The sequence below is a fragment of the Prorops nasuta genome, unplaced genomic scaffold (assembly GCF_024137725.1).
Source record: "Prorops nasuta isolate Cenicafe-Biocafe unplaced genomic scaffold, Cenicafe_Pnas_1.2 PNAS00004, whole genome shotgun sequence".
Taxonomy (NCBI): domain Eukaryota; kingdom Metazoa; phylum Arthropoda; class Insecta; order Hymenoptera; family Bethylidae; genus Prorops; species Prorops nasuta.
The window spans coordinates 915,693-1,041,025 of record NW_027116801.1 but is presented as its reverse complement, the minus strand read 5'-3'; the positions used below and the strand labels follow the sequence as shown (position 1 = coordinate 1,041,025).

Genomic DNA, 125,333 nt, shown 5'->3' with positions numbered 1-125,333 from the left:
ATCCCGCACATGTATCAAGCTGTCCGCGACCCGCTCTCTAATTTGCATTTCAACGCTTGCCTCTCGTCCATTATTACCAGCGGAACAGCTTGGTTGAATTTCACAGAACCATCCCTAGATACCCCTCCACGGCAACACTCTCCCTCCCTCCCCTACCCTCCTCCACCACCCATCACCCATCCCCCTTTAGTATATAATACATTTCTACCACCCTCCTTAACTCTCTCTTAATCCTCCACCCATCGAGTCTTACCCCCCTCCCTCTAGCAAAAACACAAATTCTCCACTCATTCTTTCCTCCATTTCACCGTATAAACACCCAATCCTTCACCATCTCTCCTCTCTCTCTCTCTCTCTCTCGCTTGAGGAAAATTTCACCGACAATTTGAACAATAGTATAGCGAAACCCCCTATCCGGTACAGCGTGCAGGTAGACAGTGCTAATAATTAATCGTAGGTGCAGGTTATACGTTGTAAAAGATTATTCTCGCTGGCAAGGGTAGAGCGATTAAAAAAGTCCTTTAGCGAGGGTTCCTCCTCCTTCTCCTCCCTCCTGTGCGCACTTTTGTTTCACGTTTTCAGCGTTTCGCTACGGTCAAGTCTAATAAAAGCATCGCGTAGCGTGTACATACAGCTACCTACCTAGGGCCTTTGGAATTTGTTACTGCTTTATTTTTCTCCTTTTCCCTACTTCCTCAACCTTTTGTATTTTCACCGTAAAATAGTAGTGCCAAATGCATGCGACCGCATGTGCGGCCTGCGCGCGTTAGCAGCACACAGCTACCTCGCAAATTAGTCCGACAGTGTCCACAGTAGCATGTGTTCTCTTCATACGTCTTTATCACAAGTCCCCCTGCAATTGCTTCGTGCTACGTGCTACCAGGGAGCATTCGTTTCACTCTCATCTGCTAAACAAAAACTTTCGGCAAAGGAAACTCTCGAATCTCCTACAGGATTTCTGCTAAATACAGAAACACAAGGGAAAACACCTAGAGACAAGCCAATTTCTCCTCACGAGTCAAGCTAATGAATAAAATCGATATTCTCTCGCATGTGTATATATATATTATCAGAACCACACACACGACCAATCTCTCTCCAGCACTATAATTCCAAGATCGTCGAGATTCTCCTTTCTATAGCAATATCTCGCTACAAGCCCCAGCAAATCGATCTCCTGCGAGGAACAGCGGCAACAGCAACAGGTGGTCAAGAGAAATAAGGGTCAAAGGTCGAAGGACACCGGTGGAGAGACAGAGGGAGAACGGGGGTGGTGGTAATAGTTATTGTTGGTGCTGGAAGTGAAGAAGTATATCCATTGTTCAACGAAAGAGATTCGTTCATCCTTAATCGAGCGAGGATCCGTCAGGCTGCGGTATATAGGAAAACCGATTACGTCATTCCAGAACTTTGATTAACGACAGTTTCGATTACTAATGGCGGTAATTTCAAAGTACATATCGCTCGAGCGATTGAATCGTCGATCGATAAAATGGTGCATGGGACTTAAAATTTCATTTATATTGAGATGCCAGTGGTAAATGTGTGTGTGTGTGTGCGTGTGTGTGTCTGCGTGACGGGGCCAGTGATGTAATACATCGAGAGAGAGAGAGAGAGAGAGAGAGAGAGAGAGAGAGGCCGAGGAGTGGGGCTAAAGGGATGTGACTCGACGCTAGGGATATCAATCGATGTCACGCAAAGCGCGTGTGTTTGTGTGCGAATGGAGGGGGAGGGGGGTGGGTATATATAGTATAGGTGAGCGGGAGAGCGCACGCGTGCTTGTAAATTAATTGGCCACCTGTTGTGGATGGATGTTACGCTAGACGTTTTCGTTGTCCGCTTCTGCAGATCGGATTCTAATCAGATTAGTTAGCGCGGACTGTTAGTATCGTTACCACGATAGACGAGACCCACAACGATCAAAGAACATTCTCAGCATCGTCGGTGACGTCTCACACCAATATGCTTCTCTACCATCGCTTAAATCTTCCCTCTCGTTAACTTATACCTAGGTATTTAATGCAACTGCAGTGTTTGTTTTACATTGCACAAATCCGACGAAAGTACCTCTATTATTGCTAAACAAAAATTAACAAGAATGGGTTAAACTGAATTCACACACCACGCTTATTACAATTCATCAAACGTATACCAATTTGTTTTAGCAAAGCTGAGTTTCATAATTAACCCAGACCATTGCTCGTATGATGGACCACTGTTTTGCAAATAGGTTTAAAGTTTCTTTTTTGCACACGGTATAATAATATAGCAATATTTATAACACTGGAGGGATGAGATATTTTCTTTATCAGCTCGCGAGGGAGTGTTAAAAAATAAAGACAAAATACAAGCGGAGTGAAAATGTCTTGTGGATGCGCAGACGAAAAAAGAGAGAAAAGAAAGAGCGTAGTCATTGTGATGCAACGAGTGTTGTTGGCCGCCTACGGGGTGCGATTATTGTCCCAAGCGTGCATATATAGAATGCAGCGCAGAGTTAGAGAAACGCAGGTTTCGCGTTTCCCTTGATATACATGCACACAATCACCGGAAGAATCTCGCGAACAAACCTGTCACGATTTGCCTGTAGGACGATTTTTTTCTCTTACTTTGGCCTCTATGTAGATAAATGATTATTTTTATTTTGGAAAATAGGAGGGAAAATCGTGAGGTTTTTATTATTGCTCGTGTGCATCGGGGCATATTTATATAGAGAGAAGATTCGGGGAAAAGATTGGACCGAGGGTTGTTGGCTCACTTGGCTCGTAGCTCGACGGCGCGGCGCAGGGCGTCGCGTCGGTTTATGCTGCTGAGACGACGCTGCTGGTTAGCTGGTTACGCAGCATCGTCCTGCATACGTAAGACGTAACAGTGGTAAGAGTCTCGCAGTGCTGCCGAGAGAGAGAGAGAGAGAGTCGGCAAGAGTTGCGCGACCGAGATTTATGCTTCATCCCCTTCGCCCCTATATAACCATCCCTTTATTCCCTCGGAGACTTGGCGATGGTGCGAGCGCCACGGCGGTACACGAACGGGACAAAAATCTTGCAGATAAGATTTGGCGTACAATCAAAAGGAAAGGAAGCACACACTCACCGAGGTCCCCCAACAACAGTGTGCAAATAGCGTGACGTCTGAATAGGTCGCGCGCAAGCTTTCCTTATTCCTCTTTGCACAACGCACGACAAATCCTCGCATAAATCTTTCATAAATTTTCCTAGTAAACTCGAAGATGGCACCGTTCCGGGGGGTAAAGAGAAAAGAAAAAAGAACAAAATGTGTGAAGAGAGGGAATAAAAAGAATTTTGTCGATTAACCAAATCATCCCCCTGTCGTCCTTCGTGATACTCTTATTGGTCTTGACTAAGGGGGGGGGGGGGAGGGGGGGGAATGAAAATTATTTCTCTCCTGTCAGTCAGTCAACCTGAAATGAATTATAAGGAACCGCACTCGTGGAATAAATTCATATTTCAATTGAACCTCCCTCCGTTAAGCGAACCAAGAAATATTCGGCTAAAAAACGGAATTCGTTTTGGGCATTCATGACAAGTGTATAGATATAGACGTACATGCGGGACTACGGGTGAGTCAGACAAAACCTACAACACTGCAAAATTCGGGTTATATAAATAAAATTCTCTCAAAATATCTTGAATAATCGGCCTAAAATACTGAATGGACGAATTACTCTTAGTTACTCTCTCTCTCTCTCTCTCTCTCTCTATATATATATATATATATATATATATATATATACATTATTTAGCTTCTTCGTTATCGCAAAGATTTTCCTACCTGATTCTTTTTACAACTCTTCTATTGTCCACTGTTGTAAATCGACTATTGTAAATCGATATCGAGCAAATTAATCCACGGAGATATTGAGCAGCAGGTAACAAAAGCAATTTGAACTATTCCCCGTAGCAAATGAGGCGCTCCCTGATTAACACGCATTGGGTCAATTACACGGGTTAGCCGAGGGAACACGAAATTGCCTGCTATTAACCGAGGTGCGAGGGTGAATGCTGTCGGGAGCGAGAGATATATATCCACCGAATAACACTGCAATACCTACGAAATCTATACCTTCTAAACAAATTCACTCAATTTTCATTCCTTGTTTCATTACGAAACGTATACTTTCTTTCATTATTTCGCGCACAGTTTTTCCTCGATCAGGCGAAAACTTTGATAGCTCGGAGGGTCACTGCTGTATTTTTCCTTCGATATTTAGTAAAATACACAGGAAGTTAAGCTCGAGGTTGTACTCTTTGATGAAAAGCGAGGAGAATCGCTATTTATTGTCACACAACAATGCAACACCCCGTAGAATCCAAAAATCTGGTGATTTGATCGTTGCGAGCGCAAGGGGTGTGATAAACATCAGATAAGTTCTTCTTGGCTTCTTGTACAAGGGACACTGCAATTGCAAATTGATCGTGTTTAGAAATTCTGTCGGGCATGCCCCTCCTCTACGAATTTAAGGCAATTTTTACCTGATATAATTTAGGGTCCTCTTCTGGAACATTGTACTGAGCAAACACATGAATTACTGGCATTAAGACGAATAAGACTTTTCTGGAAGATTCGCGAAGTCTACTGTTGCGTTTGTCCCAGCCAGCTCCTTCCAACAACAGTCCGTAAATGAAAGCTCCTTCCTAAAGAACAATGAGATCGAGCTCTTTGACGTTGCTGTGATATTATATTATCGGATATAATGCAATTTATAGAGCTACTCACCGCAGGTGGTTTTTTAACGTCTTCCCCAGCAGCTTTTGTAACTGTATTTTTTAGCGTCACGTTATCCAATGCCCATCCTTTTCTGGATCTCGCCATTTCTTGCTTCATCGCCGTCAAAAAGCCTTGAGGGAAAAAACTCTTATGCGCAAAGTAATTCAAAGTAATTGAATTCAATCATGCAAAGCTAATGAATGCGCACCTTGCGGATTGAAAAATCCAGTGAGCCAGAATTTCACGGGTCTTCCAGAATTTAGCCAAGTATAAAACTGTCGATTTCTTTCTAATAACTCGGTGAACCAGAAACCAAGCGAGGAAGATTCCCAGGATTGTGCTTTCCATGGTTGTGGAATTCTTGCGTCATAAATATTGTCGAAAGCGTCTCGTAGTTGCTAAAAAAATTAATGAGATGTGGGTCCAATGAAACGACCTTGAAATTACCGAAGATAAGAAGAATAAGCAGAACTTACCTCGTTCATAATTATAACACCTTCGATGCCGAGCAGGAGATCCTTCATCGTAATTCTGATCGACTCGATAACAATTTGAATTCTATCAATTTCCTGCTTCAAGAAAATGTTCATCGGGGCTGTAATCCCCATGGCTCGTAACCTGCGAATGACCCACGTATAACGATAATTACGATAAATATTCATTAGCGAGGAGAGAAGAAATTGCGAGAAAAACTGCTGGTACCTTTCTTTCACTTGAAACGGTTCATAGTCAGCTGGTAATTTTCGCAGCATCTCTTCGACAAGAGACGCAACTTTATCCTCTCTTGACACACCACCACCCTCGCTCGATGTGTCCTTTGGCTGCACGGAAATTATCGTATCCAATACCAATTGTGTCGCGTTGCTCATGTATCTAGAAAAATGTATATTAATAGAATTATATTATTGATTTTCATTCGCTGCTCCCAAGTGTCCTATAACATACGCGATGTTGGCATTAGGATGCAGTCCATAAGCCTGAGGAGGATCTATACTGGGCAAAGCGTCGATCGCAGGCAAGTAGTCGCTGACTTGCTTGTAAATAAGCAACGGATATCCTTTGTAAAAGGAGAATCCTTCCGCAAACATATCTTCGGTGAACCAAACCTTGGCAAAAGTATTTAACAGCCTTTTATCGTAATCATCCGTGACACGTCCGCCATATTGGACTTCGCCTATCATATATCTGGAATCAGATATTTCACTTTACATATTACTCTCTTGGGACACTGCGTCCAATCGAAAGAATGAAAGAATAACGCGATAACAACAATTATATATAGTATACTATAAGGAAAAAGCATGTATTAAAATGTGGAAATAAGTAATAATGATAATAAGAGCGAGAGAGAGAGAGAGAGAGAGGCTAGATTATTCAGGAATAAAACAAAAGGAAAGGAAATGAGAACCTAACGGTGCTCCAGCTTATTCCTCGCTTAGGATCAAAATCACTCAAGTGGTTATTCATGAACATGCAGGAGGCCAACCAATCGGCAGAATTAAACTCGTATGGAATATTCCAGCCGAGTGGTCCGAATTTTCGACGCTCCTGCACAACGGTATGAAGAAACGATACGGTAAAAACCAAAGGAATAAATTGTATCACGTCGCATTGATCCAAAGACTCTTGTCCCATTGCGCTGTAAGTGGCAAGTAAACCAGCCCTGATTCCTGGGGAAAAGCAATAATCACATTTACACCGAAGACTGGACCCAGGGTAAACGTTCCATTTAACAAGAACGTCCCTTTGCGAGATTTACCTTGCGGTGGTTCGAACGTGTACTTTATTGACATTTGCAGGAGAGATATAGGGAAATCTTTGTGAGGCTCCGTAGTTATCCAAACTCGAAAATTTGCATGAAGCGGACCGGTCGAATCGATATCGGTCAAAAACTTGACCAGTTCCACCATGTACTCCAGTCCTAAATGGCAATTTTGACAAAGCACCCAATATCCCTGGAACATAAAGTTCTTTTTTTTAGTCACTCCCCCTCCCCCTTCTTTTTCTCTTTATCGAACGATCGCGCAATCCCTTCCCTAGTCCACCCCCCCCCCCCAACACCCATCCGCAACAGTTCGCATCGCATATACCTTGACACGCGCGTCTTCCATCAATCTCCTGGCGTGAATTTCCTGTCCCTGTCCCATCGAGATGGACCTACAGATCACTTCCATCTTTTTGGCCAATCGCTCGATGCTCGGCGTGGGATCCGAGCCCATGCTCAAGAAACAAATCATGGGAGTATTGGCTACTGACTCGCCATGTACCACGTCCAACAATGTGATGATCGGTTCGGCGAACCTGGTCCCTAACGATTGTGCGATATATTTTCTCGATTGAGAGAGTGCCCTGTCGATGCACCACGCTCTGAAACATTTTTTTAACGCAATTTTTTCATTAACCATACTCGTTCTTTTTTCTTCCTATACCCTTGTATATGTGCAATGCGTAGTATAAATAGCGCGGTTCTATAGTGCTCGCGTGGGGAAATTGATCACCTTATTAAAAGTAGACGTCGAAACGTGTCCAAGTTATTGTAGCCATCGGGTATTGACTCTTCCTCGGGCGCTTCCTTATCGTACCAAACTTTCCAATACCTTTCATTCGTTACAACTTGTTCGGTTATGTATTGAAACTGCCTCAAGGAAGAAAGCGCAATCAGATTCAGCCAATTCACATCCGTGATCCATTTACAAGGCTTCGGCGAGACCGTACTAAGGTCCAACGCTGCTCCTCCTTTTATCAAATACTGAAACTCTTCGTGAGTGACGCTTCCGCTTTGCAGCTCGATCTTCAATGCCATTAATAGGACAAACATGAATTTGTGCATCTCGTAAAGGCCCCTCGCTTTGTATTTGCATATCTCGAAAGTCAAATACTCGATAATGAAATTTATTCTTCTCTGATTAACCGGGGATTTCTCGGACCTTGCGTAAAGTTCAAAAGTGAAAATTGATAGAATTAATTGTTCTTCCATGCGTTTTCTATATTTAAACAATAAGTTGAAGAGTACAGTGTGCCTATACGCGTGAGTGTAGGTAGAGTCGAGAGAATGGAATAAATTTATAGTAAAAAGTGAATACGTATAAGAGATTCTGTACCTTTCTATGGAAATATCAAATCGTTCCAGAAACTGAGCCAGCGAGGTTTGATACATGCAATTCACATTGGCCATATCGCATATGAGGAAATATAAAACACTTCCTCGAGTGGCAACCGGACGGAATTCTTCTCGGGCTACATTAAGCTTCACTTCCGTCTCCTTTGCCACGATTAATTTTTCACTCACTTCCGCAGCAGTATTCTTCGTTGTATTTAAAACGTTCATAAGTTCTACGTCTTCGATCAGCGGACCCTTAATAAAGTATCGACAAGATTTTTCTATCGTCTTTTCGAACATTCTTCTTAAAAGTTCTCATCCAGATGAAAACAGTTGCAAAAGCAACGAAACGCAACGGAGGATAACGCAAGTTGGACGAATAAAAAGAAAATTACGAAGATACCTGGACTGTTGTCAATCTATGCAAAAGATTGGCTTCCAGCTCCTGAATTTTTCGCTTATTGGTTGTTACATCGGTAATCAATTGCGTCCTTTCAGTTTCCAACTCTGTTTTTTCCGTTAAAATCACTCTTCCCAAAAGCTGATCCTCCAATCCTAAGGAAAAATCATTGATTGATTTATGGGAAGAATAAAAAGGAATGACTAAACGTGCAATGACGAAGCTTTCCTTCACCTTTCATCGTCACTGTAAAATCGATGATGGAGGTTCGAGCAAAGATCTCTGGACTGTACGAGGGATTTGCCAGTTTCGTGGTAATGTAAAGTCGAAAATCACTGTTGTAATCGACCTCTTTATCACCCAGTTTTACCTAAGTGTCCCATCATTCGCAGACAAACTCGATCACTTTAATTGGCAACGCAATAAGTAATCATTAAGGAATGCGAACACTCACCTTTATAGATGAGCCGATTTTTATAAAATTCTTCTCCAACAAATTATTCAATATTGGATCCATGGTTTCCTCGATATCCTCTATGAGCAAGGGACGACCGAGTTGCACACAGTCTTCCAAATAATTCCTGAAATATTTGCTAGAGGGATGCGTTGGTTGTAACTCTGCACCTTCCTTATTTCTAATCCACTTCTTCCCTTGCAATTGTGGATCGATCAGCAATGGATATCTAGCAGCTTTCGTAACTATTATTCCATTTTGAATGGAGAGCTCATCGCTCGGTAGGCCTTGAAGATTCCATTCGCCAATCTGCCGGAGAAAAGTCAAAGGATTAGTCTTGAAATTGTGCCAACGCAGGAGGAAGGCAGAAATATGGTATAAAAATTCATAAGGATTATCAGTATGGTATACGGTAGCTGAGTCCGTGAGAGAATCGACAACGTTGACCGTCATTGAAATGGGAATCTTCTTCTCCTGGGTAAGATCGTACCATCTTCTTTGCAAGATATTTCGGAATTCTTGGTTGAAAGGGCCAGTATAGGATAAAAAGCCAGTCAAAATAACCGCGTCACCGATCAATCTATCGGTCTCCGACTTGAAGGAAGCCAATTGATCCGTCCAACGCACCCTTTCTCCCGCAAGCCCATCGATCATTGCAGTTGCTATGTCTGTTTTCGAACGACAAACTTCTGCCAGATCAACGATTACCTAATAAATAAAAAGTCAGTCATCGATTTGGTCGATGATAGCAACTTTTTACGAATTACGAAACGATTGGACCAATCGAAAACCACATACTTGACGTTCTTGCATGACAGCATCGAACTCCCTCTGCACCGCCCTCAAATCCTCATCCTTCTCTCTCAAAGTAGCTTCGGCCATTTGCAAGTTAGAATTGGCTCGATCGAATTTTGCCTCTTGCAGTACCAAGTTCATCTGTCAAGCATATCAAGAAATATATATATATATATATATATATTTCCAGTGTAAAATCGTAAACCTTTCATTTTACACTCGGAATCTATACTTTTAGGGTATAGATGTTGAGCTGTGGTGGGTAACGCAGCTACCCCATGGCTATATATGTATCAACAGAATTGAAATACCTTCAAAGGCAATACGTCTTTGTTTATCCCATAGAAAGTAACCATGGAAATGGTCCACTGAATGAGACCAGCAACGTTTCCGCAAGCCTGTTTTGCTGCGTCGTAATTGTATTGTGGATAATTCAAGTAAGGTATCATTAATTCGACCGTCTCTGCATTGATTCTGTCTTTAGGAAAGTTCTGAAGGTTGTAGAGAAATCTGGTATCTGCGAGAACCTAAAATGTTTCAACGGAGAGTATTGGTAAATGTTCTTATCATCATCATCATCATCATCACTATTGACCTTTAAAGCTTCGGGCCAAGATGGAACAATGAAATCTTTCTCCCAGTCCGGCTTGACCAAGTCTAATTTCTTGCCAAATAAGATCAGCACGCAATCCATGATCAAAGTAATCAAGTATGGAGGTTTGCCCAATTTACGTACTGTTGCTATATCGGTCGCTTTTATGGTCTGAAAATAATAAAAATCATAAAAAATATATGCGCTACACCCAGCATGATTCTGCACTATATACTTTTTCCAGGGAGCATTGTCAAATTTGCAGTCTCGTTATAAATTAGAGAATGGTGTACATGTATATACAAGGTCGTTGACTGGGATAAATTTACCATTAGAGCCGCTTCGGCGGCCTCCAATGCGGGTGCTGCAGCTTCCAGCTTACGTTCAGCTATTGCCTTTTCCTTGGAAATCACTTTCAAGATTTTCTCGGCTTCGTCTTTAGACTTTTGGACTTGCATTTTCACCACCGTAGCTTCCCTCTTCTTCTCGTTAACCACCGCAACGATCTGGGTATTTTTGAGAATCAAACAACAACCTCTTAGCCATAATATCAACAAGAGAATTATTCTATTTTGGAAATAAAGAGGATAAGGCAGTAAAGTTAGACAACGTACAGCTTCCACTTGCACATTTTTAGAAGCTATTTCCTCCAAATTGACTTTTAACACCTTCCGCAGCTCATCGACTTGGGTAGCCGCGTCGACCAATTTGCTCAAACCACTATTCATGCGAAAAGCGAGAGTATTAATTCTGTCCAAATGTTGCTGATAGAGCGCTTTGTAGGCATCGAGGAAGGTTAAGAAAGATTTGGGAGTAACGTAGACTTGTCGTCGAAATCTGCAAGAGTCAATTGTTAGCATCGGTACAGCTAGCTATACATATATAGTTGTATATTTTTCCTATAAGTTATTTCATCGACCTGTTGTAATACTCTGTACAGACGTCGCTAACGCTATCCTGACACTCAGCCATTACTTGAATCAGTTGTTTCTTCGATTGGGGTGTACAGATGACTTTGAAATTATTGAGGGAATGCTCGCTGACAGCAAAGAGAGCATCCTTCGGCCACCTGAAGAACCAATCGATCGTGCAACCGGAAATCAAACCGGGGAATCTTAGGGAGCGCGACCGGAAGGCCTCCCCCACCTGCGCAAAGACACATCGTGTTCTTAACGGAGAATTCGCGTTCGTATAATTGTGAAATTTGCGTAATTCGGTGGCTGCTGCGTTGATTCTTTCACCCTGTATAAGATGCATCAAGACGATAATCAATGGAGGGAGAAAATGATTTACCGGAGAAAAGCACAAAGCCAGGTGTAAATTGTTCCTCGCTCGAGATATGAAATACTCGTATAAACTATCCTGAGTCATCGGTCGTTTCGGATCTTCCTTCCTCATGATGGCTCCGATATTTGTCAAAATCTCATCGAGCTCGTCTTTCGCGAATAGATTCGCAACTTCACCGACGCTTAAAACGTTATTGATGTATTCCAGAAAGGCTTCGTCCATTATTTCGTTGTCGGTGAATATGAAGGTGAGACCTTTACTCTCCGTTCCAGACTCGCGATATAATTTACGTAAGTCATCCATTAAATTATTCACGTTGTAACTCCTGTAGAAAATTTCAAAGTTTCCTATATTATTTCCCGACTATATTCAGAATTCCTTAATTATATATATATACACGTGACCTCGTCAAGACGATCTGGAAGAATGTAAAACCAGCCAGAAAGGATGCTAATCGGGTCAAACTTTGCTTGCCAGATCCGCCAACTCCCACCAGCATAGCATTGCCTCGTGGAACACCAAGAATTCTCGAGATTCGCATTAAATGCACAAGCGCATCGTGGAAGAATACCAGATCCAGACTCATACCACGGATGTATTCGTTAAATTGTTCCATTGTTGATCGGACTTTTTTTATTACCGCTTCGTAGCTGCAATTGACGATATAAAATATTACTGCAAATAGAGATGATGACAAAGGTGATTATATAGATTTAATTATCCAACTATACTACTTTCATTCAATGGTAGAATTATTACGATTGCGAGAAAATCATGACGACTCTTTAGATTGGTAGGATGAGCGTCGAATAGGTATATATATATAGATATAGATATAGGTATAAGTTATAATACAAACTTTGGAATTTCTTCGTAAACCTTCGGAGCTTCGAGGACAAAGTCCTCTGGTTCGTCACCGGTTGGCTCCGGAGGTTCTCGTAAAAAGTTGACGAAATATGCCTCGTCTTTTGAGAAGTGGACAAAGTTCTCACCCAGCATCCTCTCAGCCTTACGTATCATTGCGTCTCGGAACCATTGTGTATCATCGCTGTTTATGAACCTACGAATGAAAAGTCATTGTCTCTGTTTCTTCGACTCCTTGAACTCTTCGTTTCTTAATCACCGCAAAAAGGTAATATAACGAGAAAGGAGGAGGGGAAGTTAAGCTAAATAAGGTTATATATACCTATCGGCTATTACACGAGTGCACTCGTGAGCCCATAATTTCAATAAAGTCGAGATGCTGGTGCACTCGGTTCCCTTAATTCGCAACATTCCTTCCCATATTCTCGACAAATCCCGCAGATTAAACACGTAATGAAATTTGGCTGGAGTCGGTAACATTTTAATCTTAATCTCTTGCCACAAAACTCTGGTCAAAGGTATTAAATTCCATATAAAATTAACGATCTCCTCGTTAAATCTGCTGTAAGAAAAATATCCTTCGGCGATCTTTCCTGCAATCGCACCGATCGATCGATTTATTCGTAGCGCAGTTTTCGTACGCGGTAAATGTCGATAATAAGGGTGTGTGAATGAAGCTTTATAGTTATTCACCAAAAATCGTGTCCATTGATTGCTCGGATGGCAGAGTGCAATTGAATATGTTAAATTGTCTCTTCAATCTGGGGGGTATGTCGTTTCTTCCTCCGCCAGGATGAATCATAGCAGCGATCAATGTGACATCTAGAATAGTGCAAAAATCGCCAGGCTTCTCCAACGAATAGAATCCACCGTATTCCATTAACTGACGTGTCAATTCGTTCGTCACCTGGTCCCCCCATTCATTGATCACTGGCATATTAATGTCATCGATGAAAACCGTCATTTTTTTCCCTCCCACTGGACCAAACGTCATTCCTACTCTCTTTTCCACGTAACTTTCCAGTACCCTCTGTACGAGAGACAAAATCATTTCATCGTTGGCAACGCCATGAAGAAAAGTATGGATATGCTATATACTATAATCGTAAGCTATTTACCTGGACCATGTTAGGGGTGGATGCTGATGAAAAATTGAAGGATTTTTTTAAATGGAGATCAGGATCATACTTCTCCATGTAACTTTTTATCATGACAGTTTTCGCTGAACCTTGCTCCCCTATTTATCATATCATTGAATAATATCTAATTGTATCAGCGAATAGAGATAAATTGTGTTAATCTGTTAAAGATCTCGCTTACCAATTAAAAGTACAGCTTTCTCCTGCTTGGCAATTAGATCCATCAAGAATAACGTTCTGGTATTATCGACGTTTGGGACTAAAATTGAATAAAATTCCAAAGTTGAGTTTTCATCGCTCGGGTATTGAAAATCTGCAACCCTGCTGGTCCAATGTTTCCACTGTCCGTTCGAATCAACGAAGTATTCGAAAATTGTTTCATTAGCCTAGCGTGAAACAAGCGCTCTCATTAATATTTATTAATGAATCGTATGGTATCGTATGTAGTATACTAGTATCGTCGACTGATGAAATACGAACTGCACATTTGGGCCAATTAAAATTGGATGTGTGGCTCGTGAAAAATATTTCCAAAGATTTTCTCCCATCGGTTTCGAGAGTCGCACCCAAGCTCCACATAAGAGAGAAGAGAAATTGTTTTTCCAAACAGTTTGCAGGACTGGCCTCTGTCAACCATAACAATTCGTTTTACGCGAAAATTTCGTATATGCCGAAGGTAATGGACGACGTGGTAGGTGCTCCTCTCACCGTCGCTATATCCCAGCTTGATCAATCCTATCAGCAAATCAATCGTCTGATGTATGTAATGCGCTTCGGTAAGCGTAATTTTGGACGTAAGTTGCGTGAGAACGTAGATCGTTGCATCCTGATAAATCTGCCTAAACAGTTCTCGCAGTACCTCAGCCTCGAGGGAAGATCGCGTTTTCAGCCAAGCCTGAAAAGTTTCGATAATATCGGATTAGCTGGGAAACTGGAAAAAAAAGCTTCCATGAATGGAATGAGAGAAAAATATAGTTGTTTCGCGTCGTGACGCGACGCGCGAGTCAATACTTCCAAAACTGGCGACCATTTTAGCACAGATGCGCTGAAAAAGACCATGCCCATTCTCGATACGGTAGCGGGTGATGCGTTATCAATATTGTCAGGCTCGAACACCAATTTGCTATTGGGAGCCATGACAATTCTATCACCATTGGCCAATGTCAGTGTTTTGTTGTCATCCAAAACAGAATTCAAGTTTTCAATCCAGACAGCGTCGACGGGTCCATCGAGAACAAGCCAAATGAAATCGCTCTTTTTCATGAGGGTGGCTCTTCTCCATAGGGTCGAGAAGATTCCATCCGTCCAATCGTTCGTCGCCACATCCAGGCGTCCGAACATCTGTGCAGCCGTGATGGCCTAAGAATCATTTGAAAACCATTTAATCGTCCAATCCACCCTCTTCCCTATCTCGCAATTGCAGAATTTGCAGCCGAGAGATATAGTTGCTGCAACTAGCAAGTAATGCAATGCCAACTTTTGGATTCATCCTAATCTCCTTGTGCGGCAATCCCATTTCGGTCAATGCCCTCATTAGTGCCCACATGCATCTTGTTTTTCCCGATCCCGTTGGACCAAGAACCATCAAACCATGGCGCACCAGGGATGTCTCATAAAGCTGAAAGTTCCAATGGCTTTAACTACTTTGCTCCCATTAATTTATCAATTTATCTAAATATATGTGTGTGTGTGTGTGTGTGTGTGTTGCTCGCATCCCACAACCATTTTTCCAATGTAACATTAACCTGAACAGTCTTCAAGTTCCACTCGGCATGATTCTTTACTCCCAATTGTTCCGTTGCGATAACCAAAGCCTTCTGCAGATCTTTGTAGGTTTGAGTGACCAGTTTTACTCCAGGGAACATATCTTCGATCAAGGACAAAAACAATGGCTCGTCTTCGTCGACCAGCTTTGATAAATTCATGTCTCTGAAAAAAGATCCAACGTTGAAGGGATTTGCGAGGTTTACTCAGCCATTCGTACTATGTATAAATGATAAAAAAAAAATGCATTTATGGCACGGGTAAAATTATAATAGAAATGCCCTTACCTCAATACTCTCATGAGAGTGGTCTCCTCAGATTCTCCTGGACGTGCTCTTTTTTGCGCTCCAAGTGTTCGCAAACAGGACAAAATATTTCTCAAGCCAAAATCATAATGCACTTGCTTGCTGAGCTGCTCTTCGCATAATTTGTACAAGGTAAAGAATTTTTTTGATAGTACCATATTTTCCCGGAAACCGCAAGCAGCCAGTTTAACCCTTATGATGATCTGAAATATTCACTTTTTTTTAGGATATTGTTACTACACAATTTTTCCTCTCTCTGCGCAATACTGCATGCAATTGGGAAGGACCCTAAAAAAAATATCTCTTGGCTTGGCTAATACCTGTCTGTCAGGGACCATCATAGCGACGCTTCTAAATTGAATTTTCAAATTTTCCGGAAGCTCCTGACGACCAGCGTAACCAGGGTTCATCGTGATAAAGATGCCAAATTCATAATTTAAGCTATAATACTCGTTATCGCTGTGCACGAAAGATAAAAAGAGAGAGAAGCGTTAGTCGTTGAAAAAGTCACGGGGAGGAGGTTGATCGTGAGGGGGGGGGGGGGGGGGAGGAAACTCGTAATTGACACACCTAAAGAGAAACGACGTCTTTCTCGCTTTTCTGGCATTAAGCACAATGGCAATTTGTTGAGCAGCGACAGACAGTACTGGCAGTTCGATTCGATTAAATTCATCAAAGCAACCCCATACACCGGCCATCGCCAGACCTTTGAAAATCCTTCCCAAACCTCGAAAATCCATTTGATCAGAACAATTAAAAACTACAACATATTTGCCAAGGGCTTTGCCCATATCTTTCGTGGTTTCCGTTTTACCAGTACCCGCAGGCCCGGCTGGTGCACCACCAAAATTCATTCCTGTAAAACAAAATAAAAAACATGAAAAAACGAATCCTTTCTATATTCGATTAAAAACACCCAGATTCTTCTCCACTGAATATCACGAAATAATTGACAGAGTGATACGTGTGCGTTAATATAGGCTACGTTTGGTAATTTACTGCCAGTGTGTACCGCAGCAGCGTCATTTTATCCTTGTCAATCGACTAGCAGCGGTAAACGCAGATAGAATGATGCTCGCAGTGCTGCTGGCAGTAAATTCCCGAACGCAGCCATAATGCGCATATAGTATAGTGCTTTAATAGAAATTATGCGTATCGCACCAACAGCCTGGGACAGCGTTATGTAGCATCTGTCTGTTAACGGAGTGATGGCCAATCTATCCGTACATCCTAGAAATTCGTTTTGATAAATAAATTCGACGTTCGTTATCCTGACAGGGACCTCCTCGGTTTCATCGTTGTAATAAAACCTGCACTGTTTTAGCCATTCAAAGTCGGAAATACTGCGGACCCTCAGTCGACACAATTCGTCAAAAATGTCCCTGCGCGTTTGTGGAAAAACTAATTATTCAGCTATAATGTGGCTGCTTGAAATATACGCTGGCTATACCTCTGATGAACGTGAATTGTAATTAAAGCCTCGTATTTCGCTCTTGCGTATTTCGTCAGATCCTTGACCGTCACGTCAATTAGGCCGTTTAATAAATCGAGGAACCACTGGTTCGTCTTTTTCATCATATTTTTATCCCGTTTTATGGAAAATCTTATCGCCATTTCTGCATTGTAGGTCCACAATATCTGTATCGCTATTAACCCCATCTGAAAGCGTATATACATATATATATATATATACATAGCATAATAAAGAGTACATAACGGGACTCTCGAGTAATATAAAAGGATAGCAATATATATATTTTCTCCTCTCTTTATTATTACTTGTAATATAGAGTTATCGATAACTTCGATGATATCAGTGTCCGGATTAGCGAAAATTTTAATCATTCCTTGCGATATGACCCATCCTACCGATAAACAATGAGAGTTTGACAAAGCGTTCAACCAGACCTCTACACCTCCGGTACACTCGACTGGATTTTCCAGTACGACCTTTTCATTTTCTCTGGAATACATAGCCACTATTTTGTCGTAACGTTCAGGGGAGAATTCCACCTAAAGCAATTCGATAAAACACCAGTGTAAATATCAGGCCGACATTGCTTGTCTGAAAGAATCGTTAAAATAGCCGAAACATTTGTACATACCCTTTCCATATTATCGAACAATCCGGTGAGATATTTCTGTATCGTATGACAATCCGAAGCCTGGCCAAGTATTTCCAATAAAGTCGGATCGGAGATGAAGCAAAATCTTGGAAATACGGCACGTTTAGTTTCCAGATACCTAAAATTCAATGAAAATCGATAATGGGTTGGATCATTCGAGTCCCAGTTTAATGAAATCTCCTCGACCAACCCACTGAGCGATTTCTGACAAGACTCCAATTGCTCCAATAAATAAACAAGAGTCTGACCCATGGATTCATTTCTCGTGCAGGCTTCGACCGCGTTAGTCTTCTCACGTGCACCAGTCATCAGTCTGACCCATGTTTTATCGATTTCCTGTAAGATCGATCGAATAACTTCACACACGATTTATAACGAGAAATTATTGAAACCAAGTCGAGCCGAACCATAATAAGCAAACTTGCGATTCACTTACGTTGAAGCGTTTTGCTTCAGCTGGCAATTGCTTGGATATATCACCACCGATAAATACCGCTTCCAGATAAATCCACAAATTCTGAACCGTCAACCATCTTGCCAGTATTTCCGATGTGTTAGTTAACTTGCGCTGCCATATCAGGATTTCTTGTTTGAAGAATACGTTGTAGCTGAAGAGGAGCAAGTTGCCTTGTGATTTATATATATATATATATATACATCTCCATTATATTGCGCTCTGTATATATATATATATATATATAGTCCGCTTGCGCAATATATTATTTCTGTATAATTCATTGTCCCTGAGGAGTTTTACCGATTGGCTAGTAACGAGCTAACGATCATTAAGCTATCCTCGAGCGCAGCGATTATCTCGGTAGACTCAGCTCCCTTTAATAACAGTTCGCCCCTCTTCTTAAAGTTGGCAAATTGCAAATTAACGATAGACCAGTCTGCTATAATTTGCTGAAGTTTTGACTCGATATCTTTTTCTTTAACTGCGCAGGTACATATGTCCTGTCGAGTGATTAATTGTTGTTCAAAAACCAGATTAACAGGATTCAGAGAATATAAGCTGAAGACTCTTTTGTAGCACGCAGAAGTCACGGTATACCTCGACGTCGTCCTTGTGTTTCAATAAAGGAGCTTTCATGACATCACCCAAGGTAAAATTCTCCGAAGTTACATCAAACTCGTAATTGCAGACCGCGGATAATTCGTCCCAGTGTCGTTTCTTCATAGCTTTATTCGCCATCATCTCCAACAACGGACAAGTCTCGCTGAAATCATCCACTCTTTTCTTTAGATCGATAAAAGCTGGCCAGCTTCTCATTCCCTGTGGCATCAAACGACACCTGGACAAAATAGGGAAAGACGGCTAAAGCATTAAACCTGTTCTTTTCTTTCTGTTTTTTTTTTTTTTTTTTTTTTTATTCTTCTCAGAAAAGACGTACTTATTCTGCAAGTCATTAAGCTCGGCAATAATGATGTCGGTATCAACTTGCTGCCACGGAATGTCATAGTAGCCATCGATGGAGCTCATAACTTGTAAATACAAACTGTAGAGCTTTTGCAACAAAGATATCTCCCTTTTTCTACGTTGGAGCTCCGGATATTCCGTCATCTCTAGACCAAACAAGATCTCACCGCTACTGTAAGTCTCATATTTTTCCCAGAGATCTCCGAAGCGAAATTGAAATATCGTAAGCCTGTAAATGGATATTCGAGAAGCGAAAGAAAGAAAGCGAGGCAAAGGAGAATGAATTTTGGAAAAGACCTCGCGCTAGCTTCTCTAGCGGGTAACCCCTCGACCATCGGTCCTTCAACTTCGAAATCATTATGAAACTTTTGAACGTCCTTCTTCAACTCGGTTATTCCTCGGGTTAGTTGCTCCTTCAGTGGCTCCTGCATCTCGCATATTATAGCTTGAACATCCTTAGCCTGGAATCGTTAATAGAGAAATTTCTTGTAAATCAGTATACGAGAAGCTTCGCCCGCTTATTACGGGGATAGCATCTCAGAGTCCTTATATCGTTACCTTATCCAGCATATCGTTAAAAATTCCACGAATAGTTGCCACGATCGCTTGCTCCTCTTTTAGGACAACAATCCTATTCTCCTCCAGCTGCTGATACGTCTCCTCGATAAGAAGCAACTCAAAATCATGCTCCACAAAATCATTTCGTATCTCTGCGAGGCACTTCATTGCTATCCTCACGTCTTCCAAATTCACGATCGACATGTCGAGGACTTTATTCTTTTCGCGAATGTATTCCACGATGGCCTTTAGCTTGTTTCTGTAATTCATCGATAATTCTTCGCCCAGCTTCAATCTCCAACCATCCGCGTGTTCCAGAAGGTCAGACTTTAATTTTTCTGCGCGTGGATAAATTTCAACGGACAAGGATAGGTTTATATGTATGTATATAGAAATGCAACTGGTGCAGGTCTATGGAATTGTTTTTTGCCTCGAGTCGTAATACCTGTTCGTATTTCGACAGGACCGATGATGTAGCGATCGGGAATTGATAAAATCTCATCGTACCACTTTTTGTATTCTATGAATTTCTGTTTAATGTCTTCGACGATTGGCTCGGAATGTACGAATTCTTTGATTATGTCATCTCGTCCCTCGTCCCAGGTATGAGAATGCTTCGTCGAGCAGTTCTGTTAAAAGTCAAATAGATATTTTTTTACGAAACTGACAGTCGCTTAATATTCCTATGAAAATTTCTATACATTGATTAAAAGCTCAACGTCGTCCTTCAATAAAAGAATAGCTGCTTGCAAGCCTAACGCATTTCGGATTATTTCCTTATTTTCCATGACGTTGTCATAATAATTCTTCAAATTACTACTGCTGCCTGCAAGAAATTTTTGATAAATTATATTCCCTTGTTTTTCCAGTGTATAAAACTATTCAAAGAGGAAACAGTGCTTAATACTATTTAGATTATAGTGAGGATGTCTTTGTCCCCAGAGTATTATGCTCTTATGCGTTTCCAACAAATTCTTCACTATGTTATTGAAGTAAAATTGTAATTCCTCGATTGACGGATCCAACAAAATGTCCGGTGTTTGCATAATAAGATGAGTATAGTAAATGGGTGAATCGTTTTCATCTGTATACGTTAATGCGATTCCTCTATAAGAGAGAAGGCGAAAATAAAGGGGAGTTATTTGTGCAATTTATCAAAAGAAATATCATTTTTGAAATTGAATTGCCAGTAAAACCTAGTGGAATCAGTTTTTTTCCTCAAAAAATCCAGAGACATTTTTGTAGACTGCACCAAAGCTGCTACAAGCTTATGATGGAAATAATTGAATACCTCCATACACTCCTCGTGCGCCTTCGTAATATCAACCTTTGTAGTTTTAGGCACGGGAAAGAAGCCTGGAAAACAGAAGCACTACGAATATATCATTAGAAATATATAAATCTACGTGTTATGTGTGTGTATCAGGATAAATTGAAGAAAAATATGTTACGAGTCTAATGGTTATTCGTATACTATTATACCAGGTTCCACGGGGCCCTTGAGCAGCTTTGTCAATGATCTGTTTGGCTTGTTAATTCTTTTCTCATCCAACCAATTGTACTTCATGTCCTCTACGGTTGGATCACTAATACGTTTCATAAATTTATCAATGATACTGGCGACAGTTTTCTCAGCAGCCAAAGACTTATTCTCCAAAGTTGCAGCAATCGAATCTCCAAAAATGACGTTCTCCTCAAGAACCACTTGGGGCTTCTTTGGGTAACTGGAGAGCTTCAATAACATCGTCTGTCCAATAGTATTAAAGACTTCATCGACCCGTGCCTCTTTCATGTCTTTTATCTGTTTAACGAAAATCTCCAGATCAATGAGAATATCCTTGATATACGAGCACGTCTCGGGAAGTTTCAGGGAGAACCAAGTAACCACGGATAAGCAAGGACGAAATGCAATTTCAAGGTCAACCAAAACGAATTGCATCAGATTCAAGAACAAAAATGGACAGGATCGTCTGGTGGGAGAAGTGTATTGATATTTCGATATTTTTCTTTGAAACTACAGTCTAAGATGACAGTACTCTCTACCTTATCTCATTATTCTCCTGGATTAGTCTGCACACAATTTCATAGGTAACGAACAGTTTCTCCTTAAAGAATGAAACAATTTTTATCAAATCTGGAAGCTCCAAGCCCAATTTGACCATATGCTCGGATTCCTGGATCACTTGAATCAAGTAAGGATCGAAATTCGTCGCGTACTTATTCGTTGCTGGATGGCGAATTATCAGAGGTGACGCTAAAGCTAGACGGACCTGAATTGTTGAAAAATTCTCTCAGTAAATGCTAATAAACAGAAAAAAAAACTACGACCTTGCGTTAAACTTGATGCTTACAATATTGACGGACTCACACCATGCTTTATGGTGAATAATCTCGTAATGAACAAAGACGCTGATAAGGGCATTATACATTTTAATACATTTCTGCATAAGATCATGAGTAATCACTCGTTTCCGCAATTTAAATGTTTTCATTGGATATTCGACGCGTTCGTATAATTGTCGAATCCACAAAATTCTACCGGTCATGGGGGGAAGATTTCGTGGTATTGGTGGATCCGATCTATCTTCGTTATATCTATTTCTAACGTTCTCAATCTCTGCCCGGTAAATTGGTACTAATTCCAAAAGTTTCCTATCGATCGCCAAATCCTTCAATTTCAGCTTTTGAAATCTGTGAAAAGAAAATCTCGTCTCATTGGACTTTTCGGAAGCAATCAATGGAAAAATAATCATTGCTCCTTATAGAATGTTATTATAATAAAACATTCGTTAAACCTCATGATAACCCTGAGTGCATCGGCTATATTAACTGCTTCGGCTACGCGATTAGAAAAGAAACGCTTGAGCTCGAGTTTAATCTCTCCCACTCGTTCCTTAAAATCATCGTAGTCCATTTGGAACTCCATTTTTCTATGATCGAATGGGTCATAAGTTCTACTGTATATGATATCAAATAAAGCATCCAGTCTTTTGGCGAATACATCTATCCCTTCTAAGGTCGAGCTTTGCAAAATGGAAAATTTCAGCATTGTTTCTAGAACATCCTTTATCTGAAAAAGAAATAGAATATTATAGGGTCGAAGACGACCACAGCTAAGCTCTCTCTTTCCCTCTCCCTCCACCTCTCTAGGTTTTTGTCCGTTTTGTCTTTCAAAACTCACTTTTAACAATCTTTCATTGAACGCTTCGAACTTTCCGAATACGTATACCTCAGACATTTGAAATGGTCTCTCCTCTAGACTACTCTTGTTCCTTTTGCACATTTCATTGTAGTAATGACGGTATTCCTCGTACAATTTGATGCAATCCTATAACAACAATATTCCAAAAATATAAATCTGCAGAATTATCAGTATATTTATTATATATAATCTCGTCGACCAGTGGACGGCGATCGACGTTGGGTAAATGAATTTTACTTTGATTCTAGAAATCACAGTTGATTTTGCGTCCTGCCAAATCCTTACGGTATTATTATCCGTTAGATAGTTCTTACAGGCCAAAATCATTTGGTTGGTCATCTAAAATTTGAAATTGATATTTTCGCTTCGTTTGTGACCCTCTTATAGAAATTTATAACACACTCCTTTGACATTGCAGCATATACATAATAATATCTCGCGGGTTTACCTTGACGAAAATAGCTGTCAACATTTTCGACGTGTTGAAAAATCTGGAAGTAGCATTTATCATTCTTATGGCGTAGAGCAATGGTGGCAAATACACGCCAATCTCGGTTGGATTCATATTGTACAATGGATAAGAAAACTTTTTCAACGCGTGAAGATACTTCACGTTGTCCTGCGTCAATATATAAGCCGCCTTCACGTGATTATCCACCTTCCTCCATTTCTACAAATCGACACAAGATTATTCATCGATCCTAAATCGTTGAGCCAAAATTTCCTTCGAAAACTGCACCTTCATCAATTTCGATTCCGACTCGATCAGATATTTGAATAACTGTTTCACGTGATCAGAGTCAATGTGCTTAACCACCGACAAGAATGTCACCAGCAATCTTCTCCAATATTCCAACTCGTCGATCGGTCCGGCTCTTTCCGATTCCCTGCGCAAACGTTGACTCTCCACAATTGCCTAAATTTAGAAAATTCTCGTTGAAGAAGCACCGTACGACGAATTGTATAAGTAAAAGGTGTCGATTCTCGAATTTGAAAATAACGATCGACCCTCTCAATTAATCGTTTCCATATTTCTACACTCTTCTCTATCTCGATCACGATACGTTGATCTTTCTCGAACGGCATATCTCCTGATATGAAATGATCCTCGTACAAACGCCAATCCATGTCGAATCTTACCATGTCTTTCAAGTCCTTCCTTTGAACTGAGAAACAATGAGTTTCGGGCTTGTTAATGTACGTTACGTTGACAAAGTTTGTACAATATCAGCATACTCTTTCTTACTTCGTAATAATTGGTGAAAACTTTGGAAATAATTGACAATATTGTCGATGATGGCCTGCGCTCCTTCCAGCTTCGAGATTCTCTCCCATTCCGTGTCATCGACGGTCAAAGGTCCGTGCACACCGGATATTCGAACATCAGCGCCATCGATCAGCGATCTTGATATCAGATCAATGTCGCAATAGGCATAAAAGATTTCCTACGTGAAAAAAATACACTTTGCTGTAATAAAAAAGTTGCGAACAATTGGTAAGCTTTGTAATAAAACATTCTCGGTAAAGTGAAATGTTCGGCCTTTACATTCTCCAGCTGTTCTTCGTCCTTTATACGATGATCCGTTTTCAATCGGTACACGATTACACAATTGTTGAAAAGTTTTTCCGACATATCACTGACGCAACAGCGCATCATCCATTTCTTATTCTCAAACTCTTTCACCCATCTGCCGGATTCTAATAGCAAAGTTACCAAAGAGAATATATAGATATACAATAATATTAGGACGACGAGAGAAATTGTGACAACAGTTTTTAAAGAATTACCAAAGGGCGGTGGCCCCATGGCTTGAAAATTGATTCTGATAGCCTTTCGACCTCCTTTCGCAAAAATACTGTTAAAAACTCGCAAATACTCCTCTTTATCCAATACTCCTTCTTGCAAAATCTCTGGGCCGACATTTAGCATAATTGAAACTGATTCGAGTATCTTTGTGTGTAGATCGCTCAGTTGTTCTTCCCTTGCGCTTCGCCATTTTTCATATCTTGCCTGAAAACATTTGTTATGTTCGTCTCATTCGATCGACCTGGCACATGCTATTCAAACACGTGTACTGAATACGAGGTGCATGAATGTGTTACAAAAAAAAACCCTTATCGGTGCCCTTCTTAATCTGCACCATCTGCACCATCGCAACGGCTAAATATTTCTTCAGGTTTCTCTCGCGCGCATTTATACGCGCAAAAACCCAACAATGCATCATCGCATACCTCGAGTTCCTTTCTTGCGTAACACTTGAGATTCTCAGTGCCTACAACTCACCAAACGGTCCTCTATCGTTTCTTGATGCACATCTTCGCCACTTTGTCCCGTACCGTCTATCCATTCACCCATTTCCTGTAAAATAGTCTAATGAGTGTATATTTGATCACAATGTTTTTCACCAGCAGTCGATAAAATTATTTTACCAAGCTTCCTTCTTTCTTCCGACCTTTCCCCCCTATATCGACATCCTCGCCTTCGTCTCCTTCGATACTTTCTATTACCAAGTCATCGCTCTGTTACACGAAATTTTCTTCGTTTTTATGGTCAATCTCACCAATATATATAATAAGGTCTATTATAAACGCCATTGAAATAGCATTTACGTACAATAAAATCTTCATCGACATCTTGCTTATTGCTACTTTTTGATCCTAAATAACGCTCCGCAGCTTCAAATTCTTCGTATTTACTGACCCATCGTGCAGCCTCTTCTTCCTCCTATTTCAAATAATGAGTATGTAAAGCACTCTTAAGGAATAGTACAATTTTTATTGGATCCAGTCTAATAAAGTTAACCCAATTACCAAAAACTCGTCAAAATTTGCTCTTAAATTTACAAATTCTGAGGAATCTTCCTCTTCTTCCTCTAGCTCGTCGGTAAACATTTTTCTTTATTATTTTATATAATACATTTCTTTATAATTAAATTATTATCACGATATTTATTTCAAATTGTATTTAAGTATAACTGAAAATCGCGAATATCGATATTTTGTTTCTCATTGTATATATAGTGATGCCAGTCACTACACTATAGAGACCGTGCACACCAACACAATGATAGCGAAGTGTCAATGTATAACTGTATACGTATAAATAAATTACACTCAAAAACTACGAAAATTGACCGATAGTTTGCGCTGATAGTATGCATATATACACCAATTTACATTCTTATCTCACTGTCATTGTGTTGGTGTGCACGGTCTCTATTGCAGAGTGCAGACAAACAAATGAATGTTTTAGGAAAGTAGGAAATCTATAGAGGAATATGTAAACATTCACCTATATGTATGTACATATGTTCCGCCGTTAGAGAAAATGGCTGAATTCTATGACGTTCGTTTGATCGGGTGATTTGGATAAGGTGGCTGCAGCTGTTGAAAAGGACAGACAACTGGATTCACGCGCACTACTACTTTAGACGCGTCTACGTATGTATGTTCGACCAGGGGACGGAAACTCTCTGCAAAAGAGGTAAATCTGAGTTCAGCCTCCTTCGCTTCATTTCGGCCAGTTTCGATATACCTCATATGTGAAAAAGAGAGAGAGAGCGAAGTATAGTCGCTTTCTTGGACTTATCTCTCTCTCTCTCTCTCTGACTGTAATAGTCTGGATCTTCATTGACTTCTTTCGATTAAGGCTTAACGGGATCCTTCACGCCTGCTTTACCGACACTACAAGTCAGTAAACAATTAGTTTAATCAAATTTAAATGCGAAGCAAAATGAACAAACGGGCATCTTTAGGACAAGGTGCCAGTCCCAACGAGTCAAATGAGCTTAAAAGCACTCAAATCGGATGAAAAATAACGCTGTACCACGTCCCGCATTTTTGGAGTGGAAACAACCAGAAGTAATTTCTCTTCAAGAACGCGGGATAATGGTACAGAGTTATTTCTCATCCGATTTGAGTGTTTTTAAGCTCGTTTGATTCGTTAGGACTGGCACTTTATCGTAAAGACGCCCGTTTGTCCAATATGCTTCGCGTTGGAATTTTATTAAATTAATTGATTATTGACTTGTACTGTCGGTAAAGCAGGCGTGAGAGATCCCGTTAAGTCAACTATTTCGAAACAGTGATAGCTTTCAATATTGATAACTGTGTCTCTGCTGAATGCTACACTGTTCAAAATTAAATTATGTACATACATGTGTAGTTTCTGTTTCCCTCTGAAATGGATATAAATATCTTGCGAAAAGCATTTTTGTGTGTTATAGGATAGTATAAGGAAGTAAAAACTGTACATGTACATACATACATACATGATTCAAATGTACGCTGCGGGAAATTGATTTGGTAACCTTTTGGCTAACTTCACTCCGTATATTCTCTGCTGAAAAAGGGTTACCAATTCGGCTTAGGGCCAACGGTACAGTCGGAAATTCAATGCTAACAACTTAAAAAATTGAAGTTAAAAAATCAGTTTTCATGCCGGGCAGTTGAAAAGTTATAAATGATCTGAATAAAGGTTGGAGTATAATTATTTCAAGATGACTCATTTTCAAGTATAACTGCTCTTTATCTGGTGCGAAAACTGCTTTTTTAACTCCAATTTTTTAAGTTGCTAGCATTGAATTTCTGATTGTACCGTTGGCCCTTAATCAAAGTCTGGCTTACAACGGTATAGTTCCTGTGACCTGAATTATACCACTTTAAGTCAGGCTTTAGGGTCGGTGAAACATTCACAAATGCAATGTTGGAAACCTAAGAATTCGAAACCAAAAAAGAAGTGATCATTCCAAATAGACGACAATTCCGCATAAAAATGACAAATTACCATTTAACTTATCTAGTTTATCTTCAGAATATCTTTATTTCGAGTTCCCAAACATGAAAACTGCTATTTTGGCTTCAAATTCTTAAGTTTCCAGCATTGCATTTGCGAACGTTTCACCGACCCTTACTTAAATCGACCTGGTGAAGCCTAAACTTCTATACTATACTATAGCGCGCAGACGACAAATCAATTTCCTACAGTATTGGGATTGGCGGTCGTGATGTCACCAAAGAAATATAGACGAAAAGAATAGGCCATTTGTCAGTAGTATTGAGGTTTATAACATACATACATACTATTGCAATTATATAGTAAAGACGATCAACTCTATGTATAATACTCATTTCGCCACCAGTTGACGTATCGAGGAATATAGCCAAACCCTATATCACAATTGTCCGGAACAGAGAACTCACTATTGGTTGACTATACAGGAACTATACCTAGGGCCGGTATAAAACGAAAAATTGAAGGCTAGAAACATCAGAATTTAAAGACAAAAAAGCAGTTTTTATGTTCATGAGTTTGAAATGTAGACACTCTAAAGTAAAACTAAATAAATTATATGATAATTTATCACCTTCCCATGGAATTGTGTACATACCTAGAATGATTACTGCTTTATTGTCTTCAAATTCTGAAGTTTCTAGCCCTGAATCTAGAAACAGCGAATAAAAATGAAGTTTGTATCACTTGATAAATCCAGCGCTACCAACCGTTCTGGGAAATCTAATTGCTTATTGTTCGGCTAACTTCACTTTGTGTGCGGGTCAAAAGGGACGGTAGGGAGTGCCTGCGATTGCTGCGAAGTTACAGAATCCCACTATAGGGCGTTGAGTAGAGAAGAGAGAAGTAGGGAGCAATAGGGAGTGAGGAAAGGAGACGGAGGCTACGTTCGTTTATGTACATACATACATACTGGTCATATGTACTGCCAGTACATACTGAAAAACTATATTTTACGTGACATACATTGTAGAGTTTTAGTACTCGCAGCTAATAAATGAACGCAGCCGGAGAGCGGGACGGGCTCCGCACTCCGCGCCCCGCGGCCCAACCCGCCCAACCCGAGAGTCAAGTCTGAAGCCAGTCCCGGACCGTTCACTACGACACATCTCCGATTTCCAATAATATATTTATTGATCAGTCTTTTACGGGTAATAACGAATTAGCAAAAATAACTTTTTCGAACGATTTGAAAATCTCAGATAAATTTAAAAATCCTCCAGGACATTCCCGTAAGATTAATAAAAGAGGTCAATATCCGAGGAAAAGAAAACGAATGGCAACCCTACGTAAAAGGCACGACAGACCATACCGAGAACGCGAAAGAGATAGCAGGGATAACAGAAGTAATCGTCGCGAAAAGTACAGGAGAACATCACCGAGAAGGGAGAGTGACTATTCAGATGGAAGAACTAGAGATTTCAAAAGTTTTAATCGAAGAAAGAATGAGCAAAGGCAGAAGAAATCCAGTTTTGAAAATGCCAAAGCAAGAAATGAGCCGTCACCTGAATGGGGCAGGTCGAACATTAAGGAAGAGAAGGTCAAACCACAGGAGAAAGAAAAACCAAATTTTGGTCTATCTGGGAAATTAACAGAAGATACAAATACAGTCAATGGAGTTGTGATCAAATATTCTGAACCACAAGAAGGAAGGAAACCCAAGAGAAGGTGGAGATTATATCCTTTTAAGGGAGAGAAAGAGTTACCTGTGTTGTATGTTCATAGGCAGTCTGCCTATTTATTAGGAAGAGACCGTAAAGTTGCTGATATTCCTTTAGATCATCCTTCATGCTCCAAGCAGCATGCTGTATTACAATATCGATTAGTTAATTTTAAGAAAGAAAATGGTGCAGAGGGAAGAAGAATACGTCCGTATCTTATAGACCTAGAATCAGCTAATGGCACATTTGTAAATAATGTAAAGCTAGAACCAAAACGATATCATGAGCTCCTAGAAAGAGATGTTATAAAATTTGGATTTAGTTCAAGGGAATATGTATTGCTTCACGAACATAGCAAAGATGATACATTGGATGACGATGTTCAAGATGGTGCAACTGCATAGGATATTTAATAACCAATGCTGTCAAAGATGTAAATTTTAACATTAATACAAAATGTTTTGTTATTAGTTCAATACGTGCCGTACATTGAAAAAAATATGCGCGTTATAATGACACCTATGATTACATATTATTACTGGAAACTGGCAAAATATTTCAATGATGGATTATTCAACAAATTTTTTTGATGTGGTTTCTTAATTGAACTTGTTTTATATTGATATAGCGCCAGTGAACAATAATTTTAGACTTTGTGCCCTACTCTTAGTATACAAATTAAATGTAAAAATTTAAGTTTTGTAGATATATAAATTTAAATAATTTATGTGATAAAGAACTTTCAAGTGTGTGTATTTTAATCAATTTTTTAGTAATTATAAATCCTTCGTAATAATTATAGTTAAGTTTTTATTCTTAAAATACAATTGCAATTTGTTTGGCTTATATAAAAGAAATGTACAACATATTAAATTTCATCATGATCAATATTTACTTAAAGATTCTTAAGATAGTTTTGTTACTTCATAAATAGGAAGACATTATTTGCATGGAAATTAATTGGTTTTCCTCAACCTTTGATTGTCAATGCGTATACCCACTTTTAACCTCTTAAAAATATTTGTAGTAGTTCATTAAATAAGAATATTGCAATCTTTTAATAGCTGTATTGAATTTAACTATTTATATTTTGTTTAATCTTAAAAAATATTTTCGGCCTTTTGTTCAGTCTATAATAAGATAGGATTAAAATCTTTCATAATTAAGACTAAAGAGATTTTAGTGGTAATTCATTCATCTTCATTTATTATATTAAAAATAAAATTCATAATAATGGATGGATCCATAATCTTCAGACTCAACAAATATTAAAGCAACGTTAATTATATTTCTCGTATTCAGTATCAAAGAAAAACAAAAAATACTTTGTTATTCAATTTAAAAGATGCTAATGTTATAAATAGCTACGTAACACCTAATGAACGAGCAACTTTCTCTTAAACAATAATAAATTATTGCACTTGTAATTCAAAGCAAAATAAGCATTAATTCTAAAGCATATATCTTTAGGACTGTTTCTTAAATAAATTTAAATTAACCAGGGTAAAACTCCGTCGAAGGCCGGAGAGAAAAAAGTTCATTGCCGAACTCAACAAGCCATTTATTATATATTGTAGCATAATTCAAAATGGCGGAGTTGGCAATGCTGGGGGAATCTGGATGTGCAGATTTCAAACATGAAGAGCTAGTAAAGCTGACCCAGAAAGCTATTGACTGGATTATTAAAAGTGACCCTATTTTTAAAGGATTACCTAATGATATAACTATTGAAGAAATTAAAGCTCAAGTTGCTGTTGCACGCGGACAAGCAATAACACTATACCTTCAACGTGAAAACTTATCCAAAATTTCTATAGTGGTAATTCAAATTTGTAATTAATTAGTCAAATTATTTTATTTATTGTTTAAAGTTTTTACAAAACATTTTTTTCTGTTTAAGGTACCTTCTTCTAATATTACTGTATGGGCATTAAAGAAAACAGTTAAGCGAGATACAAATTTACTTCTGAAAAGGGAAGAGCAAAAGAAAAAGATTAGTTGGAAGCATATCTGGGACAAATATGATTTAAGTTTTAAAAATGTTCGACTATCAGATAACACTAAAACTATAAAAACTTATGGCGTGGTTAACAAATCTGTCTTACAATATGTAAAGAAAAAACATGTGAAATAGTAGGTCATGCTGTCTATCAGTACAGTAGTGATTAATCGTAAAATATAAGTTACACTGATCTCATTTATTAATAATGGTTGTTTACTAAAAATATATTACAAAGAAAAAGGCCATTGCTTATTTTCTTGTTCCTCTCTACTATGTACTGCTTCATAAATAAAACATTTTAATTTTGGAATAGCACTTTCCAACATTACACAAGCTACTTCTAATGTTGGATTGTTGTCATAATTTGTTATCTTTAATGTTTCTAAATTCTGTAAAAGATAAAATGATTCTAATCCTCTTTCACTAATACGAGGACACTCTGAAATATCCAAGTACTTTAGGCTCTGAAGATGTGCTGCTAGTTTGTCCAATGACCAATCATCAAGTACCGCATTGTTCCTCAGGCTCAACCATTCCAAACTAGGAAGATATTCAAAATATTTAACACATTCATAATAAAAATTTTTGTCACTTGCATCGATAGCAGATAGAATAAGAGAAGTATTACGTGTAGTAGGTAAGAGAATTTGATTGTTCTTTTGATACTCTACACGCCAGTCTGCATCGTGTTTAAATTTAATTTTGCATCCTCGAGCTAAAAATATATGTGCAGCTGCTAAATTTGCTCCTAATCCATTCAAAAGTTCTTCATTAAATTTGGTTGCCTTTATATTGTTTAATTTTGTAGCATATTCTACTCGTTCTGAAAATGTTTTATATCTGCTTGGTGGTGATTTAATAGCTCTCAAGAAAATTTGATAATAATCTTTTTCACTTTTATCACTTATATTTATAACATCCACGTTTCTTCTTCTATTATTTGTACTAATGCTAAAGAAATTAATTGTCATTCGTACAAATGGACTTCTTCTGCAATCAAAGATTGCATTTCTATCACACAACAATTTTAAAGTTTGATGCAACAACATGATAGTAAAACCAAATTAAATATTTCAAATATATCGGTTTAAAATATACATCATGAATCATGAGTGTTTACGATCGGCAATCAGAATTTGAATTTGATAACCTAGCTGCAGTGATGCAACAGAAGCCAAAATAAAAATGAAAATTTAGTAAAGTTCCATTTAAGCCCCATGAGTTTAAATTTATATATATATATGTTTCTGTTTTTATATAAATCGATTGACATAGTGGTTTGACGGTCATTAACAGTTTATTTTTAGCGTTTATCAGTAATTATTTAAATAGATATGATATAATCAATTAATATAAATTTACGCACAAAGCCGTCGAAATTTACATATTTCTTTATCAAAGTCAATAAAACAATTAATGGATCGATACAGAATCATTTGACGGTCATAAATAATGAGATTGGAATGTTTTAGGCCTTTAGGGAATTAAGTTTTACAAAAAAATTTCAATATTTTATGTTAATATGCTGCATTAAGGTTGCCTTGCGTTCGTGAACATATAAATTGAACGCCTGCGCATCTTATCAATGGGTTTGCTCTTTTTACTGCACCATTAAACTGGTGCAATTAGTGGAAATAAGACATATGTACATACATGTATGTTTTCTCGTTTTAACTTATTGTATGTATTATTGCAGCAATACAGCGAAGAAGAACAGACCCATTATCGCCCTAACCATTACACTATGACTGAAACCACACACGGTTCAATTTCCCACTTACGTGTAATGATAAATGTATGTCAATAATATATTTATATTATTTTCGGTCCTTATACCGACACCGAAAGTTTTCGTTAAAGTTACAGAATACGAGGTCAGGTTAAAGTTGAAATGGTCCTTACTCCTTGGTCTATCACTGTCAACAGTCAACAGTAAAAACGAATTAGCCAAATTTTTTCTCTTTTGAATATGCGCGCCCTGAACTATTGCTTGGAATCCTTGGAATACAACCAATGCCAGGTATGGCTATTTCTAATGTTTCGATGCATTTAGGAACTGCTTTAAAAAGACACCAGCGCTCTTACTATGTAGTGCTAATACGCGCGCCTATGTATAACTCATCCTTGCTTATCTCGTATATACACAATGGGAAATTAAATCATATATAGCTCAGGCATCAGATAGTGTAGTAACGAATTAAATAATATAATTCAACCCGGGAAAGAAAACTATAGTATAATTAACGGGAATCCGTATACCGACATTACATAGCGAAAACTATTTCGCAAGCAACGTCGTCATTTGTTGACGGATTGTAAAGTTATTACAGGTTTTTGGAAATGCCAGAAGCTTATCTACTAAGTTACGTTAGGAAAATTAACAAAAAATGAAAAAAAATTTTTGTTTAAATAAATATATTAACATTATTGAGAAACAACAAATAAATCGCAAAATCCCCCAACGTACTTTACTAGATAATGTTCATACGTTTCCAAAAAGTCCACAAAAATGCAAATCTGTCAAGAAATGACGATGATGCATGCAAAATAAATAATGGAAGAATTTCGTGTTCGGGAAGTCGCCAACACGAAATTCTTCAATTATTTATTTTGCATGCAGCATCGTCATTTCTTGACAGATTTGCATTTTTGTGGACTTTTTGGAAACGTATGAACATTATCTAGTAAAGTACGTTGCGGGATTTTGCGATTTAATTGTTGTTTCTCAATAATGTTAATATATTTATTTAAACAAAAATTTTTTTTCATTTTTTGTTAATTTTCCTAACGTAACTTAGTAGATAAGCTTCTGGCATTTCCAAAAACCTGTAATAACTTTACAATCCGTCAACAAATGACGACGCTGCATGCGAAATAGTTTTCGCCCTGTAATGTCGGTATACGGATTCCCGTTAAGGTGTGGTGTGCTCTTGGCACTTCTACAAGATTCCCAAAGATCAGAAAATTAATTCGAATCATTTACTAATCGGAAGGGATCTTGTAGAAGTGAGCCCCCCCACCACGACAAGGTGGCACACCGTCGGGGAGGAGGCGGCGCCGCCTCACCTGAAACAAAAAGAAAACAAAAATATACTTGAAAAAACCAGTATTCAACCCGAAATGTGGAAGGATTTTCAAAGAAAATATTTCCACATTTCAGATTCTAATTAGGAACTTCAAAGACAGACAAAGATATAAATTAATTAATAAAGCATGCTACAAAAAGTGAATGAATAGAGAAACTAACTAAATTGTTACTTCTTTCTAGCTGTTAATTGAAAAGCTTCCTCCTCTCGAGCGTGAATGTTAATTCACACAAAGGTCAACCAGATCATGACTGATACTCTCCTCAGTGACTAATTACCCTTACTTTCTTTGTCCCTTGGTGTGGATCCGAGTTGTCACACGAAGAACTACTACGTCGAGGAAACGATTTACACATCAATAAAGATGGACCCCTATTAGGTGAACTTAATGAGCCAACGTCGAGAGTCCACAAGGACAAAGTAAGTAAGGGTTGATAGTCGCTGAAGGAGGATCAGCCCGAGCCAGTTGACACTCGAGAGTCCACTTCTCAATAAACACCTGTACTTGAATTAACAATGAATGAAAGTAATAAAAGTAAATTTGCCTATCCTTGAAATTATTTAAATAAATGTGGACTTAAGTAAACGGAGAGTGTTTACTTCCTACTCCTTGGTAGCCTTGTCCTATAAGCGTCCTTCCTGAAACATAAATTAAATTAAACAAGTATGAGAAATAAGAAAAGAATGTATTTGCCTGTACGTCTTCCTCCAACGACGGCTCGATTCCGAATGATGGTTTGACTCACTCCAACCCAGGGTGGCAATGGCGCATGATTGGTGTCGGTTCGTGTTGGATTTATGCCAACAATCGACAATGTGGTCACTACCCATGGTCCTCTCCCGATCCAACTGAAACAGAAAGAAAACAAAAATATACATGAAAAAACGAGTATTCAACCCGAAATGTGGAAGGATTTTCAAAGAAAATATTTCCACATTTCAGATTCTAATTAGGAATTTCAAAGACAGACAAAGATATAAATTAATTAATAAAGCATGCTACAAAAAGTGAATAAATAGAGAAACTAACTAAATTGTTACTTCTTTCTAGCTGTTAATTGAAAAGCTTCCTCCTCTCGAGCGTGAATGTTAATTCACACAAAGGTCAACCAGATCATGACTGATACTCTCCTCAGTGACTAATTACCCTTACTTTCTTTGTCCCTTGGTGTGGATCCGAGTTGTCACACGAAGAACTACTACGTCGAGGAAACGATTTACACATCAATAAAGATGGACCCCTATTAGGTGAACTTAATGAGCCAACGTCGAGAGTCCACAAGGACAAAGTAAGTAAGGGTTGATAGTCGCTGAAGGAGGATCAGCCCGAGCCAGTTGACACTCGAGAGTCCACTTCTCAATAAACACCTGTACTTGAATTAACAATGAATGAAAGTAATAAAAGTAAATTTGCCTATCCTTGAAATTATTTAAATAAATGTGGACTTAAGTAAACGGAGAGTGTTTACTTCCTACTCCTTGGTAGCCTTGTCCTATAAGCGTCCTTCCTGAAACATAAATTAAATTAAACAAGTATGAGAAATAAGAAAAGAATGTATTTGCCTGTACGTCTTCCTCCAACGACGGCTCGATTCCGAATGATGGTTTGACTCACTCCAACCCAGGGTGGCAATGGCGCATGATTGGTGTCGGTTCGTGTTGGATTTATGCCAACAATCGACAATGTGGTCACTACCCATGGTCCTCTCCCGATCCAACTGAAACAGAAAGAAAACAAAAATATACATGAAAAAACGAGTATTCAACCCGAAATGTGGAAGGATTTTCAAAGAAAATATTTCCACATTTCAGATTCTAATTAGGAATTTCAAAGACAGACAAAGATATAAATTAATTAATAAAGCATGCTACAAAAAGTGAATAAATAGAGAAACTAACTAAATTGTTACTTCTTTCTAGCTGTTAATTGAAAAGCTTCCTCCTCTCGAGCGTGAATGTTAATTCACACAAAGGTCAACCAGATCATGACTGATACTCTCCTCAGTGACTAGTTACCCTTACATTCTTTATCCCTTGGTGTGGATCTGAGTTGTCACACGAAGAACTACTACGTCGAGGAAACGATTTACACATCAATAAAGATGGACCCCTATTAGGTGAACTTAATGAGCCAACGTCGAGAGTCCACAAGGACAAAGTAAGTAAGGGTTGATAGTCGCTGAAGGAGGATCAGCCCGAGCCAGTTGACACTCGAGAGTCCACTTCTCAATAAACACCTGTACTTGAATTAACAATGAATGAAAGTAATAAAAGTAAATTTGCCTATCCTTGAAATTATTTAAATAAATGTAGACTTAAATAAACGGAGAGTGTTTACTTCCTACACCTTGGTAGCCTTGTTCTATAAGAGTCCTTCCTAAAACATAAAATAAATTAAACAAATATGAGAAATAAGAAAAGAATGTATTTGCCTCTACGTCTTCCTCCAATGACGGCTCGATTTCGAATGATGGTTTGACTCACTCCAACCTAGGGTGGAAATGACCGCATGAAAGGTGTCGATTCGTTATAGGGTTTATATCGTTATTGGATACGGGGTCACTAACCATGGTCCTCTAGCGCTCGACCTGAAACAAACAAAAAAATTAGAATAAATTTGGAAGAAAAACGAGAATTCATCCCGAAATGTGGAAGGATTTTCAAGGAAAATATTCCCACATTTCAGATTCTAATTAGGAATTTCAAGGACAGACAAAAATATAAATTTATAACGCATGCTACAGAAAGTGAATGAAAACAGAAGCTAAAGAAATTGTTACTTCTTTCCAGCGGTTAATTGAAAAGCTTCCTCCTCTCGAGCGTGAATGTTAATTCACACAAAGGTCAACCAGATCATGACTGATACTCTCCTCAGTGACTAATTACCCTTACTTTCTTTGTCCCTTGGTGTGGATCCGAGTTGTCACACGAAGAACTACTACGTCGAGGAAACGATTTACACATCAATAAAGATGGACCCCTATTAGGTGAACTTAATGCGCCAACGTCGAGAGTCCACAAGGACAAAGTAAGTAAGGGTTGATAGTCGCTGAAGGAGGATCAGCCCGAGCCAGTTGACACTCGAGAGTCCACTTCTCAATAAACACCTGTACTTGAATTAACAATGAATGAAAGTAATAAAAGTAAATTTGCCTATCCTTGAAATTATTTAAATAAATGTAGACTTAAGTAAACGGAGAGTGTTTACATCCTACTCCTTGGTAGCCTTGTTCTATAAGCGTCCTTCCTAAAACATAAAATAAATTAAACAAATATGAGAAATAAGAAAAGAATGTATTTGCCTGTTCGTCTTCCTCCAACGACGGCTCGATTTCGAATGATGGTTTGACTCACTCCAACCTAGGGTGGAAATGACCGCATGAAAGGTGTCGATTCGTTATAGGGTTTATATCGTTATTGGATACGGGGTCACTAACCATGGTCCTCTAGCGCTCGACCTGAAACAAACAAAAAAATTAGAATAAATTTGGAAAAAAAACGAGAATTCAACCCGAAATGTGGAAGGATTTTCAAGGAAAATATTCCCACATTTCAGATTCTAATTAGGAATTTCAAGGACAGACAAAAATATAAATTAATAAAGCATGCTACAGAAAGTGAATGAAAACAGAAGCTAAAGAAATTGTTACTTCTTTCCAGCGGTTAATTGAAAAGCTTCCTCCTCTCGAGCGTGAATGTTAATTCACACAAAGGTCAACCAGATCATGACTGATACTCTCCTCAGTGACTAATTACCCTTACTTTCTTTGTCCCTTGGTGTGGATCCGAGTTGTCACACGAAGAACTACTACGTCGAGGAAACGATTTACCCATCAATAAAGATGGACCCCTATTAGGTGAACTTAATGAGCCAACGTCGAGAGTCCACAAGGACAAAGTAAGTAAGGGTTGATAGTCGCTGAAGGAGGATCAGCCCGAGCCAGTTGACACTCGAGAGTCCACTTCTCAATAAACACCTGTACTTGAATTAACAATGAATGAAAGTAATAAAAGTAAATTTGCCTATCCTTGAAATTATTTAAATAAATGTAGACTTAAGTAAACGGAGAGTGTTTACTTCCAACTCCTTGGTAGCCTTATTCTATAAGCGTCCTTCCTAAAACATAAAATAAATTAAACAAATATGAGAAATAAGAAAAGAATGTATTTGCCTGTACGTCTTCCTCCAACGACGGCTCGATTTCGAATGATGGTTTGACTCAGTCCAACCTAGGGTGGAAATGACCGCATGAAAGGTGTCGATTCGTTATAGGGTTTATATATCGGTATTGGATACGGGGTCACTAACCATGGTCCTCTAGCACTCGACCTGAAACAAACAAAAAAATTAGAATAAATTTGGAAAAAAAACGAGAATTCAACCCGAAATGTGGAAGGATTTTCAAGGAAAATATTCCCACATTTCAGATTCTAATTAAGAATTTCAAGGACAGACAAAAATATAAATTAATAAAGCATGCTACAGAAAGTGAATGAAAACAGAAGCTAAAGAAATTGTTACTTCTTTCCAGCGGTTAATTGAAAAGCTTCCTCCTCTCGAGCGTGAATGTTAATTCACACAAAGGTCAACCAGATCATGACTGATACTCTCCTCAGTGACTAATTACCCTTACTTTCTTTGTCCCTTGGTGTGGATCCGAGTTGTCACACGAAGAACTACTACGTCGAGGAAACGATTTACACATCAATAAAGATGGACCCCTATTAGGTGAACTTAATGAGCCAACGTCGAGAGTCCACAAGGACAAAGTAAGTAAGGGTTTATAGTCGTTGAAGGAGGATCAGCCCGAGCCAGTTGACACTCGAGAGTCCACTTCTCAATAAACACCTGTACTTGAATTAACAATGAATGAAAGTAATAAAAGTAAATTTGCCTATCATTGAAATTATTTAAATTAATGTGGACTTAAGTAAACGGACAGGTAATTAAGCCTTACTCGTTGACAGCCTTGCCCTATACTTGTCCCTCTTAAAACTTAAAAAAATTAAGCAAGTATGAAAAGTAGAAAAATAATTAGGAAATTTGTCAGTACGTCCTCCTCTGATGACGGTTTGATTCCAAATAATGGTTTGTCTTTCTCTAACTGATGGAGAAAAGGGTACAGGGTTGGTATGAATTCCATATCGAATATATATCGATATTGGAAGTTTTGCCACTAGGAATAGTCCTCTTCCACTCCACCTGAAAATAAGAAATGTTAATAAAATTTGAAAAAACGAGTATTTAACCTGAAATATGGAAGGTTTTTCAAAAAAAATATTTCCATATTTCATTTTATAATTTAGAATTTCAAGAACTGGCAAAAATGGTATTTAATACGAAGATTCTACCAAAAACATACGATTATAAAAAAAAGAGGAAATGGTGTTTGATTCTAGTGATTAATTGAGATGCATCTTTCTATCGAGAGAGTGAACGTTAATTCAATTAAGATGTGCCTTTATTAGTTAAACTGGACATGTGGGAAGATAGAATCTCCGTGGAAAATGAAGTTGAGGTGATTCCCTTTATTTTAAAAGGAATTAAGAAACCTGAAAATGATACCCTACCTAATACCGAAAACTATAATGACTATTTAATTCACAAAGCTAAAGAGCCTACATATAACGCCAATCTAAACCTAATGAAAAACAGAAAATACGCGCAAAATAGAAATAGACGATACGGAGGATCTGAAAAACATTAAAAACAAAACAAGAAATGATTTTAACCGAAGAATGGCAAACTAGTAACCTACTGATAGGTTTTTGGTCATTCTTTAGTTAATAAAAAAAATTTCCACGGTTTTACCCGTGGGACTCACTCATTCAGCGAATTCCCAGCCATAATTCATACATATTCTGCGACAATACCGAAGATGGGAATGGTGATGTTGATGGCGATGATAATGGCGTTTATGATGACGATGGAGATGAGGACGCTGACGTTATGCACTCGCGAAAAAATGATTTTTAAACGGCACTGCGCGAATTCTTTTTAAGGTACACTTCTCGCGACAACCGCACTACGCGACGAGCAGTTCACGACTGTCACTACAAATTCTAATTTTTAAATCACCAGTGCGCTACGCGATTTCTTCTTAACGTACACTACGCAGGAGAACCGCACTACGCGACGAGTAGTTCACGACTGTCACTACAGATTCTGATTTTTAAATCAGCAGTGCACTACGCGATTTCTTTTAAACGTACACTACGCGGGAGAACCGCACTACGCGACCAGCAGTTCACGACTGTCACTACAGATTCTGATTTTTAAATCAGCAGTGCGCTACGCGATTTCTTTTAAACGTACACTACGCGGGAGAACCGCACTACGCGACGAGCAGTTCACGACTGTCACTACAAATTCTGATTTTTAAATCAGCAGTGCGCTACGCGATTCCTTTTAAACGTACACTACGCGGGAGAACCGCACTACGCGACGAGCAGTTCACGACTGTCACTGCAGATTCTGATTTTAAATCAGCAGTGCGCTACGCGATTTCTTTTAAACGTACACTACGCGGGAGAACCGCACTACGCGACGAGCACTTCACGACTGACTCTTTGAGACACAAATTATTCAAAAGGCACTACGCGACGCGATTTCTTTTTAACGTACACTACCGGGACAACCGCACTACGCGACGAGCAGTTCTCGTCTGACACTACAGACTCGGATTTTTAAAGTAGCAGTGCGCTACGCGATTTCTTTTAAACGTACACTACGCGGGAGAACCGCACTACGCGACGAGCAGTTCACGACTGTCACTACAAATTCTGATTTTTAAATCAGCAGTGCGCTACGCGATTCCTTTTAAACGTACACCACGCGGGAGAACCGCACTACGCGACGAGCAGTTCACGACTGTCACTACAAATTCTGATTTTTAAATCAGCAGTGCGCTACGCGATTCCTTTTAAACGTACACTACGCGGGAGAACCGCACTACGCGACGAGCAGTTCACGACTGTCACTACAGATTCTGATTTTTAAATCAGCAGTGCGCTACGCGATTTCTTTTAAACGTACACTACGCGGGAGAACCGCACTACGCGACGAGCAGTTCACGACTGTCACTACAAATTCTGATTTTTAAATCAGCAGTGCGCTACGCGATTCCTTTTAAACGTACACTACGCGGGAGAACCGCACTACGCGACGAGCAGTTCACGACTGTCACTACAGATTCTGATTTTTAAATCAGCAGTGCGCTACGCGATTTCTTTTAAACGTACACTACGCGGGAGAACCGCACTACGCGACGAGCAGTTCACGACTGTCACTACAAATTCTGATTTTTAAATCAGCAGTGCGCTACGCGATTCCTTTTAAACGTACACTACGCGGGAGAACCGCACTACGCGACGAGCAGTTCACGACTGTCACTACAGATTCTGATTTTTAAATCAGCAGTGCGCTACGCGATTTCTTTTAAACGTACACTACGCGGGAGAACCGCACTACGCGACGAGCAGTTCACGACTGTCACTACAAATTCTGATTTTTAAATCAGCAGTGCGCTACGCGATTTCTTTTAAACGTACACTACGCGGGAGAACCGCACTACGCGACGAGCAGTTCACGACTGTCACTACAGATTCTGATTTTTAAATCAGCAGTGCGCTACGCGATTTCTTTTAAACGTACACTACGCGGGAGAACCGCACTACGCGACGAGCAGTTCACGACTGTCACTACAAATTCTGATTTTTAAATCAGCAGTGCGCTACGCGATTCCTTTTAAACGTACACTACGCGGGAGAACCGCACTACGCGACGAGCAGTTCACGACTGTCACTACAGATTCTGATTTTTAAATCAGCAGTGCGCTACGCGATTTCTTTTAAACGTACACTACGCGGGAGAACCGCACTACGCGACGAGCAGTTCACGACTGTCACTACAGATTCTGATTTTTAAATCAGCAGTGCGCTACGCGATTTCTTTTAAACGTACACTACGCGGGAGAACCGCACTACGCGACGAGCAGTTCACGACTGTCACTACAGATTCTGATTTTTAAATCAGCAGTGCGCTACGCGATTTCTTTTAAACGTACACTACGCGGGAGAACCGCACTACGCGACGAGCAGTTCACGACTGTCACTACAAATTCTGATTTTTAAATCAGCAGTGCGGTACGCGATTCCTTTTAAACGTACACTACGCGGGAGAAGCGCACTACGCGACGAGCAGTTCACGACTGTCACTACAGATTCTGATTTTTAAATCAGCAGTGCGCTACGCGATTTCTTTTAAACGTACACTACGCGGGAGAACCGCACTACGCGACGAGCAGTTCACGACTGTCACTACAAATTCTGATTTTTAAATCAGCAGTGCGCTACGCGATTTCTTTTAAACGTACACTACGCGGGAGAACCGCACTACGCGACGAGCAGTTCACGACTGTCACTACAGATTCTGATTTTTAAATCAGCAGTGCGCTACGCGATTTCTTTTAAACGTACACTACGCGGGAGAAGCGCACTACGCGACGAGCAGTTCACGACTGTCACTACAGATTCTGATTTTTAAATCAGCAGTGCGCTACGCGATTTCTTTTAAACGTACACTACGCGGGAGAACCGCACTACGCGACGAGCAGTTCACGACTGTCACTACAAATTCTGATTTTTAAATCAGCAGTGCGCTACGCGATTTCTTTTAAACGTACACTACGCGGGAGAACCGCACTACGCGACGAGCAGTTCACGACTGTCACTACAGATTCTGATTTTTAAATCAGCAGTGCGCTACGCGATTTCTTTTAAACGTACACTACGCGGGAGAACCGCACTACGCGACGAGCAGTTCACGACTGTCACTACAAATTCTGATTTTTAAATCAGCAGTGCGGTACGCGATTCCTTTTAAACGTACACTACGCGGGAGAACCGCACTACGCGACGAGCAGTTCACGACTGTCACTACAGATTCTGATTTTTAAATCAGCAGTGCGCTACGCGATTTCTTTTAAACGTACACTACGCGGGAGAACCGCACTACGCGACGAGCAGTTCACGACTGTCACTACAGATTCTGATTTTTAAATCAGCAGTGCGCTACGCGATTTCTTTTTAACGTACACTACCGGGACAACCGCACTACGCGACGAGCAGTTCTCGTCTGACATTACAGACTCGGATTTTTAAAGTAGCAGTGCGCTACGCGATTTCTTTTAAACGTACACTACGCGGGAGAACCGCACTACGCGACGAGCAGTTCACGACTGTCACTACAAATTCTAATTTTTAAATCACCAGTGCGCTACGCGATTTCTTCTTAACGTACACTACGCAGGAGAACCGCACTACACGACGAGCAGTTCACGACTGTCACTACAAATTCTGATTTTTAAATCAGCAGTGCGCTACGCGATTCCTTTTAAACGTACACTACGCGGGAGAACCGCACTACGCGACGAGCAGTTCACGACTGTCACTACAGACTCGGATTTTTAAAGTAGCAGTGCGCTACGCGATTTCTTTTAAACGTACACTACGCGGGAGAACCGCACTACGCGACGAGCAGTTCACGACTGTCACTATAGATTCTGATTTTTAATTCAGCAGTGCGCGACGCGATTTTTTTTACCGTATACTACGCGGGACCACCGCATTCCGCGACGAACACTTATCCACTGACACTACGTAACTAGGATTTTACAAACGGTATGCGCGACGCGAATTTTATTTCAACGTATACTACGCGGGACAACCGCACTCCGCGACGAACACTTATCGACTGACACTTCGAAACTCGGATTTTTCAAACGGCACTGCTCGGCGCGATTTTATTTTCAATGTATACTACGCGTGACAACCACATTTCACGACGAACACTTATCGACTGACACTACGTAACTCGGATTTTTTAAACGGAACTGCGCAACGCGAATTTTATTTCAATGTATACTACGCGGGACAACCGCACTTCGCGACGAACACTTATCGACTGACACTACGAAACTCGAATTTTTCAAACGGCACTGCTCGGCGCGATTTTTATTTCAATGTATACTACGCGTGACAACCACATTTCGCGACGAACACTTATCGACTGACACTACGTAACTAGGATTTTTCAAACGGCACTGCTCGGCGCGATTTTTATTTCAATGTATACTACGCGTGACAACCACATTTCGCGACGAACACTTATCGACTGACACTACGTAACTCGGATTTTTCAAACGGCACTGCTCGGCGCGATTTTTATTTCAATGTATACTACGCGGGACAACCACATTTCGCGACGAACACTTATCGACTGACACTACGTAACTAGGATTTTACGAATGGTATGCGCGACGCGAATTTTATTTCAACGTATACTACGCGGGACACCGCACTCCGCGACGAACACTTATCGACTGACACTTCGAAACTAGGATTTTTCAAACGGCACTGCTCGGCGCGATTTTATTTTCAATGTATACTACGCGTGACAACCACATTTCACGACGAACACTTATCGACTGACACTACGTAACTCGGATTTTTTAAACGGAACTGCGCAACGCGAATTTTATTTCAATGTATACTACGCGGGACAACCGCACTTCGCGACGAACACTTATCGACTGACACTACGAAACTCGAATTTTTCAAACGGCACTGCTCGGCGCGATTTTTATTTCAATGTATACTACGCGTGACAACCACATTTCGCGACGAACACTTATCGACTGACACTACGTAACTAGGATTTTTCAAACGGCACTGCTCGGCGCGATTTTTATTTCAATGTGTACTACGCGTGACAACCACATTTCGCGACGAACACTTATCGACTGACACTACGTAACTCGGATTTTTCAAACGGCACTGCTCGGCGCGATTTTTATTTCAATGTATACTACGCGGGACAACCACATTTCGCGACGAACACTTATCGACTGACACTACGTAACTAGGATTTTACGAACGGTATGCGCGACGTGAATTTTATTTCAACGTATACTACGCGGGACACCGCACTCCGCGACGAACACTTATCGACTGACACTTCGAAACTAGGATTTTACAAACGGTATGCGCGACGCGAATTTTATTTCAACATATACTACGCGGGACACCGCACTCCGCGACGAACAATTATCGACTGACACTACGAAACTCGGATTTTTCAAACGGCACTGCGCGAAGCGAATTTTATTTTAACGTATACTACACGGGACAACCGCATTCCGCGACGAACACTTATCGAATGATACTACGAAACTAGGATTTTACAAACGGTATGCGCGACGCGAATTTTATTTTAACATATACTACGCGGGACAACCACACCCCGCGACGAACAATTATCGACTGACACTACGAAACTCGGATTTTTCAAACAGCACTGCTCGGCGCGATTTATATTTCTACGTATAATACGCGGGACAACCGCACTGCGCGACGAACACTTATCGATCTACACTTCGAAACTCGGATTTTTCAAACGGCATTTCGTGGCGCGAGTTTTATTTTAAGGTATACTACTCTGGAAAACCGCACTCCACGACGAGCACTTATCGACTGACACTTCGAAACTAGGATTTTACAAACGGTATGCGCGACGCGAATTTTATTTCAACATATACTACGAGGGACACCGCACTCCGCGACGAACAATTATCGACTGACACTACGAAACTCGGATTTTTCAAACGGCACTGCGCGAAGCGAATTTTATTTTAACGTATACTACACGGGACAACCGCATTCCGCGACGAACACTTATCGAATGATACTACGAAACTAGGATTTTACAAACGGTATGCGCGACGCGAATTTTATTTTAACATATACTACGCGGGACAACCACACCCCGCGACGAACAATTATCGACTGACACTACGAAACTCGGATTTTTCAAACAGCACTGCTCGGCGCGATTTATATTTCTACATATAATACGCGGGACAACCGCACTGCGCGACGAACACTTATCGATCTACACTTCGAAACTCGGATTTTTCAAACGGCATTTCGTGGCGCGAGTTTTATTTTAAGGTATACTACTCTGGAAAACCGCACTCCACGACGAGCACTTATCGACTGACACTACGAGACTCGGATTTTTCAAACGACACTCCTCGACGTGAAATTTTTAAACGCGCTCTCTCACTCTTTAGTGAAGTCGCTAACCGTAACAGAAATAAATTATTGCATGTAATTTTATAGAGTTAATTTTAATTTATTTAACTTTAATATAATTAAAGTGAAACTGGCAGGCTTTAACAGTCTTTGAGGCTTCTGTCTTTATTCGCTGCAGCACTCACACACACATACACAATAGATACGCTCCGCACTGACTGTAGTCACAAATTTTCTATTTATTACGCGAATTACACACAGATAAAAGCTTTTATTTTCATCACACACTGCATTCATTACTATATATTCTATTAAAATATCCCAACTGCATTATTTAAATTTCCCTCTTGACATAATTAAATATGCGGAAATTATATAGAAAAGTTAAGTTTAATTTTTAAACAATTTATTGTCACCAATGCCGAATACTTATAATTGCACAACACTATTAAAAAATTTTAACCAGAATTTTAAATTTATTTAGAAATGAATAATAATTAATAAAATCTTAAATAAATTTAAATTGTTTGTATAAAAATAATAAAAACTAATTAAATTTATTTAAATTTTATAAAACGCGGCACAATTTTATTAATATTATAAAATAAATAGCTCATATGTGATGAAAATAAAACATTAAATTATTTTTAATCGCGACTAATTTAAACTAAATGTCAGTACTCACTCAGTGGTTACGAAAAACCACAACGCGGGATCCACTGACGACCGGTACGCGGATAATTGATAACTGAGTTGATGTACCCGCTACGCGAGAGGGCTATGCGGAACAGGTATCGCTTATTGTGGGCGGGTTAATTAGCAATCGCACCTGTTTGGTTGCAATTTGAGATATTCCGCAAATCAGTTGCGACTGCTATCGGTATGAGTAGGATCTCTTTCACCAACTTTTAAAATGATTATTTTGCCAAGTACGGATTGACCATTTTTTCGAAAATACTTATGCTAATACATTGCAATGTTAACAATTTTATATCATATGGCAAATTTAGCGTTTTAAAAGCCAGTGAAAAAGAATCTTAACGAGTAGTACCTGTCCCGGATGGTATTTTTTGAAGCGCGAGTTTCAGTTTATCTATCAAATTTCCGCGTATGAATTGTCAGTAAATCGCGCTGTTTCTTTTTATAATCACTGACATTTATTTCGCATTAGTCGCGATTAAAAATAATGTAGTGTTTTATTTTCATCAAATACGTGCTATTTTATTATTATGTTAATAAAATTTTACCGCTCTTTAATAAATCTATGTAAATTTAATTAAAATAAATTATTTTGTTACAGTTTAATTAATTTTAAGTAAATTTTCATTCATTATTATTGATTTTATATAATACAATAATTTAATGGAATACTGTATGTGATGAAAATAAAAGCTTTCATTTGTAAAAGAAGTGTAATAATTAGAAAACTCGTAAAAATTGTCAGTGTGCAGCACACGCGTGTGCGTGTTTAGTGCTTGCACGATTAAAAGTAGAAGACTCAAAGACTCTCTTAACCCATAATTCTCATCATTTTATTTTGAAGTTAAATGAACTATAAAATGAACTCACTACAGTTTAATAAAATAATATTTGTTATACATTAGACGATCTTATTCTAAAATGAATGCGCGTTTAAAAATTCCACGCCGTGTAGTGACATTTAAAAAATTCGTGTCGCGTAGTGCCGTTTAAAAATAATTCTTTTGTAAGTGAATATCGTCATTATATATGCTGTTTTGCAATTAATTTACAATAAAAAATGTAGTTAATAAATATTTTAAAACATCTGCATGTTATAATAAATGATGTTCTGTTAAACAAATGTCTGCATTTATACTATTTATAGTTCCCGCTTACATCTGACGTGTATAACGAAATTTACCGAGCTCAGACGAAGTTTTTTATAAGTTTTTTTAATAGTGTATAGACACTGTGGAAAATTGATCGCCGTCTTTGAAATTCGTAGAGAAAGTACGAAGTGAAGTTAACTGAAAGGTCGCCGAATCAATTTCCTATGGTGTATGTACATACTATGTAGTGCACAGTGGGAAATCAGTGGAAAATTGAATCGTGTGTGGTTCAGCTAGCTTCACTCAGTAATTTAACATGGAAAATGATTACTATACACTATAGCTGAAAGCACATACGATTCAATTTATAGTGTAGTATATACATACGAACGAAGCAAGCGAGTGAGTTAGGTGCGCGAAGTAAAAGCGCTGGTCTTTTTAATGCGATTCCTAAAAGCATCGAAAAATTATGGGAAAGCCATACCTGGCGATTACTGTGTACAATACACTTAAGCCGAAATCAGACGATGCTTTTTCTCGTGCTGGATTGCTTGCTGAATTGAAATATTGTTTGCTGATTGGTTATAATAATGCAAATATCCAATCAGCAGTCATCATTCTAAATTCAGCAAGTAATCTTAGTAATCCAGCACGAGAAAAAGCATCGTCTGATTCGGCTTTAGGGTCGGTGAAACGTTCGCAAATACAATGCTGGAAACCTAAGGAATTGAAGCCAAAATAGCAGATTTCATGTTTGGAAACTCGAAATGAAGATACTCTGAATAAAAACAACATAAGTTATGTGATAATTTATAATTTTTACGTAAAATTATTGTCTATTTAGAATGATCACTGCTTTTTTGGCTTCGATTTCTTAGGTTTCCAGCATTGCATTTGCGAACGTTTCATCGACCCTTACACGTCCAGCCAGACTCCACTCTCCAGCGGCCAGCCAGCCAGAGATTCCAGCCAGACCCGTCTGCTGGACCCGTTCAGTCGCTCTTGTCAGTTGTCACCTATCGCTTAAGTCTAGTGAATTTTTAAGTTTATGTTTGCCTACATTGCAACACTGCAGCTGCTTGAGCTGATAATTGACTGAATGCAATATTCGATCGCCGATCGTAAACAAAGTTAAATATAATTAATTGAAAAATTGGCGAGCTGAAGGAATCGTAGGAGCTATTGCTGCTTTTCAACGTTGCACCAGTGACTGAACTCCAACCAAGAAGCATTCTCCACCAAAATGGTAAGTTTTCATTAATTTTCTAATTGAAACTTTGTGCGAAAAAATGTAAGACCCAATGTCAAGCCTTAATTAATCTAAATTAAGTTAATTATGCTATATTTTACGTAACATATCATATAGCATGATTAACTTAATCAAAGTTTGAGACACCGGGCCTAATTCTTAAATTGTAATTGAACACGTAATTTATTAGGATGGAATACATTTATCTGAATATTACTTGAAAAAAGCTTTCAAATTTGCATTGAAAGCTTTTATTTTAAGGTTTCTTTTAAGCTTATTGGTCTCATATTTTTAAACAAGACTAAAAATGGAATATAGCTATTGGAGAATTTTGATTCAATAAGTTAGCATAATATTATGTAAGTTACATCATCATCATCATTGTTTTTTTAGCGTGAGTGCATATCCATACATGTGGGTCAGGCTGGTGTTCAGATTGGTAATGCCTGTTGGGAGCTCTATTGCCTTGAGCATGGTATTCAGCCAGATGGTCAAATGCCATCTGATAAAGGGCTTCAAGGAGGCGATGATAGTTTCAGTACCTTTTTTAGTGAGACTGGTGCTGGCAAACATGTACCAAGAGCAGTTTTCGTAGATTTAGAACCCACAGTGGTTGGTAGGTAATTTTTATGGAGTTTTATTTATTTTAGATTGTATAATTTAATTAGTATTTCTGTCAATTAGATGAGGTTCGCACAGGAACCTATCGTCAGCTCTTTCACCCGGAACAATTAATTTCTGGCAAAGAAGATGCAGCAAATAACTATGCTCGTGGTCATTACACAATTGGAAAAGAGATTGTTGATGTTGTATTGGATAAGATACGAAAACTTTCAGAAAGATGTACTGGTTTACAAGGTTTTCTAATCTTCCACTCATTTGGTGGTGGAACTGGTTCTGGTTTTACATCCTTATTAATGGAACGTTTGTCAGTTGATTTTGGGAAGAAATCAAAATTAGAGTTTGCTATTTATCCAGCACCACTGGTCTCCACGGCAGTTGTTGAGCCATATAATTCTGTCCTTACAACGCACACAACTTTAGACCACTCAGACTGTGCATTTATGGTAGATAACGAAGCGATTTTCGAGATTTGCTGCCGCAATTTGGATATTGACAGACCATCCTATACAAATCTCAACAGGTTAATCGGCCAGATAGTATCATCAATTACAGCTTCCTTACGTTTTGATGGCGCTTTAAATGTTGATTTGACTGAATTTCAGACTAACCTGGTTCCCTATCCTCGAATTCATTTTCCTTTGGTCACCTATGCTCCAATCCTTTCTGCAGACAAAGCGTGCCACGAACAGATCTCGGTATCCGAAATCACTAATGCATGTTTCGAGCCTTCCAACCAAATGGTGAAATGCGACCCGCGAAACGGAAAGTACATGGCTTGCTGTTTATTGTACAGAGGAGACGTAGTGCCAAAGGACGTAAATGCCGCTATTGCAGCAATAAAAACAAAACGGTCAATTCAATTCGTCGATTGGTGTCCAACTGGTTTCAAAGTTGGTATCAATTATCAACCACCCACGGTAGTACCAGGTGGCGATCTTGCCAAAGTTCAGCGTGCAGTTTGCATGCTCTCCAATACGACTGCGATTGCCGAAGCTTGGGGAAGGCTTGATCATAAATTTGATTTGATGTTCGCAAAACGCGCTTTCGTGCATTGGTACGTCGGTGAAGGAATGGAAGAAGGTGAGTTTTCCGAAGCCCGCGAGGATCTTGCTGCTTTGGAGAAAGATTATCAAGAGGTTGGATTGGACTCTTCAGAAATTGATGGAGAAGCGAATGACGATGAATTTTAAGCAACATTGGCTCAGAAAATTAAATTTGATTAATTTCTACATATATTTATATTTGTTTTATAGAAACTATACATATTTACCATATCTTTGCTTAAGACGTGCAATCAGAAATATCGAAATTAATTTAAATAACGTATAGTTTAAAAATAATTGCTGAGATGAAGCTTTAAAGGCTTAGAAAAGTATTTTATTTTATAATTGTATGTTTATTTTATAGAAATTTATATTTACAATGATATATATCTTTATTACATATATGTTATATAAACGCGTGTACATTATTTATAGCGAAAATCCCAAAGTCTGTGATGATTCAGCTACAAGTTTAATTTTTGTTTTTGATATTTAATCTTTCGATGAAATAAATTGGTTTTATCTTATTTCTGATGTTTTTGTTTTATTCAGCAGTAGGGTACCAATTCCATTTGCTAATTATTAAACAATAGGTTATAATTACTTTTATAATACAGGATGTTTCAGCGAAAGCGTTGTAGAGGGACAATGTGTAGAAATTACTATTTACTATCAAAGAATGTTTTAAATAAAACTTGTTTTGCTTCAGGTTCGGAAAGCGAATCAGATAATAGTAGTATCCTTTTTATCGCTGAGAAGAATGTATATGATTGTGAGGTAACAATTAACTGTGTGTGTATGGTACTAATGGATCATTACTCACCCACCGATCATCTAGCGTCATGCAGGAACCGGAATTTAGAACGGGCAAAAGTTTGCGGAGAAGCACTAACATATAAGTAGCCCATCACATCTATGAAAATACTGTCATAGCAATCAGAATTAACCCTTTATTTCGTGATGTTATATGCAAAACTGTTTACCGAATAATTTTTGTATATCCCATTGTCACTTTCACGAATTGTTTTTTTAGTTTTTAATTTCATATATATGTGTAGTCTTAAAATAAATGAACCAAAAAATGTGAGCAAATAATTTTGAAAGTAAACCAAGAATATAAAAAAACCGCTAAGAATAAGGGAATTGCGTATATGCAAACAAAAACAATAAATGATTAAATGTACTTGTTTATATCCTCGATTTTTCTTAGTTATAATTAAATACTTTTTTGAATTATTGCTCTATATGATAATAAATAATAAAGTATAATTTTCATAAAACAATTATCGATAATCAAATGGTTAAAAAGTATCTCTCGAAACTTTCCAGATTTCTAAATTTCCAGCTGTATCTCCGACAGCCAATAGGTCCCTGGAAAAATGGATAAATACCGATTAAATCTAGTATATCAATTATTTTATATAGCTATTTTAATGTAAACTCTTAAAAATATTTTAGCATAGAATATATTCGGTCGAAAATAGGCAATTTTTATTATAGATAACTCTTTTATAAAAATGTGCAAAACAATATTTTTATTTAAATTGGGGCGTGAAATTTCTAATTTATGAAATGTTCATACCTTAATGTTTTTATTAAAGGGGATACACTGAGGAGCATAAAAGTACATCCAAATTATCTTCTACACTTTTAGAATTTTGAATATTTTCATGGGGACCAAACTGGTTGGTATTGATGTGCTTATAATCGACTTAAAGGCTTGTTTTACGGATTAATAGAAAAAAGGAAAAACAATGGGATATTAATAATTATATTTCACTTCCCATCAATAACTTAGAAAAAGGGAGCATGTACGACGCTTCGGCAAACTTCAACGAGTAATTTGAGACCAAGAAGAAACAGGAATCCAGTTTGGTCCCCATGAAAATATTCAAATTTTTAAAATTGTAGAAGATAATTTGGATGTACTTTTATGCCCCTCAGTGCATCCCCTTAATTGGCGTGGAATTAAAAAAAAAGAAAAATGAAAACGAGTTTTTCTTTTTTTACCCAAGTTTACAGTTATATATTTTTCTTAATCTAAATATTTATAAGATACTTAGATTTGAAAATATTTGTAGATTAATGATTATACATGTCTACGTGTAGCGTTCCTGCATACAATATCACTCAAACTCATACAACTCGTGAAATTTCAAATCGAAATGTTTTGTAAATGCTTAGGTTAAAAGAGAAATTAGTATTTTGCAAAATTTCTAAAAATCAGCTACAATATTTAGTATAAGGAAAATATATCAATTCATTTAAAAAAATCAGTGTGATTTTGAGGTCACCATCATTTGACTCTCGAAAGTCAAGTGAATGTGTGTGGGTGTGACTTCATCTTATGTATTCCTCAAAGCCATAACTTTTATTTGAAAAATTGTTTGTAAATGACCTTGATTCAATGTTATTTAACAATTTAACCGTACTATTTCAATTTAAACCCCACTAATAACTTTATTTTCTTTTTATATTCCACAAATGTTTTTTTAAAGGAGCATTTTGTTTTATACTAGATATCAACACTTCATTCATCAAGGAGATAAAATTATTAATGTTATAACGCTATGAATTAAAAGTGTCGCATGACCAGACACTTAACAATATTGATTTAATGACTTATAAAATCTAATTTTAAGAACAATTACCTTTTAAAATTGATGCACAAGCAGCTAATGTTATCTCTGTTAACTGTTTCCATTTTGACGTTCGTTACGACCTTACCGTCGATAACATTGTAAAATTTCACAATTGCACCGGCTCCATATGCCGCAAAAATATCCTGGTTACCAATCATAAATGATAATCCAATGACTGTATTTTCAGTGGATATGGATTGCTGATGACCATGCTACAAGAATCAAACAAGCAAGCCCATGAAAAATTTGAAATATTATTGATGATCTAATTTGTATATAAAAAATACAGACAACTTGCCTCTTCCATATTAAATATACGTATCTTCTTATCAGTACTGCTGACTAAAAATAGATCATGAGTTGGAGTGCATTTAACACATGTTATGCTACCATCCTGTCTTTCATACTCTGCTATGACTGGATCCAAAATGTTTTCATTATCTGAAAATAAGAATTTATTTCTTTTAAAATTTTCTGGTTTAATATATTATATTATTTTCACAATTTTACCTTCTATTGGAGTATTGCGATCTAAACTACATTTGTACAAACCACCGCACAAAGTACCAACAATAAATATTAAAGGACGCTTAGAGGAAAAATCAAAACTTGTTATGCATAATCCACCTTCAGCGGCACGTTCCCGTCTTCCCCCTGCACTTCGAGGTCGAGAATTTTCAACTGGGTTGTGTTCTTTGCTCAATTTAAACCTTTAGTAAATTGTGTTTGATAATATTTTAAATTAGATATATTATTTCAAGTTAGAAATAATTTGAAAAAAATTATAATTACTTTTTGTGTAATTTAGTCATTGTAAAATTAGCTGCTACTTTATGAGTAAAAATATAACCATCTTTACTACAACTTATAAGTATTGATATATCATTGATTTTTCTTGATCTCCATTGTAAATTGGATACTGAGTCTTCGTGAGTACATACCACCAAAGGAGTAATTGAAATTTCATCTCTAAGATTCCATAGGAGAATATCACCTGTTGTTAAATTTTAAATTACTTGTGTAATATATATAATTATTTGGAGATATAAACAAATATCCACCATTAAATAAACCAGCTGCTAAGATTGATGGTACTAGTGGATGATAAACTATTTTAGTAACACATGAATTTGTTTCTAATTTTTTGTTTGGTGTCTCCAATACTGTTTCTTGTTTTGTCAAATTATATAAAAATATTTTATTACGGTGTTCACACCATGTTTCATGATATTTTACGCTCTGTGAAATTGCTATTGTTCCACCTCCGGTGCTCCATGTTAAATCACTCACTTTGAGCTATAAAAATTCGTAAGTGATTAATTTAAACTTATTATAAATTTGAGAGTAAATTATTTACCTGTGGATCTAACTCTTCTAAAGTGTTAAATTTGTTTAATAATTCTATACTTTTAACTGAATCTTCTCCACCATAAGGATCGTACTCTTCAAATGTATCAGCCCCATAAGTTTCATCAAGAGCTTTGATTATATCTGGAGTTACTTTTCTCAAAAACTCTGCTAATTGTTGATAACTAACTGTTGCTTTTGCTTTATGTTCAGGTAAAGTTTGTGTCTATAAATTAATAATAACTAATTTTGCTAATTGTGTAAACAAAATATTTAATTAATTTACCTCAACAGTTTTTTTTTCAGCTGCTTGTGATTGGCCTTCGTTGTAAACAATTGAAATAGTTTGTACATTTTTTGATTCTGATGATCTGAAAAAATATTATTTATCATTTCATATAAACGAATGAAGTTTTGGCTGCTTAACTACAAAAGCGGTATTGCTTACTTAGCTTCTGTTATTTCGGAATGAAACCCGATAACATCTGACGTCTTATTACTAAACATTGCATGCAGTTTGTTTACTTTTAAGTATTTGCTCCGTATGCAATTGCCAAAAACAAACACCGTGCATTTATGACAATTTACGATCGGTAATTAGATTTTAAAATTCAGATTGACTAGCCGAGTGTCGATTAAACCGTCAGCCGAAGCGATGCAACCAAGGCCGAAATAAAAATGAAAATTCCCTAGATTAATCGAAAGCTTCAAGTCTGCTTCAAGTATACTTAACCCCCCCCCCCCCCCCATGGAGGGTTTGTTCCTATTAAACAAATAAGTTTTCATTACACAAACTACACCGTTTTAACTCATGGTAATTACGTCTAGTTAAAATGAAGCAGTCCAAAGTAATTTGAAGTAAAGTAACTCGAAAAAGAAAGGCACAGTTCCATTTTAAGCGTGGGGAGTACTGGGGAGTTGTATTAAAAGGGTAAGGGGAAAGAAGACTGGTCGCCATTACAAATTTTTACATATATATACGACATACGTGTGTATACAATATTTATAAACATCTGTTATGGCGGCCCCAGCTTTCCTTCCTCTCATTTCTTTTACATCAGCCCCGGAAACAATCTCTCTAGGCATAAAAATCCAGATCATCTAAATATCTTTTAAACAATTGACGTTAGAAAAGAAAAATTTACAGCATTTTCTACTTTTGCTTATATAAAACCGTACCTCAATGTGGTATAAATTTGACCTTGAGGTTAACAACAAAGGTTTTAGGACAGTCAACTTTTTTTTTAATAGGAATCCCTATTTTGTTATATTCTCGTCGATTATCTCAAGAGTTTTCCAATCCTCAATTTCTATTTATTTATTCCATTCGGTAAATTACGAGATATTTCAATCAGAAATTATATATTGGATCAGGAACAACTAATGTACGTAACACACTGCTACAGTGCTACACTGGTACGCGCCTAGTACCTATTTATAATATTAAATCGAAATATCTTATAAATTAGATATAATGAAAAAATAGAAATTGAGTTTTAGAAAGATCTTGAGGTATCAGAATACATAATATAAAGTATTGATTTCTATTTACAAAAAAGGATGCTAACATTACTATGACCCTCGTTATTAATATCAAAGTCAATAAGCTCACTCCATCTTTAAATACGTTTCTCGTTCTTCCTAATAGAAGAATAAAGTGCTCCACAATCTCTTTCTAAAGACAATTGTTTTCGAGATATTTAAGTGGGCCAAGACATTTGAGTAGCACTGTATAAATAGTAGAAAAATTGTTAAGTTTTCTCCTGAAAATTGACTCTTCTATGTAGCACTTCCGGGTCAGTATCGACTATATGAAATACCTTGCATAGTGAAATAATCGTAATGAGTATTAAACATCACAAATGGACAAAGGAAATTGTGAAAGGTATACCCTGTTAAGAGGGCTTTCGTTTGTTTTTATTAATCATGGAAAGATTGTCCTGAAAAGGACAGTTTTCGCTTGGTGCATAAGTTTATATACACCAGCTATGGAGCCAATCAGTAGGCCAGTTTAGTGCGTAACCAAGTCGTTGCTTCGTCTGAAATCAATTGCGGGTCCTTAAAAGGACCCTTAAAATAAAACAGGGATAATATGGGAAAAGCAGAAATATGGACGAGGTAATATTTTTAGGGAAATAAAATTGGTCTGATAAAATTTGTAAGGTGCCGGTTTTTAGATAGAAGCTCAGAGCTCTTTCAATATGGACTATGACAATCGTATAGGATCAGGTATATTGGGATAGGGAATTGTATGGTTTGGAAACAAAGGATAAAATTGTATAGTTGTGTTTAGTTGTTCAAACGGTGGCTCAACTTCTCTTTCCATTGTTGCTCCTCTTGTGGAGAGAACCTCGAGGTAGCTTCATGATTAAAACGGATGTTTTCCGTTAGTTTCATCTTTTTCAGAAATTGCTCTTCTTGGATCTTTTTTTTACAAAGTGGACAGAAATCCCTTCAGACAAGATTATAGCAGAAAGTACAATGGAAATCCATGATGTATATATATCTATATATGAATTGTTTCTTCTTCTCTTGCTTAGGGTCTGTTGTGCATTATTAAAATCTGCATACACATATTGTATGTTAGCTTCATCCTCGGCTTTACTGGGCAACTTTGGAAGCAGCAACATTTTTGAGAAAATATTGCACGTAAACGTTGCTCGTGTGCTTAGCGACTCTTCTTCTTTCTTCTATCCTTATCTTCTTGACTCGCTTATTCTTTGCCTATTCCATCTTAAACCAAATTTCCCGAAACTAAATCCACAATCTTCCATCGTCAAGCATACCACTGATACCCTTACTTACAACTTTTTTTGCGCCTTTTACTATCAAAAAGACATTTTCTCATAATTTTCTGTTGTTTTCTTAAAAATCCATTCACTCGAATCCTCAGTCAGTCGGAAAACTCATACCAGTCTTGTCCGGGCTTATGGAGAGCTTTTTTATATATGTTTGCTACTCCCATACTCAGCCCTACTTGCTCAGCAATGCAATCAATTGCATCTTATTCTCCAATGTACTTACTTCTTCCTCCTTTAATAAATGCAGTATCAGCAAAAGTGCTAGCGGAATTCCGTAAGTGCAAACCGCATGTTTGCATTTATTTCAAACAAAACAAATCCGGATTGTACCTTTCCGGGATTACCACTGCTTCCAATCAATGTTTCAACTCAAATAATATCTCATCGATCCTCCTTTGATTCACTTTTCGTGTCCACAATAAAATACTCGCTACATTCACCTTCTTGCCTTCTCTTATTCTCTCTCTCCAAGTACAAATCTTAAAAGCGAAATACTAGGTTGGATTTTCGGAAGATCCAGAGACCGTGATCAATTTTAAAGATAGCAGGAGCCTCTTCTTCCGTCTATTCTAAAACTGGTATTTCGTTTGTCCAATTGCCATCACTTGCTAAACTGTCTCTTCCCTCTTCTTCTTCCGGTTACACTCGCCTTCGTCAGACGCGCAAACACGAGACAATTGTTTTTCTATGAAAAAACAACGGGATGCGCGAAGATAGATAATCAAAACGACGTCCTTTCTCGCCCCACGCGCAGGATCTTGATTGTTCAGCAATTTCTTCCTCGCAAGGCAGGATGGATAGTTTGAATGTCTCGCAGGAAGAGTGAAAACCTCTTCTCTTTTACAGCTGTGTGTTATCCGCTAAGAATTTAAAATTTTACACCCCCAAGCTCTTCCGCTCTTCATTGATTTACACTTCATTCGGCATTAGCGAAGAATCCATGTCGAACACACTTCTCCCTTCTTAAGCATCTTCGAAAAACTGCAGACTTTGAAAAATTGATGGTCAATATCTCGTTCCGTCGCGTTTCAGAAGTTCCTCTGTCGAATTTTGCCATTCTTCCAACATCGATACCAGCTGACGATTTTCCAAGTTTCCATTTCTATAATAGGAAGCACGTATAATTCTCTGTTCGTCTCCATTCTCAAGCTTCCAGCGCGCAACTCCTGTATGGTACAAATCACCAAGCCCGCAATAAATTTTGGACCCAGTCGTTCCTTTCTCCTTCGAAGATCTCGTGTACCACCAACAATGCTTCTTCGTCGACTTCTTCTTTGACTATCAAACAACATAGTCCTAGCTTACTTGGCGTAGCAAAATATTCTCTCGCACTCTCCCATTCACAAAACGCACGCACACACACATACGCACGCACGCACACATCCTCACAAACACCTCCACTACCTCGTATGTACAATTATCGATTCCTGCTCCGTGCCGCCTCCCACGAGCACCATTCGCAATCTTATAATACGCATTCCTCCGCGACTTACAAATAGCTTCTTTTTCTTACATACCGATTATAAATTATATGCCTTATACGTATCCTACAAACTTCGACGGCAAGTCTCGCTTTTGCCTGAACGCGAGAATAATATCATCATGATCAATAGTATTTATCTTCGTAATCGCATCCCTATTTTCAACATCGTCGTCGTTTTTATAATCACAGAGATCGCGGCTCGATAATTCTTAATTCTACGTACGACTAACTTTTCCTATGATTAAATCCTTCTTGATCCCAATTTCATCCGGGACCAACCGTTGCGCTCGCTCGCTCTTTTGTCTCTTTCAATCTTTGATCAAAAACTTTCCAACTAACTCTCCTAAACATCTTTCACATATTCTTTGCCTTACGTATAGATGTATTTTTTCACCGCGTACGCGTATACTTAAGGCTCAACGAGTGCTTTAAGTGTACGCGTACATCCTAATATATATATAATGTATGTATGTATATATATAATATATATATATATCTTTATCGTCCTTCGATTAAAGCAGGCCAGAGTTTCGTAAAACAATGCTCTGTACAGCGATACATGACGTAAAAATTAAACTTAAAAAAGAAAATAAAGAAATGCCTCGTGATAATAGGATAATCGGCCGCAGAAATGAAACATCAGCGAAAGTTCGAGATATCATTGTTTTTGCGAATTGATTTCCGAACGTGTGTGTGTGTGTATGTGGTAATACAGCAGAGGGAAGTTTTCTTATTCTTTAATGAAATGTTTCAATGGATTCTTATTAACAGATGAGAAATCGATTATAATTTAGAAGTTTGGGCTTGCTTTTTTATACTTCCCTCTGCTTTTAATTTTACAGCGTCACTAATACATGTTTCTTACTTTCTTTCTTGTTATCGACGGAGCACGCTGAAGCTTCAAACCGCGACCAGCTTTACAATGAAGATGCAGAAAAGAAACTAAAACTTATCTTACGATCTGATTACATGTAGGAAAGTGTTATGGGCACGTATATATATAGCTACTCTCAACGCCTTCGCTTAAAATCGTTATCTCTCTCTCTCTCTCTCCCTCTCTTCCTCTCGGAACATGACACTTGGTAATTCTGTATACATTTGATTCTTGCATCTTTCTTTCCTTTTCCTATTGTCAGCCCGTGAAAGCATTATAGTATATCATTCTCGAACGTTGAGATCGCTTGTACAGTGGAAGGACACGTTTATCATATATATATATATATATTGGTTCTTCAGATTCATATATTCATGCTGCTGAGAAAACGTGTCCTTTTTTGTCGAGCATTAAGCTCGGTCTAACATTCTAACATCACATATACATGCGCACAACTCTCATTCGCTCATGCTCGCATAAACACCGGAAACACGCAATTATATATCAAGGTACATGGTCGAAATTCGATTCGCTAAAATAATCAGTGCGTTTTAGCGTTGCATATTATGTTTGCCACGCATTTTCCCGTATATCCCTTTGCTCTTCGATACCAGCGCGAATTACCCATGGAATATATATATATATATATATATTTGAAAGGGAGGAATGGTCTCGATCGATCAGGCAATCGCGCTCGATACGCACAGACACGTTTCACGCTTTTTTTTACTTTTACAATTAAATACGTAATTTTCCATCAAGAGCGACGATGCATTATCAGAAATGCAAGCTAACGCTATGAATATCACGTAGTATTTATTTTTCTCGGTGTCGACGGGTAGGGACAGCGCTCGCGATTGCCCGATATCGAGACTGTCTGCATTTAAAAATTCCAACTTGTATAATAATCCGATCATGATCGAGTGGATCGTCGTTCGTCCATTCGTTTTCTCGCTTTTTTGACAATAGTAGAAATCAAGTCAAATAGTTAAGAATCGAGCGTATATAGTTTTTAGTTTAAAATAAAGATTTGTATAGAAATGAAGGAAGAAGAAAAGATGATAGAGAAAGAGAGAAAGGGGTAGAGTAGGCAAATTAAAAGCACGTCGCGCTGGTACTCGACTGGATTTTCACGGGTAGTGGCGGGAGGGAGAATAAAAAATATTGTCATTGACCGTTGGTCAAAGATGCATGAAATTTACATATGAGAATCAATCGACGCGTGAAAACTCCCTGCTACCACTGCCGGCGAAGATCGACCTTGGACAATGACGAATCTCTCTCGACAACCTGGCCCTGAATTTTAAAAAGTTCATTCGTCGAGCCACGCGGCTGAGCCTCTAGAAGAAACTGTCGGCCTCTATCGTTCGATCAACAAAATCATCACGACAGATTTCTCGGCGCTGATTTTTTTTTCTTTTTTTTCTATTCTTTTCTTTTTATCCTTTCCTCTCTCTTTTGCAGCTCGCTTGACGAGAACTTTGACAAAGAGAAAAATGTAAAATTTTGGCACGCAATGATCTTGCGATCGCGAGAGAATCTGGCAAATGCTTCGTCGGACTTTCATTATGCCTGAGAAATCTGTCGACGGTGCGACAATTGCAATTGGCACGCGTGGCTCAACGATTACAACAAGAAGAGAAAAACAAGTGAGAATTCCTTCACGATTTACATATTTTCGTGTCCGATTACAATTACTATTGTGTACGCCCAATGAAAAGTCATCGGCATATATGGGCTATAACGGAAAGTAAACGAAGAAAAGGAGATTGTATTATCGCCGAATAGGCGTCATCCAGCGAGAAAGCGTCCATCGCTTTCTCCGTTTCCAAATTTCTCGCATAATTCGTCAGCATCGATATATACGAGTGAGATTTTTTTCCTTTTTACTTGGATTCGAGCTACGCCAGTCTCCTTTTCCCCCTCTCACTCTCACCTTCGCAACATCCTTCGTATTACATCTCAGCATTCTTCTCTCGACTTAAATCTACATTTAAGGCTTATTTATTTAATCGACATTGTGTATAGTGTGTGTATTTGTGTGTGCGCGTGTGTATATATATGTGTGTGTATATATCGTCAACTGGTACGAATTTTAAAGAGCGACACACATCTGTATTGTCCAAGACGATATTGTTTGCTGGTTTGTTTTTTTGGCCAGTGTCCAAATACCAAAAATTCTTTTTAGACTCAACAATATCGTTGTATGCTTTTATTAGAAAAACAACGAGAAATCTCCTGAAAGTAAGGAGGGAACCATGAAATGTGTATATATTATATCATTTTTTCTCTTTCAGTTACGTGGGAGATGCTGTTGGACGTGTGTGACCCTTTGCCATTCTTCATTTTCAGGCAATTCCATTGAATTCCACGATGATCCTCCCGCTGCGATCCCTCCAGCAACAAAGAGGATCCGTTTCGAGGGACGATCATAGTGGAATATCTTTTTTGGTACTGAAAGACGAGCGTTCAATCGCAAAAGTTACGATTTTTATAAAATCGTATGAGAAATCATTCCCCGAAAATTTTACAAACTAATTTAGTTATCGGTAAACGTCCCGTTAGAGCAATATGTAAATAAAAAAACCGGCAATGGAAATGAGATAAAATTATGAACGGGCAAAAGCTTATATATGAAAGAAATTAAAAATATGATCAAGCTTATATAGATACTTAATACTAAACGATTTGTTACTATTAAAGCTGATTATCTTGGCGAGAAATGCACTTAAAGAATTTCAATAACAATAATAATAATATAGCCAGAGGGTGCGAAGAAAATATTTTAGGGATAAAGGATAAGAGTAAAGATATATTTTAAGCCTAAATTAAAGTTGGAATCCCACGAAAGAAGAAAAGTAATTAACGACTCGATAAAAACTCTAACGAGTCCCAAATATAATATGATCGGTAAATGAACTCGCTGATTGGCTTACTGTATCAGCCGCGGAATCCCTAATTTGATATTATATCTATATACATATAATGCACGCATTAGTACAAAGTCAGGTGGCTTATGACAATGGTGAAATTGACAAAATTTCCATTGGAACTAGAGGGTGAAAGTTCAAGGCAAATCTCACGTGAAAAGTCTGCCTTTTCCATTAGAATTTTAAACTCCAATCGAAACACAGCTAAGGTGGGACAAAGAGAATGTACAACAGGGGGAGAATATAAAATTAAACTTAAAATTGTCAAGGAATACCTAACGATCGTTTACAATACTGTAAACGGCGTTCGTTAAGACAATTTTCCAAGCTTACTTGCAAAACTATACTCGACAAAAATTTGTCAGTCTGTAAACATTTTCATCACGATAATGAACAAAATTTATGATACTATAAATCACGAATAATTTCATTATTATAATGAATTATATATTATATCAATAAATTAAGCCATTGTTGCAATAAAAATGTTTACTGACTGCAAAAGTCTATTGAGTGTATCAGAAATGACCGATTTATTTATTCTTTTAATTATTTTCAAGTACGAATTATGCTTAAAGCTTTGCGATGTAAGACGAAGATTGATTGATTTAAAAACTAATCCTCGTTTCTCTTATTCTCAAGATCTGTTAATAGCAACTGTACAATGAGAAGAAAAATACAGCCACGAGGTGAGAATTTCTCATGCTTTTTCGCATTATACGAGGTACAATAAATTTTTATGACACTACGTCGCCACAAATCAGTCAAGCATAAAATTAGTAAATTAGACTCGGGTTAAACGCAAGGACAATAGAATCAACGATATTTGGACTGTTGGAAACCTTGAGATTTTGTCTTTCTTTTTTCTCTCCCACTTGATAAGATTGAATCTAATGCGAGGATTAAAAAAAGCTTTTTGTACGCCAGATTATCACAATATGCGTCTCACGTGGATTGTCCCGTTATAATTCGCCATTATCCGTACTTGCTCGATCACCACCTCATTCACTCTACAATCAGACTAAAATTTACGATTCAACGATCATAGTCACTAGTGAAAATCTGAGAGATCCTTCTCGGCAAATATGATCGATCGATCGATCGACCAAAACGAACAATAACGATTTATTCTTCTTGGACAAACCAAATCGATCTAAACTAATGTTACGGAATGAGAAGGGTGATTTCTCTCCGAGACACGCGACAGGACTATTTACTCCATTATGTTCAACTTTAAAATTAAAGTAATGACTCGTCGTTTCGCGCGTCGAGCGAAAGAGAGGAAAAATAAGGATGAATTTTTCTCGAGGATCCTTTTAAAGCCAGGCAGATTTTCAACGGCCGAACCCACAAGCCTTCAATCAACACAGTTTGGCTATTGTCTATAATTTCACTCGAGGTAAATGCCATTGGTCATCAACGCTGTTTCTCTTGTCACTCGATGTATCTACAACGATTTATCTTTATCAATTAAAGGATTATCGTAGTTAATTAACGGAGCTTTATCAGCAATTGTTATATACATATAATATATATAATATAGATCGATAATTATAGAAATAAGTGTCTTCTATATAGTTTCATCACAGTTAATTTTAATATCGTTCGTGTAGAATCCGCCTTATTATATTCTCTCACTCATGCCCTATTTTTTCTGTTCCCTAGCGTTCCACGCATGCTTCTCCCACTGTTTCTCAAGTCCAATTTTCTTTTTACGTTTTTCATTCTCCCAAATAATACTTATTTTATCGATCGACCGCTCGATCGATCCTGATTATATACATAAGGTTGCTTATAGCCTTCAAACCTATATATTATACGTCGTTTGTTCACAATTATCAGAAGTCCTGTATACAAAATTCCAGTGATAATCGCCTATACTATTTACAATTTTTCTGTTCAACTTTCACATTTCTTCCATCTTTTTTTTCTTTTGTTATTGTTTAATTTTCAAACAGTTTTTGTGAGACAGCCATTCCAATTATCCCGTAAAGAGGTATGAAAAATAACGTAATAATGTTACTGACTCGTTAAAATTTGTAACTTTAACAAAAAGATAAACAAACAATATACACAATAACCCGGTAGGAGGAGGCCCAACGTCAAATATATATAAACCGTTTGAGGTTGATTTTTTTAAACGCGAGTAACGCGGAAATACAGAATTTATTTTGATTGGTTCTTCAAAGAATTTTAGAGAAAACAAATCTTGTTATAATTGCCAGAGAAGCTTCATAATTTTACAACAGTTGTAATTTAAACCCCTACTTTGTTTCTTTAAATACTTATTGTCGAGAAAGACGAGAAAAGTGGTGTAATAATTAATATCTGAAACCGTTGACTGATGACTAATTTCAATGAACCAGCAAACCTCGTTACTATACTTAAATCTAAAATTATATACAACTTAATGCATAATCTTAAGAGCATAATTTCATAGGTTTTTTGTATATCCAACTATCAGTCTATTCTCCAATTATTTCAACTGAGACGGTGCATACAAGAGAATAAGATATAGTCAAGTATCTTGATTGAAAGAATTTTTCTGATACGTGGACAAGTGCAGTCAACGGTTAAATAAAAAGAAGAAATGGAGCAAAATGAGAGATGGGAAATTACGACGAGTACTGATTAATGGAACAAACGACTCAGCTAAATGCAGCTTAAGCGAGAGAAGAAAAAAGAGTCAAGTATTGCGTTTTATCCTCCATACAAAACTAGAAAAATATCGGAATACAGTGAAGATTACGAAATTGCACATTTTCACGCCTCTACCATCCATCATGATCCTTTCACTCTCGTACATTCTCACGTTGCCAGGCACACCATCACAATTCCAAAAGACTAGTTTTTCACGCTTTGAATTACAATTAAACTCCAGATTATATGCGAAAATCAAGGAAACATAGGGAAGAACCTCCAAGGTTTTTTTACAGTTCAAAAATCCTCCCCACAATGAGAAGGTGCTTTTCTCTGCCTTATTTAAGCGAGAAACCAAAATCGAAAAATATTTAAAAAGTATAAATGGGAATTTCACAATTGCCATGGTCACGTTTTTCACCGATATTTTTTAACGCGTGCATCACTAACGGTACAACGAATAACTAAGAAAGAGGGGTTGAAAAAAAATTAGAAAAAAAATTTACAATTGACATGAAGAATTTCCCTCAAAAAATACTAGACGTTATATATATATAATATATATATATTTACAGAAATTGAGCTTTCCAAAAGGGACCAATTGGAAAGACCTGGCATTATTTTTCAGTTTGATTTTACATCTAGACCTGCTAGTGCTTCCAATACAGTCTAGAATCAAGTAGTTTTAATATACAGCTTAACAATCCAAATTCACTGGTACTTAGAATTTATTTTTTACACAACCAAAACGCTTGTCCAATGATGAGCGGCGAAAAATCGCAATTTCCGCGATATCAAGAATGAGAGAGCAACTCTCAGGGGCTTTCAAGGTCAGCCAATAGTGCTCGATACTCTTCTTATCTTATTACGTAATCGATTCTGAATGAATTTTTACAACAACCGAGTCTCCTATGCTTCAATAGCTTAACGTTTAACGTAGGATGACAAAAATTATTGTTCGCGATTCAAGAAATCAGAAAAGTAAGTAAAGCTTTCGTTCTAACATTGCAATACACCAATGCTACTTTCAAGGCTTTTTTCTTTCCTCCCATTCGCCATACAAGAGCGTCCAAAGAATTGCATAAAAATTAAAAGATAAAGATAATTTTGGGATGTTCAAAATTTAAGTGGAAAATGTGCTGAAATCGTCAAGTCTTTTTCATGTAATTTTTGGTATTGAAAAACTTTTAAGTAATGCATCTGCGTCTGACAAAGTTGATCGGATAAAGAGGCTTGAGCTCAAAATATCATAGCAACATCAACAAACAAAAATCCATGACCGCGAGTGACGAAATTCTGTTAAATCTATATGCAAGTACGATTAGTGAAGGAAATGGAAGCCAATTATAAAGCGGCACAGAGGAAACTGCTGCAACCAGAGCAATGGAAAGTAAAGCAAGTAAAAATCAATATATAAAGTGAAGTCAAAGAAATAAAATAAAATAAAAACAAAATGTTTTGAATATAATCAACTTGGTCAGGTAGCAAGATTTTGCAAAAGAGAGGAGAAAGCTAAAGTGTAAATGGATCGTAATATCTGTGAGAAGAAGAATTATATAGAAGAATATTGTTTCTTCTGGAAAGACAAACAAAATTTCGTTCATAGCAAACAGTCAAACTGATAGCACCACAATGAAAGAAAATTCATAGATATTGGAGTCAGGCTTAACAGCACATACGTCGAATGTTAGAGGGTTACTCGAGAGGGCTTAAAATTGTAAGAATCTGGAATAAAAGTAGTTAAAAGGGGACAAGTTATGAAGGTTAATGGTATTGAAACAATTGAGGCAGAAAATAAATGGTAACGATGTACTATATGTTCCTGAATTAACTGAAAATCTGATTTGTCAATATTGTAACTCAAAAAAGTTGGAGCTGTAACACATTTGGTAAATATAGGGCTAGAATAAACAAAAATTATATATGTACTGCTGCTCAGAAAAATGATAAAGGTATGTAGATAATTAGGATTGCAAACTTGACTATTCCAACTGAAGCTGCTGTGATTCCAACTGAAAAACAAACTGCATGCAAACCTCAGTTAATAAATTTGAGACTTCAGAAGTGAAGCAGAATGAAACTTTTGTGTAATCGAAATAAACTGAACAATCTAAATGAGAAATGTAAATTCATTGGATATGCACTGGATGGATTGAGACTATTCAGTGAGATCAAAAAGAAAATTATGTCACAGGCCGTCAAATTTTTGATTAACAGACAAGAAAGAATAAACGACAGAGTAAGAATTGGTAGAAGTGTTAAACAGCAAAAGATTCCAAAGAAAATGTAACAGTTTGTAGTGAACAGAAAAGCTTGTCAAAAGTGTGGAAGAAAATAATTTTAGAAAAGCAGAAAGAATATGCATCCAATTAAGTATGAAGAGTTTGTGTTTTTATCTTACGAAGAAGCCACATCAGGTAAAAAAAATAAAGAATTGCAGAAACATTCTCTAAAACCGAGTGGTTTTGAGCTATACTTGTAATGATTAGTGAATTACTCGTTGTCATAACCAGTGTAAATTGATGATCAAAATATGACAAGTAAGGATAAATTGATTATAAATAAGTTTCTTGAAAACTTGGGTAAGACATTCAAAACTAAGGTAAATACCAAACTTGAGTTATTTCTAGACATGGAAATAATAAATGCAAAAATGGATTACATTTAAAGCATGAAAATTACGTATTAAACACACTGGATAAGTTTGGTACAAAGGATTGTAAAAAATCGGATACACTCCCAAAGATTGACAGTAGTTTTGAACAGCACAGAATGTACAAGTTTCCTTATAGGCAGTATGTAGGAAGTCTGTTGTACTGTCAAACAAAAACTGCCAAGGTTCAGCCTTTGCTATTGGATATGCCAGTGGAAAGCTAAATTGCCCTAAAAATCGAGACATGATACATTGCAAATGATAATGACATACGTGAGAGGCGGAACCAATAACAGAATTATGTTGAAGAGACAAAAGAATGAAGAACCAGGTGAATTGATATGTTTTTCAGACTCTGACTATGCAGATGATGCGAAAACCGGAAGAAGTACCACGAGATATATTCTATGCAGGAGAACTAGTGAGCTGTGTTCCAGCCAACAGCCAATAGTATCACTTTCTAGTACTAAGTCAGTTTGTTGCAGCTGCAGAATGCATTAATGCGATGTACATAAGAACCATATCAGAAGAGTTGTAAGGCAATTAATTCTTTGCGAAGCTTAAAATAGATAATCAAAGCTCAATGCAATTGGAAAAGAAAAGGAATAAAGATATAGATGTGCGTTATCGTTTCCTGAATTAAGAATACCTCGATAAATCCATGAACATAGAATATTGTTCAACTGGGGATCAGATTGCAGACGCCGTTACCAAAGCCATCGAATAGACTTAAATTTCAGTGATTACGGGGCGAAATAATATATAAAAATATGATATATAAATCTGTCTGTTGTGTCGTGCTTCTATGTAAATGGCCAACGATTAAGGAAAGATGTTAGAATCAAAGGTTATAGTTGACCATTCAAACAAAGGGCACGGTAAATATAAACACTTAAATATAGAATATAGTAACAGGTAGTAATGAGTCACGCCATCTACAGAAATTAAGCAATGCTATGTTTTTTGAGGCTCTTTGAGCTTTCTAGCATGTGTATGCCAAAGAAGAGAGTCAAGTTGAGTTGTAAAAACTAACCAAACAGTTGTCTTTAAGACAAAACAAAGAGAATAAATTGTTCTAACGTGTATTTATCTAACAATGGTAAACAAAAGATCTTTTTTTGCAACCAACAAAAAAAAAATAAATAAAAAAAGATTGCAAAGTTGTTGTAAATCGTGAGTAAAAATGCAATTCTAAGGCGAAGCTCGAAGTGAACGTGTGCCAACATACAAAATGAATGAGAGAAAAAAGTTAAAGAAGCAATGGTATTTTACAGAGCGGAAAGTTGGCTAGATACCTCGAAACAAAAAATCATTAAGATAGATAAACGATGAAAGAGGAATTGATTATCAAAGAGACGCATGTTGTCTCGTGTTGCGTGACGATAAACGATCAGAAGGGGAGGTGATGGAAGCTCAGGTACACGAAAAAAATTAAGTAAAGAGTAAAGGGGGAAAAAAGAATTTTTACGAAATTTGCTTCTAGCTTAAGATAAATATTAGTCAAGCGCAAGATAATCAGCTTACGGTCTTAAGAATGAAAAGTTTGCGTGCTTTATATACCGACGATACTTGATTCCGACCAACGATCTGGACGGAAATTTCACATCTGTTGCGGAGAGTCCACAAAATCAAAGTTTTTGCCCGTTTAAAAAGAATCCATGAGAGAGAAAAATGGCTCGAAACGGATAATTTTTCTCTCTCGATCATTCGTACCACTTGGTCGAGCAGATAAAACGAGAATGAACCGACGTCGTACATTTTTCTCATCAATTTTTTTTCCTTTCTATATAACACCCGTTAATCTCTTTCTCTGTGTTTCTGTCTCTGTTTGCAAGTGTTATTTTCCTCAGCAAGTTATATACGATAATCTAAAATACATTATGTTTACACCCCCATAGACGGCGCGACATTATAAGGAGTGAGTGCACACTCTCGATCGCTGTTCTCGAGTAAAAAACTCGCGTGTTTGGGATACAGAAATGCGTGTGCGGCTTTGTGTTTGCGAAAACACTGATAGAGGGACCAAGGAGTGCATCGGTCCCCACTCGCTCATTGTCTTAATTCGAACCACCAGTGAAAAAAGTTCCTTCACTCTTCTCTGTGTGTGTCGTTCATTTGCATAAAATTGTTATTGCGCGCCTCTCCCTCTCTCTCTCTCTCTTTCTCTCGCTGCATTAATCATCGCCTTGTAAATCTTGCAAATGGCGATGATCATACCTGTTCTCCTACTGGGAGCTGGAAATGGACAATGGCGGTGCTTGGTTTGATTTTTTGCGGTATCAAGCTTGGGCGTTCATGATAAGTTTTAGATGATGGGACAAGATGTGGTTGCCCTGGTCTGCGGACCGCTGGCAGCTGTTCATCATTCTCATCATGGTCCAATGGCTCGGTGGTTTGGGCAAACTAGCCGGTGATGGGGGCTCCGAGAATTTGGCCCCGGCGTAGAAGCTGTTCGTCGGACTTCCACGCGGTGATATATTCTCGTACTTGAATGGTGAATTTCTCGCGTTTTTTGAACACGGTGGAGTCAAGCTTAGCCTGCCCGGAGTGCTCACGGTACTCCTCATGTTATTGCGGCTGTTATTGAAGAACGTCGATAATTTCATTGAGTTCGAGCGTTGCTGCTGCTGTTGATACTGCCGTTTACTCCCAGAATTCGGCGATGCTTGCCGTTCTATCTTATCGCTCAATTTTGGCGTTGAGTTCGTCATGGCTCGGATAGATCTCAATCCTTCTTCTTCGCTGCCTCTCTTCCAATTTCTACAAAAAATTTTCACTATTTTAGTAAATTGCAGTCTCAATTTCAAACCAAGGATGCAACGTCAAAATACAATTGGCTAAACTGCGGATTACAGGCATTTTCAATGACTTTTTTAAATCATAAAAAAACATTTATTTTCGTGCCTTCAAAACCAATTCGCATTGAATAAGTGTCCAGTTTTTCATTTATTTCTTTACTCTCGCTTTTATATTCTGTTCAAGAGATTGTTTCATTCAAAAATTTCACTGCTCTTTTATGTATAAACTAATTCAACATGCAAAGAAAAATATTTCCAATACTTCATTCTTACTCCAAATGAATAAGTAACTTTTCTGCAAGTTGACTTTGTAGATAGAACTTAGTCAGCAATATAAAACTATCATTTTAATATATACTACGTTCTATCGAAAGAATCAATTTGCGAGAAAAATAACTTATTCATCTAGAGTAAAAATTAAACATTTGGAATATGTTTACTTGAAATGATGAATTAGTTTCTAAATAGAACAGCAATAAAATTCTTGGACAAAGCAAGCTCTTGAACAGAACATCAATCCTACAATGTTGAACAAAATTGATAATCACAATAGATATCTAGTTGGATTAATATCTTCAACTCCTGTTTTAATGATGATTATCCTACATTATTTTCTTATTTCCATTTATCTTTCAATTCGAGTCTTTTTCTTTCAAATTCTACTTATTTTCCCTGAAATCGTACTTTACAAACATAGATATTTGTAATCTGAATGAGATCCAACAGTAGAAAGCGAAAAAGATATGGAGTTACTTGAAGACTGATTTCAAAATTATTATATATGAAGCAACTTGTAGCATCAGAAAATATTCTTTAGTAAAATGGTAAAGTTTTCGATAACAAAGAAAAAATATTATTTAAACAGTTACTTTTGTAATACAATTTTTTCCCTAAAAATCTGATTTTATTACTAGAAAAAAGTAGCTCGTATCATCACTATAAAATACGATAATAAATTTTAAAAAATGCCTTATTGTTTTTACTCCGTAATACCGGTAAAAGGGATCCCGTTAATGCACATTGTTTATGTTGGTTAACTTCTAATCTCAATAAGTTTCAATAAAAATTGCCGGTGTAGATATTGAAATATTTTCTTTTCCAAATCTAACACGTTAATTAATACAAAGGGGAAAATATAGGAACTTTTTTTAGAAAATTATTGAAGGTTAACTTTGCTCTGAGGCGGCTGTTTTTATTGTAATATAAAATTATACTTTCATATAATGAGCGTTACAAATAGGAGAACAACTCCTTTGTTCTCGTGTGATTCATTGACCAACATTTTCTAAATCTGGAGAGTAGAATGAATACAAAAAATGTGATACAATAAACATAGTGTACCATATTATACTTAGGAAAAATTGTTTACTTACGAATGTTTATGAAATCTGGCTCAATCTACGCACTTGGCTTTGTTGAAACGGAGTCAGCACAGAATTTTCGCTATTTTTGTACAAGCGTATTAAATTTAAAGAGCCAGAGTCACGATCAATGCAGAAGATATGATAAAAAGTTTTTAAAAAAGGAGGAAAAAAAGAATTACGTTTAGTAAACAATGGGTGAACGAAAATAGGGGGAGGGGAGAAATGGAGTACTGCGAAAGGTACAGTGAAGATAGAGGCCGGACGGTGAAATATACTACAGAAAAATGCAACAATTCCTTTGTGCCTCACCGTTTTCCAGTTCCTCTTCAGATTCAGCGGATGGATTCCAGCGTCCATACAGGGCTGACTGGAGAATTAAGCGGCTTTCGTAACTGCGCAATAATGTGTATATCCAGGGCAAAGAGAAGGGGCAGCTTGAAGGAATGAGCGTGGTGGGGAAGCCCGTGGAGGGGAAACTTCCTATTTTGCGCAATGCTACCTCGTTTTCACGATCTTCGATTCTCTCGCAGTCCTCCCAGAAAGAGTTCTTTGTGATTTTAGCCACATCCGGTGACCGTGGGTCACCTTTGCTACAAATATACTGGCTGATTCGCGACGAAAAAGCTTTTAAAAAAGCACACTTTCCCCTTCTCGACACAGCTGGAGAGCTACAAAATGGCGGACGTTTGTTTTCGCTTGGGACTTTTTACGCGATAAACGTCCTGCTTCTCTGCTCTGCTCTGCTCTTCTCTCTATCTTCTCTTCTCTTCTCTTCTCGATTTCTCTTGCCAACTCTACTCCAGTTCCTTCTATCTTGCACAATACGCAAGCGCGTCTAAAAATTCGTAAAGCAGTGGGACACTTTTTTTGCAACTGTTATGTATGCACTCGCTTCCCACGATTCCGTATGTATCGCATGTACGTGCTTACATATGCATACACGTACACGTATCACTTTCCAGATTTCCGTAACTCGCGGTTCGATCTCTTGCAAATCCTTAAATCTTTGCACGATCAATCTAGCGTTGTCCTCCAATCCAGCAAACTCATTCAATCACTCGCCAATAGCAAATCTACACTCGCACTGTATATCGCACTCCTTTCCTCTTAACGTCTCTTGTCTATCTGACGATGGAGCGGATGGAAATGCGTCGAAGAACCGTACGGAAGCTCCACCAGCGCACTCCGACCAATCAGAATACAGGCCACGTCCAGTGTTACTATTCTCGGCCAATCCCATTTGTGCTTCGCTCGGCAACTATCGCCTCTTTCCGACTTTTCTTGGAAAATCAATAATTCCTCTCCTTTCATTCCATAAATTTATTGAATTTTACATAGAATTATTCTTTTCATAATTTTTCGTGGATTTTTGAAAGAAAGATTTTTCTGTAAATTTCAAGTATTGTATTACATAAATGGTGTCGATTATAACGATTGAGGGTCTAATCTTGCTCTGATTGGTCGAGGACAAGCACAGCGCCTCTATACGAATCGAACGAAAACTACTGCTATTCTATAATTGCGTTTGGCCTAGCTTTCTCTACCTCTGATTCTCTTTCCCTCCCGTGCGCACACATACACATCCATAAATATATGTATACATACCCTTTCCTTATATATTTGCTTTTGTTTTTGAAAGTACTGTGTAGTGCATAGGTATACCAAAGATGCGTGGGTACTATTGCGCAAATGTATTCAGTGACGAACGTAGAGAGAAGGGATAAAGAAGAGACCTGCCTTAACTCAATGATTATTTTTCTGATCCTATATTTCGCCTTTAGAGGACTAGGATGAGGCGGGCAGATTAGTTGAAAAGTCCAATAATTAGGGTTTGAAGAAAAATTTTGATCTTATGATTTTTGAAAGACTGGGAGGCAGAAATTGATATCCGAAGTTATATTGGTAAGGTCGGACGTAGGCCGAACGTATCAGACGTTGTCAAGCAGGTGCTGCCACCATCGGTAAAAACGGAAAACCACGTGAAGTTTGTAGGAAGTTTTTGACGTCAGTGGCGAGGAGGAAGGCTGATAAAGCTACGTCGCAGAGAACGTAAACGCGTTGAAAGAAGTCAGGAAGGCGCGTTTGAAGGATAAACTGGAGGAGTTGGCAAGATTCGCGTATAGATATTTAGTTATTTGAATGAGTTTGAGAGAATGGGCGGGGTTGCCGAGGTCGTGTGAGAATATAGAGCGACCTCAGTGTTCCCAGTGGTGAGCTGTACGTCGCCGACCGTCGGTTTCTCTCATTTCTTTAACGTAATCAACGTATTCTTGGCTATGATGTCGCCCTGAAAGTCCCACAATTTCCGCAGCAAAAGGTAGGAGTTAGCCTGCCAAACATTAATGCATTTTATATTCATCTATTCTGTCTCTGCCCAGCCTTTTCCCTTCAACCTGACGTTTAGCTAGATGCCAGCTTGTTGATACATACACCTAAAGGCTCTTGGTGGCTGGGAAGTACCTGAAAACTCTTCCTTTCTCCTACCATAATCTGTCTAAAAAAACAAACAACAACAACAAATATGTCAAGCATATTTCTGTCTGTATTAGCGAATAATCAATAATTCTGTTAACAAAGATTTAGATCCCGTTAGCCTGTGTTGTGGCGTTCTCCGTTATTAGGAGTGCGCAGCATATAAACAGAGGATGCACACAAAAGAGAAAACAAAGTCTTTATGCACAAGTAAAAGTTATTTAATAATTGGTGCACTATGCACTTAGGAGTCGTGTCTTTATTTCACCCTATCCTTGGCACGTCCTCTTCCTCTTTTTATCCCTTGCTGCCAATTGTACTATATTTGTGTGTATATAGAATTTTCAATCCATACGTACACATGAATGTACATGCGTAAGTGACACTGCTAAGAATGTGTATATATATATATATATATATAGTATATTGCGAATAAAACGATAACTCTTCTACTAATCGATTTTTAAGTTTGGCGTTATTTTTTTCTTTTCCTTTTTCATCTCAAATTTTTGTCTCAAACGTTTCTATAGTAATACTGTTTTATTCTTCTCTCTCTCTCTCTCTCTCTCTCTCTGTTTCTGTTTCTCTCACACACTTTTTCTTCATAGGTACGTGATATAGGTTATGTTTTACTAGTCTCTCGCACGCATACTGAACGAGAGCTCAAGGACAGTAAGGCTCAAAAGGTCTATAGAATGGAACAGTGCTAGAATTTAAAAATGATAGTCGCTGCATAATCATAATTGCCGACGACCTTCCTGTGAAACTTATGTACAATCTAGAAGCTTTATCGTTTTAATCTAAACGCGTAAAACTGCTATAACATAGATTTTGTTAAGTTTTGGTCTCTCTCATCTCGCTCGACTTAATATTTTGTAAAAACTATTGAGAGTTGGTTAAAGAGTGGTAATATCCACGTGTCAGTCACAGGCACAAATTAAGCTTTAAATTAAAAAGAGAATTCGGCCATCGAAGTAATGAAATAATTAACGCGCCAAAGTGGTTATATTCATTCAAAAATAATTTTCATCGGTTTAATTAAACTTTGACGTTTTCTTGGCTATTTTTAATAAGGTCACATTAATAAATACTATTTATCGAAGAGAACGGTTGAAATTTTTGATCGAAAGTTGTTGGCAAAATTGTTGTAATTATTATTTATTTTTTGCTTAATCATTTATTAGTCCAAGCGATGCTACAAAATCATTATATAGCTTTTAGTAAGGCGATGAGTGAAGTTATATAATGAGATTAATAAATATTGGGCCAACTTGAAACATGGGCGGTCAAAAGCACTTTTGGGTGGGTGAAAAATTTATATTGCAATAAAGGAAGACAGTTGGGTATGCTTCACGTGCACTTATAAATGCATAGAATTTTTCAATCGACCAAGAACAGATTCTATGAATGCATGAACGCTGTTTACAAGTTGTTTACTTAAAAAAATTCTTCTTCAGCAATTATTTAAATCTATTATCCCTATATCTAATAAGAGTGTTATAATTATATTTTATCAAAAAAACAATAACTTTCTGCAAGATCGACTTGATTTTAATAATTAAATATTCTCAAAGGGAGGATATAATCAGACTTGTTTATTAGAAAAATGTTTATTCCAACATAATTTATAAGACTATTCCTACCTAACAATGCTTTATAACTTATTTATCGAAAAGTTAATACCTTTTTGCAAGGTCGCTTCATCTTAATAAATAAACAACCATTTTCAAACAGAGAGTATATGAGATATATATGAATATTTTTATTTATTTTACCTAAAACTGTATATCTAGGTAGGTATAGCTATTCTTTGTAACAAACAATATATATACAAATGAATCAGCCTCTCTTATTCCGAGTACTATTACTTATTTACTGTGCTTACAGTATATTAATACTTTCTGAGAATATGGTAGGGTGTAAATTGAACGTATACGGATAAACCCGACCCTTCCCCCTCCAAGTACCGTTCCCCATAGTCTCGTAAGCAACGTACCTGAGGGATTTTCATACGAGCTTCTAAACATCCACTAAAAGTTTTCTGAAAAATAGAAGCTTTAGTGCCAATGGCACTGGGCGTAAAGTTAGATTAAAAATTATGAACGGCATGTGCGTTACAATGCTGCTTTCTTTAATTTTGTCTATAGCTTTCTAAATTTACGCATTATTTTGGTTTATTTACCTCCATCCTTCTAACAAAGAGAATTTTAACGTTCCATTGTTCACGGATAAAGGATTAACGGTATTAATCGTCAATTACAACTATGAAGAAACGGTTTAATTTATATTCAATAGTATTATAACCTCTAAATCTACATGGCAGGGTGTAATAAATTTGATCATACTTTATATGTTTAACATTATTTATACATTGTGGCGTATGTGAATTTTTGCAAAGTAACGAATCACTCTTGTATATGTTTGTTTGAGCGTGATTACCCCCCTTCTCTTGCATTTCTGATAATAAGCGTTGATTCCACTGATTTCTACATTTTCCTTTAGCTCACGTTCAATGGCTCTTTGTGTGCCAAGTCTCGCGCGTGGCTAGAAACACACGAAACAATTTTTTACTGAGATTTACAGTGTATGTCTGTACATTATAGTTTCACAACTACCGATACGGGATATCCCGCGCGTGTTCTTTCTTATAGGTTAAGTAAAACAAAGAAGTTGCGCGCGCTGTGCGGATAAAACGGGTACTACGTATGTACTATCTAATCTGAATAGCTGAGTTTTCTTAAACCGAATACGTGTGTGTGATGACTATATTCCGAGCCAATGAGAAGCATTTATTTCAAACTCAACTGTCATTGAGAGGAAAATAAGAAAACCGATAATAGTTTATTTCTTCTTCCATCCTACTTGATTCTAACATATCAATGTAAGAGATATCAACTCATTGTTGCGAAAGATGGTGTGATGTCACGAGAATGGTAATGTTAAAATGTGGTGATTTTTCAGTGGATTTTGGTAACCATTGTAGACAGGAGTGTTTTTGAAAGAGTTTGATGGATTTGGCGAAAAATAATTGTGCGTGCGTTAGGGAAGGAGTATTTTGGTCGAGGAACGATCGACAAACAGACGAGCACATGGATGAAAATACAGGTGCGGTGCGTTTCTGCCGCAGACTCTCCCTTTCCTCTCTTCCTCATTATCTCCTCTCCCCATATCTTCGCTTTCCCTCTCTCTTTCCAGTTTTCATGTCAACACATTTTCTACTCGCTACTTCGCTAGAGTCGAGTGAGTTGAGTGACGCATGCGCTATGAACATATCAATGGTATTTTTTCCTGCTTCCTACTATTTTGTGCTGTATACAAGGTGTTCAAAAAGTGTTGGTACTCTTGGTTATCTCGAACAAATCCAAAAGGCTATAAAAAACTGTGGAATATATATGGTTTTTCAATAATATCAATATATTATCGGGTTCTCTTATCGGTTTGATGTTAAAAAGTCATTTGAAGGCTACCTTGAGTTTTTTAAGTGAAGCCCCCTATTGTTTAATTGTACGGGCTCATGAATTAGATCTCAAGAGCTTTCCAAAAGCATCTCTTCGTATTTTCTCAATTGATTCAGTTGTTTTTGGGATATTCCTGTTCGAATGTACACGTAGGTGAGCGCTCGAGCGGGTGTACGCCGCGAGAGTTGCAGACACGCATACTACTTCAGTGAAATCCACAATTACATGCAATTTCAAATGGAAATATCTCGTAAACGACTGGATGAAATGAAAGATTAGTAATAAATGTTTAGAAAGCTCTCGAGATAAGTTGTAAGAATTATGCAAGAAAAAGCAAGTTGTTCTATTTAAAAGACCCAACGTGACCTTAGAGAGATTTTTTCAGGTCAAATTGATAAAACTATCCAACAGTATATTAAAAATACAAAAAATTATATTCCAATTAATTTTTTCTAAAGGATTTATTTCTTGAGAGAACAAAGGATGCGCAGACTTTTGGAACACCCTGTATATCTCTCTTCCTCTCTCCTGCCACATTTTCTACAAGGTGTGCCACTTAATTCGTCCCAGAGCGTGGACATAAAAATTAATATGAATTTTTTACATACGACCTTTTCGAAGCTTCTTCAGAATTATCTTATGCAAAAAATTGATATATGTCTTATGGTTATGGAGAGAAATGAATTTTAACGTTTACATGCACTGAGCTAAATTAAGTAATACCTCACATGTACAACCCATATACGCACACGGATGGCTGGTGGTAATACGGTCAAATGTTTAAATTAGGATAATATGAATAATTGTAAGAAAATAATTTCTATACCATTTTAAAATATATCACTTACTGAAGAATTATATAAATATTAAAACAATTTACTTATATATATAATTGCAGATTTTCTGTTGGTTGTAGAAGCATTCTGGTGAAGTTTTACAAATATAGCGATATCCGTGGATTTCTCTACCTGTAAGAAGTTTGGAATTAAATAATTTTAAAGGTTAGATTTGAAAATGCTATAGGAATTTTTTCCCATAATTATTCATACTATAAAGACTTTTGTGCTTGGTCATATTTATTAAACGTCCACTAAAAAATATAGGAAATAATTGGTAACACTTTGGAAGATCTATCGAGTGGTTATTCGGTTTAACCTTGTGAGATGTTAAAAGAGAAAAGAAGATAATCTTTTGTTTTTTAAATAGAACTCTTCACTTTTTATTGAATATTCTTGTAGCTTATCTCAAGAGCTTTTTAAACCTCTATACTGATTTACAATTTCATACAACTGTTTACGAGATATTTCGATTTGAAATTTCACATAGAAATGAGTTGAACTAAAGTAGTGTGCGTGACCACTGCGTACACGTGCTCAGTCGCTCACGCACGTATACGTTTTAATTGAAATATTTCATGAACCACTGGTTTAAATGATAAATCAGTGTAGTTATTTGAAAAGCTGGTCAGATAAGTTACAAAACTATGCAATAAAAAATAGGGAGTTTTTTATTTCATAAACTAAAAATGATCTTCGTATTTCCAAGAATACCTCGCCAAATGTTAAATATCGAGCACACCATCTGACAAATTTTTTAAAGTCCACAAAATATTTTTTAACATTTTGTTTCTAAAAGCTTTAGTTGTCGAAATATTGAAGAGCTGCTTTGCAATTTATCATACACACACCCTGTATACATTATTTATCCTTTTTCTTTCTCCATTTGATCCATTTCTATTTCTGTCTATCCTTAACCAGTGATACATACTGCTTCTATTTCGTGTTTTCTCTCCTTCTCTTTCTCACACACACACACACACACAGTCAGTTTCTGTTTCACTGTGTATATTCCCCTCCCCGTCACCCATTTCGACCAAAACCCCCCACCATCTCTCCCATTTATTCCCGCGCAAACCTCCGTTCTCTAACCCCTTCTCTCTCTCTCTCTCTCTCTCTCTCGCTCTCACTCATTTCACCTTCCCCCTCCCCGCCTCCCTCCTTTCCTATTTGTTTCAACTCACACCCAGGCGCGACGCAACACAAACACACCCACACCTTCCAGTCCAGTGCACATTGTAGCCCAGATGCGCGCGTGCGCTTCTCCCCCGCTTCGTGCATACTCCTCCACACACACATACACGCACGTATGAGCGTGAATACAAACAGAGCCATTCGCACACACTGACGTATCGGACCAATATGTAACTATAGCAAACTACCACGCAAGGGGCAAAGTCTGAATAGACGGATATCCTTGTGTGTTAAATTCTACAGGCGCAGAGGCACACACACAGACACAGTTATTGGTGCAACTTGTACACCTACTATAAACATACACATACACACATACGCCTATGGTTTTGTACAAGAGTTATTAGTATAGCAGTACCTTCCTCATTAAGCTTCCGTGCACACCGACGTTTAACGAGAATATCCGTCCAGGATGCAAGACTGGGATAACAACAAAATGCTGGTGAAAACTTTAAACCACTATTCATAGAGGTTAAAGTTTAATAAGCGCTCGCCATTACCTTCAAATCCAATATTTCTGTTAAAATTCATCCTCTTCGTTTTTCGTCGAATCATGCGTTATTATATATACGGTACAACCTATTAATGGCGCTGCTTAATGATAAAAGAAGTAATTAGAAATGGAAATATTCCACGAATATATTTGTTTTATATACATCGTTCGAATGACCAGATTAGCACTGCAGGTATAGAAAGGAAGGGAAGGACCGAGTTGGAAACAATGAATGAATGAAAAATTCCACCGTGTATTTCAATACATATTATAATACTTTTTTCTATACAAGGTGTCTTAGAATGAATGAATAAATTGCAAACCTTACAAACGTCAATCTGAGAAGAAAACTCTTATACAAATTTGTAATATTATTATTTATCAAGATGCATAGCAATTTATGTGGACTCTTAGCTTAAATATATTATACAGCTAAGAAAATATTAAGTGTTTAAGGATTCAATCAAAGTTTATTTCCCCAGAATCGGCCCTTCTAAGTTTTTTGACTTGACCATCAATTCTTCTGAGACACCCTGTATACAAAAAACGTAAATTATATGTATATATATATATATATATATATATATATATATATATATGTATATACGTATATTTGGTAGCCCCTGAATTAACGATACACAGACAGACACGAATTTACACTCAGTAATTCCAATACATATCAACATTCGTGTAGAGAAATTCCCCAATACTATTACCTGCTGGATGAAATCCATAGAGAAGACCCCTTGGCACTAACACTTTGACACATGGTGATTTCGATACACGCGTTTAGCTGGAGGATATTTCACGTACAAGCTTCTATTCGTACGTGTGTATGTGAATGTGTGTGATGCAAGATTACAGACGCTCAGACCTCCCACTCTGCTACCAAGCCCATATAGTTATACGGACTTGGTATTCAGAGTGGGGGGTCTGAGCGTTTGCAATCTTGCACCACACATACACACGCACGCACACTGCTTCCATCGGTCCCCAAACAGCAATACATAGACGATAAATTCCTGTAGCGTGGATTTATGTGTATGTGTGCCTGGTAATGGCAACACGTAGACAGGAAGCATTCGCGTATATATGTACGTATATATATATATATATATATGTATATATAGGAACCCCAAACACGCCGACTGGTAGACAGACACTCCTGTTTGAACCCCCTCCTTCCAGTGCTCTCCCCCCTCCCACACCACACCTCTCTCGTTTCCCCCATCGGCGCCCTTCCATCCTCTCCATCCCCCCACATTCATCTTCGTTCAGCCCTCACTCTCGAGAGTACGTTCCTGGCTTTTGTATGTGCCACGCTCTCCTCGCTCCTGTGTAGTGTATACCCGCACACCGGTGCCCTCTGCAGTAACCGAGGAGGAATTTTCCAATTCATAAGGGTGCATAGACGATGCGGGCAGTCGACACAATTCTATATAGGCGCAACGTGGCTCTGTTGTTGGAAAAACCAGCCTGGGTCCCAGCAATAGTTGTCAATCCAGCCATAAAATTCTTTCCAAATCATCGGAGCCTCAAAAAATCCCAACGGAAATCTTCGCTCATCGATCTTTCGCTCGCTCTCCCCCTTTTTTAACTTCTCGCAATTTTGTGACAGGAAAGGGGGAGATAATGAAAGAATAATATGGTCGAAAGCATATTTAGGTTTTGTGAAAATTTCAATTTAGTGGATGCAATTTTTGTCGATTAACTGTACTATATATATAGTGCGCCCTAAAAAGGTACCCTATACTACGGTCCTCTCGAAAAATCCCAAGCAAGATCTCGGCTTATCGATCCTTCGCTCCCTCAACCTACGGTTTATTCTTTTTCTTCAACTACTTAATTCGTGTAATTTCGGTTTATACTTGTATACAGCGAATTTGAACACCTGCACCAGTGCGTACTGTTCGGTTATTTGTTTTTAATTTTCAGAATAAAGTGTAAAGATAATGCGAGTCTCGGAATTCTCTCCTCTTAGTTTTTTTAGTTTCTTCTTGCATTGTGGTCCCTGATCAAATTTATATAGAGGTAATTATATAAATAATTTATATCGAGTGTTAACAATAAAATATATCCATCCCTTTCGAAATTTTTTAGAAATAAATAGGAAATTTAACGATAAAATAGTCAAAAGCACTATACCGAAAGCTTTATATTTGTCGAATAATTGTTCTGTCGATTAATTGTGCTGCAGCGGGCTGTAGAAGGGTGCCCGAAACTATATACGGTCCTGAGGAGTGCGCAAACTAATGACTCCCCTCCACTTTACTCCCTCTCGTGAATTGCCGGCACCTAACGGCTGCTAGCCGCTGCACATAGCAATTTTCCAATTGATAAGGGTGCATAGCTGATACAGGGGCCAACCCTATCCCTACGCGCTCTCCCTCTATCCCCCTCCCTAATATTCGCTCTCCCCCTCTATCTTACTGGTCCCTCTTCCCCTCCTAACCCTTATCTCTAACCACAAGTCCCCCTCGCACATGTAACTCTACGCTACGTAGTTTGTAGCTCGCCTGTCCGTTCCTCCTCTCGCAGTCCACGATCCTCCACTTGCTCTCGTCTCACTTGCTCATTCGATGACAGTTTTTAACTTTATCTGTCGCCTCTTATCTTACTTGGGGCCAATGATGCTCTTGAAGGAGCCTTCGACACACAAAACAATTAGCACACTCGGTGCTTTTCCCAATTTTCAATCGTAACACGTTTTTAAACAAATTGTTTGATGATTTTTTATTTATTTTCCATCGATGTTCTAACGAATTTTTATCCTTGGAACTGAAGGAATAGAGTTCGAAAGGTCCTTGCAGCTTAGTTTGTCACGTACATAACCTAACTATTTCTCTGTTTCTACGTCACCCATCATGGACCACTTTATCGCTCCTCTTATCTAATTCACGATATCTCTCAATTTATATCCGAGACCTTTCCCAATAATTCACGATAAAACCAGGTTAAATTTTCGTATTTTTAATCCATTTCTAATTTCAATATTAAGATTTCATTGACTAAAGTGTAGGTTTTGACAGTAAAAATTTTGGCGTTTCGGATTTACGTATTCATCGTGCGTGGGAAGCGAAAGAGAGTTGAGGAGAAGGGGAGAAAAATGGACGACGTGGCAGGGACGTTAAGATTTTATCTGGATGGTTTTGGATTTTTCATAAACGTTCTAACACGAAACGCTAGCGCTGCTAAACAATTCCTCCCCAGTGCTGGCGTTATCTACGCTTTCGTTATCTGGGTGAATGTGCTCGCTACATCCCAGCCTGTGGAGACTGTGCATAACGATGGGGTAGCCCAAAATTTACGTAGGACCGTGGGGTTTGAAGCACTGTCGCCCCCTCTTCTCGCCAACCCTCTGAAGGGACGGAAAAGGGGCTTGCTTAACCTCGCTTAAAGTCAACATTCAAATTGGAAATTTCACTGTCTCGAAAACGAAGGAAACGATACAAAGTTCTCCCCTAATTTTTAGGTTAGAATCACGAAAATCTCAGAATAGAGTCGGATTGCTGTGTTCCATGAGGTGGAAAAACTTGAAATTTCTTCGTGCTTTTCACATCGCTTGGTCCGGGGGAAATTCAGGCGTGGCTCTCGTGAATTAAAACCGATCCAAACGAAGAATCTGGCAGCGCTTGCAAGACACTTGCGTGGAATAGCTTGACAGCTGTTGTGCGGCGTTGCCACGTGTTGATTTTAGCCCATACCGTCGAAATTCCAGTCTTCCTTGAAAAATCCTGTTAGTCCCGAGACCAAGAAAGGACCAAAATTCCCAATCAATATGACTGTTCTATCTTTTACTTTATCATAAACAGTAAAAGTAATACACGAAACTCTGGAAGAAGCTTTAGTATTGGTGCTTAGTTATGTTGCGCCATCTACACTTTAAAGATGGCGATTATCTAGTAACTTGTCATTGTCGTTGCTTTGAAGATTGAAATTATAAATGATTTTATTCATGCATACTAAATAAAATTCATTGGTTAATATCTCCGTCGATTCACTTTGTATTTACTACCAAAAATGTATATATCAAGAGACACGGTAGTGTCTCGACGGCAAGTACATACAAAAGTAGAAAAAGTTTAATATGTGAACACAATAGCACACAGAGCTAACGATTAAATTTCTCGCAATGTATCGTAATTCTTTATTTTATTCTGTGTTGAACCGTGAAAGAATGAAGGATTGGGAAAAGTTAGTTATACATATTATATATATATCACAAGGCTATCGTGGTTGGTTCTTGAGTTGGTAGCGTCGCCATTCCTGTGGAGCGTTGCGTTATGGGAGTTGGCAAAACTGCGGCGTAACTTCTGCTGCGTTTCGCAAGTAATATCGCTTGTGCAATGTATCAGCTGCTCGCTTTGGCTTTTCCATGCGGTATGGATGTTCACGTACTTTGGCTTTGGCGAGGAGTTCTCCTGAGTTTTCACAGGCCTTGTTGGCCTAACCTAAGAAAGCAATGCTCTCTCCCTCCAACGCTGCTCGAGCTCTTTCCATAAAAGCTGTGTACACTGGCCTGCCTAGGTTTTGCTTCGGAAAAATTGACAATTAAGATATGTTAACCAATAGGATCTTTCTATTTCTAATCTAGGTTCTCGGGAGGAAAAATGATGCAAATCAGTTTTACACTAATGTTAAATCGGGACTACTCGCATGATAGACTACGAACGCATGCTGCGATGTTAACCGGGCAGAGGCGGGGGGAGTTGTTCGAACTAACATTACTGGTGAAGTAACCTAAAGTCGGTATCTCGAATCCGGCAGCTCTGCTCTGGCAAGCTGCGAGTGCTCATCTGCGTCATCTGTCAAAATCGCTTCCAAAATTCAATTTTTACCAACAAATAATTGCACAACTGGAAAGCAACCGCGATAACGGTGAAATACACTATTCGCGTTATAATGCAACAAAAGCGTCGGTCCTCCGTCAACGCTATTGGTTTCCAGGAACGAATCTTTATTAATAACAACAACACTCTACGGGGTACAATAGAAGCAATAATCACAACAAAGCGAAGAAAGGCGATCGTAGCCCCTTTTAGACTTGGAACACCCACAGTACGAGCGGCGAATGTGATCTAAATTGAGACCAGAGTGTTTTCCTCTCATTATTATGCTCTTCGCTCATATCGAATCGAATCGAACGACGGAGAGAGAGAGAGAGAGAGAGAGAGAGAGAGAGAGAGAGAGAGAGAGAGAGTAAAGTCGATACATCCATGCTTTGTGGGAAAGCATTTTTATACGAGAATATGGAAAGTCGACCAGAGGAAAGGGTTAATAAAGGGCGATATATAGAAATTTTTCGCGAGTGACCAGTCATATGTAGTAGGCAGCAGCTTTCATACGGGCGACCTTGTTGGAAATATAAGCGCGATACGGGAAAGAGGGGGGGGGGGTGGGGGGAGTAAAAGGGGTTTCAATCTGTTTGCTTACGAGCTGAGCTCCGCGGCAGCGTGGCCCCCGCATGTTTGTAGCATGGCGTAGCTTAAAGTGGCGTGGCGTGGCGGCGTGGCGTGGCGTAGCGTGGGTGCGGTCTTTGGACGGTCTGGCTGTACTCGAAGCTCCTAGCTTTTTTATTCGAGAGGGAAAGAGGGAGACGAGCGGTGTGTGTGTGTGTGTGTGTAACGGAGAAAGAGGAAATAGAGGGGATACATGAAAGAGAATCGTAGAGGGAGAAAAAGAAAGGAGGGGTTGGGGGGGGGGGGGAGGAGAGACAGGGAAAGAGATCCCTCGAAGCACTCCCTCGCATTGGGGTCGCCCTGTCTTCTCCTCCTTTTACCCTACGCGATATTAAAGCCCCGTAAGTCCCAGGGATGTACACGCCCCAGGGTAGTCCCTTCCTTCGTGGGAACCTTAAACTCGATGGTCCTCTCAGACACTCTCCTTCTCTCTCTCTCTCTCTCTCTCTCTCTCTCTCCCGCTTTAAACTCCCCCTTAGCACAATACCTTTTGTGCATAGCATCCAAATTCTAATCTCGAGTGCCTTCACCGAGTTCACTGATCACCTTGGCGCAATCCAAACGACGAATGTGCTTAGCTTGAATTTTTGAGCAGTCGTCGAAATCTGATAAGTGCCTTTTCTTCTTCCGTCTTTGTTTTCTTCGCCGATTACGCACTGAGGAACGACAGTCAGCTGGGTCTCCGTCACAATTCGCTGATTCTCTCATGGCTGGGCCCCTACGTTTTTTTTTCACACGGAACACTCGAAGAACCGGGATAACCAATGTGGCTCGTGACTCGCAGTTCGAGAATTAATTGTTCCACGAAAAATTTCTCTTTCCATCTAGACTCTGAAACTATACCTGGCATCTTTGTGAGACGTACTTTTTTATTGATATATGGAATTAAAAAATTGGATGGTAGATGGCGTTGCTGGGGAAAATGAGATAAAAGTTTTTACTGATAAATCCGGCTTGCTGGGATCGCACTTTTCTTTGTAGAAGAAATACCAGCATATGTGTTTATAGTTGCTTTTCGTTATAAGAAAAATTTGGATTTTATTTAGCTTTTTATTGCACGCTGTTCGGTCAGTAGGAACTGTATTCCTAAATCGAGGTCATTTTTTTTATAAATTCGATTTCTTTTTTATTTTAAAGCATCTCATTATTTAGACATTTGGGGACCAACATTCAAAGCTCTGATAGAATAGTTTAGAAAATTAAATTGTTTTCTTCGTGATATCCAGGGTGTTTCAGCAAATATGACCATCTACAAGATTCATTTTGCATTTTATCCAGGTGTTTCCGAGAAGATTCGATTTGAAAATGTGTAGATAGGTGCAGGTGTTTATCTGAAATTATGTGCGTGACCTTTATACGCACAAATATACATCACGCATAATCGCTTTCCTTTATGCACAATTTCAAATTGAAATATTTTTGTGAAAACGACTGGATGAAATGAAAAGAGAGCTTGCGAAAGCACTTGAGATAAACTGAGCAAATATTCATTAAAAAATGGAGATGCAACTTGAAAAAACATCAAAGACCTTGAAATCTAAAAACCATTAATATAGCATATTTTTTGACGTAGCTTCAAAAATTGTCAGCCGTTTAAATTTTTTTGTTATTCTTTTTTCTATAATAAATTTGATATTCTGAACGAAGTTATACTTAGAGTTGACCCTTGCGTGAATAATAATAGAGTATTTTAAACTATTTGGAACAAATGAAATTCATACTTTATAAATATTAAGTAGTCCAAGAATAATTTATTATTGTACCAAATGGGAGAAAATGGTGAATATATGATTTATTTATATGATACACTCTTCGTTAGTTTCTTCATGAGTCTTCATATTTGCTTTATTTAACTTTCCAAAAGATGGGAGCCCTATAGTCGTACTTGCTAAGGATAGAGGCTGTATATAATGTGATATATAGGGTGTATCATTTAATTCGCCTCATCCAGAGAACATAGGTAAGAAAAGAAAAGATTTTTATCTCCGTAACTGTGCAAAGAATTAAGAGATTTATCAGTTTTTTAATAATATTTATTAGAATCCCCCTTCCTTATTCCATTAGGAGAGATACTTAGGAAAAAATTGATATCTCTTACAGTTTCGAGAATAAGTGAATTTTCATGTCGATGCTCCGAGACACTTTAAGTGATGCACTCTGTACAAATTTTATTGCCAAAGTACAAAGTTTAGTCGGCTGAAAATGTTAAGAGAATAGTTAAACCGTAAATAATAAAAAGGAGAAATTAGCATTATATCTATATAATATAATATTTAGTCAAGTATAAAATAAATTTATTACTTATGGGAAAACTTGGAGTGTGAAAATAAAATATTAGGTATGTATAAGCAGATGGCGCAAGTGGCAAAAGAAAACGATACTAGAGTGATTATCAAGGCTCTCGGTTGGCTGGACTCGCACCTTTCTTTGCCGGTGATTTCATCGCTCGTAAAATGGAGGAGCTGGGCTTGGGCCCCGAAAAAGCCGAAATGCAAACTCAAAGTGGCTCGCAGCTGATTACCCAGGCGTATTCGACGACTTTTGCCTTGACTCGGCGGACAAAAGAAGCCTCGATTGTTCCTGAGCAGAAATTAGTTGGAAGGCAGGCAGGCCTACGTGCCATTGTTGTATTTGCGAGACAAGATTTAATCTATCGATCTTAGCGAGAAATCCGTTGGTCCTGGCATGCATCAATAAAAACCAAAGGGCATTAACGGCTTTAGACCTGTGATTTATTAAACGCTTAACTGTTAACTTGGCCGAATCACCCTTTGGGTCGCATATTGTAGGACTTGGCCTTTCGCATTGTAAATAACGGCGCTCATAGGGAAGAACACGAAAACCGAGTGAGATTATCTCTTCTCTTATATTGCTTATATTATAGTCATTTGCTCATTCAATCTTTAATTGGTACATTTTTCGCTCTTTACCCAATTTAATCACCATTCACACCATTTGCTTTACGAGTTTTTGCCAATTCATTTGCCGCTCTTCCATTAACCATTTTACTGTTACTCTCCTTGGTACCCCTACTTTCGAGCAGCTTTCATGCGAGCAATTTATACTACTTACTGCAATACAGCTCCACCGAAATTATTAATGACATAATGTGCATTACGAAAGCTCTCTCTGTAACTTTTAACCGAATCCCCAATGCTGGATGAGAACAATATCCCCTGTACCACCACCGCAACAATCTCGTTACGCGCGATTATAAAGTTTATATCAGCCTCGGTCCAATAATCATTTTTATCAATCGTTATACTCGACAACAACGAACGTTGTTACGTTAATAAAAACGGAAGCGTCGATAAGATGAGAATCAGCTGGAAATATACATATAAAGAAAGAAACCATATGTGCATATACTGCAATCATTAGGAACAGGATATTGAAAGTAAATTAGGATGGTGAAAAATATTCTGGGAAGGTCGTGAAAGTTCAATGAGAGAAGTCTGAACAGGAAATCGCGATGGAGTCATGGTGAAAAATTTATAAATAAAGAAAATATAAACTCGAGAGCAAAAACGAACCAAGTAGCAATGAAAATTATAAGCATTCGATGCGAAATGAGTGTAAGAAAATGTGTATATGAAAGCGAGTGCTCGGTAGGGTTAGGTATATATAAGAGAGTCTAGAATGATGAAAATTCAACGCACGAAGTCTGAAGAGGAAGTTGGTGGGTTCGTGATGGGCTAAAAGTGCTGGGTAGTGGTATTGGAGAGTGGGGCCCCAGGAGAATCTAACTACGCTCCTGCGTGGCGTCTCCCTATATCGTGGCGCCCCCACTATTCGACACAATTCTCCTCTTCCCCCTCTCGTCCTGCTTCCCCCCCCCCCTCCCCCATGGAACATCAGCGAGCGGAGCGAACCGCATTTCGTTTCGTCTGTTTTCGTCTCAGTCCGTCGCGCGCCGTCGTCGGCTGCGGTTGTTTCTGTTACGCGTGTGAGCGGACTGTTTCACACGTGTGTGTGAGTGGTGCGTGCGCGTGTGCATGCGTGTCTATACCTCCTACGGTGTGCGGAACTTTGTTGTTGTTGTACGTGTGCAGTCCCTGCCATCGCATTTTCTGCGCGTTCCTCTCCCCCCCTCTCTCTCTCTTCTACCAAAAGGAATATCAGAGGAAACCAAAAACGAGAGAGAGGGAGAGGGATAGATAGATATATGTGTATAAATATATACAGGGAGCGAGAGAGAGAGAAAAGACTGAAGCATGACGGCAACGCAGGAGTGTTATCCCATACGGTAGGAAAATCAGGCTTTTTACTCACCAATGCGCGATAACCTCAAAGTTCGAGAAACGATCACCTTTGTCGCGTATTTTAACCTAATTTACGAAACGGAATACTTTTCCTCCCAGACTGCAACCTTCCAGTACGATACTTTCCCAGCTAATTTGCGATTCATTCTTGCGCACAGAAACTTCATAGTTATATATACTTTTACTGATACAAAGAAGTAAAAAAATCACTTTTTCTCCTTCAAAGTAATATTCTTATTTTACTACGCTGATCACATGTACCGTACATTCTATTAAACGTTTATAGAATTCGTTTTTCTTTCTCATCTTTATAGTTTTGTTTTTGTCTAATCCAGTGTTTTGGCTATATAGAAGAGAGAGAAATGCCATTCTTGTTGAAAGAATCGGGAGGATTGAAACAATATCAATAGTGTTTCTCAACAATGACCGTGTATGTGTGTGTGTGTGTGTTTGGTGAGTTGGGTGTTACTCTCTTAGTTTTTCGTAAACAGAAAATAAGTTCCAACGACTAGAACCACGTTTAGGAGTATGTAGCAACGAGCTATAATTCCGCGAATCATTGTAGAATATAGCTACCACTGCACTTGGGTTTCATTAAAATCGATAATCCTTACGGTGCGTTTCCCTATGAATTTCTGTGTCGCCTTATCTCGTCAGAGAGGCAAAAATAAGACTCGCGGTGCAAAAAGGAGGAACGGGAGAGGAGGCCATGAGAAATGAAAGCTTATCACTGACGAGTCAACTCGCGACGCGAGAGGCCTCTGTAAGGCCTCGCGGATCTCCCGTGCAGCTTTATATTCGTCAAACGATTTTCTTCATCGACGTACACTCGCGAATCATTTATATTCAAATAATGTAACCGTTACAGAACTTTTCGGTACACTAAGCGATTTTCATGAAATTACGTACAACGACAGCCGCGAGAAAGAAGCTTCGTAACCCACGGCTGTCATAGCGATTTAATATTTTATTTTTTCAGTGTTTTTGCGATTATTAAAAACCTTTGTATTAATCAATGCAATAATAACAGTGGCACACTTACACATGCAGCTTGTAAAGCCGACGGAACAATCTACGCTAAATAAATAATAATAACAACTGGTAGACAGGAATTCGCGAGAAAGCTTCTCGCGATTGGAAAAGAGTTTACGTAAATTAATAAATCTTAATTGGTAAGAATAGGCTGGGGGTGGGAGTTGGGTTACTCGTGGACTAGTTTAACGCGGTTTTCGTTATGGTAGGCCGAGTTTCCTTTGCTGCGAAGGTGCTTTTGCAACTCGTATTAGCGTCGATCGTTTCGAAAGCATCTGGCGAGATTAAAGACTATCGATGCCGCGAGGCCCGCTCACCCTTTAGACTCCAATAGCCGGGCCTTGACAGACACAGCCAGTTGTAAACAAACGTATATCACCTGCTCGAGCGCTCACTCGCCGCTCTCCTTCGACTTTGCCTTCGTTCTTTTCAACTTTATTCTTACCTGAAAAGCCTGAAAACTCTCCCATCCTCCCAGACTTTGTCCTAAGACAACTTTTTAACCATGTGGCGGGGGGGGGGGGGGGGAGGAGGAGGTGAGATAAAGCGCCTTAAAAGAGGAGAAGGATGGTGATAGTTATTAAGAGATGTCACCGCTCTCAAGCGTACGCATTGAACAGAGAAAGTACGCGGTGTTACATCATTCTATCCTTCTGCTTGAGGAGCGTCTCTATATAATCACCCTTGGCTCAGTCTATGTATACCGCGTGGCTACGAGTTTACCTCGCTCTCCACCGCCTTCTTATACAGTAAATCCGTGTATATGTGTGTCCCATGCGATCTCTTGAGGAGAGAAGGGGGGGGGGGAGGCTCTACTTCTTTCCTCTTCACCCCACCTTTTTTCTCTTCCACTTGGCACCTCCTCCCACGCGCTTTTCTCGTCCAGATTTTCACACTCTTCTCTCAATCCCCAAAAAACGTCCACGCGCATTTTTCCCAACCTAACCTCATTCTCTATATATTCGAATCCACAGCGTCACGAGCGAATAAACAATTTAACGCCTATCTTGAAATTTATTTATTATTTATCCTGTTTCTTTTTTTGTTCGAGATAATCGTTTTATCACTTTTTATCCAATAAGACGAGAATTCGTGAAATGAACAAGAGCGGGGGCAATCACTCCTCCATATATTTATCTCTTCCACTTGGCGCCTCACCCGAAGTATTTTTTTTCGTCCGGATTTTCACACACGCCCGTTTCTCAATACTCGAAACGTTAACGCAAATATTTCCAAACCTAACCTCATCCTGTGATTATCAGAATTGAGCTTTTTGCAGCAAACACTGAATCACGTTTCCACGTAAATTTGGGGTTTTGGTTCGTGTGTGTATCATCTACCTATACACTTCTCTTTTCTGCAAAATAATACCTCAATTTTGCCAACAATGACCTCTGCTCTCCTTATATACTGCAATTATTCTATTGGATCCTTGTATATCTATACAATGGTATTGAATGGAAAATTTGTAACTGCATTAGTATACGAAAAATGTCTCTAAAAAATTACTAAATTTACCAGTAGGTAGCACACTGATAATATGCATATGCACCACTACACATTCTTGCGTCAATGTTACAGTATAGGTATGCACGTAGCCTCAATAGATTGACGCGCGAATAAACAATTAAATGTCTATCTTGAAATTTATCTATAATTTATCGCATTTTTGATACATTATAACTGCGCGCTTTTCGAGGATGGTTTTCACGCGAATTCGATAAAAGAACGTTGGAGGATAAAGAGCAAAGGTGGATGCTAGCTGTGGTAGTTTGGCGAAAATACGAAGATAAATCGAGCGATATCTCGTTGAATGTACAGCGTTCTCCGTTTCTTAAAGAGTTTTAGTCGTTTTTATCCAGAGAAGGGAGGGGGGGGGGGGGTTCTTTTCTTGGCCCCGGTATATATTTAATTCTTCCCTTTCAATACGATTATAAATAAATAAAAGGGAACCAGATTGATCGTGCGCTTGACCCAAAAACCTACCAATCAACGTACACCTTACCAAAATACCATATTAACCAGGTCGTTAACTTAATATAGGGAAAGTAGTGTGACGTAGAGTGAGAGGGACGTGCAAAGGGTATATACAGGGCGCCGCGTTAGTTTTTACCAAAGTGAAAATTTCACGTAGAGGCTGTGATTTTAAGAAAAAAATTTCTATGCAATTTTTTCGTATTTGTTCCTGTTAAAAAGTTATTAACGATTAAATATTCGTACTTAACATTATCCTGTTATTCTCTGAATTACCCAAATGATATTTTACTAACGATAGAAGGTAACCAAATATATTTTTCTATTATCGAGAAGAAGTTTTCTGGTAATGAATTTTGAATCCTTAATTACTTTTTAACGAGGGGTTAGGTAAATAGATGATATTATGATTTTATTCTTAAAACCATCAAATCTATTGAAATTTATAGATTTAGAATGAGTTAAGCTAACGCCCTGTATATAGAGATTGTGTAAATCAACACTACGCTAATAAAGCAGCAACGTATATCTATCTCCATACGTATATGTGTTAATCACATTTGGCATTAAAAATATTGACTGTGTACATTGCTTTGCCAAACCCACATCTATATGCAATTTCAAATCGAAATGTCTCGTAAACGACTGGATTAAATGAAAAAAATGATAAGAGAGTCTTCGAAAGCTCTTGAGATAAGCTACAAGAATATGCAATAAAAAATTGGGAGCTCCATTTATAATCACGAAGTTGACCTTGACCAGACCTTCCAAGGGCACGCTAAGGTAAATTGATCATATCTTCTAATAAACATTTTAACTGCTATTCTTTTCTCTGAAAAATTTTCCAAAAAATCAATTTTTTCCAAGATTTTTAACCTGTTCTAAGACTTTAGTGTCATTACGTGGATAACGATGATAGACTTTTTATACACTTTCACACTTTTTCACACCTTATTCCTAGCCTTTGTTCATATATCACTGTGTACGACGCGTATACAGCAAAGTGTAAAAAATGTATGTAAAATTACAAGCATAATATTAGCAAACCTTACAGAATAAACAATTACATTGATATGATTTCCGTAATTTGAGGAAAATGTAACGATAATGTAATTGGCAGGATAAAATGACCTAAGAATTTGATGTGAGTTTTCACTAATCCTATAATAATAAATCTATATATACAAAATTCTCAATTGATTCATTATATTTACGTTTAATTAAAAAAGTTGCTTCGCTCCAAAAATGTACCTATTGAGAAATAATGTAAAGACCAAAAGATTCGATGCAATTTGACATAAAAGTTGTCTCAGTGTTTGTATTACAATTTTTATCATTTCCCTATCATCTTCTGTCTGAAAACAAATTGTTTCAACCACGAAAGTCTTTTGTTTTCCGAGCAATAAGTCAACTGGAATTTCAGCAGGCTATTTTCTTGAGCAAAATTTTATAAATAGAGTCACGAAGCTTTTTTTACAGAGCGGCGTCGGTATGCGAGGTTACTCGTGAATGCGCTGTTTGCTTTTTAACTTTTGTTTATGGAAGAAGAAGAACGGCTGCGCGGAGAAGAAGGGATTCTCGTTGGTTTTCGAGGAAATCTCGCGAGGGAGGAGAAGCAAATTCAAAGTGGAGTTAACCAGCTGGGCCAGCAGTGGTAAATCTCTCGTCTCTTATGATTACTCCCTGCGCTTCCTCCTCTCCCTTCGTGCTTTGGGTCTGCTTGTACATACCCCTCCCTCCTTCCCCTTACCTCTTCCTTCTTTTGTCGGAGGAGAGGACGCAGGGACCACGACGATTCATGCTCTGTGCCCATCCGGCCATTGCAGGACATGGAGAAACGCGATATCAAGTCCATGTAGATAAACATGTTCCTCTTTGCTCCTTTCTATGTTATACTACGGGGTGTCCTATTTCAAATGGTATCTATATAGTCGCGTACCTTTTAAGAGAGGTCACCTAGGAAAAAATGTTTCAAACAATACTTTTATGACCCGGAGCGAGATGTAAAAAGCCATTCATGATTTGACCTTGAAAAATTATTCAAAAGTCGCTTTATTTCCAAGTACCGTGCTTCACTCTTTATAATTTTATTTTTCTCGCTCATTTCGAAATATTAGCAAAATTATATAATAATTTATATATTTTGGTCAAGAGGCGTTTGTCGTACATTTTGCTTTGAAATTGTTCAAAGTGTGAATTTTTGGTGAAGATGTTGTGCGCGATCATTCTATGACACGCACATACACACTGGTAGTCGCTAATTTATATTTAATGTCCAGTCCAAATATCTTGTAAACACTTGTGATTTAATTCTACGGTATAACAAGTTTTTGAAACATTTACGCAGACAAAGTACAAGAGCATGCAGTAAAAAATAGGGGACGTCATTTTCAAAAATAAAAGCGACCTTCGAATGATCTTTCAAGGTCAAAATAATAGTCTCATCTTGTGTCTACCTAAATACCATAAAAATGTTGTGCGAAACATTTTTTATTGGTTACTAGTCTTAAAAGCGTATTGGAGCTTATTATTTGACAAAAGGAGCACCTTTTATATAAATGTATATCCCTCCTCCCTCTCCTCCCTCTCTCGCTCTCTTTATATACCTCACCAACGCTCACCAGAAAATATTTGGTAAATCTTCAGATCCTTGGGAATGTTGAATTTGTTCAGCCACTAACGCTCCATTCTTAGTAAACGTTCATCGAGCAGTTTTATTTTGATGATTTAGAGAATTTGGAAGATGATGGACGCGTGTTTTCGGGGAGATTTTTTTGAGGGGACGAAATATAGTATTGGTCCTGTATGGAAGACAGGTGTTTGTGCCCGAAAGCAACCAGATTCACCTGGGATCAAGAGGAAGCGGTCGGGCCATCAAGAAAACGGTACATTTCAATGTGTCCTTCGTCGAGAGGGTCCAAGACCGTAAAACGAGATGCCCCTCCCCTTCCCTCTGCTCCATTTACAACTTCAACTTTTTTCTCACACTTGATCGGAACTTTAGCTGCGATCAACACTCAAACCCATTTTTTTTTAATCAATCACTAACCTTTCACTCCCACTTACCATTTCTATCTGCTCTCTCTCTCTTTAATATACACATCAAATACGTAACATCCATTATTTTCAGCAGTGTGAAGTTAACACCCCAAATTTAAAAAATGGAAAAAACCAAAGAGTTCTAGTAGCATCCGAAAAAGTTCTGCAGATTGAACTCGAAAAACTATAGAAAGATGATTTGGGGTGTCAACTTCACTTTCTCTAATATTCAAACGCTTATATCCTTTACACTAAAAGTCCTATCGATAACAAATAATAGACTTACTTATAGAACTCTTTAGGGTGCCATGGGAACTCTAGTTAAAAATCGAAAATTCAAAAAGAAATTTTTTTGGTATTTTGCTAATATCGTTTAATTCGTGTTTTTTCGATGAAGAAAAATGGTAACTCGTGACATGCCCTTGGACTGTAAACGATACTCCCTCCTCATTCATTTACAACTTCAACTTCAAACACTTTATCCAGACTTTACTGAATCTTAACTTTTGAATCTATATACTTTTCTTTCCGAATAAATCACACACACACACACGGACAATGTCTCGAGTAAGTAACCATTATTATCTTGAAAATTTTTGTTTATATTTTTTATTTCATCATAATCCTGGTTTGACTATAACGAGTTTGTTATTATTATTTAACAGCGACACTTTCAATGTTGTAGTAACAGTATCTTGGGTCTTCGTACGAAAGGATAGAGGAGCGTAATTCTAAGGGGAACAATCCATTTATACGCAGGATTTTTGTTCTCTGCTATTTCTTCCCGATGATTTTTGAATGATTTTTCATATTAATTAAATTTTTCGTTTTCATTAAAATCGCTCGATACGGAGGCGATACGCAGCTGCACACAAGTCCTTGGAGGAAGATGATTCAGAGGCGTAAAACACAGCGGTGGGCCCCCACCACTTGTCACAGACAGACATCGCTGCTGCGACTTTCCGACTTAACCTTTTTCGTGCTCGACCCATCTTTCAGTCCCCCACTTCGCCTGCCCTCCCCACCGTTTTACTCCCCCCTCCCCTAATTTTCATCTCCCCACTTCCTGTACAAAAGCTTTGTACCACCACGAAAAGCACAAGGAACAAACCAACACTCGTGGCAATTCTGTATATTCCTATTCGCATTTATTCAAATTTCTGTAAAAAAAAAAAATCGTACGATTCTCTGATTGACAGCCGGGGTCAATGAACTTTTTCGTCCGGTCGTTCCTTATTGCTCGGGCCTTTCTTCGAAGATGAGGCGTTTCCTTAGTTTTGGTTATTCAGGTGTTTGCGCAATTTTTCTCGGTTCTCTCGTTCCATTTACCTTTGGTATATGCCATTGATGTTACGCAGTCGCATTTGGCGTTGGTGGTTGGTCTCCGGCTGGAGGCACCCATGATTCACACTATATACCTAAGGACTCGCCATTCTCTGCAATATCGCCTTCTCGGTACTCGCTTGAAAGCCTCCAGAATAGTCATTCAATGATGAATCAACCTCTCGAGACCCCCGAGACTCGCATTTTTGTCAAATCCTCTATTCCAGCCCCCCTCCACCCCTCCATCCTACTACTAAGAAAAATGACCGCCATACTCTTTTCCCTTTCGATCAAACTGTGGCTCGAAAATATTTCAATAAATTCTTCGAGAGAGTTCATTAACGTTTTTCATGCATTTTTGATGGGCCATATAGCTTCGAATGCTGAAAGCCACTTTTTCCTCCGTTAAAGGATAGTTAACTCTTTAATGAAACGAATAAACCAGCCAAGACTTTAAATTCTGCTGGGTTAAAGTGCGTTTTTAAAAATTGCGCAGCTCGATATGTACGATGCTTTTAAGGCTAGGCAATTTTTTATTCTTCTACATTTTCCTTTAATCGTTCGTTAACGTGTTTTAAATCACTTGATAGCTTTGTAATGTTTCTTTGTCATGGGACTTTCGAACGTGAGTTTGTGTATTTTAAAAGAGAGCGCGAGAGTGGTAGAATGTAACAAGGGGAAGAAAATTGAATTTATTACATTTTTCAAATGATTGCGTTTTAGTTATCCATCAAATTTTTAATTTTATACAGGATCAATGTTTTTGGATTTGAATGACAAATTAATACAAAAATAGCAATACAGTTACAAGGTTTCTGCCACTTATTACAACAATCGTACAATACCGTCTTATGTTTGAATAGCGTTGCTAGTAAACAACACGAATCACAACATGTGAAACACTTGAGAAAAATAAACGATCCTCTGTGGACATTTATCGTGGAATTCTAAATAAACACGAGCCTCTTTGGTTGTTTACTTCTGGCGTTGCGTACGATTTCGTGTTACAATCTGCTAAAATGTAGTATTCCTCAAGAGGCGTAGATTATATTTTACGTTCTTCATATTGATGAGAGAGAGAGAGAGAGAGTCATCCAACTCTACCTTCGCTTTAATTTCTTAAAAAATTCCTTGTCATACACGAAAATTTTAGTGATCTGTGCTGTAAAAATGAGTTCAAGTTTTTACACCATTAGGTAGATTATAAATGTTGAATTCAGTGTAAATATATTTTTTTTAAGTAAACTGCGCTATATGTAAGCTTAGAAAAATAGTTCTCAAGGACTTTTTGTTTCAGTTTTATTTACTTACGATCAAATGGATTTTGCGTGTTGAATTCAATATAAGAAAAAATTGTGCTGAGAGAAGTATTGTTGCTTCTTATTGTTAAGAAATCACTTAGTTTTAGAAGAAAATTTCTAATCTAGATTCGGTGCGTAAATAGATTTTAATTGGAAAAATTCTGAGGACCGATTGGTTGGCTAATTTCACTCCTAGACAACTGAGTTGGTTGGTTGACTGGCTCGTATCAAAGCCTAATTTAATCTCAAACGATCAACATTCGACCGTCAAGAGACTGGGAAATTATTAATTTTTTATTCTTCCCATTCAACGCGTCGTTCCGGCCTATTTGCAATTTTTTAAGAATAAATTAGGCAAAACAAAACTTTGCCATTTATACCGGAATGTTTTTTTTTATGAATTTTCATGAATATTTACAAAGTTTTAGGGGAGGGGAGCTTTTATAGAGGATTTTTATTTTGTTTTTAGTTTTTTCGTACCTGGTCTGGATTGTTGTTGGCTCGAGGGGAACTCGGTAAGGGTTAGCCACAATATCCGTTATTATTCAGACGAGAGGGAACCTGGCAGTGGCCCTCTGTAATTCGCTGCTGCGGCGACATACGGGCATAACGACGGTTTCTCCGGCCTCCCTTTCCTCCCACCGCCCCACTGCCCATTTTACTCATCTATATATGTCTGCCCCCAGGACATCTCGAACGTTTCGATATATCGACACTGGTGCTGCTCCGCCATCTTCTCGATCATCCCCAACACCAGTTTTCTTCAAAATTAATTTTTCATTAATTTTGTTCCTGAACCAATTTTATGGTTGGAGATTACATTTTTCTAGGTTAAATTTATTGCAAAAGTACTTTTCTCGTTGGAATATTCTGTAATATAGAGAATACGTTGCTTAAAGCGTCTTGGAAAATGAATGTAGGAAAATGTAACTGTTTAAAAAATATCTTTTTGCAAAAGAACGTTTTTAAATTATTTCTTATTTACATAAAGACAGGTTGTATGAAGAAAAAAATTGTATCTCGTGTACTTACAGAGGTTAAAGTTTTCTTACATCCGTGCTCCGGGGCATTTTATGTGACGCACCCTGTATATGTACGTTGCCTATTAGGGCCGAAGTAGCGCTGACTCAGAATTGCAACACGCGCGCGACTCTGCTAGTCCTGTTAGACCAGACATTCTAGTTCCACGAAGATAACTGGGCTGCAACCAGTCTAGACCGTGGTCGGAAAACTTTATTTTAAAATTACGCGGAAATAAAATTATTTTTCAAATTTACGATCAATTTAAATAAAAATTTAAATTTTATAAGAATATTTAATAAATTAGTTTCTTGCTAATGATAGTCTTGATGGCAAGAAACTAAGAAAGTTGACTCGTTCACTGCGGAAGTTATTTTCGATTACGTTTCGATTATACGTTGCACTTTATTAACGAAATTTGAATACTACTGTACTATAGCAGGACGGAGAGAAACCGATTAAACTTCTGATGATTATACTATGTGAATTTGGAGGGGGAAAAGGTAAATTTGTCGAATGACGATGTTGAACGGGTTAAACGGCCGATAGTGGAAAAGAAATGTATAAGCCTCAAGACGCACAACGTCTGGATGCGATAATAAATATGTTCAGTGCTGAAGCATCGCTGTGTGCTGCACGGTGATTTTCAGAAGTGCTGTGATGCGCAGTTCGCGAAACGCACTAAGATGGCAGTGCAATTTGCATGTGACAGCGCCAGTGGCGCTACCCTGCGGCTGGGTTAGCAACTCGCTATCTTTGCTCGCGCGCGCCTACTGACAATCCTAACCTATAAGAACGCTACAAGTTGTATCGAGATCACCGATCGAAGCTGGCTTCTCTTTCTAAAAACTACAATTTCGATAAGCATCTAATTTTTAAACATATATAACTCTTTAATAATCCTAATGACGGAGAGTAAATGAAAGGAAGATTATGCAATATAAGAGAAATGTGATACAGATTAGAAGAGAAAAGTGTTTGTGGTTGAAAGTAGCAGGTAAAAAAAATGTGTGGCGTTTTCTGCGTGCGAATACTATAGAAATATGCGAATAATGGGTCGATCATGACGCGATGGTCTGACAATGAAATTTCTATCGCAGGGGGGCTCGTTGGTCGGTCAGGGAAGTTGACTGGCTGAGTGCAAGAATGCCTTAAAATATTCAGGGTCCGCTCAGCAGACACAAGGGCCTGTACGCTACGCCTATGAGAATGCATTTTCTTCTGCTTGGATCGTCGAGAAAGAGCTCGGCGTATAACTAGCTTTCGGGGAACGCATCCTCGTGCTTTTATATTCAAGCAGTTTCGACAAAAAGAAGAAGGAGAGGAGGCTGAAGGAAGAGGTAGGAGAGAAGCGGAAAAAATACCTGAAAAACTTGGCCTCCCTCAAACGCGCGCGCGTATAGTCCATCCAGCTACCATATAATAAAAAGTCTTCTTTTCTCCGGAACGAAAATTTACCCAAATTTCCAGGAAATTCTTACAATATGTGCTTACACGCGAGTTTTTGCTAGCTTCTTCTCGTTCTTAGAAGTCATTGAATACAACTGGTTTTTGGAGTCGAGAGTATCCAGTGTTTATTTCTGGCCATGGAAAAATGCAACTTCCAGTTCCGTTCTCTCTTTGTCTTTCTCTTTTTCTCTCTTATTCTTTCGTCTCTCTTTTTCTCCTTCGGTTTCTACGCACTTACAGTTTCCCCTGCCCCGTTACTCGCTATCCCGATATCTCGCTCCATATCAGTATGATATATATTTAGTATATAGTATATACTATATACGTGAGCTTGTGTACAACACGACACACCGGTTCATGCGTATGCGTTTTAGCTATATAGATATGCTGTGTATGCATTGACGCAGGCGCGTTTACAGATCGTTGTCCTTGTCACTCTCCTCCCTTTATGCGTCATTGTAACCACGTTTCTTTCTTTGTAGTATACTTGTTCTTTTTTAACACGTTTCTCCAAACTATCATTATCATTACTATGCAAAACCAAAATTAATATATTTGCTTTAAAGCCAAGAATAAGAAAATCTGAATATAGATCCCTCGATTTTATTCTGGATATTTTAAAAGATGAAAAATTTACCACAAATTGTATCATCAAGTGGCTCTTCTCTTTTTCTTTAATTTTAATATTTAAAAGTTTGTATTGAACAAGGAACATTAGCCAATGTAAAAAAATTGATACGTTTTTTGAAAGAAAATGTTGAGCAGATCATTGACCTATGTTGTGTACCGAGTTTGAAATTAGAGTTCGCGCTACTGGGAAAATATGGCCGATAGAAAGTAGAGGGAATTTTAAGAAAAATATTGTTCTTTTTGGTCAAATTTTTATATCCAGTCCTTTATTAAAAAATTGTTATAAGTATTACAAATTTGTTAATTCGAGACATTTCGTTAGTCAACACAATTTAAGCTAATAAAAAGACTGAAATTATAAAAATATCGATGTCTATGAAATTTCTTAAAATAATTGCTAAAATAAAAAATTGCATAAAAATTGTTATCCTGAAATCGATCCCTTCCACTTATACAGGAAGTCCGGTCAAGGTGTGCCAAAATGAAGAATCAGAAAAGAGGAGGGGATTTTTCGTTTTCTTTGATGTACACATTTTTTTATTTATTTTGTATATCATAAATCAATATATGCATTTATGCAACAATAAATTAAGTTATATTCTTTAATGTAACATTCACAAGGAAAATGTTATTTAATACATTTACAACAAGAAAATAATTACAATTAGATTATTTTTTTACTGTTAAATTATAATAGCCCTTTATAAAAAATTATCAATTATTATGGATTTCCATTATTCATTGGTTCGTGTATGCAATACCTGACCAATAAGGCAGAATTCCTGCTTCATTGGACCAATAAAAAGCCTCATATTATAATGTATTAATACCTAATAAATTTGCTAATAAAGAGTAAAACTAACAATTCTGTAAAACTTGTTTGTTCGTTTTTTTTTTTTTTTCAAGAAATCCCTCTATGTTCATGATTTTAAAACAATTAAACCTCAAACTATGTAAATTTTATACGACGAAATAACACACCATGTGAAATAATTTCTCTCTCTCTCTTTCTTTCGTTGTGTCTTGCACCATCGCTTTCAAAACTGCAAGTAGTGTTTGAACCGTCTTTGTCCATTTGCTTTGATCTTCCACCATAGCACCCGTCTTCCTCGTATCCGAACGCTGATAATCTCTTCCTTTTTTTTCTTCGATTATCTGATTCTTGCACGCTTTATCAGAAACTCCAAACATCCTTCTTCCTCTCTCGACATTGATTGTTAAGAAAAATAATAAAACCTCCAGGTCGGAATTACTTCCTACACAGGATGTTTCCTTGCGAAATTGAAGAGCTTTTTTTTTCATTTACAATATTCTTCCATTCTCGTCACGTACCTAACAGAGGTTTATGAATTTTTGCTAAAAACTAGCAGGAATAAGAAAGATATAGTATAGAAGGTCAAGATTGGTCCTTACACTCGAGAATCTTCAACGGAAGCACGTCCTCTAACAGTGTTGGCACATCGTGGGGGGGATTTTCATAACCTTACCTCTAGTTGCAGACGTATGCCAGTATACGAGCCAAGGCTCTCGGTGGGAGGTCTAAAATCCCGCGATAAGACAATCCTGCAGTCTTTCGCTTCTACCACTCAAAGATTTATCACAGAAAACCCATTTTCTTCCTTCGCTGCCGCAATTTTTCTATTCTACGACGGAAATTAGAGCTTTGTCTCTTTTCCTTTTTTTATTTTACATCCTTCTGCCAATTCTCGTCACGTATCTATAACAGCTGCGAGGTTTATGAATTTCTGCTGAAAATGTGCCTGGAGATTTTGCAGAATTTCGTCTCGATGCGCTCGAAGATAGGTATAAGGACGAAGGTGGTATATAGAGGGTCGGGTTGGGTCGGGTCGGGTCGGGTCGGGATTGGTCCTTGTCGCACTTGAGAATCGAGTTGGTAGCTCGTCCCTGTCGCGAATCTCCCTCGGTACTTCTCTCTCCTGGGTGCCAGGCAGTTTCGTGATACGAGCCGGCCTGGATCGATAGGGAGAGAGCCAGCGAATCCTTCTCGGCCGGCTGATTACTCGAGAATCCTACCAGGAGCGCCGCAACGACCAAACGGAGCCGCGCTGCATCCTGCCCAATCAGAAATTTCTCTACCACATGTATTTTATTCTTCTTATGCAAGCCTTCGGACGTTCTCCCTTGCACTCTTTATCCACTTTTTCCTTCCTTTCCGAATGCTCCACACGCGTACGAAAACAACAAGAAGAAATTTCTCAGCATTTTCTTTCCTCGCCTCCTGCGCGCGCGTTCTTCTCCCTTTTTTTCCTTTCTTAGTTTTCCGCCCACTTACTCGATACGGTTGTCATTTTTTCTGTAATATCGTGTACCAAGGGATAAAACGAACGAGCGAATATCTCTGCTCTGCAGTGCGAACGCCGAAGACTCGCAAGGACACCAAACAGAGCCATCGCATCGTGCCGAAGGAGAAATTGTTAGGATTTGGTTGTGCAACCCTCGAGATATCCCCTCTTCCTTATTACAGTCTCCCTTCTACGACGTTTTCCTCCTTTTCTCTTCATTGTTGTCGTTTTTCGTTCGACTGCACTTGCACGAGCCGCTAACATCCTGTCCGATCGGTAAAACGAACACCTGCTCTCTTCCGCGTGAATATCGAGACTAGCAGCTGCCCACCCTATCCCCATGCACCTTCGTGCACCTCTCATTCTCACCTACACACCCTCCTAGCTGCTGCACGTCCCTGACGTCGTTCAACCTTTCCTCTAACAACGCTGCTCGCAAATCTCTCTCTCTCTCCTACTCTATTCTATATGAAATGAGCTATATATATAGTATATAGTCCTCTTCCCCTCTCACACACACCCACTTTCCATCCCTTTTAATTATCCACCCTATACATACTGCAAAAGCACTTTGAACTAAGATATCACTTTCTTTCATCAAAACACCCTATCTTGAATTGCTTTCAAATATTGAAAATATAGCGAAAATTAATTAAAATTTTCCGGTAAATTAATAAATAGGTTTTTATGAAACTATAAACCCATATAGTAATTACCGGAATTTAACATATGCATAAATCATGAACCAACGCTAGCCTGTCGAGATTAGTTAGTTTGTAAAGCCACCGCTAGATGGACACAAAGAACTTATTTCTCACAAGTTATTGCAAACATCTTGGTTTTTATTTAAGTAAATCCCGTAAGTAGTAATTTGTTCAATGTATAAGTCCTGAGTACTTTGGAAATTTATCGGTGTTTCTTAGTTTGAGTATCTCAGCATTTAATCAGAGCAAAGTCGCATTTTCGAGTAGTGAATAATTTAAAAAGTTCATTTCATTTAAAGTGGATATTAATACCGTTTAATTATAATTGCTATAAACTGAAGAAAGATGTAGTGAGAAATTATCGTGTTATGTTGTTTAATTCCCAAAAATGTTAAGTAATGGAGGACTAGTTATCGACCTTTGTTAGTGCCATGGTTGGTTCTATGACTGGATCAAGTCTTGGCCAAGTTTGCAACAGTATTAAATCAGGCTTGGTAGCCAGTATTGGCGAACGGGCGTTTTAGCTTGATCATTATTGAGCCGACAGTCAAATCCTACACGGCAAGTTCCTTGCTTCGAGGCTAAAATTCAACGGCCCTCCGCAGAGAGCTTGAAATCCCTCGTGAAATATATGCTCGTTATCGTGTATTGTTATACGGATCTTCGATAATTACGTTTCATTCTTGCCACCCCTACGCCTTACGGTGAAAATGAACCCTAGAATTGACTATTTGTTCCAAATTTTCCATCGACGATCATTCCCTTTTTTAGGGCAAATTATAAAGTTTCTACAACAAGACCAAATTTTTGCATAGGATATTTTCTACCCTTCTTTCTATTTTGATTCAGAGAAGTGTTACGCAATATTTGCATATGTTTAATATTTATCGAGAGAAAAAGCATAAATAGTTTCCTAGCTGCTCGCTTTGGTGCGTTTCAAGTAGCGGATCCTATAAATAAATTAATAAATAAATAAAAAGTAAGCGCACATTGGTTAAACAAAGTCCAGGACGAAATTGGAGCAGGCTCGTTTCAGAACTGTCTCGTTAGGGCTATTAAGCTGACGTGCCATTGAGCGATTTTGATTAGCGTGTGATATTTTCGCAATTTCCACCTTTATCGTGTGCACGATTATCGATCGACGTCGTATTAACCAAATTAATCGATGAACGAAGAAAGAAATTCTTCGTGAAAATTTGCAAGTGATTTGGTCGTAGGCTCGAGTTTATATAGAGACAAAGAGACGAATGATAGTTTGGGATAGCTGATAAAGAGGGAGGGGGAGGGATTACAATAGGAAAAATAGAGAAAAAGCTGAAAAATGTAGGAGAAGAAGTCTATCGGGTTCTCATTCTCATCTGGTGGTCCAGCATTGGGTTTTTGCGTGAGAGAGAGAGAGAGAGAGAGAGAGAGGGGGGGGGGGGGGGACGAGGAGCCTGGCACTAGCAGGGAGGAGTTTAAAGGTAAACGGGTTTCTCCGAGTTCTCTGCCACATCATCGCGAAGTCTTCCCTTCCTCTTCTCTCGTTGCTGGCTTGGAAGGCATGGCTCAGCTCAGCTCGACTCGACTCGACTCGACTCGACTCGGCTGGTCGCTGCTCTTCCTGCGCCCCAAAGCTGCGACTCGCCCATTGCGTTCCTGTCTCGTCTCGCTGGGTAACACGCACCGGAGCAACGGACTTGATATTTCGACCTTATCTGCAGATACTGAGGTCTTGATACATCGTGGGATTTCCGAGCCCTCACTTTCGCTCCCAGACGCTTCTCGGTATGGGGATCGAGGGTCATAGTAGGGGCACATAAATCCCACAATCCATCAACACTACTTTTGCTTCTACTACTCAAAGATTTTTCAGCCAAAGGTCATTCTCCTCATTTTCCTTTGATAATTTTTCATTTCTACAGTGAATATTCACCGTGTTCTTCCATCTCTTCGTATCTCTGTATCGGAATTGAGTGCTTTTTGGAGTTTGGTTTTTCCAAGGGGAAAGGCTTAAGGTAGAGCTCGAAAGGAGATTAAAAGTGTCTATAGGTTTCGATCACGGTTGACCCTCTTAAGCCTTCGACGAATTTTCAGCTACTCGGAATTTAAATTAGGCTTTGCGGTCAATTCCATGTGGAAATTCCATCACATGGTTTGCGGCGAAGATCCTTGCACGATCCTCCCTGCCCAACCGATTCTCGCCCCGAAGCTTCCAATTTTGCCTCGACTCGTCGATCAATTTGTAATTTGGCGGTTTTTCCTCCTCTTTATTGAAACTCGCTGACTCCATTGATCGCGCGAATACACTTATCGGGCGCCGTTGAAACCTGATGCACCGGAGAAACGGGCCTCCGATATTCCGGTTCGCTTCTAATCGTTTCCACGAATTCCAACTGGAAGAAAGCATTCGCGGAATCGGATGAAAAACGCATGGACGCATTGAAAATTGCGATGCGGAACCCTTCTAGGGCGATATTTTTCACGTGATTCGCGAAATATTACACTCGCCTCGCGAGCCATGATAGGCGGATGAATTTCGTACGCGAATTCGCCAACCAAGAAAGAGAGAATTTTCACTCGATTACCAATAATAATAATAATAAAGAGTGGAATTTTCAGAGCTGGCAATTTTTGTGGAATTCGGGCGGTGAAGAAATAATTGTGATTGTCAATTCTGGTGGCAATCGGAGGGCAAATTGGCGGAGAGGAGGTCCTCCAATCACGATCGATCATTATACGCTATGGACTGCTGGAGGATCTTGCATCGTACCGAGTCGATTTGCCGAAATCTTCGGGGAGAATCGAGCCGGTGCGTTGGGGAATTTCGTGAAAATTACTGTGCGGATCGAGGAGGATCATCCATATAGAGCCGGATGAGAAGCTATCCCCCTTAGGGTTATTCACTTTGGGCGGGGAAGGGATGAGGGGGGGGGGGGGTGTGTGCATTGTGCAAGCCAGAGCTAACATTAGCCATCATAACTGACCAAGCAAAACAGATATAGTGTTTTTTTATATTACAGACCTTTTTCTCACTCTGCCAACAATCACTGCAACTCGCCTGATAATATATACCGACTTATCTCGCGCGCAGAGAATCATTGCAAAAATTCCGAGCAAATTAAAGCTGCTAGTGGAATTTTCAATTTAATTCGATCACTCTCCTGCATCTTATTCTTAGACCCCGCGTCATTCGATTTATTTCTATGTTGAAAATCTTACAAATTCATGAAAATATAGTGAAATTCTCGTGGAGCTACTAAGGAGGCTAGAGGATGATTTACTGCCAGGTAAATAGTCGTGGAAGCCAATTTCCTATGAAAAATATCCTTGCGAGTGTTATTTTAGTGATTTGCCCTTTCCAAGGGCAGTCCGTTAAGTTCAGGTATGGCGAGGGCCGTGGAGAATAAAATTAAACAATTATCACATTGTCCTCTTGATTTTATAATACGTATATACCTGGAGCTTTACTGCTCTGCCCAGTGTTAAACTATTTATTGTTCTATTTTTGTATAATTGCTTTATTTCAACAGCTGGAATATATATATATTTCGTCAATTATATACTTTTCGCTATCAAAGTGCATCCTCTGTTTATAGTCGTAAAGGAACTTTCCCTTTCGAGTTCAGCACCCAAAAATGTCCCTTAATTCTTCTCTAACTACGATCGCCAGAATATCTCCCTTTCATTTTGTTATGTCTGATTCTTTTTTTTGCATGCAAATCTTCCCGATTTTTCTGTATAATTCTCTTTTCTTTTATATTCTGGCAATCGCAGTTCTATAACAAATCTCGAAATTTTCATACCACGCTTGTATACACGCGCATACTCGTACACGTGTATTAACAATTTTATTCATGTTTCTCTCTGTCTCTCTCTCTCTTTCCTACTCACTAATGCTTTGCTTGATGCAACACTGCGTTTAATTCCTTATTTCTTACACAAGACAGCAATTTATTTTTATAATGCAGTATTTCTTTTTTTTGTGAAATTTTTTTTTAAACATTGATTTACACTAGCTTACAAATACTTCGTGAAGGGTCTTTCACTCAATTCGCCCCAGAAAATGGTACAAAAATTCATTTATCTTTCTAACTATAAAAATTATTTTCAGAAAAATCCTATCACAAGATTTCATATTTCTTATATTTACAAAGATGAACAAAATTATAGGTCCATATTCTGGGTTGAATGAAACAAAATACCCTGTATATTAAATTTAAGTTAATTCAGCACCGCTTTACCGATTGCTACACTCTATAATGGTTTATATTGTAGAAGACAGCAGTTGGTTTTTTTTTATAAACAATTTTATTTTCTTTGGCAATCTGTCTTTAGCCATTGATGTACAATGCTTTACAAATACTTTATACAAGGTGTACAGATCCACTCATGTCGAATCCACAGATTTAAATGAAAAATTTATAATTTAAAAAATATTATATTAATATGCCTCCTCCAGCTTCTATTTTTTCACGTAATCCTTAACTAAAAAGTTAATAGGACTTAAAAATTCATTGCAACGAAACTTCCTGTTAGTAGTTCCTGGACTGACGAAACGAGCCCTCGTCAATACAGAAGAGATGGCCATCTCAGCTAGTTCTACCGTACCAATAGGAAGTCTCGAGTCAAAGAATTTTTAATCCTTATTTAATAACTTTCTAATTACTGCGAGCTAGCTGGATAGAAAAATTGAGAGAGAAGGTAAAAGAATTTTATTCATAAAATAATTCCCTGCACACTATATATACAATTTTGTTTTGTCCGTTTGACATGAGCCAACCATCGTTTGTATATGAATACAATATATTTAATGTTTAAATCAATCAAATATACAGGATGCTGGAAAAGTCTGAAAACCCTTGAATATCTCGGAATGTAATAAGCATTTTGGAAAAGAAAATCTGTATATGCTGATTGTAAAAAATCTAACAGGCAGTTATACCAGTGTAACCTTGGCAGTAGTGCTGAAGGCCATTTGAGTTTTTGAGTGAAACATCCTATATATTGTTAAATATTCTTGTAGTTGACCTCGAGAGTTGTCCAGAAACCTCTAGTCATTTTTTCATTTCATCCAGTCATTTACGAGATATTTCCATTGGAAACTGCATATGTGGGGTTCGCAGAAATAGTGCACGTGAACTCCACGTGGCTGACCTGTACACGTATACAGTTTTAAATAGAAATACCTTGTAAACGATTATATAAAATAAAAAAATAAGAATAAAGTGTTAGAAAGCTTTCGAGGAAAGTTGGAAGAATTATCAATAAAATATAGAGGGAGCTTTCACTGAAAAGCTCAAAATGACCTTCTTATGTCCTTTAGCGTCCCTCCAAAAATTAAACCAATGGTATCGTAATATGCCCCTCTCTAATCCCACAACTTTTGACTGAAACATTTTTCTCTATTTTTTTGTCTCTTCGAGATAATTGCCTGGGTGATTAAGAGATAACAGGACACCCTGTATATATGATTTATAATACAATATTAAGTGTCCGGTCAATTCGTGCAAAATCGATGAATTCAAGCAACATGAATAATTTCAGGATTAAAATTGGTTAAACTATTGTCTGAATTAGGCATAGACTATAAAACTACTACCAGATAAAAAATGCTTAATTCGGAAACTTTCCAATGAATTTCAGGTGTCGCACTTGGGAATAATAAGAAATTTTAAAGCAATTTTTATCCTCCGGTAAATTTTCAATCGTATAAAATCTAAATAAAAAAATCAAAGTATAGCACGATTGGTTGACCGGACACTCTCTTTGTTCATATAAATATTATTTATATTTATATAAGAATCGTTGGCGGAATAGAACACTGCTTTGCTGGTTAATGGTAGAAATGCTATATATAGTGCTTTTTATTATCGAAGACAGCAGTTGATATTTAAGAAACGTACAATTTTACTTTCCTTGGCAATCTTTCTTTAAACATTGACTGGCTAGAGTGTCTTGCGGTACAATGAGGCTATCTACTTTCGTAGACTTGGCGCGTTCTTTATGTTACGCCACTCGAGATATCTCTAATTGCTTCCCTTCCTACTATTATACCAAGTGAAGTAAGCTTACGTTATTTCACAGTGCTGTAATTTTTCCTTTACTTCCCCCTATCTTTAATCTCGCTCACTTGCCGTGCTGCTTGCTCTGCTACGCAATTATGCTCGGTGCGAATCACAGCCGCTTCGAAAATGGAAAAATCTTGCAAAACAAATCGAGTTGCTCTCGCCAATTTTACAAAGTCCATTTATTTCTCTCGAGCTAATTGGAGCTTTTTCACTCCTCTTTAATATTCACCCCTTTTGCCAATTTTTCCTTATAAAACATTCCAATGTTTATATAGTACTCTTTCTCTCCCACAATTTTCGCAAATTCCATTAATTTCTATTAACCAATTCGAGCTTTCGTACTCTTTAATAATCACTAGTTTCGTCCATTTTTTTTTCTATCTCAAAAATTGCAATATTTATCATTTTCCCTAAAGTTTTGAGGGGAGATTCTTGCAAAAGTGAGAACACCGCAGTGAGTTTAAACCGCATGCCAGGAGGAGCCAAGAAGCACATCCGAGCTATAAGAGGGAGAAATCTCACCACGAGTCCGCGAGTCTTCTTTAATTTTCGCCATTTTTTCATTATTCTTTCGGCTCGTTGAGTCATCGTTACTATCAATTTTCTCGAGAGCACACACAAAACATGCTGGTATCAGATGTGGTTACGTTGTCGAGAAAAACGAGTGATAAAAACGTGGCGAAACAAAAAGTCAGTGGTCCTAGACAAGCTTAAATTAATTAATTGAATCGAACGTATGAGCGGTGATTAAGAGGATAGAAATTTAACCGTTTTGGATTGGAATTTGGTTGGCAAGAGGCTGACATAGCTCGGATGTCCTCGAAGGAAGGGGGAGAGGAATGGGATAAGAGTGGAACAAGATGGACCATGCGTGTTGTTGTCGAAAGGGTGAGTTGCATAGAAGGAGAAATGGAGAAAGATGAGGAAGGTCTTCGGTATAGAGGGGAGGGGGGATGAATGAGCGAGTAAGCTGGAAAGAAAGAGGCTGAGGGACGGACGGCATGGGGTTTAAGCTCGCGGTGAAAAATTTGAAAAATGGTAACACGTTCGAATGTGCCGCCAGGTTGATTTTAGCGTGGGAGAGATAGGAGAGGGAGGAAGAGAGTGGGAGTGGGGTGAGCCAATCGCAGACGGCCAGGAAGCATCAAAAGAAGAAGGACGCGCACGGTTGGATGAGAGGGGAGGAGGAGGAGGAGGAGGAGGAGGAAAAATCGCTGAGGGATCTCGATTGTCCTGCGAGGAGAGGGCCTGGAGGTGAATAGGAGAACCTGCCAGCTTAAGCCGGAGACGCAGAAAGCCGAAAGCGAGACTGGAGGTGCTTAAGGGGATCCTGGAGAATAGTAAATCCGACAAAGATCGAAAGAGAGAAAAAAACACAGGCTGGAGGTGGTAGAGTAGAGATAAAGTTTCTAGAGACAAAGAAGACCTATAGAATCATATATATATATATATAGAGAGAGAGAGAGAGAGAGAGAGAGAGAGAGGAGGGAGATACCAAAAATTCTAGGAGGACTGGTAAGAGAAGGAAGAAGAGCGAAAAAGCATCGAGATCTTTCAGAGAGGGAGAGAGAGAGAGAGAGGGAGCGTCATAGTGTGTATAGGTACATATATGTGTGAGTGTACATGTAAAGAAGCAGACATTGTGTAAGAAAGGGAGGGGGGTGGGGGTGTGGATGTTTCTGAAAGGGATTGTAGGGGGATTGAAAGAAGAGAGTAAAGAGAGTTGGGTATAGTTGGTAAGTTTGAAGTAGAGTGAGTTGGGGTGGGGGGTAGGGGGGAGTGAGAGGTAGCGTAGCGTAGTGAGAGAGAGAGAGAGAGAGAGGGATGGAAGGAAGAAGGGAATCTCGTGGAGGAGTGGGAGGGGGAGGAGGAGGAGGAGGGGGAGGGGGAGGCGGGGTGGCCGAGGGCCAGGGTTGGAGAGGGAGGATGGTCGGCCCTGGGAGTCATCCTCACCGAGCGCTGGCCGTGCAACTGGCCATGCAAGCGCGACACCGGAACGCCCTGGCGGCGAACGGTGCACCGGCTGGACCCCATGCCAGGCCGCAGGCCCCACATTCGCGCGGTGGTGCCTGGCACTCGCACAATCAGCATCCCCAGCACCCCCAGCACCCCCAGATTCCTCAACAGTATGCCACCAACAAGGAATATCCCTACAGGCAGTGCCCGCCACCACCACCGCCACCACCGCCACCACCACCACCGCCGCTACCACCACCGAGATTCCACAATGGGTACACGCAAAACTTATACTCCATTTTTTACCATTTATTACCATCTTTTATCATTACGCAGGCTCTGCGAGAAACGAGAACCACGCTCGACTACAAAAAATCTCGAATAGCCTTGCATCCGAGATTTTTCGCTCTGCTCCATCTTTACTGGACACCCTGTATAACAAACGCTCTTTTCTCCGTACTATAGTGTAGTATGGTGCAGGCTGTTTTATTGACTCGTGTCAAATCATTAAATTCGTATAGAGCGAATGAATTTGAAAATAAAATTCTTATACCATTTTCGTGGGAAGACATTAATTAAAAAGTTTTTAAGAGTTAAAAGTTCTTTACTCGGAGACCTCCTATATATGTCCTGATGGATAATCTAAACCATATGCTTGATCTATAGGACAAGGTCGCCCAATGACTGTTCTCATACTCGAAGGCCCCGTGAAAGTCAAAGAATTTTTCATTTTTAATTTCTGAATTAATGTTTACATAAAATATGCCGTAAGAATCTTATCAATTTTTTCTTCGAACCTTTTGTTCAGTGTGAATTTTTCGGTTTTGCACGAGTCAAGTGGACACCTTGCTTAATTAACTATACTTTTTTTGCATATTTTTTTCTCTTAAAATTATCACGATAATCAGTGAGCTTGTTGGAAAATGGCCCAAGACTATCGTTGTAATTTGACAAATGTGATATATAGGGTGTGTCGATTTTCAAATTTTTAAGTAGATATCTCGAAAATTGTAAAGGATATAGAGAAAACTATTTCAGGCAATAAGCTGTAAAATTTTAAAGAGTATGGATGATGAAAATATAGAATTTGCATTGACCAACCCGGACCAACCTATTGAAGCTCGCACAAAGGTCATCTTATGGTTTTTTTTCAATAAGGAGATCTATAGGAAGGCTATCCCAAGAACTTTCCAAAAGTCACTTTTCATTGTATTCATTCGTCAGCGAGATATTTTGATTTGAATTTGCATATCTCTTAAACGACTGAATTAAATGAAAAAGTAAAAAGAGGGTTTTGGAAAAAAAGAGCTCTTGAGATGAGTTCCAAGGATATGTAATAAAAAATATATATCTTCTTATTTAAAAAAAACTCAAATGAGCTTTGTGCGACCATCAAACAGATCTGCAGTCAATGATAATTTCACATTTTCTCGTAGTTTACTCCCCACCCTAAAGTTTTCCTTCTAAAATATTATCCTTTACATCTTTTATACTTTTCGAGATTGTAGCATATAAATTTAAAAAAATGAGACAGCCCTTGTATCGTTCCTTCATTTTGCTCACTCATCTTAATAATATATTTAACACAGTATAGTTCCCATTTCATGCTTATTATATAAATTTCATTATTAGTTCATTAAGATGAAATTTCATTTTGATGTTAGTTTTGAAATTGCGATGCACTAATTACTCTCAATTGAAGAGAATTTTTTTTTAACAGGCTTATTTAACATTTTGAATAAATAAACTTATTACTTATAAAAAATTAGATATTAAAATGTGTTTGCGATTCAATTGGACAATATTCTAGCCAAAAAGAAAAATGTGTGTCCAAAAATCCATTAAAAGCTTGTTTATTCAAAGCAGCTTATCCTAATATACGTTGACATGAGCTTTTTATAATTTATGATAGAAAAGGGTGCTTTAAAAATATTTAAAATTCACATATCTTTGTTTGGAGAGTTTTCTCGGTATTCTAAAAAAAAAAAAAAAAAAAATATATATCTTATGATGAAAATAAATTCGCTGGAAAAGACACAAGCTCTTGAATGGTTGTCCATATACAGGGGATGATACAATGCCTCTTTTAAAGTGGCTAAAATTTGTCAAGGATGTGGAGGAATGTTTCAGACGAGTTTGGCTATTCGTAGAGAGAGAAAAACGATTTGAAAAAGTAAAGAGAGGGAGGGGTTAAGGGGATGACGCGGAGGTCCTTAACCGCATCTTTCCTGTATTCGTGAGACGCAGAAGAGAGGCTGGCAAAAGCCCTAGTCATCCTTTTTCGTGGACATCCTGCGATATTCCGCGTTCTTCCCAGTCTTCTTTGTGCGAACACGCAATTTGAACCCACTGGTCTGCCTCCTCTCTGCCCCCAAACACGCCCCCTTTCTCGCATATCGATAGAAAAATTGCCAGATGCTTCCAATTTTACTCAATTCTTAAATACACTCCATTAAAATTCATATCTGCAGATTGCTTCTATGCTCAGCACCAAATTCTTACAACATTTTTTATTATGATGAGAAAAAAGGAAATTTTCCGTGTTCTGCAATCAGCCTCGAGTCTTCTCAGTCAGGGCGTAAATATAGCGAAACGCGTGTGATAAAAATTCAAGGTATATTGGCAGTATCGAGTGAAAATTTTAGTATCCAGGTGTGCAATAAAGTTATTACATATAAGAATTTTTGTCCCGGACACAGTGGTTTTCTTTGTGACGCATTGATGGGAAAATGCAGGCGTCCATGGAGAGTGCCTCCGCCCCACCTTCATTTTGTACACTCGGCAAAAACGACTTAAGGTCGTCGTACGGCTGCGACTGCACCGGGTAATTTTGTTTAGTCTCCGCTACGTTGCATTTTTTCAACTTTGCTAATATTCGCGACGTCGCGCGTACGTCAACCGAGAATAATATATGCCACTGTGTACAGCCTGTCGCGTATATCAGGACAATAATTTTAACCACGTATTCCTGACATTATTCGAAAAAAAAAAAAAAAAAAAAAAAACAGTAATTTTCTCTAAATCTCATATTTCAGGAGAAAATTTATCATTTGGCCAAAGTTGGGCCAACATTAACACAATTTTCATACTTTAAATTGGCTTAACTATAAAAATGATCATTTAAATCAATGCTGTGTGATTTTGTGAGTTTTAGAGATTTTGATCAAAAATTAATTGAGACGCAGGAATATATATTAGACTCGAAATAGTGTTAGGAAACATCTCGTTCTGGAGTATGGCACAATCAGCATTACTGATATCACAAAAAAAGGATAGCCTGAATTTAGGCATATTTGCTACAAAGAGCAAAAGTTTGCATAAATGTAAGAATGAAAAATGTAATTTTTAATATCCTCTATTTACACATTTGTTTTAATTCTTTTATAAGTCTCGCTTGATTGTACCATTTGCTCAAACAACGTATGCTGGATTCATTAATATATTGTTAATTATTGAAATAACTTTGCAGTTATTAAATTTACGAGAAAAATGATGAAGGATTTTTCATGTTCAAATGACGTCAGTATATATTCCCTTGGTGTACGAGGCATTCTGTATATAACAAATTTGTTCTTGCTACGCCACTGTATAGTGTGACACGAACCGTGCAACGTAGTAAACCTTGTACGCATCTGTTAGACCAGATGTACTCGATCATTTTTTCATCCACACCATTTTACATTAATTAAACGTCCAGAAATCCTCGATATAATCTAATTTACTGCAGCATAGGTCGCTTGGTCCGTTTTCTATATTCAAGTTTCAATTTTTTCTTCAAAATGCCACACATATATAGAGCGATACTTTACTCAAGGTGTTTCGAGCACATAACGTGTTTACATTGAGGGGGCGTGGGAGGCAATGATATCTGATATTCGCAGTAACGTTAAAATAGTAGAAATAAGAATTTTTAATTATTCCTCGAGATATTTATCGAGAGAAATAAAAATACTGATATTTACTTAAAAATTCTACCTAATATTCCTAATGACGTTGAAACAAAAATAAGAATAAATATTTTTTGAATCAAGCTTATACACAGACGCGACTGCTATAAAATGCAGTGTACACGCAGAGGGTTGATATTTCGCGTTATTCTTAAGAGAAATTGAATAAGGAAAAGCAAATTTGAAGAGATACACGCGAGATAACGGCTATGAAAGATTGTACGAGAAACTAATGGCGGATGGATAAAGTTCTTTTGCTCGAATTTCACTATCGTTTTCTCCCACCTAACCTCACTTTGTCTCTCTCGAGTCTCTGTATAATATAGAAACAGTTTTCTCGCGATAAGCGTCGTTGGAAAGTAGCGTTATGCTTTCAAATCTTAATTCTCGATTCCTTATCGGAGGAATTTGATTGGGAAGGAAATTAAATGACAGCACAGGAGTGGTTCTCGGCTTTTTCTTTATTTCCTATGGAAAGAAAATACAAAGGCGAAAGCAGCAACGTGATCGCATTGGCTGGGTTGGAAAACCAATCGGAACGATCTGTCGCGATTAATTCGCCATGTTGTTGATGATTTTTTTTGTGCAAGGTGCTTCCCACGGTCTCGGCGTCTCTTTATAAGAAATTCTTAATATAATAATAATAAACGAGATGATTGGCTCCTCGACTCAAATATTCTATATACTTTGTATGATTGCGTTAGGCGTTACGTAAACCGAGTGTCGTCGTGTATGATCGACCAGAGCAAAACAGAGTTGATATATTAAAGAGGAACTGTAGCAATATTGGCGTGGCTGCTTTCATCATATATATATATACATATATATATATGTCCCGCAGCTTTTATTCATTCAATTTAAAAGCACAAAAACCTCTTATCCTCCGAACGTTTTTTAGCCAGAAAATTAAAGGGGATGTGTCAATAGCGTTATATATATTATATGTATAAAAAGAGAAAGTTTTCAGCTTTTTTTTTTACTTTAGTGTTTTCGCAGTGGAGTCGTTGAGAGGAATAATATTTTTAGGCAGTGTTTGTACTGGCGGTACAAGTGATATAGGAAAGAACCTTGTACCTATGGACATTGTTAATTCGTCCTAAATCGAAAGAGTCTGCTAATTCAAGAAATGTAAAAAAATTAGGCAATGAAAATTGAATGATAAGTATAGTCTATGTTTAAAGAGAATACATCAAAGAATCTTGATAAATTATTTTCTGTAAATTACAACAACAGCACACTGAGATAAAAATTGTTTAATTTAAATAAATATTACAGGGAATACGTCCATTGAGATATGTACTTGGTTTTAATAGATAATTCATCGAATGAGAAATCAAATTTAACTCTTTAAATTAAATAGATCAATATCAAGTAAATAACTATTCATTTCAGATAAATATTCATCAAAATAAAGAGTATATATCTCAGTAGTAAAAAAGAATTCACAACAATATTTGCTTAAATCAAATATTATTTTTTCCCAGTGAAATTGAACAAAAAAATGGTCCAAGTTACAAGGCTCTCCCATATAAGATTGAACGACGAAGAATTAAAGCCGAGGTGCTAATTTTCACCGCATATAGGCATGACGGTAAAACGGAATAATTTAATTTTTAAAGCTTTTCTAATGGGTGGAGAGGAAGTAGACGCTAGCGAGAGTTGCTAAAATCTTGGAGATTAGCGCGAAGCCATTGCGAGACGAAGAAGAAGAAGAAAGGGAAAGAAAAGAAAAAGCGTGAAAAAGATTGGGAAAAACTTGCGAGGCGTCGACGGGTGAAAATGAAAGTGTTCGTTCTTGGTCGTCCGTCTCGTAGCGCTCACAGTCGCAGTCGTAGCTGGCAAGCGGCGTACAACAGTGTTTGTGCTTGCCTTGCCACCCCCCCCCCCCTCCACCATCCCTCCCTCTTGATTATCGTCGATTAGAATCGTTGTTGCTCCGCAGAACCCTCCTCCAACCGACTGGTCTGCCCTGGCCTAGACTAACCGGCTATCACTCCCCAACGATATTCTCCAATTCTTCCACATATCGATGTACCCCTATGCATCTTTTCCTATTCTCGTTTCCCCTCCGATCGTCCATTTCGTATCGTTCGTCAGAATTTTCCAATTTTTGTTTTTCTTCGACTTTCCCACATCTCTCTCCAACGCTTCGTCGTAGTTTCTCTTCCATTCTCAACTTTCATTACTCGAGAAACTCGATAAGAAATTCGGCAAACACCTATTATTTTTTTTGCACAGTACCAACATCCTACGCCATTGCTTCTTTATTTTTAAAAATTGTTCTTTCCTTATCAGAGATTCTCTCGCCGAACTCGAATATTCATCATAGCTACAATTTTGCATGCGATGGTCACCAGTTTTATTTCGTTTGATCGTAGATAAGTCGTGTTAAGATTGCTTGGAAGAGTAGTGGGAAAATGTGGAGATGGTATGAGAAAAATGCAGCGATAAAACTATGAACAATTTTTCGTTGTAACTGTGAATAAAATTCGTTGATATAACGAATAAATTCATTGATAGGACGAATAGTTCACTGTATAATGAACTATCCGTTGTATCAATGAATTCGGTTCACAGTAAGAAAGAAAAATTGTCCATTGGTCGAAACACTTTTCTTAGTGTGGAGCGAGGAAAAATTGAATTGGATGTGCACTCGTTTTGTATCGTTTTACTCAGTTTCTTCGAGAGCTGCGTCTGTGGTAATTCAATAATTTGTGCATCGAACAGCTCAGCTCTGACGACACTCTGTATAAACGGTACTACCACCAATCATCATACGAGCGATGCCCCAAGTTGTACGCCTATGCACCTCATATTAAACTTCCCCTGCATCCTCAATTTTCATTCATCGTACACAATTTTTATGAATTATCTACAACTGTCTCACGCCTAAGATACATAGTAATATTTTCTCTTACATTGTCAATTTTCATTACTCACAAAAATCGATTGGATTGAGAAAAAAACGGTTATTTTCTCATAGAGCCCTACGCCAATGTTGTTATAGATTTTTCTTTCCTCATCGAAGATAGAGTTGCGCACCTAAAATACACGAGGGCAGTCCGTCGCTCCATAATAATCGGATATTTTTTATTTTCCTAATTAATCAAGATTATCGATTCGGAGTTTATAAATATTAAGGATAGAAGGGGGGAGGGGGGGGGGGGGGATCGAAGGAGGAAAAAAATCAATTGGATCGTCATCTCTGTCGCGCTCTACTTTGTCGAAGAGAGCTGTGTCTGCCATAATTCAATAATATCTGTACATAGCAGTTGAACTCTGACGACACTAGACGGAAATGGCATTAAAGGCCCTTAAACTAAAGTTGCGCTACTTTTTGTCAGCTCTCTTGAATGTGTGCTTCTTGGCGTAACACAAAACAACGTGAAATTGCACTTACGTTATTACGCAATCCATCGTTGATTTTCATCTCCTTACGCCGTATACAGGCCGAGACGCACTTGATCGCTTACTCGGCCTCTATACACACATTTGTACGCTCGGAGACGTAAGAGAGCAGTATTATCTCGTTAACGAAACGTAAGAGATTTCAATATTTAGGACCATTTCCAAACCTTTCTTCTTAATTAATTGCAATCAAGCTTGTCTCGACGTTAAAACTTTACATCTCTGGTACAATTACAAAGATAAATGAACATTTTTACTTTATATATATATATATATAACTGTAAAATGTCACGTGACTCGTTCTTAGTATATCATATACACTTTTCGATAAGATTATTCGAAATACCGGAAATTCGTTCAACGACCAAGTGTGAAAAACGATTAAAAACGTAGCTTTTAGCAGGGACTGTAAATATTATAAAGGGTTCAATGATCGCAGGATTGTGCAAAAATTTGCTCGACGATGACACGAATTTCGAGGAAAATTTCTACGACGATTCAGTCGTGTCGTAGTGGCAAGCTTCTAACGTAAGAGAGAAGTGGTTGTAGGGGGAGGAGGGGGAGAGGGGGAGGGGGGATGCTCCATCACCGAGAACAAGAGCAGCTCATCCCATTGGCGTAGCATCCAATTCAATAGTGGGGTAATCTAGCAGCTCTCAGATAAAAGAACATATCTCTCATACTTAAAAAAACGTGGCTGCGATAAGAATTATTGTATACAGCCAACAACACATACACACAGTACAGCCAAGCTTTACGATAGAAGAAACCTTCGCACATATAAATATTTCTCCAATTCTTTTCACTCCCCCCCCCCCCCCCCCATTAGAAAAGTTTCCTTATTATGGCATTGGAAAGCCATGAAAAAAGTATGCAATCTCGTTGATGAACCCTCGGACTCGTTCGGAGCGAGAATTTCCAACATTTTCGCGCGCATCTCCAATTATCAGTCGCTGACAATAATTTCTCACGACTCGAGTGTATTGACGCAAATATACAGAATTTCTAACGGACTTCTCATGACGCACGAGCGAGCAGTTTTCTTGTAAAGCCACATAACGCTCTTATTAGACCAGTTTACTAATATATACGCGTTACACTTACATCGCTGTCGTGTTTGTTGCAAGCAGAAACCTATACAGTGCTTGCTTCCCTATACTCTATTGCTCTATACTGTGTATATAGGGTGTTCTAGTTTTTAGCTTCCGAGTCTTGAAAATTGACACATGTAACGAAACATCTTTTGGATAAATATCTCTCTTGTTGAGTTGGTTTACTAATACGCGTTATGCTTACATCGGTATCGTGTTTGTTGCAGGCAGAAATACATTGCTTGTTTCTCCAAACTGTATACTATATATACCGGGTGTCCCACTTTTCGAATTATGCTTCTTGAAAATTGAGACGCGTAACGAAACATCTTTTGGATAAGTAACGCTCTTATTAAACAAGTTTACACTTAGATCGGTATCGTGTTTATTGTAAGCAGAAACCTATACAGTGCTTGGCTCTCTAAACTGTCTATATACTGTATATACCGGGTGTTTCATTCTCTATATTCCGCATCTGGAAAATCGAGGCTAGTGAGAAAATATTTCTCGGACTGTTTGTTTGACCAGCGAAGGAGGACCACGTGTCACTGTGGTGCTGGTGATTTGACCTTGGTTTGCGCCCTTTTATCAGCTCAAGACTCTTGAATGTTTTCCGATCGAACGGTACAATTTTTATTGGCAAAATTTGTGCTGTAGCTCGCGCGCCAAGAGCTTTCGAAAACGCCATATGAATTTATGATTTCGTGCAGTCGTTCGCCAGATATTGCTGTTCGAAATTACAGAATAGGCAAGCAGCGACTATGCGCGTGTACGCGTAACGGTCACGCACACTGCTTCGGTCAAACAAACACCTACGTGCAATTTTAAATCGAAGTATCTCGCGAATCACCGGATGAAATCTTAGATTCTATGGTATTTTGCAAAGTTCTCGTGAGACAAATTACAAATATTTGCACAGCCAAACATGTATTTTTGCATTTAAAAAGCTTCGGGTGACCTTCGGCTGACCTCAGGATGCAAACCAAGGTCAAATCAATGATACTATCTTATGGAAATATAGGTTGGGAAGGGATCCACTGAAAACAGTATATCCGGGGGGTTGGAGTGGAGGGGAATCAACGAAACGAAACAAGCACACAAAGCGTGAAAATCTCGACTTTCTCAATTTTGTCGTTTCCTGCTCTCATTCTATCGCGAATACAGGACAAAGTTTTGGAAAAAAAATTGCGTATTTTTGCAACAAAAAATGCAATTTTTATTTAAGAAACTTAAAATTACTTTAGGGTGGCCTTTTAGAGGTTAAATCAGCAGAATCGTTGCTTAGGTACCTTTGAGCCGATCGAATTTTTGCTCGAAGCATATTTTTAAGGACCTCAGTTTTTGAGATATTCACGAGAAGGTTTTAGAACTGTGTACTCGGTATATGCTGGCAGGCTCGTGCACGGATATAGGTGACACGCGTAAAACACTGAAAATCAGGAATAATGGAAACCGAGTAAGAATCGATTTCCCTTTCATTATTCAAACTTTATTTCACTATAGTCATTTTATCCATTGTACCTTGGCTCGTGCGCTCTTTAATTTATTGAAAAATATTTCTTATTTTCTATGCGTAAAAATGCAAATACTTGTTTTCTTTTTAAATACTAATATAGAAGTAGGAAGAGAATACTGGAAGGAAGGGAGAATCTGATTAGGAAAATCCATTTTATTAGTTATTTTATCCATTGCGAGCTAGTTGACGCACCCTTCGATCAATTGTAAAATATATCTTCTCCACTACGCGTAAGAACGTAAATGTCCGCCCTTAAAACTGAAGTGTGTCCGGATAGTGGAGAGGGACGAAGGGGAGTGGGTTGATTAGAAAGATCCATCAGTTACGCAAACCAGAAAAGAGGAAACGAAGCAGCTTTTATCATTCCGATCGTCAAATACCTCCCCCGGACGCCATTACTGCTGCATGCATCATTCGGAACGTTTTAGGAACGTATAAAACGCATCGTTTCTCGTTCTTTGTGTTAAATTCAAATACAGAGCTAGATAACAAAAACAAATATTGCGATAAAAAATGTGTGAGAAAATTGTAGTCTAATAAATATTTTGGTTTTACAGGGATTGCCCCGGAGTTGGAACTTCGTCTGGTCCAGCTGGTAAGGAAGTTTCGTACCACGGGGGTGTAGGAGGATCCAGCGTGGGGTACAAACCACCCCAGCACAGTCCGCAAACTCGAGGACCTCCCTCTCATTTCCCTCAGGAGTCTGTCGGACCACCTGCAAACTCGCCACCTCTTCATATCAATATTTGTGGCCAGGTTCATTTTTGCTCTTCTTCCTTTATATCCATTATCCAAATTTAATTATATATATAATAAATAACAATCGTCCTTTGTCTCTTGTTATGTAGGAAAACACGATGCGAGGGCCACTTCTCAATCTCAGCCCCGGATTAGGAGCCAGTGGGGTGGACATTGAATATCGAAGACCCACGCAAGGTATCTTTTAAGAAATTCAATACGAAAAGGAATATTGGCTAATCTTAATGGGATGAGTGCTCCTAAATGTGCTCTTCATTGTTCAAACTGGATTTATTAAATTTGTCTTAAATTTCCTCGTAAAACTTGTCATCTTTCTGTCTGCTATTCTTATGATGCAAAAGAGTGTGTATAACAGTGATCAAACTAGTATGTAAACGTATAAATTTATTCGTCTTCTCAAATGTAAAATATATCAAGTTTTTTTGCATGGTTACCTTTCCCTATGTAAATAGAAAGTACTCACAGAAAGGTGTTGTGAAAATATTGATATCTCTTATATTTTTGCCAAAATAAATCAAGTTTTACTTATACAATCTATGACACACCTTTTATAGAGTTTAATCAGTTTTTATTAAACTTAACCTTGACATAATTTTGCACAAATTAGTCTGATTTAATTATTCTCAAATTAATATAAATAGCTTAACAATAAATCTTTCTACGGATATTTTTTAATATCTCGAACAATTAAATATTGTCTATAGAAGCCTAGTTTTCAACTAAAAATTTGTTGGAGGGGTGAGGAGTCCCCGTATATTTATTATGCAAGAGCATTGCACTAATGTTTACTTTCATTCATACGTTTTCAACTCGTGCGATATGTAATCACACTGAATTTTTGCAAGAACGTTTATATAATTTACGTATATGTAATGCAGAAATTACGTAAACACCTAAGCAATGACTATATTCTTTTTCCATTTTTTACATGGAGCTTCGCATTAATTTTCCCCTAAAACGATTGGGTTTTGATTAACGAAACGAAGCTACTTTGGACGATGGGAAATTGAAAAATTGATTTTAACTTGATTTCAGCTACGAGTCAGCTACCTCT

General features: G+C 38.1%; 8 protein-coding genes and 2 long non-coding RNA genes across 11 annotated transcripts in view; 5 read left to right on the top strand and 5 right to left on the bottom strand.

Annotated features, from left to right (window-relative positions):
• Positions 1–4,288: 4,288 nt before the first annotated feature.
• kl-3 (dynein heavy chain 8, axonemal kl-3) lies at positions 4,289–25,623 on the bottom strand. Its single transcript, XM_066725828.1, is given in 67 exon segments — positions 4,289–4,414; positions 4,491–4,652; positions 4,735–4,856; positions 4,934–5,123; positions 5,202–5,343; positions 5,428–5,598; positions 5,671–5,910; positions 6,134–6,395; positions 6,485–6,680; positions 6,816–7,092; positions 7,224–7,652; positions 7,827–8,080; positions 8,229–8,380; positions 8,460–8,595; positions 8,680–8,988; positions 9,091–9,387; positions 9,478–9,615; positions 9,786–10,001; positions 10,070–10,237; positions 10,396–10,572; positions 10,681–10,903; positions 10,986–11,212; positions 11,360–11,678; positions 11,758–12,003; positions 12,213–12,413; positions 12,540–12,810; positions 12,911–13,247; positions 13,336–13,454; positions 13,538–13,742; positions 13,837–13,980; positions 14,042–14,251; positions 14,368–14,715; positions 14,834–14,974; positions 15,102–15,285; positions 15,408–15,628; positions 15,746–15,884; positions 15,996–16,281; positions 16,587–16,807; positions 16,876–17,084; positions 17,205–17,438; positions 17,531–17,669; positions 17,742–17,887; positions 17,988–18,159; positions 18,309–18,508; positions 18,606–18,846; positions 18,946–19,200; positions 19,269–19,432; positions 19,530–19,867; positions 19,975–20,158; positions 20,231–20,636; positions 20,726–20,885; positions 21,012–21,499; positions 21,573–21,799; positions 21,881–22,220; positions 22,325–22,599; positions 22,711–22,857; positions 22,969–23,070; positions 23,180–23,401; positions 23,471–23,647; positions 23,740–23,897; positions 23,978–24,176; positions 24,278–24,429; positions 24,520–24,742; positions 25,016–25,090; positions 25,162–25,251; positions 25,346–25,456; positions 25,543–25,623. Coding segments are annotated over 67 exon segments (14,121 nt in total).
• A 2,945-nt stretch (positions 25,624–28,568) lies between these two features.
• Positions 28,569–29,935, top strand: LOC136772325 (smad nuclear-interacting protein 1). The gene is made up of 2 exons (XM_066725222.1): positions 28,569–28,674; positions 28,747–29,935. Exon 2 carries the CDS (start codon positions 28,800–28,802, stop codon positions 29,586–29,588), a length of 789 nt encoding a protein of 262 aa, XP_066581319.1. The 5' UTR covers positions 28,569–28,674; positions 28,747–28,799; the 3' UTR covers positions 29,589–29,935.
• A 457-nt stretch (positions 29,936–30,392) lies between these two features.
• LOC136772326 (U11/U12 small nuclear ribonucleoprotein 25 kDa protein) lies at positions 30,393–31,452 on the top strand. The gene is made up of 2 exons (XM_066725223.1): positions 30,393–31,003; positions 31,085–31,452. The coding sequence occupies exons 1-2, from the start codon at positions 30,773–30,775 to the stop codon at positions 31,316–31,318; spliced, it is 465 nt and encodes a 154-aa protein (XP_066581320.1). The 5' UTR covers positions 30,393–30,772; the 3' UTR covers positions 31,319–31,452.
• LOC136772324 (distal membrane-arm assembly complex protein 2) lies at positions 31,414–32,301 on the bottom strand. The gene has a single exon (XM_066725221.1). It carries the CDS (start codon positions 32,233–32,235, stop codon positions 31,414–31,416), a length of 822 nt encoding a protein of 273 aa, XP_066581318.1. The 5' UTR covers positions 32,236–32,301.
• A 16,855-nt stretch (positions 32,302–49,156) lies between these two features.
• Positions 49,157–51,218, top strand: LOC136772298 (tubulin alpha-1 chain-like). Its single transcript, XM_066725180.1, has 3 exons — positions 49,157–49,401; positions 49,798–50,020; positions 50,089–51,218. Exons 1-3 carry the CDS (start codon positions 49,399–49,401, stop codon positions 51,216–51,218), a joined length of 1,356 nt encoding a protein of 451 aa, XP_066581277.1. The 5' UTR covers positions 49,157–49,398.
• A 1,086-nt stretch (positions 51,219–52,304) lies between these two features.
• On the bottom strand, positions 52,305–55,958 carry LOC136772297 (cytoplasmic dynein 2 intermediate chain 2-like). Its single transcript, XM_066725179.1, has 10 exons — positions 55,883–55,958; positions 55,509–55,823; positions 55,347–55,431; positions 55,071–55,286; positions 54,775–55,009; positions 54,506–54,707; positions 54,224–54,423; positions 54,012–54,154; positions 53,723–53,925; positions 52,305–52,442 (listed from the first exon to the last, which is right to left on the bottom strand). Exons 2-10 carry the CDS (start codon positions 55,565–55,567, stop codon positions 52,373–52,375), a joined length of 1,413 nt encoding a protein of 470 aa, XP_066581276.1. The 5' UTR covers positions 55,568–55,823; positions 55,883–55,958; the 3' UTR covers positions 52,305–52,372.
• Positions 55,959–56,181: 223 nt separating this feature from the next.
• Positions 56,182–73,702, bottom strand: aqz (aaquetzalli). The gene is made up of 2 exons (XM_066725455.1): positions 72,913–73,702; positions 56,182–71,201 (listed from the first exon to the last, which is right to left on the bottom strand). Exon 2 carries the CDS (start codon positions 71,150–71,152, stop codon positions 70,721–70,723), a length of 432 nt encoding a protein of 143 aa, XP_066581552.1. The 5' UTR covers positions 71,153–71,201; positions 72,913–73,702; the 3' UTR covers positions 56,182–70,720.
• A 784-nt stretch (positions 73,703–74,486) lies between these two features.
• LOC136773149 (uncharacterized) lies at positions 74,487–75,542 on the top strand. The gene is made up of 2 exons (XR_010822568.1): positions 74,487–74,920; positions 74,982–75,542. It is a non-coding gene; the product is annotated as an uncharacterized lncRNA (long non-coding RNA).
• A 14,889-nt stretch (positions 75,543–90,431) lies between these two features.
• The window catches only part of mura (murashka), a 42,272-nt gene continuing 7,370 nt past the window's right edge, over positions 90,432–125,333 (top strand). Inside the window, exons 1-4 of one of the 2 annotated variants that reach the window (XM_066726587.1) lie at positions 90,432–90,761; positions 124,078–124,276; positions 124,369–124,456; positions 125,315–125,333. The exon at positions 125,315–125,333 is cut by the window's right edge and continues 67 nt beyond it. In XM_066726587.1, the coding sequence (XP_066582684.1) occupies positions 90,730–90,761; positions 124,078–124,276; positions 124,369–124,456; positions 125,315–125,333 (338 nt within the window). In that variant the 5' untranslated portion in view covers positions 90,432–90,729. Of the gene's footprint in view, positions 90,762–113,498; positions 113,834–124,077; positions 124,277–124,368; positions 124,457–125,314 lie in introns of those variants that run through there. The other variant, XM_066726586.1, reaches the window with a different exon arrangement.
• Positions 98,888–101,092, bottom strand: LOC136772667 (uncharacterized). Its single transcript, XR_010822505.1, has 3 exons — positions 100,479–101,092; positions 99,927–100,316; positions 98,888–99,307 (listed from the first exon to the last, which is right to left on the bottom strand). It is a non-coding gene; the product is annotated as an uncharacterized lncRNA (long non-coding RNA).

Excerpts from the sequence above, each read along its gene's own strand:
- LOC136772325 (XM_066725222.1), top strand. The coding sequence starts at position 28,800 with ATGGCAACCCTACGTAAAAGGCACGACAGACCATACCGAGAACGCGAA.
- LOC136772326 (XM_066725223.1), top strand. The coding sequence starts at position 30,773 with ATGGCGGAGTTGGCAATGCTGGGGGAATCTGGATGTGCAGATTTCAAA. Across the intron at positions 31,004-31,084 it reads TATCCAAAATTTCTATAGTG|GTACCTTCTTCTAATATTAC; the intron begins GTAATTCAAATT and ends TTTCTGTTTAAG.
- LOC136772324 (XM_066725221.1), bottom strand. The coding sequence starts at position 32,235 with ATGTTGTTGCATCAAACTTTAAAATTGTTGTGTGATAGAAATGCAATC.
- LOC136772298 (XM_066725180.1), top strand. Across the intron at positions 50,021-50,088 it reads TTTAGAACCCACAGTGGTTG|ATGAGGTTCGCACAGGAACC; the intron begins GTAGGTAATTTT and ends TCTGTCAATTAG.
- LOC136772297 (XM_066725179.1), bottom strand. The coding sequence starts at position 55,567 with ATGTTTAGTAATAAGACGTCAGATGTTATCGGGTTTCATTCCGAAATA. Across the intron at positions 55,010-55,070 it reads TAGAAGAGTTAGATCCACAG|CTCAAAGTGAGTGATTTAAC; the intron begins GTAAATAATTTA and ends GAATTTTTATAG. Across the intron at positions 53,926-54,011 it reads GTATATTTAATATGGAAGAG|CATGGTCATCAGCAATCCAT; the intron begins GCAAGTTGTCTG and ends TGATTCTTGTAG.
- aqz (XM_066725455.1), bottom strand. The coding sequence starts at position 71,152 with ATGACGAACTCAACGCCAAAATTGAGCGATAAGATAGAACGGCAAGCA.